General features: G+C 59.0%; 1 protein-coding gene across 2 annotated transcripts; it reads right to left on the bottom strand.

The window, feature by feature from the left end:
* Positions 1-9,856: 9,856 nt before the first annotated feature.
* Positions 9,857-53,995, bottom strand: NOTCH1 (notch receptor 1). 2 transcript variants are annotated; one of them, XM_075716041.1, is made up of 34 exons: positions 53,938-53,995; positions 51,728-51,809; positions 33,781-34,043; positions 32,157-32,495; positions 28,711-28,833; positions 28,307-28,540; positions 28,015-28,170; positions 27,743-27,928; positions 27,172-27,285; positions 26,460-26,573; positions 25,179-25,412; positions 24,743-24,853; positions 23,836-24,028; positions 23,444-23,589; positions 23,006-23,119; positions 21,886-22,005; positions 21,396-21,548; positions 20,716-20,944; positions 20,351-20,552; positions 20,051-20,204; positions 19,599-19,783; positions 19,268-19,400; positions 18,696-18,953; positions 18,472-18,584; positions 17,350-17,921; positions 16,187-16,615; positions 15,240-15,388; positions 14,408-14,624; positions 13,963-14,053; positions 13,521-13,686; positions 12,486-12,781; positions 11,992-12,139; positions 11,782-11,879; positions 9,857-11,326 (listed from the first exon to the last, which is right to left on the bottom strand). In XM_075716041.1, the coding sequence occupies exons 1-34, from the start codon at positions 53,993-53,995 to the stop codon at positions 9,857-9,859; spliced, it is 7,650 nt and encodes a 2,549-aa protein (XP_075572156.1). The 2 variants fall into 2 exon arrangements, with proteins under 2 accessions (XP_075572156.1, XP_075572157.1); XM_075716042.1 differs by having other exon boundaries at positions 18,696-18,815.
* Between the last annotated feature and the right edge of the window lie 53,411 nt (positions 53,996-107,406).

The raw sequence follows: 107,406 nt of genomic DNA, 5'->3' as shown, positions 1-107,406 counted from the left end.
GCAGCTCTTCACACACTGCTCCAGCGTGGGTCCCTTCCCTGGGGTGCAGCCCTTCAGGAGCAGCCTGCTCCAGCGTGGGTCCCCCGCAGGGTCCCCAGCCCTGCCAGCAAACCTGCTCCAGCCTGGGCTCCTCTCCCCACGGGGCCACAGCTCCTGCCAGGAGCCTGCTCCAGCGTGGGCTTCCCCCAGGGTCACAGCCTCCTCCGGGCACATCCCCCTGCTCCAGCGTGGGCTCCTCCCCGGGTGCAGGTGGATCTCTGCTCCCCGGGGGCCTCCATGGGTGCAGGGCACAGCTGCCTCCCCATGGGCTGCACCAGGGCTGCAGGGGAATCTCTGCTCCGCACTTGGAGCACCTCCTGCCCTCCTCCTGCACTGACCTTGGGGGCTGCAGAGTTGTTTCTCTCACATGTTCTCACTCCCCACTCCAGCTGCAGTTTGTGTCCCCGTTTTTTGGTTTGGTGGTTCCCCCCCCCCCCCTTCTTAAATACGTTATCCCAGAGGCGCTACCGCCATCGCTGATGGGCTCGGCCTTGGACAGCGGCGGGTCCATCTTGGAGCCGGCTGGCATTGGCTCTATCGGACATGGGCGAAGCTTCATAGAATCATAGATGCTTTGGGTGGGAAGGGGCCTTTAGAGGTCACCCAGCCCAACCCCTGCAGTGACAGGGACAGCTTTAACCAAACCAGGGTGCTCAGAGCCCCGTCCAACCTGGCCTGGGATGGTTCCAGGGATGGGGCCTCTCTGGGCAACCTGTGCCAGTGCTTCACCTCCCTCAGTGTGAAAAATTTCTGCCTTATATCCAGTCTAAATCTAGTCTCCTTTAGTTTAAATCCATTACTCCTTGTCCTGTCACAGCAGGCCTTGCTAAAAGCTTGCCCCCCCCCCCCCCCTTCCTGCAGCCCCTCTCAGCGCTGCCAGGCCGCACTCAGGCCTCCCCGCAGCCCCCTCCTCTCCAGGCTGAGCACCCCCAGCCTGGCCCCGCAGCAGAGGGGCTCCAGCCCTTCTGTGAGAAGCTTCTAGCAGCTTCTCACAGCAGCCACCCCCGCAGCCCCCCCGCTACCCAAACCCAACACCCGGGCCGCCGCCGAGCGCTCGGGTTTCCCGGGGCGGCTGCAATGGCGGCGGCGGCCGGCAGGGCGGGACAGAGCACCGCGGCCCCGGCCCGCCCCGCCCCGCCCCGGCAGGGCTGCGCCGCCGGCAGCTGCCGGAGCCCGGGCGCTCAGGGCCGCGACTGAAGGCAGAGGGGGAACGGGGGGGAGCAGGGCGCTGCAGGAGGCTGCCCCGGGTCGCTGGAGCTGAGAAGGAGAAAAACACTTCTGTTGGAGGAAGGGGCAAATGTGAGAAGCTGTTACTTGCTGCAAAGGGCCCTGTCCCGCAGGTCCCCGGGGGCTTCCTCTGCAAAGGGATGTCAGTCGTGTGAAGGGACATTAGTCGTGCAAAGGGACGTTAATTCTGTGAAGGGACGTTAGTCGTGCGAAGGGACAATAGTCCTGCAAAGGGACATTAATTCTGTGAAGGGACATCAGTCGTGCAAAGGGACGATAGTCCTGCAAAGGGACATTAATTCTGTGAAGGGACATCAGTCGTGCAAAGGGACGTTAGTCGTGCAAAGGGACGTTAATTCTGTGAAGGGACGTTAGTTGTGCAAAGGGATGTTAATTCTGTGAAGGGACGTTAGTCGTGCAAAGGGACGTTAGTCGTGCAAAGGGACATTAATTCTGTGAGGGGACGTTAGTCGTGCGAAGGGACAATAGTCCTGCAAAGGGACATTAATTCTGTGAAGGGACATCAGTCGTGCAAAGGGACGATAGTCCTGCAAAGGGACATTAATTCTGTGAAGGGACATCAGTCGTGCAAAGGGACATTAGTCGTGCAAAGGGACGTTAATTCTGTGAAGGGACGTTAGTTGTGCAAAGGGATGTTAATTCTGTGAAGGGACGTTAGTCGTGCAAAGGGACGTTAGTCGTGCAAAGGGACATTAATTCTGTGAAGGGACGTTAGTCGTGCAAAGGGACATTAGTCATGCAAAGGGACATTAATTCTGTGAAGGGACGTTAGTCGTGCAAAGGGACGTTAGTCGTGCAAAGGGACATTAATTCTGTGAAGGGACGATAGTCGTGCAAAGGGACGTTAGTCGTGCAAAGGGACATTAATTCTGTGAAGGGACGTTAGTCGTGCAAAGGGACATTAGTCATGCAAAGGGACATTAATTCTGTGAAGGGACGTTAGTCGTGCAAAGGGACGTTAGTCGTGGAAAGGGACATTAATTCTGTGAAGGGACGATAGTCGTGCAAAGGGACGTTAGTCGTGCAAAGGGACATTAATTCTGTGAAGGGACGTTAGTCGTGCAAAGGGACATTAGTCATGCAAAGGGACATTAATTCTGTGAAGGGACGTCAGTTGTGCAAAGGAACGATAGTCGTGCAAAGGGACGTTAATTCTGTGAAGGGACGTTAGTTGTGCAAAGGGATGTTAATTCTGTGAAGGGACGTTAGTCGTGCAAAGGGACGTTAGTCGTGCAAAGGGACATTAATTCTGTGAAGGGACGTTAGTCGTGCAAAGGGACATTAGTCATGCAAAGGGACATTAATTCTGTGAAGGGACGTTAGTCGTGCAAAGGGACGTTAGTCGTGCAAAGGGACATTAATTCTGTGAAGGGACGATAGTCGTGCAAAGGGACATTAGTCATGCAAAGGGACATTAATTCTGTGAAGGGACGTCAGTTGTGCAAAGGAACGATAGTCGTGCAAAGGGACATGAATTCTGTGAAGGGACGATAGTCATGCAAAGGGATGATAGCTGTGCAAAGGGACATTAATTCTGTGAAGGGCCGTTAGTCGTGCAAAGGGACGATAGTCGTGCAAAGGGACGTTAGTCATGCAAAGGGACATGAATTCTGTGAAGGGACGTTAGTTGTGCAAAGGGACGATAGTCGTGCAAAGGGACATTAATTCTGTGAAGGGGCGTTAGTCGTGCAAAGGGACATCAGTCGTGCAGACACGTGGAAGGCCGGCGTGCAAGTGTCCAAAAGCTGCAGCATAGCAGATGCCTGGGTTCAGCCCCGCTGCATGCAGCTATCCCTGGGATGCAGTAACTTAAATGCTTCTAAAAAGCACTTCTCCAGAGAAGCGTATGTTTGCGTGCGGGGGTTGTTTTTTTTTTTAAAGACAAGATCATAGAATCATAGAATCGTTTAGGTTGGAAAAGCCCTTTAAGATCATCCAGTCCAACCATTAACCTAACATTATCAAGTCCACACTAAACCAATTAAGGGGAGACTAGCATTAATTTCATCTTTCCTGGCTTGGTGGCTGGATTATTTTTTAATGAAAGTAAAAACTAGAATAGAGTCGCTAAGGTTGGAAAGGACCTCTAAGATCATCAGTCCAACCATCAATCCAACACCCCCATGCCCACTAAACCATGTCCCCAAGTGCCACCTCTGCCCATTTTTTGAATGCTTCCAGGGATGGTGACTCCCCCACCTCTCTGGGCAGCCTGTTCCAATGCTTGACCACTCTTTCTGTGAAGAAATTTTTCCTAATATCCAATCTAAACCTCCCCTGGCGCAGCTTGAGGCCATTTCCTCTCCTCCTATTGCTTGTTACTTAGGAGAAGAGCCCAACACCCACCTCACTGCCCCCTCCTTTCAGGGAGCTGCAGAGAGCGATGAGGTCTCCCCTCAGCCTCCTCTTCTCCAGGCTGAACACCCCCAGCTCCCTCAGCCGCTCCCCACCAGCCCTGTGCTCCAGACCCTTCCCCAGCTCCGTTGCCCTTCTCTGGACATGCTCCAGCACCCCAACGTCCTTCTTGTCGTGAGGGGCCCAAAACTGGACACAGGATTCCAGGTGCGGCCTCACCAGTGCCGAGTACAGGGGGACAATCGCCTCCCTGCTCCTGCTGGCCACACTATTCCTGATACAAGCCAGGATGCTGTTGGCCTTCTTGGCCACCTGGGCACACTGCTGGCTCACGTTCAGCCGGCTGTCAACCAGCACCCCCGGGTCCTTCTCTGCCACTCTAACCCCAGTCGTGTAGCCTTGCGTGGGGTTGTTGTGACCGAAGCGCAGGACCCAGCACTTGGCCTTGTTGCATCTCATACATAAGGTGGTAGCGTGGCATCAGTTATGTGGAAATCTAAAGAGTTTATTCCACTGCTGCTCTGTGTCCAAGCTCTGTGCTGAGGGTCCGTTTCATGCAAACACGAAGCTTTTAAGGGGAGAGTTCCCGTTCAAAAGTAAGACGGACGCGTCTCATTTACAGGCGGCGGCCACTGCGCTGATATTGTCACACTGCACCCAGTGATGAGGGAAAATACAAATGACCTAAACAAACATCTTAATCAAGGGTCATTATCAGCGCCAGAGCTGTTTCTGCACGCTTGATCACCAAAGCAGGGTAACGTCCTCAAAGCCCAGTCCAAGCAGGGGAAGCAGCACTTTGATGCTGGTGTGGGAACCAGAGGCAGCGCTGTGATTTTTAAAGCGCCTTTCATCTCCCTCTTTTGTAGGAACATTCTTATGAACCAGCTTGTCAAATACAATTTCCCTACACAAGCATGAATTGCAGATAAAGCCCTGGGCCTCCCTTGGTATTTCCCCCAACAGGTGTAATCTGAGGAAACATGATTTTAATTAGCCTGATTGGCTTTTTAAAAATACATATGTATTTTGTAAATACCATCAACAGCTTACACCTGTGTCTATAGTTATATATTTACATTAGATATCTAACCCTCTTCCTTATACACCTCTATGCGTACATACACAATGCAAATGCTAAGGATGGGCTCTCACCTTTGCTGTTCTCCTGATAAGTATGTGATGAAAAAGGATTGTCACATTAAGACAGTCGATCCCTTTTTACCCTGAAGCTTTCTAACTGATTTGCTGTACTCAGCAAATGCAGCCAGGTCTGGACTTGAGAGTGACCCACTACAAATAAAAAGGCTGGCTGGCAGGAAGAGGACAGCGTGCGTCCTTCTCCCCTGCTTCGTTAGCTTACTTGGGGTGCAACACAAACGATACTGACCTTTTCCCATTAAATTATGATAATTTAGTCAGCCTTCAGGTTGCAGGCAACCATAAACACAGCCCTGCCCCACGAGCTTGCTATTAAAAGGATCATTCTCTGAGTTTAGAACAGAATCATAGAATCACAGAATCGTTTAGGTTGGAAAAGACCTTTAAGATCATCCAGTCCAACCATTAACCTACACTACCAAGTCTAGTCTAAGCCAATCAAGGGTAGACTAGACTAAACCATGTCCCCAAGTGCCACATCTACCCGTTTTTTGAACACAGAAACAGGGGAAATGGCTAAAGGAGAGTTTGTCCTATGAGTATCGGTATTCTGTATCAGGTTAGCCAACTCGGACAAGCTGAGCTTTATTTATTTACTCATTTATTTGCTGTGATTATTCAAACTACTCCAGCCACATTAACCCGTGTGTAATTCGAGAGAGGCTACACCTTAGATGAATTTGGCTCCTTTTGTACATTCTTAAGGGGGTGATTTGAGCTGCAGTAACAATTCGGCAATCAGGGTTCAAGCAGCTGTTCGCAACTTTCTGAGCAAACACCAATAGCCTGGAGGTAAAAGCAATACAGAGTAGCAATTTCTAAATGTCCCATCTAATTGAGCAGGAATAATGAAAACAAAGAATTAAAAAAAAAAAACAACCCCAAGCCCTCCAGCATGTAAACAAATAGTTCAGATGCACCCATTCCTCGTAGCATCAACATACCTGCCATCAGAACAGCTCGGTGCTAATCTCATTTTACGCAAACACTTCTGAACCCTTCCCTTGGCATGGGATATAATTTTACTGCTTCTCAGCCTTTTTCACCCGGAATGCTAAAACAGCTGTGCTTGCCATGACCCGTTCATTCCTCAGCATCTTCTGTTGACATGAGACCTTGAAATTCAGCTCCCAGCATGAGCTAAAGACGAGCTCGTGGTTGGACAACGTGGGTTGGTTGGAGGGGATTGGGGAAAGGCAAATCCTTCTGGATAGAGAGTTGGTGGGAAAGCCCCGAGTGTGGAGGGAGGGTTTGAAACTGGGGCCATTTCTCTCGTTTCTCATTTAACTTTGCCTCAGCCCCAGCTGGGGAGCTGTGATCCCACGATCAGCTCATGCACCCACTCAGGAAGGCAGGAGTTTGTGGGTCACCAGATGCCTTCTTAAATGTAAGAGTCCTTGGGGGCTAAACGCTTTAAACTGCGTATCCCTAGTCCTCTACTGCTTAGAAAACCTTTTCTGACTTCTAGTTTGAATTACCTTGTGGCCAATTTATTAGTTATTTATCCATGTGCCGATGCAGACCTTTTTGTTTTGCCTCTTTCCCTGGTATTTAGCCCCCTTTTTCCTCATTCTGGCCCTCTGACCCATCCTCATGGAAAATTACGTGCTTTGCAGCCCCTCACTTCTTAAATGAGCCACATGCGTTTAGCTGCCTCTTGCAATGTCATGTTGTTTTGCACATCCTCATAACCCCTGTTTTTTAATCAATTCCAGGCCAAATTCCCGCCTTGACCATGAGTGACCGGCGTGTTGCACACTAGACCAGATAGGAGAGAGTCTTACCGATGCCTCACGTTGGCACGAGCATCTCCCGGTCTCACCGGCAGCACGGAGGCACGCCGTGCTTGCAGCCAGCCACGGGCACGAGCACTGGGACGCGTACGTGCGGGAGAAGCCTGGAAGGACGGGCTGCGTGGGAACACGGCTGGATGTTCCCAGACGTGGTTCATGGACAGCACATGTGCGAAGCACGGTGAAGGCAGACGCACTTCATCTAGCGTATCCCAGATGGGATGCAGCGAGACACAACTAGGGGGAAGAGCACGTCTCAGGAAGCCCGTCTCCAGGGCGTCCCTTGGGGTAACGAGGTCCTCGTTGGTAAACCACATTTTGCAGCGGGAAGAGGGATTTGTCCTGAGTTAAAATACCCCTTTCCATGGAGTTTGCAGGGAGCGCACGCTGGCACGTCACCTCCCTGACCTCTGAAGGGGCTGTGTTTCACTGCTGCTGGGTGGCACGTAAAATGCCACCGCTGCGGCACCGGCTTCGGACCGGTTGTGCAGCAAATGTCTGGCAGCCCCGAATCCGTCTGGGGCTGGATATCGAGGACATGTACACACATGCCCACTCCCTCCCCGGCCGCGGAGTGGAAAATACCAGCATTCCAGGAGTTACCAGGCTTATCTGATTTGGGAGGAGGTCCACGGCTCAGCTATTTATATCCAGTTATTTGGGGACTTTGCAGCTGCATTCGGACTACAGAGGCCCTGTGGGGAAGAGAAAGGATTAAATTAAATTACATTAAAAATCTCGAGTGCCGCAAGGGCAGCAAACGTTTCTGTGCGGTGCTTGTGCCCGCAGTGGCGTTGGTGAAACTTTCCCGCGGGTGCCGCTGCCGCTCGGCGGTGTCGTCGGATGGCTTCCCAGTTCCTATCTCTGCAAGCCGCCGCATCTGAGAGCCCGGCCATGTGCTCAGCGCTGTGTGTGAAGTAGGAGGCACTATACATAACTCTTCACACCACTCGTACAGGCGCTAGGTAATTAAAAGCACGTGGCCGTTTTTTTACCCTGGGCCGCCTCATCAGCCAGAAAATGCTCCTAAAAACACTGATCAGAAAGCAAAGTTTTAAAGTGCCAGAATACAGTACTTTGAACACGCGTGAGTGGTGTTCTTCAGAACAACTTTTCAATATTTCCCCTTTTAGATCCTGACCAAATGGCAGAGGCCTGAGAGGACGTCGGAGCATCCACAGCACCGGTAACGGGCTACCTGGGCAGAGCCCCTCCTGGCCGAGCCCCTCCTGCCTTGCTCAGACCAGACGTCTCAAGTCGGTGAGAGTTTTGCACGAGTTAAGGAGAAAGTTTAATTGTCCAAGGCCCTAACACAGAGAACAAGACGTTAGGAAAGTGCCGGTACTTTGTGCCAAGGGGCAGCCCTGCCGTATTGAAAGACAGCGGGTCTCAAGCCCAGATTTCAACCAACCCATAACAAAAACACTAAGTTCCAGTTTTAGTAAAATCTAGATGCCCAGAAGCATCATTTATTGCAAATCAGTTAACCAAAAAAAATACATCATTTTTGCAAACTACAACTTTGCATGTAGATAACTTTATTACAGAAGATATCTTTCCTTAAACTACACTCTAGTTTATAAAACATAGGAAGGTTCAACACCACGTGATGTTTTTATCACTCAGGCATGTCACAATAACAATGGTCTGAAATGTTAACTAAGATGAGTGCTCAGCAAGGCGCTGTGCCTTGAGAAATATCTGTTTTATTTGGTGTTCTAATAAAAAGGAACAAGGAAAAGGAACCCTTTTCTTAGGTTTTCTTGATTAACTGCTCGCTATTTGCCTGTCCCATACGCATATCTAGTCTTAGGGTGTCTGCTTGCCTTTGCACCCGAGTGAGTGATATTCCAACACCTCTATAAGGTGATGTATTTATGATATATTTAAGACTTGCTCATTTAGATTTTTGAAACAAAATCCACCTTTTCTTTAAAAAAAAAACATATTTACAAACATTAAATCTGCCACAGGCTTATACTATATTTTACATGATACACAGGAAGAGTGCACATCAATATAAAAAAAGATGCGTCACTCCAGACTAACAAGAACAAAATGTTAACATTTCACAGCACAGACTCAGCTGTGCTGTCCTTCGCCCTCCTGTTTAGCCAGTCCAGCATCCCACCAAAACCGGCAGTGCTTTCCACTGAGCACCCAGCAATCGCGCGGCCAGAGGAGCTGGATACGGGCGAGCACTCGGTGGTGGCAGTGTTATAATGCTTTGTAATCTCACTCAGGTTGTCTGCATTAATAGACACGCCTTCTTTAAAATAGGCAGGCCATCCTTAAAATAAGGATGTGGTTTACAAGTTTATATTGGCATTTATTTCTTAAACAGTTACTCAAATGCAAACACGAAAACAAAAAACAGTAAAGATATTCAAAGTAAAATTAAGTCTCCTTTGTGTATAAACTCCACAGTTATGGGTTTGGTATATACTCCAGAGTTATGGGCTTGCTCTCTTAAAAGTTTGGCAAATACACTTCTTTTTGGTGGGGGACAGTATTCATGTTTTGTAGGGGTTTTTTATGCTTAGAACCTGTTCTTACAGGTCTATAATCCTGATTTTTTTTTTAATCATAAAAATCATTTAAATATATATATTTTTATATATATAAAAACAAGAGAGAACAAAAATTTCTATTATCAAGGCAAATGTACAACTATATAATACTGAAATTTAAACAAAGATTCATGACTGGTACCATAAAATGTCCTCTCAGATATAATAGCAAAGGAAACATTTTAAAGTACATTTCAAAAATCTGCTCATACTTAATTCCCCCCCCCAAGGAGTGGTATTCTTAGTCAATTTTTCCTCCCCCTTTTCTTTCTCACCTCTCTTTCTGAGTTGAAAGAGAAAAAAATAAATTAATGGCATTTCAGAATCACAAATCGCTGCTTATAGCTTTACATAGACATTTCCTCTCAAATCAAACACAGTGAACCCCCCCAAACAAAAGAGAATGTCCTATGACAACCTAATTTTTTGATGTCTTGAAACACAACTGGTGTCCCACATTGAGTTCTTAACAATAGAACGTATAAATAAAAAGGCAGTGTTTTCATGTAAAATAAAAAGTACATAAATAAATACTAAAAAAAAAAAAGGAATTAATTTGTCTTTTTATTTTTTTAATAAAAACATATTTAAAAAGGATCCTTTAATAAAAGCATCCAATGTCCTTTTAAAAAAGATCTCCCTCGACCTTCTAACTCCCACTGAGTGCCAGCGTCTCTGAAACACCGTCTTTTACTTGAAGGCTTCGGGGATGTGTCCCATCTGTGACTGCATACTCGTGGGAGGGCTGGAAATGCCCTCGGACCAGTCGGACACGTTGGAGTGAGGAGACGAGCTGGACCACTGGTCCGGCGACTCCGGAGATGGCGTTAGGAAAGGGTGGTCGGGCACCTGGAGCTGGTGGCTGGGGGTGTTGTCCAAGGGGGAGGAATAACTGTGCTGGGAAGGTGGAGTTAGAAACTGCGTGGTGGTCATGGGCTGGGCGAGGGAGGATGGCAGAGACGTGGGCAGCATCTGGGAATCTTGAGGCAGGATCGTGTGGACTGCCATGGTACTGCTGCTCGCTGGCTGCATGTCGGGCTGGCTCAGCTCGGTACCAAGGAAATTTTGGCCGATGTGGCCGCTCGCATTGGAGCTGGGGTTGTGATGCTGCTGCGGCTGCTGCTGCTGCGGCTGCTGCTGGGGTTGCTGCGGCTGCTGCTGCGGCTGCATGTTTTGCTGCTGGAGCTGTTGCTGCTGCATCTGCTGGAGCTGCTGGCTCTGCATCAGGTGAGGCTGGGAAGCCAGCCGGGTGTTGGGCATGGCCTGGTAGCTCATCATCTGCGACAAGCTCGTGGTGGGCAAGCCATTGTGCAGGGAGGTCATCATGCCGTGCTGAAGGTTTTGCGTCTGCTGATGCGCCCCTGGTTGCATATTGCCTCTCATCGGGTTGTACTGATTCTGGACCATGCCGTTCTGCAGCCTGGTGAGCCAGTCACACTGCCCGTTCAGACCGGCCGCTCCGCCGACGGAGAAATTCATCGGGGCGTTGCTCATCACTGTGCTGGGGCTGGAGACGGGGAGGTGAGACAGACGCGGCGGCACTGAATCAAAGGCCATCCTGCTGGAGTTTCCCATGGCCATATCCTGCTTCCCCGCCATGTTGAGGTGATTGATGCTCATGTGGGCATCAGGCATGCCTGGCAGATGATTCAGAGGCATGGAAGGGGACTGCTGAAATGGAGAGGTCATCAGCGGAGGAGAGGCAACATCCGACAGGTACCCATGGGGTGACTCCAGGGAGTCCACTGGAGACAACACACTGGAGTTGTCAAGCAGACATCCTTTTCCATCTTGTGATTTTTTCCTCCGGGCTTTGAGGTCTTTGGCATCCTTGCCGTTGCAGCTCAGGCCCTTGGTACTCGGCTTCCTGGCCTTCTTGCCCTGGACGGCAGGTTTCAGGTTGCCGATGTAGCTGTTGGGAGAGCAGAGCGGTGGGGACAGCGTGGGTGCCCCCAGCGGGCCGTTGTGCAGCGGTGGGCTCCGTACCAGGTTGTACTCGTCCAGCAGCCTCACGATGTCGTGGTGCATCCGCTCCTGGGCGATGTCCCGTGGGAGCCGGTCCATGTGGTCCGTGATGTCGCGGTTGGCAAAATGGTCCAGCAGGACCTTGGCGGTTTCATAGCTCCCTTCTCTGGCTGCGAGGAAGAGTGGGGTCTCCTCCTAGAAACCCAGCAAAGACGGTTAGGTTTAAGTTAACAGATTCTCCTGGCTAACACTATCCTGAGCTCCATGCCCAACACCATGCAGCTGGGTGGCAGAGACAGTAATCATCTCTCCTCTGGTGAGGTTTTGCTGCTGCTTGTCCCTACCCTGCTGAGCCATGTCCTTACACCGGTATTAAACCAGGAACCCTACGTGTGACCCAGAATGTGTGAGGAGACGGCCCCACTAACGCTGTACCATACTGCTCACCAAGCACTGCACGGCCCCTCAACATCACCCGTAGGACCAAATCCCACAATGCTTCTTTGAGCCCAATCCAACAGCTTCATTCACAGCAGAACAATCAAATCAGTCTCAGTGCCAGACAGTGTTGTATTTTAGGCAAAAATTACCCTTTAACAGACTCCCCAAATGGTTCTTTCCTTGCCTGTGCCAGCCCAGGAGACCCCTACCTTATTGTTCTGCATATCCTTATTGGCACCATTCTTCAGGAGGACTACTGCGGCTTCAACGTTATTCACAGCAGCTGCCCAGTGCAGTGCCGACTTGCCTATGGAGGAAGACCACGACATACAACACGCATTAGCGAGCGGTAAGAGTAACAGCAAGCAGCCCTTTCCTTCCACCTCTGAGGGAGCCCGTGTTTTAGTTGCCTGCAGTACCTAGATCATCCACGGCATTGACGTCTGCGTGGCAGTTGATGAGATCGTCCAGCATGCCCTCCACAGCCAAGCGAGCGGCCAAGATCAGAGGAGTGGTCCCGTCGTGCATTCGGGCGTCAAGATCGGTTGCCCTGTTCCTAATCAGGATCTGCCGCAACAAGGGCCAAAGCGCAGGAAACACAAACGTTAGGAGGGACAGACAGCAGACACTCCAGGTACCCAGGTCTCAGGACATGCAACCGCCTTTCCGGAGGCTGGCCCTCCAGTCCCCCCTCCCAGTCTGCGGCTGCATGTCCGAGGGCAGCTATGGGGTTGCTGCTTTGCTGTGCCCTGCCCTGAGACAACAGGGGCTTCAGTTTTCCCCATTCCCACCCCGCACCTTGCCAGGACAAGCTGGTGACCCTGCGATAAGCTCAGTTGTGTCACTGACTCAACACGTAGCACCAGTACTTTCCCCGGAAAACCCCGAGACTGGTGACGAAAGGATCAATTACCTGGAAGACTCCTTGGGCATCGGCAGAGACGGCGGCGTGGAGGGGCGTCCTGCCCATGTTATCTTGGATGTTTGCATCTGCGCTAGCTTCCAGCAGGCGCTTGGCAGCGTCCGAGCGGGAGTACCTGGCAGCCAGGTGAAGAGCCGTCTCGCCGGTGCGGTCAGTCTGGTTGTGTAAGCTGGCGCCTTGGTAAATAAAATCTGAGATGACAGCAGGAGCATCGTCTTCCTCTTCGCTATTGCCGGTCTCCAGCCCTCCTCCACTGCACGAGGCGATCATGAGGGGGGTGAAGCCATCTGAAAAGCACAGGGGAACTCAGTGAAAAAAGGCTTTTTACCCTTCTGTAATGCAGGAGGCTCAGCAAGATGCTCTGTCTCTGATAGATGCTTATTCTCGTGGGTGCATCAAGACTGAGTTCCTGACTGGTTCTAAACATCAAACACGAATATCCTTCCTCTGATATAGATCTGAAATTCCTTAGTGGTGTCTCACTGCTCACTGCTTTTCCTATTTCATCTGCTAGCTTGCGCACTAACGTGTAAGGTGCAATTTATAAGAAAGGTTGCTCAAAGCCAACTTGAGTACGGTACAGTGCAGCCTTAAATATTTTTATTATTTCAGAGGAAAATTTCACAGATCTGGGGAAGACCAAATATTTGTAATAATTTAAAAGCCTATTAAGTATTAATATAGTTAAGAACCTAAAAAGAAGATTGTGAAATGTGCAGTTTGGTGAGAGGAGAGGAATCTAGGAGTGGCAGAGAGATAAACTGGATGTTTTAATAGGTACTTCTTCTGTATTCTCTAATTTCCGTCTCAGTGATTAAACAAAAGAGATCTCATGGAAAGCAAAACGTGACAAGGTCTATCCTAAATCATGCACAACAGCAACCATGCAATGCAGAACAGTTAGCAGCGATTCCGTACTAGCAATGGAGACAGGTAGGGCTGTCTGGGACCGCTCATCTGCAAGGGGTAAGGGAGGATTTTAGATTAGCTGACAAGCAGCACAGAAGTGAAAGGAGTCCACCTTACCGGGACCTCTGACGTTGACATCCATACAGTCTGCATCGATTTCCCCCTGTGGTGGAGTAGGCGCCATGGAGGATATGCGCAGGTCAGCGGCATCCAGGTGCTGCTGGGTCCACTGCCTGTGATCCGTCTGATCGTCCGTGTCAGGCAGCATCGCCTGCTCCTCCAACTGAGGAATGAGAGCGGGAAATGAGCACCGAGCAAGGCGTACAGGTCAGGCTGGGAGGAAGGGGCTGGGTTCTAGAGTGGGAAGCTCTGCAAGTCTCAAAGGTGCGTTTGTCACACGCAGGTTTGCAAAGGAGCAGGCAGCAGCGATGCGCAGAGCAGACTGGGCTCCCGAGGGTCCCTCCGCTCTGCTGCTTTCCGCAGCGCTCTGCTCCTTCCATGACAAAACCCAGCGAGCGACTACTTGCAGCACAGAAAGGGAACGTGGCAGTGACCTTACCCTGAACTTCTTGGTGTCCAAGGTCTCCTCATCACCCCACTCATTTTGGTTGTCATCCATCAGTGTGCCGTCTGAAGCATTTTTGAGGGGTCTTTAAAAACAAAATCATGCAAAAAATTAGCTCCTCTGCAGGAACTAGTCTGTGATGGACGGTGTTTATCTACATGCACGAACTAAAAGAAGAATCAAGGCAATTTCCAGGAGGTTCCCCTCAGGTTGCCTTTCATTTTTTTTACCAAGTGTAAACGGACCACAAAGCATTTAAAAACCTCCTCCAGATGGGAACACTGTTTTCCCCATGCAGAACTTTAAGAAACCTGATTTTTCTCCTCCCCGCCATGCCAATACGATGCACTAGAGAACAAAACTCCAACGGGTTCTTTCAGAAGAGCCCCGAGCAGCCCCGCTGCGCCGTCTTTAACGGGTTAGCAAGCAAATTACTCACTTCAGTCCAACAGAATCCTCCCCAAGTGGTTCTCGTCGCTTCTTCTTGCTCGACTCTGTCACTTTGAAGCCTTCTGGGAACCAAAGCTGCCCATGCTCCCTGCGCCGCTTACGAGACACCAGTACTCCCACTCCAATGAAAGCAAGCACAACCAGCGCAGCCACCACCACGTACATAGGATACAGCTGGGAGTTCTTCGTGGGCTCAGCTGTTTCACCTACAAAACAGTGGGGCACAAAGAGATGCTGAGACATTAAGCTGCATAGCAAACCAGTGACAGAGTGGAAATGAAGGAAAATTAGTTAATAGAGGTACCTAAGTCTGATCTAAATCAGCCCCCCCAAAATAAGGTCATTTTATACGCTATTAATCAGAATTGCAAACTATCGGCAAATTCTCGGCTGCACAAGCCAGCCTGCATCAGGAGACAGCTTCACTTTTTTCTCCTTTAAGGAAAAGGATTAGCAAACTTCAAATCATTGCGCTTGCATTGAGCTGTTAAGACAAAAGGATTTAGGGGGGATTTTCAAGATACAAACTTCAGCTCCTTGCATGTCACTGATTGATTGGAGCTGGTTGGGTTTTCTTTTTCTTTTCTTTTTTTTTTTTTTTTTAGTAACTTTTATAGTGATAATGATTTTGAAATAAACCTGGAATAAGCAAAAATAATAAACCGTTTTTGCAATTGTTTTAAGAACAGACTTAAAAAAGAAAACGCAAGGTTATTAAAACCAGACTGTGCTCAAATGCAGCCAGCTGACAGATAACTAAACATGCATAAGGCTGGAAAGTTTTGGCTGTCTCTCCTCCCCAGCCGACCAGCCATACTTACTTTTAACGGCTTCTATTTTGTAGGGTATGTTCAGGTTGCCAAGGGAGGCCAAGGCACCCAGGAACGCCGCCACATCGGTTGCACTCTGGAAGCACTGGGAAGACGACTGGATGCACTGGCGGTTATCAATTTCCAAGTAGACGATGGATCTGTGCGAGAGAAGAGTCAATGAGAAACACGGAGCAATGACTACACGGGGAAGACAGATGAGCCCTGTCTCCCTTCCCTCCTTAACCCCCCATCAGTGGGAATTAGAAGGTGGGAACCCATCTCCTTGCTTCCCTGTGGCCCAAGCCCTGCAGCTCACACTCATGGTCTATTGGATTTGCCTCAATGAATACTGTGAAATCTAACTCCTTATCTACAGGAATAGAAGGGATTCTCTGCTTCACAATGTTTTAAAATTACCCAGACACTACAGTATCTTAAATAATGCTGTTTGGGAGCCTTCAGATCTTTTCACATCAGATTCACTGCTCTAACTCCTTTGCTTTCGGTGGCTTTTGATTGAGCCCACAGAGAGGGAAAAGGTTAGATCTATATGTTTATACAAAAGATCTCCAAACACAGTTTGCAGTAATTGAGTTTTACAACAAAGCTCTAGAAAGCATTTCCCAGGGAGAAACTGAGGCTTAACTTAATGACTTCCTGAAGTCAGACAGTCGGTCAGGCCAACCTCTGCTTCCAGGTCCCACCCAGCCCAGCCCCAGCTCCAACAATACACAGGACTCCTTCAATCGTGAGAGTCGGCGCAGCATTGTATCAGGGATTCCTGAGCGATCACTCGCTTTTCCCACATGAGAGCAAAATCCGGTTTCTATTCACACAGAAAGCAACGTCTAAATACAATTATCTGGCCCACATCCTTCCCTTTATAGTGTGTTACTATTATCAACACAGAAAACAAATGCGGCTCAGTGAAAAAGGAACCCACTGGTCCCCCTTACCCTCTGATGTCCATCTGATCGAGCTCTCTCTTCTGCCTTCTGCCAGCCCTGGAGTAGAGGCTGCTCTTTACTTTGTTGATGACAGCACTAGACATATCTGACCAGTCCTCTGTTGACCTCTTGATGTAGTGCTTCTTCAGCTCCTCCTCATTGCCATAGTATGGAAAGATCATATACTCTCCCTTGGGGTTCTTCTTGAAGACCACGTTGGTGTGCAGCACGCGGCTCAGCTCCCGCAGGAAGTTGAAAGAGTTGTTCTTCAGGTTCTCGGGAGTGATGAGGACCACCACCACCAGCGTGCCATCTGCAAGCTTCTCCGGCATGTTGTTTGCACAGTCCAGACCATCCCATTCGCACTCAAAATTATTGCAGCCCTGGTCACAGTGACCATCTGAGAAGTGATCTTTGCAGTACTGATCGTACAGAGGGCTGGGCAGAAGAAAAAGAAAGGCAGAAGGATGAATTAGACCAAGTACTGCACATATTACCTATCGGCTGAGAAAATAAGCAGTGGTCCACAAGGACCTCTCTTTTGTATAAATATTCTTCATCCCGATAGACGCTAAGCCAGTTTACATAGAAGGCAACTGTTCCATGCAGCGCTGTGAAGCATTCACCTCTGCAAGTGAAAGATAGCAGCTGTTAACTTATAAGCTGCAATTTAGATGCCAGAAAAAGGGACAAATTACTGTGACTCGGAGAAGACATGGGGACACAGCATCGTTACTCAGACCAGAGTTTGTCCAGGAATCTGGGATTAAGTTCCTGCTGTTGCCAAAGACAGTGTTTGGTAAACGCCTGGATGTTAACATCATCGTGTTTTCTGGCTGCTCTTCCGTCTGGGGTCTCCCTACACTGAAACTCACTGCGTTACTACCGTGAGTTGGAGAATTCACTTCTATGGCGTGATACAGGCAAGGACAGGGAAGCCATCTGGAACGAGCCAAACCCAGAGAGCTTCCAAGTGTATATAAACTCAGTAAAACCACAGGGAAGTGCGGTTGCTTGAGTTGCAGCCCCATAGGCAGCAGAACAGAATGTAGAGAGCGAACAACAGGTTTGCACATAGGAGCTTTAGCGGACGCAACCAGAAAATAACCCCCAGACAATGAGCACAGAGGTCATGGCTTTAAAACAAGAGGGTCAAGGAGCAAGTCACTTACTTGCACTGCCCTTCATACTTCTGGCAGTCAAATCCATCGTACAGGCAGCCAGCGTTATTGCACTGAGAGTCGCATTTGCCGTCGTTGAAGTACTTCCAGCACTGCAGAGACTGGGAGCAGTTCTTCCAGGGGTCGTTGAAATTGAGGGAGCAGTCGCCCCCGTCCCAGCCGCAGGCATGGTTGTTGCATTTTCCATCGCAGATCTTGTTGCCAGCATACCCCGCGCAAACTGCAATCTCGCACTTCTCCTCAATTTTGGGTGGGATGATATCCTGCCCGATCCCACCTTGGAAATCAAAGTCGAGGATGTGGCAGTTGAGGCCGTTGAAGTTGGCAGGGCAGTTGCACCGGTAGTAGGGGGAGGCATCGCTGAAGAACTCGCAGGTACCCCCGTTGTAGCAGGGGTTGGATGTGCAGGGGCTGCTGGCCGGGTACTGGCACTCGGGACCCGTGAAAGCCGGCATGCACATGCACTTGGAGCTCTTGTGGATGGAGATGCAGGTGCCACCGTTCAGGCAGTGCAGGTTCCCACAGGTGCGGGAGTCGTTCTCACAGGTGGCACCCACGAATCCCTGGGGAGGTGACAGCCAAGGAGGGAGTCAGAATCGCTGACGCTGTCCTACGAGCAGCCTAACACGTGTATGTTCTGGGAAACTCGGCACAAACCCAGTGAATCAGGGCACGGCTCTGGCGTGTCCTCCGAAACTAGTGATGGGCAAGAATAGTCTAGAATGTAAACCCTGTTAGAGCATCCCCCTCAAAATGAAGGGAGCTCTTCGCCATAGCTGCCTGCTCCACCTTTACGTGGTGCAAATAATGGTCAACCAGGCAAGAGTCTGTCCTACGGAGCTGTGCGTCGTACCTGCAGGGCTACCCACCTCCTTCTCCCTGACCTTAACCCAGTCTCCTTGCAAGTGAGGGGGGTATGCACATACGGATACACCTCCCTCCAGCGAGCACCCACAGCAAAGCATCTTCCCCTCCACGCTTACCCCTGGCTATCCCAGCTGGGGAAGCCTCAGGGGCTAAACTGGCCCCTTGACTGCCTCTCTGTGCAAGGGGCTGACTTGCAGGACCCGTGCAACATCCCGTGCTCAGAGCTGGAGAGGAGCAGGTACCTACCGGGGGACATTTGCAGATGAAGCCACGGCCGGTGTTGCTGGCAACAGCGCACGTTCCACCGTTCCTGCAGGGTTTGCCTTTACAGCCATCCACCACAGTGTCACAGCGACGGCCTGCCGAGGGAGAGGAGCACGTGAGGAGCAGAGGAAGGCGTGCGAGATGCGCACGGTGCCTGGGGGCTGCAGGGCTGGGCGCTGGGAGCTGGGCGGGGACGCGGCGCTCACCTGCATAGCCAGGTCGGCACTCGCATTTGTAGTCATTGACCCGCTGCACGCAGTTCTGGGTGCCGCGGGCGTCGCAGGGGTTGGACAGGCACTCGTTGACGTCTCCCTCGCAGCGCTCCCCTACAAAGCCAGGGGGGCAGATGCAGCTGTAGCCACCTACCCGATCCGTGCACTTGCCATTGTTAAAGCACTTGGGCCCCAGGGTGACAGGATCAAAGAAAGGGCTGCAGTCATCCACATTGATCTCACAGTGCACCCCTAGAGAAATGGGGGAACAACCCACACAGCTCATCAAACAGTATCGGGGTGCCCGGTGGTCCCTTGTGTGAACCTTCCCTGCGAAGGGGCTGAGCCTGACCAACTCAATGGCAGTCTGAGCCACCGCTCTGGCAGGAGGCACGCGGCACCGCGCAGCTCACGTCCAAGGTTGCGTGGCCTTGATGGCTAAGCTCGCAAGCAAACACAAACCTCTACCGTTGCGTTTGCTTCTGCTAGCCCGAGCAGCTAATGAGCAGATACCGAGGATATCTACGCTCAGCCCACTAATGCCCCAGCCTGGGGAGTTAATTTACCTTGAGTTCCTCTGGGGCAGGAGCATTTGTAGGTATTGATGAGATCGATGCAGGTTCCTCCGTTCTGGCATGGGTGGGACAAGCACTCATTGATCTCCTCTGAGCAGTTAACTCCATGATAACCAGCCACACACTACGAGGAGGGAAGAGGGGAACTATCAGAGAGGTTCGCTCAATTCCCACGTGGCTGCAGGAGCACAGCCAGCACCCCAACCTTCAACTGGATAAAGTGGTACCGAGCCAGCCTGAAGCTGGGGCAGCTCCTTGGGCAGCAGAAAGGCAGTAACTGGTGCTTTCTCCCTGTGCATCTCTGCCCCCCCACGGCACCCACCTCACAGGAGTAGCCTCCCAGGTAGTCCGTGCAGGTGGCCCCGTTCTGGCAGGGGTTAGGGGAGCACTCATCCACCTGCTCCTCGCAGTAGCTGCCGGTATAGCCAGCCTGGCAGCGGCAGAAGTGAGTGTTGCCGGTGTCCACGCAGAGCCCCGAATTCCTGCAGAGATGTGCTACATCGATACCTGCCAGGGAGAGCAGAGTGAGACACGGGGACCTCGGCGACACCCGCACGCCACAGGGCCACGTCCTGGCCACCGCGCATCCCACCGGGACGCAGCCAGGACTGCAGCCTCGGGGGGTGCACGTTAGAGCAATCCTTGAGATCAGTCTGGTTGTGCCAAAGATCCCCACCAAGAGAACTGAGCATGTCCCCGCTCAGAGCCCAGCACGGGGGGCACCTGGGGACCCCACCCTGGCCCTGTGAGGCCGTACACATGGCAGGGACTTACCTTGCTGCTTAGCAGCCACCTCGCAGGAGACGCTGGGGACATCGCAGTAAAGCCCTGTCCATCCGCTGTTGCACTCGCAGCGGTACAGGTTGTTGGTCTGCCAGCACTTGCCTCCGTTTTTGCAGGGAGAGGAGTCGCACCAACGCACCAGGTTCTGGGGGGGAGCAGAGCAAGAGATGGGGGTCAGGACCCAGCAGGGCTTCTGCAGGAGTGGAGACTGCAGTGACCCCCCAAATCCCCGCAGCCAGCACGCATGGACGGACACTGGGGTCAGCAGTGGACAGCCCAAAGCTCCTTTACCTGGCAGTTGAGCCCGGTGTATCCCTGGGGACAAGTGCATTTGTACATCCCGTAGCTGTCCTGACACGTGCCCCCATTCAGGCATGGCTTGGAGTCGCACTCGTTAATGTCATGCTCGCAGTAGCTGCCCGTGAAGCCAGGCGGACAGACGCAGGTGAAGGTGTTGATGCCATCCACGCAGGTCCCACTGTTGAAGCAGGAGCTGGGAACACAGACATCACGTCCCAGTGAGGCACCGCTGGTCGTGCTCCACGCCAAAGCCCCCACAAACTGGCCCAGGGCTACGGGGCAGCGCAGGGACCTCAGTCCCTCGCTCCAGCCCCAACAAAGGTTGCGCCCGCGGCAGGAGCTGCGCCGGGCTGTACCTCTCTGTGCAGTCAGGCGTGTTGTTCTCGCAGTGGATGCCACTGAAGCCAGAGGGGCAAGTGCAGGTGTAGCTGTTGACGCAGTCGGTGCAGTTGGCGCCGTTCTTGCAGGGGTTGCTGGCGCACTCATTGATGTCCTCCTCACACTTAGGTCCACGGAAACCAGCCTGGCACTCGCAGAAGAAAGTGCCGACGCCATCGGAGCAGGAGCCACCATTGTGGCATGGATCTGGAGAGGAGGGATGTGCATGTGAAGATGCAACGGTCCAGCCCCGGCGCAGCAGCCCTGCCTGGGAGCTGCCCTGCAGCACTGTCCCCGCACACACCTCCTGGCCACGCGGAGGGATGGGACAGGGCCTGTGGACCAGGCAAAGGCCAGCCTGGTCCCATCGGGAGACTGGGAACAAGAAGGGCACATGGGACACGCTCGCTCACTGCCTGCACCTCACTCTCCCCCCCAGCCTCCTTCCTGCCAGCTCCGCTCTGGACTGATGCAGCTCGACTGGCATGTGCCTGAGATGCCCAAAAGCCCGAGCAGGGCTTGCAGCACGGCCCAGGCCAAAGCAGCGGAAGGGGCTCGCCTGCACACAGGGAGGACGATCCCAGCCCCAGGAGGGGCAGAAAAGCCAATGGCTCGGGATCAGGCTGAGCGCAGTCCCTGGAGCGGCCCCTGCTCTTACTGGGCTTGCAGTCGTCGATGTCAGTGTCGCAGTTGCGGCCAGTGAAGCCGGTCCTGCAGATGCAGCGGTAGCTCCCGTTGTTGTTTTGGCATGTGGCCCCGTTGCGGCAGGGGTTCTTCACGCACTCATTGATGTCGATCTCGCACGTCTGACCTGTAGGACAGAGCGGGACAGGGACCGCGTGAGCTGGAGGCCCTGGCAAAAGCCCAGGGGACAATGATGACAACTTGGGTACCACTCGCAGCAAACCACCCTCGCCAAGGGGTGCGGGCGATGGCCGCGTCTGGTCCACCCGGCTGAGCCGTGGGCACGTCAGGACCCTCCCTGAGGCTGGGCACCGTGCAGGGCTGCTCCCGTCTGGCAAGGCACGCAGGCAGCCACCTGCCCGCTGCTCCCCAGCCACGCTCCCTCCCCTCCATCTTCCACTCCCCGAGCAGCCGAGAGGGGGGCACGATGGTGTGCTGAACCCCGAGCCGTGCCGTGCCACTACCTTGCCAGCCAGAGGGGCAACTGCAGGAGAAGCTCTTGTAGTCCTCTGACTCCCGGCACTCGCCGCCGTTCTTGCAGGGGCTGCCAGCGCAGGGGGCCAGCACATCCTCGCAGGTGGCTCCTGCACAGGCAAAAGCACCCGCTGACACCCCCTCCGAAACAATGGGTGGCCCAAGTCCCCGCTACCCCCATCCCCTGCCCTGGGATGCCGCCAGCCCTGGGGCAGGCTCTGGGCTTCCCCGCTGCCCCAGGGCAGCCCAGCTGGGGCCATCTCCTCCATCCCTGGTCCCCCGTCACCCCGGGCCCCCCATGAATCCTTTACACCTTGGCAATCTGGGCTGCATTAAAGCGCTGCACACTTCGTTTGGCAGGGAAGCGCTGATCAGGGTGTCTTTCCCCCCTTGCGCTCCCCCCCATCCCTCTCAGCTGCTTTTCCTGTTTACATCCAGCCAAGGGACACGTTCCCTCCGAACCCTTATCTTCCCTGTCAGCCAGTATCTCCCGAACTGGCCTTTGCTATTTTCCAGAGCCTTCCCCTCCCCGCCTGCCCCGTGTCTGTCCCCCCAGGGGTTTCTATGGCCACTGCCGAGGGCAGGAAACAGCTCACAGCTTCCTGCAATTGTGCACCAGCTGCCGCTCTGCGCGAGCGGAAGCGGGAGGCCGGCAAACAGGAATTGGCTCAGCAGAATCCCCCGGCCCCTCAGCCTCAGCTCGCTTTTTCCAGCGTGAGCATCACGGCAGAACGGGGGCACCGGCAGCGCTGACCCCCCGGGGTGGTGGGGTACAAGTGGGGCGGCTGCCTGGTGCTGCTGCCCTGGGTGCAGGCTGCGGCCAAGCCACCGCCTCGGTGCCCTCGAGGAGGAGGACGAGGAGGAGACAGACGAGGGAGGAAGCTCTGGCTGGCTGCTTCCTAAAGCTCCTCCAAATTTCCTCCAGCTGCGCCGTGGCACAGGGAGGTGGAGCCATGGCCACGGGCAGCCCCACGGGCAGCGCGAGGGAAGCCTCCACGCTTGGTGCCGGCTTGTTGCACGTGCAGAGGGACCAATTTGCTGTCGTACCCGGAGCAGCAGCCCCGCGGAGCCCCGGCGAGGGCCTGGGGGGTGCAGGGTGTTCCCCCTCACCTGTGTAGGGCAGGAGGCAGTTGCAGGTGTAGCCGGCGACGTCGTCGATGCACGTGCCCTGGTTCAGGCAGGGGTTGGAAGCGCATTCGTTGATATTGGTCTGGCAGTTGGGTCCTGCGTTAAGAAAAAGAGATAAAAATGGCTGTGATGGAGGCATGCTGGTGGGAGGGAGCTGCGGGTACGGTGGGGATGTGGTGGCAATGGCAATGGCCCACCCATCGCCCTGGTAGAGTCTCCAGCTCTCCGCTCCAGCCACGGGTGCTCCAACTCTGCTGAGGGTCCCCAGGCTGGCCACACCACCACCTCTCCCACCCAGACCTGGGGTCTCCACAGCGAAGCCTCCAGCCTGTCCAGCGTCACGGAGACCCCCACCCAGAACTCCTACCCAGGCCCCAGCATGGGGGGGGGATGGCGCAGCCCCCCTGGCTGCACTCTTACCGCTGAAGCCCTCTCTGCAGGTACAGATGTAGCCGCTGGTCATGTCCTTGCAGGTCCCACCGTTCATGCAGGGATTGGACTCACACTCGTTATTGTTAATGTCGCAGTTTGTCCCGCTCCAGCCTGGGTCGCAGTCACACCTGTAGCTTTGGGGAAAAATTGGAGCATAAAGCACAGGATCTGGTCCGACCTAGTCCTCCCAGCTCCACCAGCCATCATTTACCCAGCCAAAGCCCAGGCTCCTAGTCGTGTCCCTGCAGGGAAACATCCCCTGGGATTAGCGCAGAGCACAGACAAGCACCGGCTCCAGGGACGGCTGCTCGCCCTGCCTCTAATCTCGGCTTTGCTGGGTGGCCCTTTGGTCCCAGCAGCCCCCGTGCCCTCCAGCCTACCCATTCAGCCCGTCGTGGCATTTCCCGTGGATGCAGGGGTTGCTGTTGCACTCATTCACTTCGGACAGGCATTTGGGGTCGTGGAAGCCCTCGGGGCAGAGGCAGGTGAAGCCGTTGATGCCGTCCTTGCACGTGCCCCCATTGTGGCAGGGGTTGCTGGAGCATTCGTCGATGTTGACGTTGCACATGCGCCCTGGGAGAGGGGAGCAGCGATGAAACGTTACCCCAAAGGATGCACGGCATGGCACGGTGGGCACGCACAGCCTCCCGGGGGGCACCCACCGGGCAGGTCCCCCTCCAGCCACCCGGGGAACGGCTGTCGGAGGCTCAAATCTCCGAGCACACGTGTGCCGGCCGCGTAGGAGCGGGCTGTCCTCCGGGTAGGGTGACTTCACACCCCTGCATCGCCTGCCTGGCTTAATTAAACACGACTGGGAGGAGGCCATGGGCTCGTTTGGTCCAGGAGGGAATAACGAAGGGAGCCGGTTTCAGCCTGTAACCCTACCTGCCGCGGCCGACAAAGCCAGGCTTTATTGCGGCTCCCGGCGGGCAGGAGGACAAGGGGCCGTGCGAGCGGGGAGAGGCGGGGGCCGCTCCCATCAAAGCCCTCCGCCATTTCCAGCAGCGATCAAACAAACCAGTCGGACAAGGCGGCAACCTGATACCCATGGGAGTGGGCGCAGCGGGAGTCGAATTCGCCGCACCAGACACCCCTTTGATTTTGGCCTGAGCCGGGGTCACCCTCCTGAACAACCAGGAGCGCTGGAGGGTGTAAAACCTCTGGCAAGCGGGATGGCAGCATCTCCCCTCCTCGCTGCAGCGGGGACATCCCAGGGCTCCCCGGCGCAAGGCTGGATCTGGACCGGGTCCCCAGGGCGCCGTGGTGGCCGCCATGCCCTGCTCTCACCTGTGTACCCCGGCTCGCAGGTGCACTCGTAGCCGTTGATCTTGTCGATGCACTTGCCGTAGTCACAGGGGTTGCTGGCGCAGTCGTCCAGATTGATCTCGCAGTTGGGCCCTGGGGAGGAGAGCGGTGCCGTTAGGGGGTCCCCGGCCCCGCTGACGAGGCAAAATGGAGCCCGCCGGCACCGACCGCCACCGCCGCCCCACAACAAAGCGCCTCCGCCACAGGCGGCTCCCGGCTGGGGTGCGGTTCCCGCGAGAGCTGGGCACCGAACCGGGAGAACTCGCCCTCACCGAGGATGCCCCAGGCCGGCCCTGGCACCAGGGCGGCTGCTGGCGGTGGCCCAGGGCCAACCTGCCCGGGGACAGGGACGGGACTGGGGTGCTGTGCGGCACGGCCAAGCCCCGTGGAGCCCTCCCGGGGGGTCCCTCCCTCTCACCCGTGGTCCCTTTGAGGCAGAGGCAGTTGTAGGCGTTGTTCCTGTCCTGGCAGATCCCTCCATTTTTGCAGGGCTGGCTCTGGCACTCATTGATGTTGATGTCGCAGCGGTGGCCCGTGTAGCCGGGCTGGCAGAGGCAGGTGAAGGCGGCGATGCTGTCCTTGCAGGTCCCGTAGTGGCACGGATCGGGGTCGCACTCATCGATGTCGATCTCGCAGTGAGCGCCCGAGAAACCTGCCAGCAGCGCGAGGGACACGGGGTCAGGATGGGGGACGTGGGGGTGAGGATGGGGGATGCGGGGGCAGGATGGGGGAACGCTGCTTCCCACACCCTGGCCAGGTGCGAGGCAGTGCACCGGGGTGGCTCGACCTGCCCACCCGCCCCGCTGCGAGCCCTGGGACCCCCAGGAGCGGGGTGCAGGCAGGGGAGCACCCCGGCGGCGTGGCTGGTCAGACCCCGGCTCGCGGGCTTTGTCCCGGGGTGCACAATGACCTGCATTAAGCCGCCTCGGCTCAGGAGCGGGGCCCCGCGCTTGCCCGCGGCTCGTCCCGGAGCGTGCGGGGGGGCCGGCCGCAGGCACCCCCGAATAATACCCCCCCCCCCCCCCCAACAGATCCTATTCTCCCGGCCGGCTCCCTCCCCGCCGGGTTTGGGGGTGGAGAGCCGAGGACAAAGTACAGCTTTGACTAGACCCCGCCAAGCCCACATAGCAGCTTTTCATCGGGGCTTGGCATTAGCAAGACACTAATTAGAGGCCATTCAGCTGGAAGATTTCTGGCGGGAGCTGCTCCACAAAAGAGCCACTGTTTGCCACCAGGGCTCAAGTCATCATTTTGTGCAACCGCTCCTTGGGTTTCGGTCGGCGAGCCCCCGCAGCCCTGCACCTTGCGTCCCCATAGAGGCAGCTTTATTCCTTCCTTCCTGCCTTCCCCCTCGCTGCCGCCCACCGCTGAGGTGGGGAGCACGGCGGGACGGCTGCTGCAGGGCCACACCTAATGAGCGCTGGGCTCGTTACGCCCGGCTCCGGGGCCGGCAGGCAGCGGGGCTCGAGTCGCTCCGCCGATGCCTGGGAAAGGGACAGTCCTGCCCCATGGGAGTCACATCAGGGACCGACCCCACTGCCGGGGGATTCAGGGACACCCCCATGGCATGTGCTTGGGGAGCTGGGCACTCAATAATTCCGTAACATGGTTTTACGGCACATCACGGGGCAGAAGGTGGCTTGTTCCTGCACGGCGGGGCGGGACCCCCAGAGCCCCCCGGGACACGGGGACCCCTCACCTTCGGTGCACTCGCAGCTGTAGGTGTTGGGGCCATCCACGCACTTGGCACCGTTCTTGCAGGGGGTGCTGGCGCACTCGTCGATGTCGAACTGGCACAGGTGCCCGTTGAAGCCTGGAACGGAGGGAGAAGTCACGTCCCGGCGCAGCGGCCGGACCCACCAGCCTCCCCCCGCCGCCGGGCAGATCCCGCCGGGTCCCCCGCATCCCGGCCGGGGCGCCGGGTTTCCATGGGGATGGCTGCTGGGGGCCCTGAATGTGGGGCTGCGACCCGCCATTGAGAGCATCTTATTTACATCTCTAGAGGAGCAAAGTCTCTGAACTTCAAAACCTCCTTTCACAGATTAACCGTCTCCCCATTCTCCGCTCCACCCCGTGACTTTGACACCGCATTCAAAGCCGCTGGTGCGGCCCCCCCGGCCCCCGGCCCTCCTTCCCAAAGAGGGGCCTTTTCAAGTGCAAAGCCGTGGGGTTTAATCCTCCTTCCTCTCTCCCATGGGCCGACCTGGAGCGGCATCGTCTGCGCGGTGCTCGGCCCCTCGTCGCAATGGGGGAACACCCCACCAAAAGCACTGAGAGGTGCTCAGCCCGCTCTCCCCGTTCTGGTGGGCTCCAGAATTTAAGGACCCCTTTTTCAGCTCCCTCCCGGCTCAAGCCGGGATGCATCCCGGCTTTGATTCCACCGCAATGGCAGTGGGATGGATGCCGCGTACCGGTGGGGCACTCGCAGTGGAACTCGTTGATCTTGTCGAGGCAGTTGCCGTTGTGCAGGCAGGGGCTGCTGGCACACTCGTCCGTGTTGATCTCGCAGTAAACCCCCTCGTAACCTGCGGAGAGAGCCGGCACACCATCAGCACCGCGGCACGGGGCCGGCACAACGCACAGGACGGGCAGGTTACAGCAGGGCACGTTTGGTCCCCCCGTCTTTACAAAGGCAGCGGAGGAGCTGTGCTACAGGCGGTGGGACCTCATGCACAAGCTGCTCCGTGGTTGTCCACCCTGGATCTTCCTGCCCTTGGCTTGATCCAAGCCAGCAAGGTTGGGAAGAGGAGGAGTCCAGAGCAGGGCTGATGGTGCCCAACTCTCACCTTCCCATCCCCGCACCGCTGCGGGAGACCACACAATCTTTACCAAGCTCTTTCTTTTCGGTGCTGTCCCCGGGCACACATGCCTCCCGTTGCTCCTCACCCAAACCAACACCGAGCTGAAGCTGAGGGGCACCCGGAGCCCTCCCGCCACCCACACCCAGCACTGGGGCAGGGTTCCGCAGGGCTGCCCACCCACCGGGCATGCAGATGCACTGGAACTCCCCGATCTGGTCCAGGCAGGTGGCATCATTCTGGCAGGGGTTGGAGAGGCACTCGTTGACGTCGATCTCACAGCGAGGGCCCGAGTAGCCCTGCAGGCACTGGCACTGGAAGGACCCCTGGGTGTTGATGCATTTCCCTGCGTGCTCACAAGGGTTGGCTCCTGCAACACACAAGCGCGGCTCAAGGACACGCTCCCGGCTGCACCGGCGCTTTCCCCAGCTGCTCCTCTGTTGCCCCGCTGCTCACCCAGCGAGCACTCGTCCACGTCCTGGTTGCAGGCCGGCCCCATGTACCCCGAAGGACACGTGCAGATGGCTTTGCCGTTGACGGGGTTGGTGTCGCAGTTGGAGCCCTCGTTGCAGGGGTTGCTGATGCAGGCGTCGTCGAGGTGGCACAGCAAACCTGGGCGGCAAAAGGCAGGCGCACGTCAAGGGTGATGGGCACACAAGTCATCACACGAGACCTCAGCTAGGAGCTAGGGGACACGGGGCTGCCACCCTGCGCTGCAAGCAGGGGGCAAGATGGGACGGGGCCTCACCTGTGCGGCCGTGGGGGCACTCGCAATAGAAGGAGGCTACCCGGTCGTGGCAGGTGGCCCCGTGGAAGCAAGCGGCCATGGCGCAGTCGTCGATGTTCTCGCTGCAGTCCTCGCCCGTCCAGCCGTTGACGCAGACGCAGTTGTAGCCGCCGTGGTTGTTGTGGCAGGTGCCCCCGTTCTGGCAGGCGTTGGGCATCAGCTGGCACTCGTCCACATCCTCGGTGCAGTACTGACCTGCCGGGGGACGGGGCACCTGCGTGAGGCTGGCGCTGCCCAGCTCCCGCAGGCTCCAGGAGCATCGCTGCAGAGCAGGACGTCTCTCCCCACACCTGGTCCCCGGCATCCCCCGGGGCAGGATCCGTCCTCCCAGCCCAGCCCCGTGCTATCCTGGCTGCCGGCGTTACCTGTCCACTCGGGTGGGCACTGGCAGTTGTAGGTGTTGACGCCATCCACGCAGGTGCCCCCGTTCTTGCAGTTGTTGCCCGGACAGTCGTTGATGTTCTCCTCACAGTTCTGGCCCGTGAACCCTGCGCAGAGGAGACGCCTGCCATGATGCCAACCGACCAACCATCCGCGCCACCGCCTCAGCCCCCCGCAACCCCTCCGCTGATGGCAGGTTGCTCATTACTGGGTGCCGAGCATGCACCAGGCGCTCCCAGCCTGGCTTTGAAGCCAGCCACCCAGTTTCATCCCCAGCCCCGTCCCGCCTGTCAGGGCTTGGTTCTGCTGCGCAGGTTTCTCTGCCAGGGCGCCATTGCCGGAGCCTGGCAAGCGGCGGCAGCTCCTCTGCGCAGGGCAGACGGGGCGTCCCCAGTGCGGGGCTCGCCTGCCAAAGCCTCTGGCTCTGGAGACACTCGCCCCGAGCAGCGGAGGATCCGGCTCCACGGCAAGCCGAGATGAACCAGGGCTGCTCCCACAAAGGCTTGCGACACCCGGTGCTGAATCACCGACTTTTAATTTCGCATGTAAAGAGCCTCATCAGCAGCGCTTCCCCCGGAGGGGGATCCAAGTCCCTGGCAGGGTGAACCACCGCCCCGTGCGGCGCTGCATTAATCCCAGCCCACCCCTCCTGCGGTGAGCCCGGCTGCTTGGGTTTATGTTATCGCCTCCGCCTGATAGCGTGGCACGCATGGAAACCGTGCCGCCCCCAGCCTCCCCCTGCGGCGTTTGCAGCAGAAATGAAATGGCCAGACCCTTCTCAGGGCACCTGCCAAGCCCCCTTGCCCCACTCCAACTACCACTTGCATTACAGAGCTGCATTTACTCTAAGACCCCCCCCAAAGCCCCCGACACAGCCGCCATCAGGCGTCAGCCTTCCCAGCCCGCCCAGGCGCTCGGGGTTGGGACGGCAACGCCAGCCCGCGGCAGCTCCCCACGGTGCCGGCGTGCACCTGCAGCTCCCCAAACTCCCCAGGGCGTTCTGCAGGTCCGGACCGGGCTGCTCCCCGGCGCAGGCAGCTTCGCTACGTCACCTCCGCCTCCACGGGGAAGGGACCGGGCGCCCAGGCTCATCCTCTGTGGGACCCCAGACCCTGGCCCAGCCGGGGTTTTGCCCCTCGCTCTCTCCGAAGGGCCACATCGGCCTCTTCCCCATAGCCTCAGCCCCATCACGCGAGGAGCAGCAACAGCTATTTACGACTGCTGGTAGGAGTCCAAAGCAGGTTAACGTTGATTTGCACCTCATTTTTAAGCAGCTGGGCTGAGACTGAACAGCAATAACTGGCAATGTCCTAGATGCCGGGATTAACTCATTTTGAACCATCCGAATGAGTAATTAGTACTGCAATTACTTTAAACTCAGGGTTACATTCTACAGCGATGGCATGATAAAACAGCCAAGATTAGTTTAACTTGAAGAAACCCGGTACGGCCAGGCCTCTCCGGGAATGAAAAGGGGACATTGTTTCAGGTCTGCTGCGCTGCATACCAGCGTATCAATCACCCTCTTATCATGAGAACCAGCCCCCCGTCCCTCCTGCCTCTGCCCGAAGCCAATGCAGCTCCTGCAGCGAGCCATGGCGGAGGTGTCGAGGGACCTCCCCCCGTCCCCCCGGAGCAGGGGCCGTGCCGTGCCACCCCGCAGGTGGCAAACCAGCTCGTGCAGCATGCAAATCTCCTGGAAGCGGCCCACAAAGCCGCAGCTGGGTGTGAAAGCGCCGGTCCCCCCCCCGCAGCAGGGATGCTTCCCCCAGGGCCATACCTCACCCCGACGTGCCCGACGCTTGGGCTGCTCCGGGGAAAGTGCCTCGTCAGCAGAATGGCAGGGCAGCAGTGCTCCTCCTGCCCCCTCCACCTGCCCATCCCTGCGGCAATGCCGCTCCGCCGGGCCAGGGCTCGGAGCTGCTCCTGCAGAGCATCGCCCCTGGGAGCTCCTGGTCGCACTGGCTCATTCTGGAAGGAAAAGCTTCCTTCCCTGGCACCGCTCGCCTGGTCAGCCCCAACATCTCACTGCCCCGAAGGACAGGAGCTTTGCTGCAGCCTGGGTGAGCAGGCACGGAGGAGAAACAAGAGATCCCGCAGGGCCCTGTGTATTTTGGATGGTTAACCAGTCTCCTGAGTTATTGCAGCCAAAAGCTTTGGGAAGGGGATTGAGCCTCTGAGGCTGTGTCAGAGATCAAGACGAGATCCTCCACGCTGCCCCGCGGGGATCGCGCATCTTCCCCCAGCACCGGGCTGGGCTGCCAGCAGGATGCGGGTACGTCTGTGCCGGCTGGGAGACCCCATCCCCACGCCGGTGCCACGACCCCAGGGCCAGTGGGGCAGGAGCTACGGCCGAGGGAGGCTGGAGCTCCCCGCGGTAACGCCAAGCGCTGCCCAGGGTGCAGAGCCTACCCCTCGTCCTGCCCCAGCCCCTGCGGGGCTATGGGCAACCAGAGGAGATCCAAGCCAACCCACGAGAGACTTCTCAGGCAGCTTAGCACTGCCCACAGCTTCCTTCCAAGGGAGACGGCGGATGCGTCCCCTCCGCGTCTGCCGCAGACGGCCAGCGCAGCTGGCTCAGCTGAGAAACGGCACTCGCCCCGCAGCAAACACAGCCCGGTCTGAGCGTGGGGCTGCAGTGGGTGGCAGCAGGGCTCCAGGCTGCGCCCGCCGCCCGCCGGCAGGAAATTCTGCTATTTCATTTCTCCAGCTGGTGCAGGGATGGGGGGAAGCGTGGGGCCGCGCTCAGCCCCTTCCGCTCCCTGCCCCGACCGCACTGCAGACCGCTGCCCGAGGGCAGAAGCGAAAGGGCTTGCTGGGGTCAGGGGGCCGTTTCACAGCCGCTTTTCTTCTCCCCAGCATGCAGGGTGCCAGCCTCCCTTGCAGGGTGCTGAGCTCCTGTACAGGGTGCTGAGCTCCTGGCACAGCCCCCGCTGGGCCCCCCCCGCAAGAGCCCTTCATTGCAGAGGCTGTAATTCGGCTGGGCTGCTCCGGCGCTTGCCGGAGGGAGCAGCAGCGAGCACGGAGAGGGTCTCCCTTCCCCAACTCCGTTCGCACTCGGAAACTTTCCAAAATAGCTATTCCGGGCTAATTATTCCATTCTGGAAGTGGATTAAGCTAAAGCGGAAAAAGGCACTCTTATTCTGGAATATGAGCATCCGCACAGGGGCCTCTGCTGAACCAGTTGTTTTGGAAGAGCTATTTTGGTGAATCACCAAGTATAAAAAGCCCCCAGATGACCTCTCCTCTACGGGCATCGCTGCCCAGCGTCTTCCCAAACGCACGTGGCACAGCGAGCCCACAGCCCCTCGTTTTTGTCCCTCCCAGAGCCATCATTTGGGGGAAGATCGGGCACTACTTGTTTAGGGGGGGCAAAGGGGCTGCGAGAGGGTCCCCCTTCCCCGTCCCCCGCGTTGGCGGCAGCCCCTACCTGGCAGGCACGTGCACTCGTAGGTGGTGTCTCCGATCTGGCGGCACGTCCCCCCGTTCTGGCAGGGCGAGGGGTTGCAGGGCACGTAGAGGTGCTCGCAGTTCTGCCCGGTGTACGTCGGCTTGCAGGAGCACTGGTAGGTGCCCACCTCGTTGGTGCAGCTCCCGCCGTTCTTGCAGATGGGCGGGGAGATGTTGCACTCGTTCACGTCCTGCTTGCAGTTGGCCCCGTGGAAGCTGGCGGTGCACCGGCAGATGTAGTGGGCTTCGAAGGGGACGCACTGGCCCCCGTTGGCGCAGGGGTTGGAGGCGCAGGGGTCGGCCTGCTGGCAGGTTTTGCCTGGGGAGGGCAGGGAGGGAGGATGAGGATGCAAACCGCAGCTCAGGCGCTCGGTGGGAGCAATCTTTGTGCCGGGGTGCAGACCCGGCTCTGACTGTGTTCACGGGGGGTGCAACTAATTGCCCCCACCTCTGCCCCTGTAAAACCCTCACCCGTGCAGGAAGCTCGCAGCTCACCCAGCCAGGGACCCTCCCAAGCCCCAGCTCGGGTTTGCAGACCATCCCCCCGCCTTCCCCCGAACACTGGAGGAAGCCAAAATCAGATGCAGCACCCTTCTCCACCCATGCGGGTTTTCCAGGAACAACCCCTGTCCCTCTCCCGCCCTGAGCCGGGTCACCGTGTCCCCACGCCGTGCATCGGCACCGGGTCACCGTGTCACCGTGTCCCCACGCCGTGCATCGGCACCGGGTCACCGTGTCCCCACTCCATGCATTGGCACCGGATCACTGTGTCCCCATGCCGTGCATCGGCACCAGGTCACCGTGTCACCGTGTCCTCATGCCGTGCATCAGCACCGTGTCACTGTGTCCCCACACCGTGCATCGGCACCGGGTCACCGTGTCCCCACGCCGTGCATCGGCACCGGGTCACCGTGTCCCCACGCCGTGCGTCGGCACCGGGTCACCGTGTCACCGTGTCCCCACACCGTGCATTGGCACCGGGTCACCGTGTCCCCATGCCATGCATCGGCACCGGGTCACCGTGTCACCGTGTCCCCACGCCGTTCATTGGCACCGTGTCACCGTGTCCCCATGCCGTGCATCGGCACCGGGTCACCCTGTCCCCACGCCGTGCATCGGCACCGGGTCACCGTGTCACCATGTCCCCACGCCGTTCATCGGCACCGTGTCACCATGTCCCCACACCGTGCATTGGCACCGGGTCACCGTGTCCCCATGCCGTGCATCGGCACCGGGTCACCGTGTCCCCACTCCATGCATTGGCACCGGATCACTGTGTCCCCATGCCGTGCATCGGCACCAGGTCACCGTGTCACCGTGTCCTCATGCCGTGCATCAGCACCGTGTCACTGTGTCCCCACACCGTGCATCGGCACCGGGTCACCGTGTCCCCACGCCGTGCATCGGCACCGGGTCACCGTGTCCCCACGCCGTGCGTCGGCACCGGGTCACCGTGTCACCGTGTCCCCACACCGTGCATTGGCACCGGGTCACCGTGTCCCCATGCCATGCATCGGCACCGGGTCACCGTGTCACCGTGTCCCCACGCCGTGCATCGGCACCGTGTCCCCGTGTCCCCATGCCGTGCATCGGCACCGCCTCACCTGACCACCCCGGCGGGCAGCGGCACTTGTACTCGCTGAGCGTCAGCAGGTCGCAGGTGCCCCCGTTGCGGCAGGGGTTGCTGAGGCAGACGTTGTCGCGGGGCGTCAGGCAGAGCTCGTCGGTGAAGCCCAGGCGGCAGGCGCAGGTGTAATCCACGGTGCTGCCGCGCACTACCGGGGTGCAGGTGCCGGCGTTTTTGCAGGGGGAGCTCAGGCAGGGGTTGGGCAGCTGGCACCGCTCGCCCACGTGGGCGCTGCTACACCTGGCAGGGGCAAGACACGGCGTCAGCGGGATCGGCCCCGAGGGCACCCGGCCACCCCAGGGACCGGCTCCGGGAGCACCTCCCCAAGCCCGACCCCGCACCGCATCCCGGCATGTCGGGTTTGGCAATTGCAAGGCTCTGCCCTGGCCACGCTGGGCTGAGAAGAGGAAGATGAAAGAGATGCCGGGAACAAAGGCGTCCCCCATCCAGGGGCCTGCACTGACTTGCAAAACCGCAGCCTCCAGCGCTGACGTCCTGGCTTCTCATCGCAACATGCTTTTCTGGGCTCCCCCCACACCCCCCCCCCCCCTTACTGAAGAGGAAACCAAGGCACAAGGGGGGATGCGACAGAGTCGGGAGGGGCACCCCATACCCGCACCCAACCCAGGGCACCTGCAGACCCCAAAGGAGAGGAAACCCCGCAGCAGCCCCCGGCGCCGAGCAGCATGGGGATAGCCCTGCGCCCCTGCCCGTCCCTGCCTGCACCGGGTCCCTGCTCCACCAGGGTGGTTTTTACCCTCCATCTATCCTAAAAAAACACTCAAAGGTGATCAAACACGGGCTCAGCGCTGGCTGCTAGCAGGTGGGACACGTTCCTGCTCCTCGCAGCCAGCTGAGATCTTCCCCGACAGCAAACCCTGCGCAAGGAGGGACGAGTGGCCCCGGCTGCCGCGTCCCTCTGCGTGGGGACCCTGAGAAAAAGCCCCCTGACGCGGCCACCGGCTCCACCATCTGTCACCGATGGCCGACGGGGCTGGAGCAACTGCAGGACCGGGGCAGGTGATGGGGACACATTGCAAGGGCAAATCCCGGGGAGGCTGGGCAGGACGGGGGGCCGGCAAAGGCCCCCGCAGAGCGGGGAGCTGCCCCCCGGGAAAGGGATGACAGAGCAAAGCTGTGCATGGAGAGACCGAGGGCATCTGATATCCAACGAAGATCCCGGGGACAAGGCCCTTCAGCACCTGCCCAGCACAAACCCTCCCGTGCAGCATCTCTTGCATCGCGTCTGCAATACGAGATGCCACGCGTTTTGTCCCCAACCAGCTCTGCTCACGTTACACCGCTTCCAAAGGGGGATTTTCTGCCCTGGCCGGGCTGCGCCGAGCAGCCGTCACGAGTAGGGCATGGGAGGAGCGAGACGACGCCCGCACGCTGCTGTCCTACGCCGCGACGGCAATGCCACCGCAGCAGAGCAGGGCACACCACGCTCAGCTCATGCTGGGCTGCCAGCTGCTATCAGAGGCCTCGAGAGCAAAAATAAATCTGGCGGCGGTCGCACGCATTGCTGCGAGCTCAGGGTAAGGCAACTGCTGCTGGAGAAGGTGGCCGGGGAAGACGACAGCACCCGGGCACGGGGGGACTGTGGTCCCCTCTGTGCTTTGGCAGCTTGGGTCTCAGCGCACCCACCATGTTCTTGCACCCGTTGCCACCCGAGCTGGTGGGACCTCGCATCCCCGAGCCTCACGTGTGGCCTCCAAGGCTCCTGCTGCAGGCAGCCCCCCTGGGGCGAGCAGGGAGGGTCCTGGGGAACGCTGCAGCCCCAAGGCTGCAGAGCAGAGCGCTCACCTGCAAACCCCACCAGCCCGCAAACCCCAAAACAAGAACGTGGGGCTCCTCCGGCGAAGCACAGCCTGCAAACGCCCACCCTCAGCCGGCCCCAACCCGGAGCTGCCGCGCTTTGCCGCGCCGTGCCAGCGGCAGGACCACGTTTCAGCCCTGCTCCCCCTCTCCTCTTCCCCTACTTTTTTTTCTTTTTTTTTAACCCAATTCTGATTTCATTGTTGGGGATTGTGTGAGAATTTGTCAGGATTCGGAGACATTTTGAGTTAATGAGACGGCATTATCCAGGCCAAATGAAAAAGAAAATGTGTATAATAATAAATCAGGGCATCTGCTCGGCACACAAAGGGCGGCGGGGAGCAGGTGTGCATCCTAATGAGGCAGAGCAGCTGCCGGCGCCTGCGGCCGATGCCCGGCTCGCCGGCGGCTCTGAGCCCGGGGCGCCGCGGCCGCGGGACGACGGCGCTTCTGGGTGGCTGTGCCGCGGCCCCGCGCGGGGGAACGCGAGGGCTGGGGCCGCGGCCGCCTGAGAGGGGCCATTGTGCGGGGCCCGGGCGGCCGGCACAGGCACGCCACCGGCAAACCGCTCAAGTGTGCAGTCATCTGTTAAAAGCACTGCTCTCCCCCGCCTCCCCGCACCACACACGCTTTTTTTCTTAAAACAATCCTCCGGGCTCTCGCGGCGGCTGGCGGACAGGGAAGCGTCATGAGATTCTCCAATGGGAGAAAAAGGCGGAAAAAAAAAAAAAAAAAAGGAAGAAGAAAAAAAAAAAAAATTCTTGATGCTGGACAAAGAGCCCCAGGGGCTGCGCGGGAACCGGCGAGCGCGCGGGAACCGCCACGGTGCAGGTTTTGGCTCGCTGCGGTGCTGCCGTGGGCAGCCGGGACCGGGAGGCGATGCTCTGCATCCCGGGCCGAGCCAGGCGGCCAGCGGGGCTACGGCTGGGATTAAGGGGGTCCTGCGCCGCGGGGCTTAAATGAGGCCGGGACGAGGGGCGCGAAGCCGAAAGCCCTCCCACCCAATTAGTTTTGGGATCGTTTCCAATTTCAGTGCAGGCAAGTGGTGGTTTGAGCTCACGGATGGGAAGCCGGAGCAGAGCCCGGCCGGAGCCTGGGCATGGTTATTAGCCAGGAGGTTAATTAGTGATCGGAGGAACTCCCCTGCGGGGCAGGGGAGCCCCTGCCTGAAGGCACAGGGGAGCTGGGGCCACTGGCAGTGCCTGGGCTGGGGGCTGCCCCGCACCCATCTGGGCTGCTCGGGTGCTTTCCAGGCATTTGCTTCAAGAAACCCCTCAAGTTTCATGCAGTTTGCATTTTTTCTTTTTTTAAATGGCTTTTCTATTTGTTTAAGAGCTGGTTTATGGATGCAATCAGCTCAAGAAGTGAGGAGGGTGCGGCAGACGCCGGGGGGCGAAGGGCTCGGCATGGGTCTGCCCTGGCCAGAAGCGGCTGAGCTGAGCGACGGGCACACGTGGGCAGCCGGGATCGGGGTATGCCCATGCATTGCACTTCTCCTCCCTGCAAGGGGGGTATTTCCAGCCACTGAGAAGTGCTGGTGAAGCAACTCTTTGGGAAAAAAGCAGTACAACACAGGCACCCTTAAAATCCAGCAGTCACTACTATAACCCACGGAGGAGTTGGCATCGCACAGAGCGGGGCTGTGCAGCACAGACCCACTGTGAATGCCTGGCAATTCCCAAATCACCACCACAACCGCGGCAGGGATGGGCACAGCCCTTGCAGACCCCTTGCACACACCGCACCAGCTCCCAGCTCGGGGAGTCCTCTCAAACTCCTTCCACAGTTTCCAAGTCATCCCAGTTTCTTCTCAAGGTTTCAGACCAAAAGGTCTCTGACGGCAGGGATATCACTATCACGACAGCGATTATTGCTGCTCAGCAAGAACAGAAACGCGGACACCGGAGGCTCCTCTGCTCGCACATGGCAGTGCCCACGACGTGCCCACGGGCAGCCTTGCACCCGGCAGCTTCAACGCCACTCCTGCATCATCTGTAGACACTTCTGCACAGAAACGATGCTATTCCTGCCCATGTTTGCCACAGCAAGTCTGAGACGGGGCAGGGAAGAGCATGGCTGCCGACCAAAGCCACGGGATGAATTTTGCTGTTTCCTCCCCACGCAGGTCCCGGAGCTCAGTCGCAGCCAGAGACTCTGGAGCTGCATTTAAAAGCCCAACGACTGCAACAGCCTTAGAGAGTCCCGGCTGCAGAGGAAAGCCTGGAGACAAGCCTTGCATGCAAAGCAAGAGATCAAAAACCAGGTGAAGAATAAGGCCAGCCCAAGACATAGTTATTTTTCAGCTCTTCCAGGTCTGGAAAGTCTGGATTCAGCAGAGCCAGGTTCAGCTCCCAGCTGCGCCGCAACCTCATCATGCGTCCATGTACTTCTCCAGGGGCTAAAAACCTCTCCTGAAGTTCAGCCCAGGGACCTAAGCTTTATTTTCTGTAAAAAAAACACCGGCGGGTGGTGGCGTCAGGGCTGCCAGGTGAGCAGACGTGGAGGATGCGACGTCCCCGCGGGCTCAGCCAGGTGAAGATCACCCTGTGGTTTTTCCTTTGGCATTTCCCAAGCGAGGGCTACCCAAACCAAACCCCAAGCAGCTTATGGAAATTAGCATAAGAGACATTAAAGCTATGCTTTAATTATAGATATATGTGTTGGCAGAGGACAGGGCGGGTGCTCCGGGATCAAAACCGCTCAGACGGGCCATTAGAAACCAGTTTCGAGGCGGTGAAAGGCGGACGAGCTCCCAGGGGTCCTGAGGAGCCTCCGTGAAATCCCCGGAGAGGCCAGCGCGGCCACGCTCCCAGCCCCGCGCTTGATGCATGCCCCATTCCCGACTTGGGCAGGAACAGCTAAAAATACCGGTGTTTCTCCCTCCCCTGAGCATGCAGCTGAGAAACGTTTCCGTTGAGTCATTAACCTGCCGAAGAGGCATCAAACGCTCCAGCCGCGACCCAACCCGCCGTTTTAGACGGTGACGGAGGGTGACGGCATCCCGACCCCGGTGATGGCCGAGCCCTGCTCCAATGCACGATGCTCCCTCTCCCAGCACCGTGCTGGCACAAGGAGCAAGTCGGGGCCAACAGTCTCACAACTCTTCGCTTCTAAGACGTTTTCTACGTGACCTAACCACAGGGCTGTCACCGAAACACCAGGCAGGGCAGGGGACAGCGATGCAGCAGCCGGTCCCCACCCCTGCGGATGGAGATGCTGCATGCGCTCCTTGCAGGTGCGAACACACTGATTTACACACCCCGAGTGTCTGGGGCTGCCATCCACCCCAATGGCTTTTTGTTTCGGGGGGTCAGGCAGAGGCTGGGGGCTGCATTCCCACGACACCGGGCTGCGACGCGTCTTCCCCCTCCACGCCGGCCCCGAGCGAGCACCCGCACCCGGAGCACAAACTGTTGCGAGGCGGGGAGGCGCAATTAATAATGCACCGCGCTCCCGACCCATAAATCTCCGGCACGATTCACGGGCGATGTGAAGGGTGATGGAGAAGGCCTTGTCCAAGGTCAGACACCGAGTCCCAGGGGACGGCCTGGGAACGGGAACAGTGGCCCCAAATTCCCACCCCGCTCCCAGCGCCGAGCCCAGGCCAAATCTGGATCTGCTCAGCGTGGGCACGTGCATTTGTTGTGTCTGCTGCACATCCTTAACGAGTTACAAACAACGGCCCAACGCTTCAGTTATTTCAGCGAGGCTCCAGAAAAGCTCGGCAGATCATATAATCAAAAGCACGAACGAGCCGCAGAAATATCAGAGAACCAACAAGCTCTGCTGCCTGCTGCCGCCCCAGCTCTGCATTACGCGCGTGCTTGCCCGGGTGCCGCCGCTTCCAGCACCCCCTCGCCCCACGAGCGGCACCGGCAGAGTTGGGGTGCCCGGCCCGGCCCCCCGCCAGCCCACGGCCCCCGCGCCGGGTGCTCCGTGCGTGCGGCTCCGTGCGCGCCGCCGGCCCTTTGTTCGCTCCTTCCCCGCTCGCAGCGCGCAAGGCTTTTCCTCCGACCCACCAGCAACAGGTTTTGTCCCTCCGCAGCAATGCGGGCACTGAAAGCATCCCGAGGCAGATGTTTCTGCGACCTCTGACCCAAGACTAATGTTTTCCCTTCTGCGCTAAGCTGCCATCTGCCACGGCCGGCACAGATGACACCCAGGCGCTCCCGCAGCCCACCCCGCCCCGGCACGGCTCCCGCATGGTGGCACGGGGGCTTTGTTCGAATTTGGGATGCGTCAGCCCTGGACAAGCGCAGCCCGAGGGGTGTTTCAGAGGTGCTGGGTGCACGGGGGATGCCCTGGATGCGGGGGGCTCAGCAGAGGCTCAGCCTGCATCGCCCCGTAGCTGAGAACCCCCACGCTCACACCACCCACTGCTCCCCTGCCTGGCCCCGGGGCGTCCTCCCAAGGGCTGAGATGGTGGCAGGGCTGGAAGTAAAACCCACCTCGGGTTTAAAACGCACAAAAGAAACCAACAAGCAAAATGCGAACCAGGTGTAAGCTGGAGCACGGCCAGCGGACACGCAGGGGCTGTCCCCCATCCCATGGCGGGGGCAGGACCAGGGGGCAGCCCCACGCTGCGGGAGGGGGCGGGGGGCTGGCGGGGAGCCCCATCCCGGCCGCTGGCCCCGCATCCAGGCTGCCTCTTATCTGCGCTGCTATCACATAACCTCTTCCTCACCCTCATCTGCTGGAAGCATAAACGGCCGCGGTTGTTTTCCCCAAGGTATGAGCACCGTGGGAAAGCCGAGGAGGGCAGGCTCGGGTCTTTACTCAAGCCCCGTTTTGGGGGTACTTGAGATTCATGGGGCCAGAAGAGTCCCCGCTGCCTCTGGGGCAACGGCGAACCCAGGCGCTGGGTGTGGGGTCCCCCCTGCCCTGGGGAGCAGCCCCCACCCCGACACCCATCCCCAGGCACAGGCTGGGCTGGGGGGGATGCTGCTCTCTGCCCCGCGGTACCCGTGGCCCGGAGCAGCCGTCCCCCAGCGTCCCTGGCAGAGCCACCCCAGCACAGAGGTGGTTCAGAAACCACGACCGTGACCTTGCATGGCGCAGAGGGTCCCCACCAAGGGACCATCGCACCCGCGGAGCCCTCTGCGCCAGCGAACGCACTGCGTGACCGAGCGGACGCCTGTGCCAGCGTGGTCCGGACCCCGCGGAGCGAAGCAAGCGGCCAAACGTGAGCCGGACGCTTGGATTTCACCTGTTTGCTGGCAACAGCTGAAGGAAGGAGAAGTATCTAGCAGGAGAGCCTCCCTTAGCTGCACACAGGACCACGGCCACTGCACGCTGCTGCCAGCCGCAGAGCGGTGACCCGACCCTACCCCATCGCCCGCGCACCCCTCGGGGTAACCGTCACCCTTACGAACGGGAACCACAACCGCCTGCTTTCGTACCTCCCCCCGCGCAACCCCAGCAGCTGCGGACCCCGGGCGTTAAGCTCGCTTTCCATCCGGCATCCACGCACAAGAGTCACTTTTCCAGTTGTGCCAGTGGCTTCCTGCCTGGCACAGTCTGGAAGCAACACCCCAGCCTTCTCCTGAAGTTACACCCTTCCCCCTAAGACACGTTTGCTCGGTGCCAGCCCGGGGGACCCTGATCTCCCCCAGCTCCAATCTGACCAGAGCAAGGGCTGGTGCTTGGGGACATGTCTCCGTGTCACTGAGAGAAGAGATCTGCTTCTTACTGCATCTTCCCATTCTGTTTTATCCCGTTCATCCTTATTCCATTGCCTCCCCACGAGCCCCTCCCATGTTCCTGCACGGAGCATCATCAGGGATCGCAGGTGAGTACGACTGTCTACGGGATGGCTTCCCACAGGCATCGGCCCGCCTTGGAAACACCCCGCTGAGCGCGGGAGCGCGTTCTGGAGCCAGGGGAAGGCAGACAGGCCTGGAAAATGGTCCCGCTGGGAAAGCTGAGCTCAACACCCTGGGTGCTGGTCCCATCTCCTGCTCAGCTCCTGCCCTGGCATCGCCGCCCTGCTCGGGGTGGCACAGCGCCCCGGGAGCCGGCAGAAGGAAGATGGGTGCAGGGAGACGGGGATCGCTTTTGGACGCTGCCCTGACCTCCCTGGGGCACGTGGGGCCGTGGATGCTCCTGCCCTGGCAGCCAGGGGCTGGCGGGGGCCGCTTGAGCCCCCTCCCAGCAGCAGGCACGGCCGGGCTCACCGCACCTCACCTGCAGCTTCGCTCTGTGGTTTCTGGCGCTCGCGTCCGTTAAGAAACCAAAGTCTTCGCCACGGCTCCCAGGAGAGCCAAGGCAGAGAAGGCAGAGCTGCCCAGCTCCCCCCCGCCCACGTAGGGCACCCCGACCGGGCGATGCACCCCAAAGCTCCCGCCGGCCCTGCCGCGCTCCCCCGGCGCCGGCGTGGCCCCACAAACACCTCCGGCAGCCGCGATGCAGCTCCCAGCACCAAAACCCAGCGCTAGCCCAAACCGGTGGTTTTTTTTATGAAGTCCCATCCAGGCCCTGCTTTATTAAACACTCTGGGACAGCAGCCTGGGAAAAAAAGAGAGTTTCACACAGGGAGGGTGGTTGGCAAAGCAGCGGGTTACTTCGAGTGACATCAGGTTAATAAAGCAAGAGCGGATCTCCAGTCTTGTTTAATTAAAAAAAGCAAACTGCAATCCGAAGTCTTTGATGTGTTTTTTTGTTCCATTTCATTTTTGACCTAGCCCAAGCCACCTAATTGAGATTTTAAGACCCAGACTTTCATCTGGAGAGAAACTAAAGAATTCCCAAAGCTGGATATACTCATGGACAGGACTGGAGAAAAACGTGCTAGAGCCCTGTTCCTCCTACCAGCGTGAAGGGGAGGGAAAAAAAAAAAAAAAAAAAAAAAAGGCTTTGTTTCTTAAGCAGACATTAGTCAGGACAGTTTGGGAATCAAAGTTCCCATTGTAATGAAAAACAATATAATCCCATTACTAAGCAAAGTGGCCATGCTATTCACCGGGTGGTAACCAGCTACCTGGGAAGGAGCTGCCTTTCAATGGAGCTTCATTCACAATAAACATGAAAGATGTCGAAGGAAGAGACCAAGACAAAACTTGCCTCATTCCCACCCACAACAATGGCTGCTATGAAATATTTTTTTCCCCCAGTCGATGTTTTTTTTTTTATATCCTCCGCCGGTGCGAGTCCGCACAGACCCATTGTTTGCGGGAGCGGGCTGCCCTGCGCTGAGCCCTGCTCTCCCCGCTCATCCCGCTCCCTGCTCCTTCTCTTGGAGGAGCCCGTTTATGGGGCGACCGCGAAGGCTGAGCTTCCAGCGGAGGATCCCCAGGGAACACAACCTGGACCGAGGCCGGGAAACGGTCCCAGCGCCCACCCGCGGGGCAGGGGCACGCGTCCTGGGGCAGGTCCCCAAGCAAGTGCCCACGCTGGTGACTGGCGTGCCCGTTGGACACCACTGAGCTGCCCGGCTCTTCTCCTCCTCCACGGTCCTTTCCAGCAGCCGTGGCATTTGAGAGCACCCGCCACAACTGCTCCCTATTTTGATTTTTCATTTGCACGCATTCACCCTTTAAAAATGTTTTATTCTTCAAGCCAGCAGAAGGAAAAGTCGGAATTTGGGGGAGATGAGGAATTTCCACCTCCCCAGGCCACCCACCAGCCCAGCGCTGCTGGTCCCTGAGGCCACCCTCCCTTCCCCATCCCTTTTGGGGTAAATGCCCATTTTCACCCGCTCTGGACACAGTGCTGCCCGCATTTGCTGCCTGTGCAGGGCGAATTCACGCTGCCTTGCTCCCAGGAGCTCTGGCACGCACGCAGTGCCGGCGTCACCATCTCACTAAGCGATGATGAACTCTCTTATTTTTTTAACTTTTCACCCTCAAACCGAGTTTTGGCTAAACACCGCACTGCCCGAGAGCCAAATATGGAAAACTCCCACCCGGGACACGCGTGACCCCACCGTCCCACTCTTCTAATCCTGAACATAAAACCTGAGATTAGGATCTGAACAGCCACCAAGAGTTTAAACAAGCTATATTTAGCTCCGATATTTATAAACAGCAGGAGATGGGGGTTTTGCAGAGCACACGGGTGCCCCTGCGGCACAAACCCTACCGAAAGCCAGAGCAATTCGTGCTGGGACTGTTTCGGTGCGACGGTGAGTGGGCGAAGACGGCAACGGCCGGACGGCAATGGATCCAGCTCCCCCCAGCCTCACAGCCATGAAGCCGCTGGTTTCTCTTTGCAAGCAAAGCAAAGCCCCCCAAAATAGTTATTAGCAACAAAAATCTCACTCCCCTGGAAACCATGGCTGGAGGGATGTAAAGCACCTCCGAGCAGATGGGTATCTGCTCCTGGGATCTGTATCCCGGGATTTCTGCTGCTGCCAAGTTTAACCAAGGAAACAGCGAGGGAGGGAGGGAAGACTCTGCCTCCGACACCTTTTGCCTGCAGAAATCCCTGTGTCAACATGACGCCCTCGCCGAGGGAGCGGGGACAATGGTGGCGGCTCTGCCCTCCGGCCGCAGCCCACATTCCTGCACCCCTCCCCTGGAAACCCCCCTTTTGTGGGGAGCAGCAGGCCCTGTGAAAGGGCCGTCTGTCGCCCTGCCTTTTGACTTGGAGGTCTGTGTCTAACATTTTAATAGGGGCTGGGGGCCGGGGAGAGGACCCCCCTTCTCGCAGGCCGCCCCCCCCCCCCCCCCCCCCCGTGGGGTCACTCTCCCAGCCCGCCCCAAAGCCAGCGCGCGGGGCTCCGGCCGCCGACGGGCAGCGGGCGCGAGGGCGGGAACCGGCGGGGCTGCACGTCCCGCTGTCGACAGCCACATTCCTCCACCTGCCCCGTGAGGAGCTATCCCTTGGGTTAACCGGCCGTGGGTGCCTTTGGAAGGGTCTTTTTTTTTTTGATCCCCCTGCGCAAGGATGCACCGGTGGGGCGGGAGCGCTGGGGCCACGCTCTCCTTCATCTGCTCATCGGCAGCAGATCACTTCCATCTTAAAATAAACCACTGCACGCTCACAAACACTCAGCCCCCTTGGGCAGCGATGCCAGTGGGGAGCACACGGTCCTTGGGGTCCCCATCGCCCCTCTGATGCCCCCTCTCTCGGCACGGGGACGTGGGACAGAGCGGCCGACAAAGCGAAGAGCCCCAGCGCCAAAGGCTCCTTTCGTTGCTCCTCTTGGGGACAGTTGTGGTGGACACAGGTAGCGTCACATCGTGCCAGGAGCCACAGAGGAGGATGAGGAGGAATCAGCAGCAGGAGGCGAGGCTCAGCCCTGCAACCTCAGCCCTTGCAACAGCCTGGGACTGATCCTGCACAGCCCCGGAGGTCCACGCAAAGCCCGGCACCGCCGCTCTCGGCTACGCTGACGTTCGATCAAGGCCAAAGCAACGGGCTGCCCAGCGCGCCGGTGCTCCTCCCGGCACCCAGCCCTCCCAGCCCACCACCACAAGGCCGCTTGCCTGCAGGGTGCCCCTTCTATTGAATAAGGGCAACGTTATAGCATCATTAAAACTTAATAAATCCATTTCCCATATAAATACCATTAAATTCAGGTTTTGGGGAAGGGAATTAGGGTGAAAACTTGTTAAAAGAAAATGACTTCTGCGCAAATAAATTTTTGCAACTTGACTGAGCGTGAAAGTTTCCCATTAAAATGCAACTCTGCTCCCTTTGCTGGAAGTGTGCAGGAGCCTAATAACCAGGGCCTAAACATTAACTGTTTAACTGACTTTTCCAATATTAACTCCAGACTGCCGTGGGGGAAGGGGAGGACGTGACGGGTGAAAGCCTGAGGTAGACATTAATTACTGCTGTGCGAGGGAAGCACACCCAGCGCGCACACCGCTCCCAGGCTCCCAACAGCCCTTTGCAGACGCAGACGTGGGACATCGCCGCCGCGAGCAGGGTGCGACCGCGTGGGGCGGTGGGCAGGATGCGGCTTCATCCTGCGGCAGGGCTCCCCACAAGAAACTGCTAGACGTCTCCCGCCTCAACCCCGCACACGGTCTTTAGTCACGGTCCTGATCCTGCATCTCACACACCGAGCACTGCATTTACCAACAGGCACCTCCATCGCCTAACCCACCTCCACGAGCCGGGATGCGTCTGGCAGGTCGCGCTGCTCCATCTCCCACCAAGACAGGTTTTGATGTTCAGATAAGCAACAGCACATGGAGGGAAACTGAGGCACCAAGCAGACCTCGCTTGACGTATGTGGAAACCCTGACACCATCCTGTACCGCAGACCTCTGCTCTCGGGGCACTCGCCAGCGCAAGGAGGTGAGATGAGGTGACCCGATCCACCAGACACGCTCTAGAGCTGTAGACGGAGGTGCTGCAACAGGTCCAGGCACTGCCGTGCACCAAGGAAGGCAGAGTCCAGACAAGGGCACACAAATCTGAACGGGTGCCATCACACCTTGGCCAGACGGCCAGCTGGAAGCAGCGCCGAGCTGCTCTACCAGCAAAGACTCAGATGTCAAAGTAAAGACTGGGGTGTCCCCAGGTAGGCATCTCTAACTGTCCTAGGGCTCTCCAAGCAGGCAGATGGGAGCTGGCATGGCCCAGCATCACTAAGACCTAGTGCTGCAAAGACTTCCCAACATCACACGTGACAGACGTGCAAAGAGAGTTGTGCTATTAAGTCCAACTGGGGTTTCCTCAGCCCTTCAGAGCCCCTGCTCTGTAACCCTGATCAGACCCTGCTGATGCCGGCTGCGCCAAACCAAGGCCCTTGACCCTCACACGTCTCTGCTCCTGCTCCTGGATGCCTCTGAGCTCAGATACCCAAGAACCAAAACTGCAATGCCCCCCTCAACGCCAGAGTAGCATTTCTCCTGCTCATTCCAGATCTTCGGCCAATGTTCGTAGCTGCAATTTTACCCCAGACCAAAGCACGAGTACGGAGCTGGTGAGCACCCAACAAAATGCCCATTGCCAGCAGTCCTCGATGATGGTAACACTGACCCGCTGCTGCCGATACCTGTCAAGACCAACCCCAAGGAGCCTGGCGCTGCAGGATGGAGCTTTTCCACGGACGGATGGACTGGGGAAGCTGGGATGCCTCTTCCACGCAGCAAATCCAGGCTCTTGAGGCCACCATGCAGCAGGGCAATGTCAGGGATCTGCAGGATTTTGGCACAGCCACCTCCAGGCGCTGGGGCTCGGCGCTGTGTGCCAAGGGCATGCAATGAGATGAAAAGACCATTTGGAAAGCATCTGGAATCACTCCAAACCTTCACCTCTCTGGCCTGATGGTCTTTCTAACCCTGGCCCCCAAAGCGAAGGGCTGCAGGAGGTCAGCCCAAGACTGGCCTGGGGAGCGGTGAGCGAGCAGCCCCAGTGCCCCGTGGTGCTGCCCCATCCCGGGTGGCAGCAGGAGCCCGGCTGGAGACAAAGCCACACACCTGCAGCGAAGCAGATGGACCCCGACCACCTTTTTGGCCCCTAGGATAGAGGCAGGACTCAACCGAGACCCCGCTGCAGGTCTGCTTTCCCAGGGGGATTTAAGTTGTATCCCAGAGGCTCTTTCACTCCACAGTCCCAATACATGGTCTAAAAACCTTCACCTGGAGTTTGGCGACATGTTAACCATGGAGAAGTCTCCATCCAGATCCAGAGCTTACCAGCTCTCGGTAACTGCACCCCGAGGCTACTCCCTCGTTAAACACGCTGATGCTCTATAAATTTCACATTCCGCTCATGTACACATGCCGTTACCCTTCGGGACACCTACCAACACGAGCAAGATGAGGGTCAGCACACCTCCGGGCCTGGAAAGAGCAGGTTAATTTCCAAACAATGTTATTTTAAAACTTGCTAACTGCCTGCTGATTATGTTATCCAAGCCCTTAATTGGTGAATAGCTTGGCCTTGCAATGACCAAGCATGTCTCCCTCAGACCAAGCATGTCTCCCTCATGCTATATACAATAAACCATAACAGCCTTGGAGGTGAGACCAGGGTATATAGCATCAGCTGGAACAAATGGATGTATCGTGGCTTCCAGCAGGTAGGAAGACAGCAAGTCAGAGATTTTGGTGGAATAAAACATACCCTGTATGATGAAGTGAGCCACCTCCAGAAGCTGTCCATGGAGCAGAGCCCCGTGCACTGCACCACACCGCGGGGCCGCACATTTAACAGCTGCAAGTACCTGGTGGGGAATAGCCCCTCTGATCTCAGGTGGCGATGGCCACTGCAAATACCTCATCCCCTCTGGATCCTGGGGAGCCCCTGAGCAGCTTCATCTCAGCAGGCATCACCCCACCTCTCCTGCTCATCTCTGTGCCACAGGTACTGCTACGGGACCTACTGAGACATCTCCTCCTGAGCATGACATGAGCTGGCCCCTGCCCAAACGCAGTACAACCCTCTGGCCATCACAAGTACCAAGCCATGAGAAAAATCAAGCAAAAAACCTCAGCCCAACCAATAACATCCCAGGGCAAGTTAGCAGAGTCAGTGGGACCACATAAGACAACTGATAACCATCAAGACGCCTTGCAGAGAGATGTAAGCAGAGATTCTTCTAGAAAAGATCTAAAAAATCCCACTGCTGTCCCAGTGGCCTCACCAGCTGGGCTTCTCAGCTAAGTTTCTTTTCCACTGGAATCTGCAACAGGTGACACTTTTGTATTTTTCATCTACCCTTTTACCCATTTCCACCTTGTTCTTTCCGAGAATGAGATCAGACTCGAAAGAGCCATCAAGAGTTCTCAACATGGCTGAATCACCGCTCGTCTACTTCTTTAAGAGCTTCCTCCGGTTGATTGTTCAACACTCCACCCTCTTCCTCTCCAGCACGGAGACTGCATTTTTTCTTTGTTATTATTTCATGGAAATAACGTTGAGTTAAAGCACATGAGAAAAACCAAACCAGAAGGAAACTTCCGCCCTTTACAATGAGATAACAATGACTGAGCAGTTGAATAACTTGAAGGGTAGAGAGCTGCAGAGCCCAGATCACTTCTCTTGTCTTCCTGGTTGTCTCCTGAAAGAGTTTTGAGCTAAAATAATCATCTCTTCCCGCTACGGTCCCCCTCCGAATGCTTCTCCCAAGCTTTCTGGCCCGTTGCCCGTGGAAGCTGGTGGTGGCAACGGGCACCGGCTCAGGAGCCATCGCCTCGGCTGAACTACAACGCCGCGCTGATTCATAAACAGAGGAAGTACTTTAGCAAACCGACTTTTCCCCCTTTTCAGCGCAAGCCTAGTGATTAATTTAACTTATTCTTTTCCTTTGCCGTCTCTTTGGCTTCTCTGGGCAAAAGTATGACAACGCAGACGCGGCTCCTCTGACTTTAATGGTTGAAAGCCTGGTGGAGCGGGGTTTGAAACTCAGCCCTCTTTCATGCCATCTGCTTTTAACTAGCGGAGCAAGGGAGGTCCTGGGAATCAACGTCACGTGGCACAGCAATCTAAAATCAGCCCCGCTCATTTGCAGGGATGCCAGTCAAAACTACGGTTATCCAACAGTCTAATTAGGAGCTATCACTAGAAGTCAAAACGACCTTTTGGAAAACCTTCTCATTTTGTCTGGGAAAATGCCTTAGTCAACGGCAAGTGCCTTTTCTGGAAAGCCGCAACTCCCCAGCGCCGTGAAACCACACTGCAACACCGCTGCAGCCACCGTCTGCAGCCCGGACCTTTTAAAGCTCCGGATCTGGCGCAAGCGCCACGCATGGGACAGAAACACCCCGCACCTTCAGCTGGGGTCCGTGCAAGATGCACAGAACTCTGCTGCTGCTGCTCTTCCAGCACTGAAAGACCCGCCTACCCCTGCCAAGAGGGAAAACAGCTCCAAAGGCGGCTTAATTAGGCTGCTTCTGTCGCGAGCCCTCCAGCCGATCAAATGCTCAGTCCTCTCCATTCAATTAAAGCTCTGCGTGCCCCGGACTGCCTGGCAAAGGGACAAGCAAGATAAGGCACCTGGAGTTTTACAAACTATCACTGTAAAGTAATAAAGGCAGAGAAACCCCCCGTCTCACACCGGCGATTCCCTTTCCGTAACAGGGCTGATAACTCGGTTTTGGTGTTATCAGGGTCGTCTTCACGTAACCCAACTAGCTCTCTCCCGCCACAAACGCCGGGACGCTTGTCCGCGGGAGTAGCGTTTCCCTCGTACGCTATTTATTTCACTCCACTTTCTAATTGGATTTGTGGGGGCAGCACAATGGGGCTTTATGGCCAAACTTTGTTAAGTGCCAGGCCGAGCGGAGATGTGGCCAGCAGCCAAAATGGTGCATTTCACGCAGGCGCCAAAGGGCAGTGCCAAGCTTTTCTGCGTCTGGTATCTGTGTTCTTGGCTCTGCTTTGTTTAAGAAGCTTGGAAGCAAAACTCCTCGTAAAGAGATATTCAAACAAGTGAAAAACCAGGATTTTGTGAGCTGCTATCAGATACCTTGGAAAGCTGCACCTCCTCCAGTCTGGCAGTACCTCTAATACCTGCTCCCATCGCCCACAGAGCGTACCCTGTGCAGGATGAGTGCTTTAACACGCTGAGAGCGCACACTTTGGTTTCCCGCAAAAATAACTCGCGCACGCTCGCAAAACCATCCCGGCGTCTGCAGCCAAGAGAGAGGCGGTTATTCACAGCTAGCAACGAAGAAGTTCTTTAAAGTTAACTTTTTCTCTTAAAAAACACCCATCCCAAGCCTACTTTGGAGGCTTCTCCGCCAAATAGAGCTCGCACACATCAGATCTAATTAGATTCCATCACCATCTGCACATGAAATGTAAATCAGGAGTTGCAGAGACTTAAGAAAAAAAGGGAAGAATGACCACAAGGAAAAGGAGGGGTGTAAGGTTGGGGAGGGGGTGGAGGGTTGGGCATTCTGGGAAGCCATACATGATTAGTCACACAGCATTAATCTGCCTCCCTTAACAATAGCTGCCGAATTTCGACCGAATCCCAGCTGTCGCTCTTTGAATGAAAGAAAACAAGATTTAGAGCGTCAAGCGTTGGTAGGGGCTTCTGTGCAAAAAAAAGTGGCGTGCATTCATTAGTGGCTCACAAAGGGACCCAGCCTTTGTCCATTAAATTGCTCATGTGCCTGATTGATTTGCTGATTTATTTGCACCAAAGGCTTGGGGGGCTCAGCTTGGAGAAGGGGGTGGGAGGTGCCCCGCTACTGGGCAGAGTAACGGCACCCAGGCAGATTTGCAAAAAGCAACACACATTGTCAAGGGAAACTGCCATTCAACAGGTTGGGATTGGAAATGCCTTCAGGTTCCTCTGCCGAGGACTTCCTATTTGGAAATTTGGGGTGGGTGGGAACGTCTCCCCGCCTGCTCTCAGCTCAGGCCACGTTCAACAGGCAGAGGGGAAATCTGGCCGGAAAACAGAGCCTTGCCCATTCACATTTCTTTTATGGAATAGTTTGAAAAAGGGAGCCGGAGTCTTATTCATTTCTCTTGGTTATTGTTCCCTGGGAGCCTGGAGTGAATCGGCCATCGCTGCGGTGGGTCGGTTGGTCCTTCAAAGAGTCCCAACGCTTTACACATCCGTTTCCCCACAATCGGCTTGGAGAAAGCTCCTGCCCGGGTGCCAGGTCCCACCAGGAATGCCGGGCTGGACACGCAGCTTGGCACCGGCGCCGGCAGGGCTGCGGGAGGAGGTGGCCCTGCTCCCCAACCAGCCCCGGGCCACGTCCCACAGACCCACGGACATCAACGAGGCAGCACCTGCAGCCAGAGCCACGCCACGAAATCACTCCTGAACGTTTATTGGAGACGTACGAGACACCGCGCCACAAACTGCCAAGGCGCAAGGGACTGAAAGGCAACGCTTCGGGGCCAGGAGGGAGTAGCTGGAAGACAGACAGACAGACAGCCTCCCTCCCCACCTGATGGTCCAACGAGTGCCGCAGGCTGGCCCTACCTCCTGCTCCATCAGCAGGGCAGTCTGCATAGGTTAACACCAGCAAAACATGGCCCTTTGCCCATGTTTTTCCACCCAGCTAGGAACAAAGCCCGATCCTGCCAAACTCGCGGCGACTCCTACACAAGCAGGTTATTCTTGCCACTCAAGGAAAGAAAACGCATCTTGCCCTATTAAATCCAGAGCCTTCAAAGCAAAGTCAACATGCATGTCAATACTTTGGTCGGGGGAGATGAAAATCCTCTGGCTCCTCCATACTTACTGGCACACCTCCGTCCCGTTGAGAAGAGTTTCACACTTGCCCCCGTTGAGGCAGGATTCGGCAAGCTGCGTGCACCGTAAACCTGCAAACAGAAGGAGAGCGTTAGCCGCAGCGCAAGGTCCCGGGGGGCAGCGGGAGGGGAGCTGCAGCCCCTGGCGTCACTCGGACCGGGGACAGGCTCGCCGAGACCCCCGGAGCACCCTGCCCCTGCGCAGCCTGGGGAGATGGGGGCTGCAGCACCCGGCGGCCCCCCCCCGCAGGGTGATGGAGCTGGGCAGGGACCGCACGGCCCCAGCGCCGAGAGGCTCGCCTAAAAATAAACTCGGGGTGGGCTGGAGGGTTGGCTCTGCCTTCTCCTCCAGCGGGAGGACTTACAGAGAGAAACCCCAGATCTGGCTCTTGAGTGACAAACGCCACTTGGGAAAAAACATCCGCCTCAGGGCCCATTAGTTATCATTAACCCAGTAACGAAATGAGTCGCCCGTCACAACTTGCTATGAGTAAAGGTTTCATTGTCTGGCCCTCAGAGCCAAATTTTGCACAGTTACCACAGCAACTCCCTGAAAAGTACCAGAATCGCTTCCGATTTCCACCCCGGCTCGGCTCTTCCCCTTCTCTGCCCCGCTAGCTCTTCACGGTACTGGGTTCTGCGACACGCGTGTGCAGCCAGAGCACTTTCACATTGAGCGACTACAGCTTCGCACCGCCGCCGCCAGAACCAAACTTCTCCTCCAGACAGCTGCCGAGCCCCACGCACCCCGGGGACACCCCGCTGCGCTCGGGGCTCCGTCCCCAGCCCCCCGTGTCCCATGGGGGATGCAGCGGGGTGCTGGGGACCGCTCCGGCCCAGCACAACTTTCTGCAAACTTTGCCTCGGAGAGGCCGGGGGCCAGGCACGGCTCTCAGCCCGGGCTGCCCCAGTGCGAAGCGGGGTGAAGGCAGCCCCGTTGTCTTCCCTCCCCAAAATCCTCCCAGAGCGCTCCTGCTCCGGAGGAGGCTGCTTGCTCGGCCCCGGGGAGTGGGGGGGGGGGGGGGGTGGCATCGCAGGGCCCCCCCGCAGCGCGCTGCTCCCCGCTCCGCCCCGCACCTCCGGCCACTTTTTGGGTTCTTTTCCCCGGCCCCGACCGGCCGCCCCCGACGGTCGCCCGGCGCTTTGCGGCGAAGCAGCCGGCCCGCCCCGGGGCCGGCGCTGGGTGGGGTGGGGGGGGGGTGTGGGGTGGGAGCCGGGGGGACCCGACTGACTTTCAAGAAACAGGAAACCGAGAAAAAATTGCAAAACGGTCAAAAGCTCTCGCGGAACAACAGGCAGGAGCGCGGCCGCCCTGCGCGCCCATCCCAGCCCGGCCCGGGCTCCGGCTCCCCCGGCTCCTCGCCGCGCCCTGCTCCGCCCGCCCGCGGTACCGAGCTCCGGCCCCCCAGCGCCCGCGGTACCGAGCTTCGGCCCCCCCCCGACCCGCAGTACCGAGCTCCGGCCCCCCCACGACCCGCAGTACCGAGCTCCGGCCCCCTCACGACCCGCAGTACCGAGCTCCGGCCCCCCCCGACCCGCGGTACCGAGCTCCGGCCCCCCCCGACCCGCGGTACCGAGCTCCGGTCCCCCCCCGACCCGCGGTACCGAGCTCCGGCCCCCCCACGACCCGCGGTACCGAGCTCCGGTCCCCCCACGACCCGCGGTACCGAGCTCCGGCCCCCCCACGACCCGCGGTACCGAGCTCCGGTCCCCCCCACGACCCGCGGTACCGAGCTCCGGCCCCCCCAGCGCCCGCGGTACCGAGCTCCGGCCCCCCCAGCGCCCGCGGTACCGAGCTCCGGCCCCTCGGACGGCAGCGAGCGCAGTTCCCCCCCCTCCCGGTACCGAGCGCCGTTCCCCCGCCACCACCTCCGGGGCACCGAGCCCCGGCTCCCCCCCCCGCCCCGCGGTGCTGAGCCCCGCTCCCCACACGGTGCCGGCGCCGGTTCCCCCGAGCTCCCCGCGGAGGAGCTGAGCCCGGTCCCCACGCATCCCCCCGCACCGAGTCCCGGTTCCCACGCGTCCCGGGACACCCCCCCCCCCCCCCCAGCACCCCCGACGGTGCCGCGCTCCGGTTGCCCGCGGTGCCCCGCAGCACCCAGCCGGGACCGGGGCACACGCCGCGCCCGGCCCCGCTCTCGGCAAACTTCCTGCCGGGCTCTGGGGCGGCCGGTGCGGGGCCCGAGGCGGCGGCCCTCACCTCGCGTCAGGGCGGGCAGCAGGAGCACCAGGAGGCCGGGCGCCAGGAGCCGCTCCATCCCGCTCTGCTCCCGCCGCTCACAGCCGCATAGATCCGCGGGGCCTCGGCCGAGCCGAGCCGCTGCCGGTTCGCCGCCGCCCCGCCGGTAAAGCCCCCCCGGACACACCGCGCCCCAGCGCCGAGCGCAGCGACTCCGAGCGCCGGCGCCTCCCGCGGCTGCTCAGCCCCGGCGGGCCGGGCCGGGCCGGGCGGGAGGGCGGGGGGGGCGGGACGGCGCGGGGCGGGCCGCCGCGGCGCGGCACGGCGCGGCACGGATGGGACGGGACGGGACGGGACGGGACGGGACGCTCCTCCCTACCCAGCCCGGGGGGCCGCCGCTGGGAGCCCCCTTCCCGCCGCGGAGGGGCCCCGCGTGGGACGGGAGTGGGGCTGCGGGGGCCGCGCAGCCCCCGTGGGCAGCCCCAATGCGCCCCCCCCCCCCCCCTCCATGCAGCCACTGGGCACCCCCGGTGCAGCCCGCCCCGGCAGCCCCCACACCCGCGGTGCAGCCCCCCATGCAGTCCCCACAACCCCGCAGTGCAGCCCCCCATCCCCAGTGCAGCTCCAGCACAGCTCTCCCACGCAGACCCCGCAGAGCCCCAGCGCAGCCCCGGAGACCTCCATGCAGCCCCCCAGCCCCCAAGCAGCCCCATGCACAGTCCCAATGCAGCCCCTGGACAGCCCCAGTGCGGCCCCAGTGCAGCCCCGGACACCTCCATGCAGCCCCCCCCGCCCGCAAGCAGCCCCATGCACAGTCCCAATGCAGCCCCTGGACAGCCCCAGTGCGGCCCCAGTGCAGCCCCGGACACCTCCATGCAGGCCCCCAGCCCCCAAGCAGCCCCATGCACAGTCCCAATGCAGCCCCTGGACAGCCCCAGTGTGGCCCCAGTGCAGCCCCGGACACCTCCATGCAGGCCCCCAGCCCCCAAGCAGCCCCACGCACAGTCCCAGTGCAGCCCCTGGACATCCCCAGTGTGGCCCCAGTGCAGCCCCGGACACCTCCATGCAGGCCCCCCCCCCCCCCCCCAACAGCCCCATGCACAGTCCCAATGCAGCCCCTGGACAGCCCCAGTGCAGTCCCAGTGCAGCCCCGGACACCTCCATGCAGCCCCCCCCCCGCAAGCAGCCCCCCACACAGTCCCAGTGCAGCCCCTGCACATCCCCAGTGTGGTCCCAGTGCAGCCCCGGACACCTCCATGCAGCCCCCCCCCCCGCAAGCAGCCCCCCACACAGTCCCAGTGCAGCCCCTGGACAGCCCCAGTGTGGCCCCCGTGCAGCCCTGGACACCTCCATGCAGCCCCCCAGCCCCCAAGCAGCCCCATGCACAGTCCCAATGCAGCCCCTGGACAGCCCCAGTGCGGCCCCAGTGCAGCCCCGGACACCTCCATGCAGCCCCCCCCCGCCCGCAAGCAGCCCCATGCACAGTCCCAATGCAGCCCCTGGACAGCCCCAGTGCGGCCCCAGTGCAGCCCCGGACACCTCCATGCAGGCCCCCAGCCCCCAAGCAGCCCCATGCACAGTCCCAATGCAGCCCCTGGACAGCCCCAGTGTGGCCCCAGTGCAGCCCCGGACACCTCCATGCAGGCCCCCAGCCCCCAAGCAGCCCCACGCACAGTCCCAGTGCAGCCCCTGGACATCCCCAGTGTGGCCCCAGTGCAGCCCCGGACACCTCCATGCAGGCCCCCCCCCCCCCCCCCCAACAGCCCCATGCACAGTCCCAATGCAGCCCCTGGACAGCCCCAGTGCAGTCCCAGTGCAGCCCCGGACACCTCCATGCAGCCCCCCCCCCCGCAAGCAGCCCCCCACACAGTCCCAGTGCAGCCCCTGCACATCCCCAGTGTGGTCCCAGTGCAGCCCCGGACACCTCCATGCAGCCCCCCCCCCCGCAAGCAGCCCCCCACACAGTCCCAGTGCAGCCCCTGGACAGCCCCAGTGTGGCCCCCGTGCAGCCCTGGACACCTCCATGCAGCCTCCCCCCGCAAGCAGCCCCCCACACAGTCCCAATGCAGCCCCTGCACATCCCCAGTGTGGTCCCAGTGCAGCCCCGGACACCTCCATGCAGCCCCCCCCCCCCGCAAGCAGCCCCCCACACAGTCCCAGTGCAGCCCCTGCGCATCCCCAGTGTGGCCCCAGTGCAGCCCCTGGACATCCCCAGTGTGGTCCCAGTGCAGCCCTGGACACCTCCATGCACACACACACACCCCTCCCCCAGCAGCCCCCCCCCCAGTCCCAATGCAGCCCCTGGACAGCCCCAGTGCGGCCCCAGTGCAGCCCCGGGCACCTCCATGCAGCCCCCCCCAGCCAAGCAGCCCCCCCCCCCCAGTCCCAATGCAGCCCCTGGACCAGCCCCAGTGCAGCCCCAGACACCTCCAGCTCAGCCCCCCACCCCAGCCTTGGGGCAGCCCCTCCATGCACACCCTGCAGAATCCCAGTGCCGTTCCCAGTGCAGCCCCCTCCCAGCCCTGGTGCAGCCCCCTTAACCAGCCTCAGTGCAGCCCCTGTGCAGCCCCCCCAGCCCCTGCGCAGCCCCAGAGACGCAGCCCTGGCACCCCGGGGACCGCAGGAGGCCCCAGGCCCCCAGCCTGACCCACAGCGTGTGCGTGCAGGGGCCCTGGGCGCATCAGCCATGGGGACACAGGGGAATGGGGCGGTTGATCGCACCGGTGGGGCCGGGGTTTGGGCTGAGCATCCCCTGGGAGTCACAGGAGAGCTGGGCACAAGGTGCGCTCGGGGGCACGGGGTGGGATTCGCCCTCTGACCTGCACCACGACGCAGGTGCACGCAGGTACGCCCAGCCATTTCCTACCCACCTTCGCCATACGCGCCGGCAGCTACCCGCGGAGCTGGGGTCGGATGTTGTTTGTTTTGTGCTATGAACTAATGAACTCGCAGGCAGAGCCCCGGCCAGCCCGATGCGCCGCATCAACAAATAAACAAATAAATTAGGAGAAGCAAGGAAGCCAAACCCAGGAGGCAGCCCGACCAGCCCCAGATGTGCGCAGGCTTCCCGGGCACGCAGTGCTGCCTGTGGGTCCCCGCACCCTCATCCCTGTGTCCCTGGAGCTCCGCTCCAGCCCGCAGCCCTCGCCGTGCCGGCATCGAGCCTGGCACACCGAGCTGCCCCGGAGCCTGTGGGATGGGAGCGTGGAGATCTCCCACCCAAAACCCAGCCAGGCCCTGGGGACAGGCTTAAGCACTTAAACTCCCGTTTGTGGGTGTCACCCGAGGGACTGTGCCTGCAGCGGGGTGCTCAGCGGCTGTACCCACAGAGCACCGCTGCCGGAAACAGCCTGTGTGAGGGTGATGCTTCCTCGTGGGGTTGCGGGGGCCAACCCTGCTGAGCGAGGCTCACCGCGACGCCAGTCCCCTGCGTCGCGCCACACCAGCCTGGTGTCTGCCACCGCAGCGCTGTGCCGTGGTGCCTGCAAATGGTGGGGGCAAAAGCTCAGAGCACAGAGAATTTGGGGTACTAACTGCCCCGGGGATGGGGACACCTAAATCCCAGCAGGCTCCTGGGTCTCCCCTCTGAGCCCATCCGAGCTGTGGTTGTTGGAGGCCATCGCATGGCTCTTTTACAGCTTTAAAATATGGGGGCGTGCGGGGCCCGTTGCCGGCCTTGGGCTGAAAGCTTGGGAAAGAGGAAAAGGAGAAAGGGTCAGCAACGGGTTAATGGGAAGGAGGTGACACTGTTGTCATCTGTGTCTCTCATCACAGGGCACCTCTCCGGCAGCCCCCGGGCTCACCCCATCCCATGCCAGGCCCAGTGTTATCCCACTGCTTCCTGTTGTAAATTATTTCCAGAGCAAGTGTGAAACAATTAAACAAACCGAAGGGCAGAGTCTGCTCGTCAGATCAAAGGAGCGAGCCCTGCAGCGGTACCTCACTCCCGCACTCTCCCCTCCTTCCCTGCTCCTCCTGCATTCATCGCTTTGGGCTCTAAACCAGTGCCCTGATCCGGGCTGGGGAGTCGGGGCTCTGAGTGGAGCACGGCGCCGCCCGGGGTTCGGGTGCCGCTGGGAGCTCGAGCCCCCTCTGAAACCTTAAAGCATCCTGGGGAGATGCCGCTCGCTGCGCTCCGTCACGGCGGAGCAGGGGCAAGGCCGGGCTGTGGGCACGTTTCAAGAGCAAATAACAGACACGAAAGCACGCGAGCGCTTTGCTGCAATGCCTCTTCACCCTCATTTTCTACCCTTGGCAGGGAAGCGGGTGCTCCCCCCGTTTTATCCTCCCTGCACGCACGAGTAGGATGGCAGCAGCTGGGCAGCGGGATGCGGCCCCTGCCACCGCCCCGGCTGAGCAACATCCCTGTGCCACCGTGACCGTGCCACCGTGACCGTGCCACCGTGACTGTGCCACCGTGACCATGCCACCGTGACCGTGCCACCATCTTCAGCCTCAGCAGGAGGCAAGGCAGCTGCCAGGGCAGCCTGAGGTTTCCACTGCTCGGGCTTCCGCGGAGATGGAGACTCCTGCTCTCTTTCTCTCCATCTTCTCCCTTTCTCCCTTCCTGCCCGAGCTCAGTGAGCAGGGAGCATCTCGGCTCTACCTGCCTGGAAATACCGGCCGTAACTTTGCCCGGGCTTGTTCTCCGCATGCAGAAAGCATCGCGCATTCAGCTTAGCTGCGCTCAGGGGCTTGCTCCCCAAAACTCGAGGGAGCTCCCCCAGCCCTGCCAGACCACTGTGGCCGTGCCTGGGTACATGGAGCCATCAGGGTCCCCAAAACTCGAGGGAGCTCCCCCAGCCCTGCCAGACCACTGTGGCCGTGCCTGGGTACATGGAGCCATCAGGGTCCCCAAAACTTGAGGGAGCTCCCCCAGCCCTGCCAGACCACTGTGGCCGTGCCTGGGTACATGGAGCCGTCGGGGTCCCCAAAACTCGAGGGAGCTCCCCCAGCCCTGCCAGACCACTGTGGCTGTGCCTGGGTACACGGGACCATCGGGGTCCCCAAAACTCGAGGGAGCTCCCCAGCCCTGCCAGACCACTGTGGCCGTGCCTGGGCATACGGGGCCGTCGGGGTCCCCAAAACTTGAGGGAGCTCCCCCAGCCCTGCCAGACCACTGTGGCCGTGCCTGGGTACATGGAGCCATCGGGGTCCATCGCGCCGTCTGGGGACGGAGGGGGGGCGATGCCGCCTGCCGCGCAGCGTGGCGGGATGCGGCGGCAGGGCCGGGTGGTGGACACCGGTTGGCACCGCTGCGGTTGGCGCCGCCGGATAACCCTGTGCCCCTAGCACCGGCTGTTCTCGGGGTGCTGGACACCCACGAGCCTGGGGCCGAAGGAGCACGTGGGAAGCCATGCGCGAGCCCTGGCCCCGGCTTTCCTCTGCGGTGGGGAGGGTCTGCCCGCGGCGGCCGGGGGCAAGGCTGCGGGTAAACGCAAACACACCCCTGCGTGCAGCCGCGCAGCCGTGCCGCCTCGTCCCCTGAACGCAAAAGGTCAAATACATCTATTTATGGCCAGCCCCCGGGGGGCTGCCGTGACCCCGCGGCGGTGGGGTGGCTCTGCGCGGGGAAGGCTTTGCCGTGGGGGAAGTAAAAAGCTCCTCTGTGGTTTCCCACGGGCGGGACGGCGGCACGAGGGTCTCGGCGCGAGGATGACTCCTCCGGCCAGGCGCTGCTGCAAGATGCCCCGCTTTAATCCGGTGCCACCCTTCCCCTGGCGCAGGGGGGATCTGGTGCAAGATCCTCGCGGGGAACCTCCTCGAGTTCCCTTCTCCCAAACGCCTCCCCCAGAGACTCCGACCAGCTAAAGTAAAAGGGGAGGAAGGGAAAAGCCAGCGTTCAGCATAAATCTTTTTGCAATAAGAGGTGAATATGACATAAATCCAAAGCAACTTTTTATTTCGAGTGGTCTTCGGGGGTTAAAAATAATGGGATTTTAGGTACTTTTAAAAATAGCGTTCATAAAAGGCTTGAATAGAAACCTTGGCAACTGTCCATGTGATTAGTGATTTAAAAACATAAAACCTCCACACATGTTTAAAAGTTTTAATAAGTTAAAATTAAATGAGTGAAACTCTGGGAATATTTTTTTGTTACTGCAAGCTAAGAAAATTATGTCCGTTAAGCAAAACTTAATACAAATATAAACAGGTAATGCACATCTGTAAATTATTTTCATGTCTCCAGGGGCTGGAAAAAAACCTAAGTGAGACCAGCATTCTTATATATATTTTGCCTTGACAGCTCAGGAAAAAATTTGCCAAAAACCAGAGTTAGAGCACTGGGCTGGCGTGGGAAAGTTGGTTTAGTGAGAAATTTGCCCTAGGCTATTTAAATAAAAACAGGCGTTTTTTTTAATGGCAAATGCCTGTTAAATACAACCAACGAGGCTTCCAATCGCCTGAGTAACTAGTGTGCCTATTCCTTCTTGACACTTTTATCTCTTTATCATCACAATCAATATCTTGCTCTTATACATTCAGCGCAATAAAAATAGGACTGATAAGGGAGACATCAAACTGGATCTCTCCTGCTTCCCCCGCCGCGCTAGGTTCGGCGTTCCTCCGCCGGCTGGTTTTTGGAGCAGCACGCAGGGTTAGCCCTCCTCGCGCTGGTACACGCACCCGCACCCTTGCTCACGCTCTCAAAAAAAGCCATTTTTAGTAATTAAACGTGAATCGAAGTGGGTAGAGCGTCCTGGAAAGCCTGAGCAGATAAAAATACTGCCGGTCATGGAGCCTGCAATGTAAAACTATCCCAGCCAAAGCTGCCCCATAATGGGATTAAGCTGCGATTCCCCGGGGCACCAGAGAAATGAGGCTGGATTTGCAAGAATGGTCTCAATCCTGATTTTTCTTTTTTTTTTCCTTAAATAGCTGAGTGGAGGATTGTGAATGGACGGCCATAGGAAAAAATCACACCTATCGCGCCATCCCTCCGGCACGGCGGTGATGGCAGCGCCTCCAGCAGCACGTGCCCGTGGAGGATGACTTTCCTCCGGGCAGCGCTGGGGGAATTGGTCCCACCAAGTTGTCCGGGGTCGGGATGGGACAGGGAACAGCCAGCCCTCACTGCCATGGGCAGAGGTTGGTGCCATGCGTGTCCCTGCCCCGGCATGGCTGCTGCGCCCGGGCTTGGCACCCGCGGGGTTTTCCTCCTCATGGGCTGCCGAAACTGGTTTTAATTGCAGGGTTGCTTCTGGCCATCATTTCTCGGCGCGTAAAGTCAGCTTAGTAACTCTCACCCATGGGATTAGCGACAGGCAGAGAGACATCCCAGAGGAGCAGATTTCCCTGCGCTGTTTGTACCTGGGTGAAAGGTGCTGCCGCGCTATTGCGCTATAAAATCTGTGTCACGTTTAAAATAAAATGCCTTTATGGGCTGCGAAGGGAGAGAGCAGGTGTTGGGCAGGCATCTCTCAGCCCGGGCCCAGCCTCGCCGTCCCCCGCGCTGCTCTTATCCACCTCCATAAAACAACCGAACATTCGCTGTTGCGTAAACAGGCCGATGGGGTTTATGGAGCTGTGGGTGACACCGTGCCCGGCCCCAAGCCCGTCCCAACCCCTGTGCTGCTCCCTTGCGGGTGCCAGGGTGTGGGTGCACCCACCTGCACGGGCTGGCTCGAGATGCAGGTCCCCCCCGCCCCTCGGCGCGTGTCCCTGTCCCCTCCATGTTCTTGTCCTCGCCCGCACCCAGGTGTTGCAGACCCTGTGTGTCCCTGTCCCCTGCCCTCCCTCGCCGGGGCGATTCCTCGGGGTGTCACAGGCACCCAGCTCGGGGCGGGGGGGTGGCTCTGCACCCACCGGCTCGTGCCCACGGCGGGGATGCAGGTGGTGACCCCGGCTCTCTCGAAACGCAGACCCCAGGCCAGCCTTGCCCCCAGCGCTGGGGCTATGCGGGCTGTGTTTGCACCTTGCATTTCACATGCATCTTCTTTCAAAACCATCCATTTCTTTGCTTTTTCTTCCGTTCCTCCTTTTCCTGCTGAGGCACACGGGACTTTTCATCGTCTCAGCAAAGAAATTGCTCACCGGAGCGTGTGGAGGGGCCAGGATCAGACCTCTTCTGATATTTATATTAAATAATTGAAAACCATCGCTCGCAGCGGTGAAAACCCCAGCGTGATTCTCTGCGCACAAGCCCGGGCATGAACCTGATACTGGATTTCTGGACCGCCGCGCAATGCCAAGCACATCTGAGTTACGCTGGCATCCCCACAGTTTCACCCGGCTCCACGCTGCTGGAATTTGCCTCTCCCAGGGCAAGCACTCATGAAAGACGTCATGCCGTGCGGACACTTGCTCCGTGCAGGTTTTCGGGCGGGTTTTTTGGGAGACATCGCTCCCGGAAACCTGGGCATGCCCCTTCTCGCTGCACGGGCCTGAGGGGGCTGGGTTGCAGGGTCCTGGGATGCCACCGACGCCGGCAGGTAGCTTCGGGGGCAGTTCAGTGCCAGCTCTGTTCTCACAGCAATGGGATTCGGGACTTGGGAGCTCCTGTGCCAGGCTGAAGCCAGCTGAAATTCTTAAGCGATTACAAAAAGAGGCTGAAAAAGCGCTTTCTTCACCCCAGCCCTTGCCCGCTCCATTCGCAGGCGCTCCCACCCACCGCCCCCTCTTTCCTTCCGCGTGGAAACAGGAAGATTTGGAGATGTTTCATTTCGCAGAGTGGCTGCAAAGCAGCTCTTTCCCCGCCCCAAAATGCACACGGAGGGGACCGCGCATCTCATGTGCCGATGCAGGGTGTTTTGGGCTATGGGCACCCAAGATGGCAGCCCCGCTGCCAGGGTGGTCTGGGGGCTCCTGCGTTCCCCCTGCCACGGCCGGGTGCATGTGCAAGGGCTGCTGTCGGGGAACACTTCCCACCCAGCTCTGACCTTGGTGCCTCCCAGCAAAAACACCTCCTGGAGAGGGGCCAAGCATAATAGCCAGTTCCTTCTACTCCCTTCCTTCCCAGGCAGCCACATTATCGCAGGGCTCGGCCGCGAATCAAAGCCAGGCACACGAAGACGGGAACCAGGAGAAATCGGCCGAAAGATGCCGTTTCTGCTCGGAGAGGAGAGGCTGCGGGGCACTGGCCGCCTCCCTGGAGCCGCCTGCTTTATCGTGGGGTGCCCCATCCCGATGGGCTCCATGCCTGGGAGGGAGGACCCCCCCGAACCATGCTGGAGTGCGCCCAGGAGCCCCAGGAAAACCCCCGCCATTCCCGGCGCATCCCTCGTGCCAGGGTACCGAGGGTCCCCCGCCCTGCGCCATGGCAGCTCCCACGGGGCTGGCTGCGCTCGGGGGCTTCCGTGGTGCCGCAACCGGTGCCAAAGGGTTTAGAGAAGCCCCAGAGCCCATTCCCCGACCTCTGCCCGCTGGCAGCTGTAGGCGCGCAATTTATTTCCTGCAAAATCATTGTGGATTTTCTTTAGAATTCGCATGCATCTTTAGATTTCTTTACATCTTCACATTTCTTTAGAATTAGGCTGAAAAATAAATTAACAAAAAAAAAAAGTGTGATGCCAGAACCCTTTGTCCCTTTGTGGGGTCCTCTCCGCAGGGCGGGATCGCTCCTGCTTGGGGAGGGCTGCTGCCCGCTGGCTCCCGCAGCGGGAAGGGGGATCTCACTCGGGCTGTGCCTCCTCGGAGTCCTGGCTGGCCCACCGGACTGCCCCCCATCTCCACATGTAGGGACAGTCCCGCTGCTCCCATGCCATGGTGCCGGCACAGGGCTGGTGGCACGGGCCGGCCCGTGTGCCGTACCACCCACCGGCAGCACCTCTCCCCGCGGCACGGGCCGGCGTGGGTGGTGGGCTGGGAACCGGCTGGCAAAGAGGTGCCGGCAAGGTGTGAGCCCTCCCCGGCCGCCCCGAGCTGCTGACTTCAAAGCCCGGTGACCTTTCAAATGCAGCGGCTCTTGCACGGGGCGGTGAGACTCACAGCCGTGAGGAAGCGGGGGGCGCGGGGGGGATCTGTGCACCCCCAGCCAGGGGTGGAGGGATGGGGCCCCCCTGCCCCGGCACGCGGGGACGGGGTGATGCTGCCCAGTGGGACCCCCATGCCACCACCAGCTCCCCGCTCCCGGCAGGACCCTGCATCCCACCGGAGCGGCGGCAGCCCCGGGCACGGCCGGGCAGGGCTCTCGCTGCTGCCTGGACTTTGGAGCGTTGGAGCCGTACGGCAGCCCAGGCGCTGCTGAGGGTAGTGGCATGCTCGCTTCCTCCCGCTCCGGCACCGTGCCAAGCTGTGCCCCTGCGGCAAGCAGGCTCTGCCGCAGCCCCGGTGCGGTTGGAGCTGCTGCATTGAGCGCCGTGGTCCCTGCTGCACCGTGCAGGGAGCTGTGGGTGCCCACGAGGTGATGCTCCCATGAACATCCAGCAGCAAAAACACATCAAAGCCCGTCCTGATGGCAGCGAGTAAACAGGAAGGGAGAGAAAGACAAACACGGCTCCTTGCAACTGTCGGGGGAGAAAAGCAATTCGCTCTCCAGGCGGGAGAGCGTTTGCTGCCCTCTCAGCAGCAACCCCACGGAGAAATGTGGCAAATGAGCCAAATGAGGCAAATGAGCCAAAAGGACTCGGGACCACCTGCCCCAAATGCTGCCGGTTGCGTGACTGCGGGGGGCTGAGCCCCGCCGGCGAGGGCTGCAGGGGTCGGGGCTGCCTGTGTGTCTGCTGCTGCCCGCACACGCTGGGGCATCGTGCCGAGAGCTCTGCAAGCACGGAGCAAAGTGGTTTCGTGAAAAGTGCTGGAAACGGGGTGAGTGAGACAGCGGCTGCGCTTGGTTTTGCAGCAAGAGCGCAGGGCATCGCAGGCTGCTTCCTCGCCCGCTGCCCTGGCGCCTTGCAGCGAGGCCGGTTCCCAGGGCTGCCCGACGGGGCTGCGCCAGGGTCCGGTAATAGGATTAGGGGCCTCCTTGCCTGGTCATCCCGTCCTAATCCTGCCAGGAGGGGAAAAGTCAGGTTGGGACAAAAGGCATTAGCCGCCCGCACCCGGTCGTGGCCCGCTGACCTCTGCGCAGGCGGTGGGGACGGGGCAGCAGCCGCAGCCCCCTCGCTGCTGCCGCGCGGGTGGTCGCAGCCGCCAGCCAGGTCCCCACACTGCGGGGGCGGCCCGCTGGGCCGGTGGCACGTGCTGCCACGGCGGGGCCCCAAGCGTGCGGGGCACTGGGCACGGGAGCGCTGTGCAGCGCTGGCACGGCTCTGCTGGGCGTCAGCGGGACGAGCTGATTCACCGCCTCGGAGCAGCTGCTGTCCAGCAAAGTTCCTGTTTTTCACTGAAATCCCCAACTCCGTGCCTGGAAAAAAACAAATGGGAGAGGAGCAGGTGCCTGGCCCTGTGCAGGGCGGCTGCGAGGGCTCAGCCCCGGCTGCCTGTTGAAAACACAAACTCCAAAGCTGGACCAGTCCACGCTCACAAACCGATGAAAGCACACTCAAAAAACTGCCTCCCCGCCCTCTCCCCAACCCCAAACTCAAGGGTTTGGGTGGGAGTCAAACCCTCCTGCTTTAGAGCACGAGCCAAACTCAAAAGGTGGGAAAACCAAAAGGAAACTTTCCCTGGAGAGGGATTAGCCCCCATGTGCCTGCTGCCCTCCAGCCGGCATCGCTGCTGCCTGCTGCGCCAGCCCATGGCGGCTCCTGTGCCCAGCCAGGGTCCCCAGGGCAGCCCAGCCGGTCTCCGTCCCTGCAGAGTCCTGGGCAGCGCGGCCAAAACCACCTCCGCACCCACGGGAGCTGACTCAATGGGTTGGACCTGGGCTGTCCCTGCCGCCGGGCTTCAAGCGTTCAGGGGTTATTAACGTGTCTCTTCGCACGGGCACGGCGGTGCGGGAGCGAAGCGCGGTGCTCGGGGAAGGGGAGCGCATCCCCACCCCGTAGCGTGCCCCGAGTCGGCCGGCAGCAGCCCTGGGGAGAGCCTGGGGTACCTCCTGCAAAGCACCTTCAGGGAACACGAAGGTGAAGGGCCCAGCCAGGCTGTTCCCGCACCCCAAACCGCTGCCGTCCTGGGGTGACACCCAGCACAGCACTGCTGGGGCATCGGGGCGGGCACGGGGGGCGGAACGGCACCCACGCGAAAGCGGGTTGGCATTAGCCTCTGCGACTTCGGTTTGCTGAGCGGGATGTTTTCAAACCTCCACTTAAGGGAGGAGGTTTGCCAACGGAAATATGTAACTGACTGTAAATAATAGCTTTTATCTGCGGCGGTACCCGTGAAATGAATAAGCTCCCCGGCAGCGGCGGGGCAGAGCCAGCAGTTTTGCACAGGTGACAGCGGAGGGTGTTGGGTTACAGGCTCCCCGTCACCCCCCGAGCCCCCCGATGACTTGTGACAGGTTCATAAGCTGAGAAATGTGATGCTTTGCAAGGTTCAGTAAATATTAGGACTACTCCTCCCTCTTTCTGGTGCAGGTTTAATTGCTAGGATAATTCATGAGAGCACAAGGAAAAAAAAAAAACCACCTGGGAAAATAGGACCTGTTAAATGGAGTCCATTAATAATGAAATAATTGTTCCTCTGCATGTGATTCAGTCAGCTGCCTAATTGTTAATTACCTTGATATAAGAATAACAGGTAATTATGAGGCTACATCATGAGGAGCTGCCTTTTTTTTTTCTTCCTGCTTCTTTTCTTTTGGTGAACGCTGGAGATGGAGCGTGCCCCGGCAGGTCATGCTGGGACTCGGAGGAGAGACGCTCCCCAGGCGGGATTCGTCCTGGGGGGTGAGGTGGGAGCTCTGGGTCGCAGCCATGTCCTGAAGCTATTGCTGCTCCGGGACATAGATCCCAGAACACACAACTGTCCTCAGCAGGGGAGCTGGGGACCAGCCACCTTCCTTGTCCGTGGGACCGTGCCCATACAGAGCCCAGACCCGGCTCTGCACTGAGCAAACAAGAAGCAAAAGTAATTAGTGACCTTGGCTGTCAAATTCCCCAAGATTGCTTTATTCAAGAGACATTCTTGAAATATTTTATTCCCATTTGCCTGTTGCAAAATGTGCTTTCTCTACAAGTGCGCGCACACACAAATGCACACACACACGCAAGCCCACAGGCACGCGTGTGCAAACACTCACCCCCCCCCCCCCCCCCGCCATGTAGACACCAAGCAAGTATCTGGCAGAGGCAGGACTCTGCCTTAGGTTTTTTTTGACCAAGAAATGTTGCTGAGTTCCATTTTCTAGAGGTGAGAGGATGCAGAGACACACAGGCACTGCTGAAGGTGGTGATAAGATCTGTGCAATTAGTGACGATGCTGCTGGGGATTTGCCATTGCTGGTTTCGTGCAATTATTGCCTTTGGCTTCTTCCAAAGAAGAGGTGCCAGCCAAGAGATAGCCAAGCAATGGGGAAATTGGGACAGATGAGTGTGGATGGCGAGAGCCGTCGGAGACCTGATCAGAGCAGGAGGCAGCCCCGAGCGTGGTCCTGTTCTCGCTCTCCCCTCTCGGGGCCAAGTGCCCTTATCCCCTCCACGCGGTTTGCATTTCGGCTCACTGGTGCACTTCATGCAACACACAGGAGTGCTGTGACCCCGCGGCAACGCAGCCCGTCTGCCTGCCGAAGAGCCGAAAGCGGGGTAAGAAAACAGATCAGGGGCTGAAGCTGCTGCTCAGGAGCTGTCTTCAGTGCAGCTCGCGAGGGAGAGGAGCGAGGAGCACGGCAGCAGCCCTTGCTGCCTCCCATGCTGGCAGCGCACGCTCCGCGGGCCTGATCCGGCACCAGTAAAGCCGATGCCGTTTCCTGCGTGCAAGGGGAGCAGGTCAGCAGCCAGCAGGGATCTCTGCGGGATGCAGAGCTGATACCAGGCCTGGAGAAGGCGATGCGTCTTTTCTTTTTTTTATGGGCTTAAGCTGCACCAGGGGAGGTTTAGGTTGGAAATTAGGAAATATTTCTTTACGGAAAGGGTGGTCAAGCATTGGAACAGGCTGCCCAGAGAGGTGGGGGAGTCCCCATCCCTGGAAGTGTTCAAAAAATGGGCAGAGGTGGCACTTGGGGACATGGTTTAGTCTGGTCTACCCTTGATTGGCTTAGAGTAGACTTGGTAGTGTGGGTTAATGGTTGGACTGGATGACCTTAAAGGTCTTTTCCAACCTGAACGATTCTATGATTCTATGATTCTATGATTCCTTTAGCTGTGCGACGAGCAGGTGCTGGGGAGCACGAGCTGCCTCGGGGTCTGGAGGCTCTGGGGTTACCTGGACGCAGGCTCCTAACCCCATTTCCATCGCCCCGAGACGAGACGCTTGCAGCAGCCTGGCATAGGGACCGTGCACCCTCTTTCAGATCCCCAGCCAAGGGACGGCAGCTCTCTGGCAGCTGCTCTTTGGCCTGCGAGGGTGCAGGCGACGGGGCAGTGCTGGCCCTGCGCCCGCTCTTGCCTTTGCTGGCGGTGGTGGCCCGCGAGCGAAGCGCTCGGAGCCGGCACGGGGCAGGACGTGCCCAGCCCCGCAGCCCTGGCCCTGGGCACGTCCCGCTGCCAGCAACGTGCTGGGGAGGGAGGGATGCTCCCCTTCTCATCCCGGCTTCCTGCAGGCAAAAATAGCTACGGGCCCCGGGTTCCTGTGTATCTCGTGTATTTATAGTGTGAACGGCTCCGTAATGCTCTGCCCTTCTGGCTCTCACCTGCGTTTCGGGGAGGAAATACCATCTCTCTCCCGTGCGTTTGTGCGCGTCTTTCACACCAGAGAGGCCTCGACGCTTCCCACAGGCACTAAATAAATGAGGTCCCGGCAGTGGGACCTACGTGACTGCATCCCTCGGCGCTGGCTGCCAGTCCCAAGGACGGGTGGGTGCAGCACTGTGGGAGGCACGGGGGGCACCCGGTGCTGCCCTCCAACACCTGCCTTTGCACAGCAAAGGGCAAAGTCTGCGGGATGGCAAGATCTTTTTAAGAAATAAAAAAAAAAGAAGCAAGTCTGCACGCCGGCTCCCGGCTCAGCGCTGCCCAAGCGAGCCGGGGACGCAGCCACCGGCATACCGCGGGCGATGCCTGCCGGCTTCGCTCGACTGCCCGGGGGCCTGGTGGCTCTGGCGAGGGCAGGGCTGGCAGAAATCACCACCCGCAGTGGTGACAGGAGTTTATTTTTCTAAGCCAATTGCCAAAGAGGCTAAATACACATTTTCCATTCAGTTCCCCAAAGCAGCGATAGACCGGAGCCTAAAAATAAATCCCTTTTGATTGTGCCTGGGCCAGAATTAGACTGCCTCCGGCCCAAGCCCTGTTCAGCTTCATCCCAGCCTGAGCCCTCCCTCTCCCTCTGAGCTCCCCGTGGGGCAGGATGGGGTGGCCCCATGTCCCCCCCACCTTCCCCGGCTCCAGCCCCGGAGGTGCCGCCACGGTGCGTGCCGAGGAGCGGTGGGGAGCAGAAGAGCGCTTGCAGCCAGCGCCTGTTGCAAAACTTATCTGCTAGAAGAGCTCGTGTTTTGCAAGGCTTTCCCCAGCCCAGGGTATGCCATGTGCTGGCCCAAAACCCAGCGTGTTCTCCCGGCGCTGCCTTCCCTGCCGCACCACGAGCCTCCAGCCCCGGCTGCTGCCTCGGCCCCGGCCGCCCAGCAGCTCGCAGCCCCGCTTTTGGCCCCCGTGGGTCCAACCCCAGGGGTTTTGCCCGTGCCCAAGCGTGCAAGCGGCGTCTGAATGTCGCTCCTCTGTCCGATGGGTGCCCATCTCAGAGGGCTTTGGGGATGTGCGGGGCCAGGCTGAACCACGGGGTACCCAGGGTGGTGAGCCCCTGGTCGCGCCAGCCAGACCCGTCTCCTCCTCCTCTGTGCTGTGTAAGTTGTAACCACTGTTACATCTCAGTGAAATAACACATTTGAAAGGAAGGGGGGGGGGGGGGAAAATACCCTAAACCCTGTAAAACTGAAATTGTAGTTCTCCCGGGATGCAGCGTCTGAAATATTCCCACAACCTTTGCATAATGCATTGCTCATGTCAGACCTCGGGAGACAGAAATTAATAGCTAACAGCAAGCAGGCATGGCACACACGTGGGCTTTCCTTCGCTCCACGCTCCCAGGGGCTCCGCGCTCTGGGGATACTTTTCCTTTACATTCAGCTCAAATAATTCACGTTTAAAGACATGAGAAGAAAAAGACCATAGAAGAGTCAAAGAGCATTTGTGCCAAACAGGAAATATTCAATAAATGTTTATCCTCTAACACAATGGTGGGGTTTCGAAAGTTTTCTATGGATGCGATTTAAGGTTGAGGAGGCGGAGGGGCTTTTCCTCCCCCTCCAGCCTCTGGATGAGCGACAGCTGAGTTTGGGCTCTGCCCATGGCACCGAACTCCCCGTCCGGGCCGCTGCTCCCCGCTGATGGAGGTGCGAGCCAGCCCGCGCCATCCCCCCGATTCCACCCACGCAGGGATGGGGCAAGAGTTAGACCCCACCGCCAGCCAGGACACTGCCCTGGGTGGGGTGCTCCGTGCCTCAGTTTCCCCCCACCGAGCCCCCCTGTTCCCGAGAGCACCCTGCAGAAACGCGGCCACGCTAACCAGCCCCCCTGCAAATCCGCTCCTTCCCTCCGCTTTCCTGGTCCCGGTGGCTTTTTCCCAAACCTTCCTCCCCTCCCCCAAAAAATGTGAAAAAATAGCTCCATCTGGATGCTGTTTCCACCCAGGCACAGGCCCCGGGGCCGGGAGCCAAGAGAGCAGCGCCTGTGAACGGCAGACGTGGGAGCCGGAGAGGATGTGACGGGGAAGCTGTGAGAAAAGCCTGAGGTCGGCAAACCTTCGGCCTCGCCGTGGGAGCCACTCTTCCTCGCAGGAGAGGGCTCGGCAGCCGGAGCCATGCGGCGATGCCGGCCCTGAGCCCGAGGGACGGTGGTGGTCCGGGCTGGGGGATGGCGGGGAGGGAGGTGCGGAGGGATGGGGAGAGGAGGGACAAAATCTGCCCGGCTGCTCTGTGCTGAGCCGGCGCTGCATCGGGGCCCTGTTTCCAGCCCATTTTGGAGTGGGGTACCCCACGGGGCCGCAGCCGTGGCTGCTTGGGGCTGTCGGTGTGGAGCAGCCCCAGGGATGCTGCACCGCTCCGCCGGCAGCAGCTCCAGCCCGAAACCCTCCAGCCACGGCTCTGAGCTCCCCAGCCTCAGCCATGGGAGGGGACGGGCCGACTTCCCGCTTCCCAGACTTCCCACGCCAGCACGTGTTATTTATGACCCCCAGGTTTTCAAATTAAACATAAATTAGCAGAGGCGGGGGGGGAAGCGGGGGTCCCGCCGCATGGAGACCACCGCACGAGGAGCGATCTCGCTGCAGGAAGGGGGACGGTCACAGCCGGCACGGGAGGAGTTAAGCTGCCCGGCGTGGGGAAGCCACCTCCATCCTCCAAAATACAATCGACCAGGAAATAAACAGGAGCTTGTGTTTGTTTCAGTTCACAAGTGAAAAATAAAAGGATTTCCTGCGGGCCAGGGCGCCCGGGGTCCCGCAGCCCGGCCACCAAGCCGCCCGCCGCCCCGCGCCCATTGTTCGCCCCAGCTCTGCCGTGGGGGACATTGTTCCCTCAAAATGTCCCATCAGATAAAGGAGCTGAAAACGGCTCCCTGGGCTGCGCAGGCGATGAGTATTGCATGGACACTAGCACTGGCGAGAGCAAGCCCCTGGGTTTTATCCAGACTTTGGGGGTCCCAGGCGCAGCCCCCAGCCCGGGTCCTGCAGGCACCCTGCGAGGGCAGGCAGCGCAGGGGTTGTATCCTGCCTTCCACCCCAGGACCGGGATTGACAGGCAGGCAGTGATGCCCCGGCATGTTTGTGGGTGACCCCCAGCACCCAGCGAGTCCCCCCACCCCAAGTGGGGCTGCAGCTCTGGGCTGGACCCAAACCTGGGGGTCTGAGCAGTCGATGGGTGCGGGGAGGTCCGGGGCAGCACTCGAGGGCTTCGGACCCACGCAAAGAAGGTTTCTGCCTTCCTCTTTTTATCAGCTGAATCTCACTGAAGCAGTAAAACCTCACATTTCCTACTGTTTAATGATATTTGCTGACTGTAGTGTCACAACAACCGTACCGGATGAGTGGAAAGAATATAAATGCTAGAAAAATAACCCTGCGTGGAGGCATGTGGGACTGCCGAGCCCTGACGGCCACGGGGCTCCCGGCCAGCAGAAACCCCTCGCTGACGCTGATGCTCCTGGAAAGCAGCAGGGAGGCAAAGAGAAAACTTTCTGCAGCCCCAGCCCTGGGCTGGGGGGGGACCCGCAGGGTTTTGCAGGGCTGCCGGCGGTGCTGGTGGTGGTGGCGGGTGGCGGTGGTGGCAGCAGCGGCTGCACACCTTGGTGTGAAGTGCTCGGCAGAGCTGCAGCACACTTTCACTGCTGAGCTGATTGATGTGCTAAAAGCATCTGAAAGCAAGGGAGATTTTGCATTTCAAGTCGTTCCCCACCTGCCAGCCCTGAAGTGGGGTGAGAGTGCTGCCAGGGACCCGCCTGGGGCTCCCGAAGAAACCCTCGTGCCTGGGTAGGAGGCATTTCAGCAGAAAAATTAAAAAATAAGAAGAAAAAGAGAAATAACGTGGGGGCAGCTGTCAGCCTTTGCTCTCATCTTGCTTTCGCGAGCAGCCTGGCCACGCTGGTTGAGCACAAGAGGTCTGGTGTGGTGGGTCTGAGCTCCTCTCTGTTTGCCTTGCAAAACTCAAGTGGGCTGGATGTGGGCTCAGCCCGCTCAGAGCTCGCTCTGGGTACAGGGTGTGATTTGGGGCTGGCAGAAAGGTTGGACCCCTGTGGAAGGGTGTCCCGGAGGTCTCCTGGTGATGTCTGTCCTTGCCATGGCTTGTGCTGGTAACCGGCATCACCTTTCCTTCCTGCTGGGAAAGTAAACCTGCTTGAAGAGCTTCCTCCACTTTTATTCCATCATTAGCTGGTGAGCTTTGACAGTCCGTGTGCTGGTGGCCTTGTGGTGTCTCCAAGATGTACATGTAGATTGGATATAAGGAAAAATTTCTTCACTGAAAGGATAGTCAAGCATTGGAACAGGCTGCCCAGAGAGGTGGGGGAGTCCCCATCCCTGGAAGCGTTCAAAAAACGGGCAGAGGTGGCACTTGGGGACATGGTTTAGTCTGGTCTACCCTTGATTGGTTTAGTGTGGACTTGGTAGTGTAGGTTAATGGTTGGACTGGATGATCTTGAAGGTCTTTTCCAACCTGAACGATTCTATGATTCTGTGACCTTTAATGCACCCATTACCCCACTGGTAAATCACAGCATGGACAAGCGACCAGCTCCTGCCTTTGGGTGACCTTGCCCCTGCAGCTCCCTCAGGGGCACCAGGCAGCTCTGCACACCGTGGGTCCTGCCCCAGTCCCCTGCCCCAGCTGCTGGGGACAACATGCCTTGCTCGGCTCCGGTGGGAGCTGAGGTGGTTTTGGGTGCCCAGCCAGCCCCTCTCCGGCTCCTCTGGTCAGGCACGTGAAATTTGGGCTCATGGTACCATGGGGAAGCTGCTCCCTCTTGACTAAAACCCAGCCTGCTCTGCAGAAACGCTGCTGGTGGCGGCAGCTCGTGATGCTCATGCTGGTTTTGTGCTGGGGGTGTCAATAAGCATCTAGAAAAGCTAGAAACCATCATCTGGAGGGAACGCAGCGGCTCACGTGGGTGGGGGAACAACCGTGGGGACCTGCTCACGTGGGGCTTGCCAGTCCGCAGCCGTCGGGGAACGTCGCGCTCTCCTGGCCACGCTGCGGGCATCAGGTCGTGCCGGGAGCAGGTCCCCCGGGCACAGCAGCATCGCCGGGGCGGGCACGGGCGGCAGGATTGCCGTGGCAGCTGCGGCGGCTCCGGTGACTTGCCGGGAGCTGCAGTTTGCAAGCGCTTCCTGCGATTTGGCCCTCGGTGAATAAATAACCGCACACAGAAGCGAAGGCAGTGAAGGATCTCGGGCAGAGTAAATATAGTTCATAACTTTTTTTTTTTTCCCCTTCAGTCCGATCCCAAGCCCTGTCAGTTTGTACTCTTGCCTTTGTTTTGGGTGGGTTTTTTTTTTTTTTTCTGCTGTGTTTTTTTAACCAGTGTTTGATGGCAACCTCCCAACGACACGTTCAGGCTGCTGAAAGCGCCTCATTTTGCTGTGGCCGGGGCAGCAGCTTTCATTGATGGTTCGAATCACTAGGCAGCCTCCGGGTTGGAAAAAGACAACAATACTACGACACTCGGAGGTTTTTCAGAGCAAAACTTGCCAAAAAGGGGATTAAAAAAAAAATGGTTTGGGGTTTTTTTTCCGCCTTTGGCAACTGTAAGCTAAAACCTCTCTGGGTCAGAATCGCCTCTCGGCTGATGGGAGCGCGGATCCGTGGCCGAGCCCGCAGCCAGCTGAGCGGGGCAGCGCCGGCAGACCTCCGCTCGGGCACCCCGCTGCCACTGGCTGCCACAGGCCCCTCTGGTTTCCAACTCGCTAAATCAAGTGCCAAACCTGGTACCCGGTTAACTATCCCTCAGCTGAGATTTCGGGAGGTTTTGCTTCGCAGATGCAGCTAATTGCAACGTTAGAGCCGATGGTGCAATCCGCGCTGTGGTCTTACCGGCGCTATAGGCGGCAAACTGCTGCGTCTGATTTGGGTTGATTCACTTTCAGGCATTTCCCTCTCCGCACAGCTCCTTTGGGGCTGTTTGTTGGTTTTCCTCATCAGCAAAGTTAAAAATGGAAAGGCAAAAATGTCTCCTAGGTGGCGGCCAGGTGATGGCACACCCCAACCCTTCCCAGTGCTCCTGCTCCGATGCCCTCCCTCCACTCGCTGCAGCTTGTCCTGCGGACACTGCAAGCTTTTGGGGGGTGACGGGGGGTGCAGCTGCGAGCACAGTCCTGCTGCAAGGCTTCGGTCTCCTCTTGCTCGTGTTCAGTAGAAACGGGGTGTCCCTGGGGCAGTGGGGCTGTTGTGCACATGGGCTGTGCCGGCACCGCCGCCTGCACCGGGGCACCGGGGGGATGGGGACGGGGGGGCCATCCCGGTTGCTCCTCGCAGGCAGGCGAGAGATTTCACATCCATCGGCAAAGCGAGTCCCCCAGGGGAGAGGAATAAAAATACCCAGAGGGGTGTTGCCTCTGGGAATGCTCATCCTGGGAGCTGGAGCAGCCCCGCTGCCCTTTTCTGCCGCCTCTTGCTCCCCTGCCTGGCCCCTGCCCCCCGCGGGACCCCAGCCCAGGAATGGGAACGTGCCGCTCCCCTGGGGCCGCCAGCACAGACAGGCGGAGAACAGCGCCGGTCTGCTCAGAGAAGACGTCCCTGGGGAGGAACTGAAACCTGCTCCGTAATGGCAGGGAAAGGCTCCCCATTGGGGTGGCAGAGCCGCCAGCCTGCCTGTCCCTCGCCCTTCCCACAGCTGGTTGGGTTCCCAGAAAACCAGCTCCCAGAAGGTCCCAGAAATTGGATTTTGCCCAGCGCAGCTTTGCAAACAAATCTGGGAATGATAATAGCAAACTGCCCAGCCCTGCTTTGGTGTCCTTTTGCTTTATTTTTTTTCTTGCACGTTGCAGTTTTCCACCGCGGCCCGGCGGTGGCTGGAGGGGCTGCATCACCCCCAGCCCCTCCGACCAGGGATGCCGCGGAGGAGCACCAGAGAGGTGCTTCAGGAGCCGGCAAGGCTGAGCTTCTGCTCCTGCCCTCCTGGAGATGCCGCCTGCTTCCCTGGCCATGTCCCGCAGGGCTGGGGCAGATCTGCTAGCCCACGTGTCCAGCAGCCCATCACCCAGGCCTTGAGCCTGCAGCTCCTCTCCTGCTAACGCCAGCCCATCACCTGGGCCTTGAGCCTGCAGATGCCATCCCATTATGTCCATGCTGCACCACCTGCCAGGCGAGGAAGTGATTAAAGAGAAGCAACATGGCAGGGAAAGGGAGAAGTGGCTCCAGCCGTACTCTAACACATCACAGAGATAAAGCCAGCAATCTCCCCGGACAAACCTGAGGGAGCGGGGGGAAAGGAAGCAAGGGGCATCCCCATGGGAAAACACATACATGTTCGGGCAGCGAGAACACAAGTGCTCATTACTCATGAAAAAAAACCCACAGAAGTTCTTTTCAGGCATTGGCTTCCAGTAACAAAGCCAGATTGATGGAAAAAAGTGCTTTTATTTTTCATTCGCCAATGGAGAAGCTAAAAAAAGGATGCAAAGAATAACTGGGGGAATGTAAAGAGTCAGCTGAGGGAGCTGGGTCCCAGGGGCGTTCAGACAATGCCTCCTGCCCCCGGGCTTTTAATTATTGTGCTCAGGAAATCAAACAAGCGTGCTATTATTTATTCGGAGGAGGCATCAGTTTCCGTGTGTTTTACAGGGGTTTGCCTGCGCAGCCCACGGGCACGGAGGGATGATTCCTGCTGAGGCTGCTTAGTGCATGAGGAGGGACCGGCCAAACTGTTCTCGGGTCGGCACCGGGCAGGGGGTGCGTGGGAGATGAGCCATGGCCCCACCGGGCTCCCCGGGCAGGCGGCACTGCCCGTTTTGGGGTGCCGAAGTGGCGAGCAGAGCCACAGTGGCTTGGTCACTGCCGGTGGTTGGCCATGGACCACCGGGTCCGAGCTGGGACCGGGAGGATGCTCCCCAGCCCACTGCCGCATCCCGGTGCCCGGCGGGTGGGCGCTGGGCATACGCTGGAGCATCCTCCCCTCGCCGTCCCCTCCTGCTCCCCATCCTCCCTTCCTCCCCGCTCCCCCTCCTCTCGCCCCGCCGAGCCCCGAAAGGAGCCCTTGGTATGTTGTGTGAGTTGCAGCTCAAGTGAGTTTTATTCAGCTCCACTAACCTTGGCAGACAGACCCCAGGGAAAGGGACAAAAGGACAATTGTTTGCAGCAATTTTGCCCTCAATTGGTTTCCCCATCAGCTTGCAGAGCCACACAGCCAGCCAGGCACTGCCTGCCTAACAGCATTAAATTCAAGTTGCGCTGCTGTGATGGGGGTGGGGGGGCGCGGAGGAAATTAAACTTTTGGGGGCCGCTCCTTTCCATGCACAAAATCCGAAATTGAGGTAAGGAAAAGGAGGCGAGTCGAGCTGTCCCCGCAGCCCTGCTCCCTGGGTGGGCTGTGGGATGGCAGCCGGGGTGCCCGCTGCACCCCCCGGCCTGAGCACGCTGCCTGCACGGCTGTGCGGTGACGGGGCGTCGAGCCGCTCACGCTCCAGCTGGAGCCGGCCCAGCGCTGGGGCAGCGAGCCGGGCGCTGCTCGTGCCGGTGCGGCCGGTGCCGGTTCTGCTACTCTCCCATCACCACATCCTTGTCCCGCGCTGGGCTGGCTGCAGCGGTGTTTCTGCGGGAACCCCAAACGGAGAGTGTCTGCGCTCCGAAGCGTCACTAACACGAGGTCAAACCTGGCAGAGACCCTTCCCGGGCTCCAGAGAGTCTTTCCAAAGTCTTGGATATGGAGAGGACGTTGGGGTAATTTAAGCCGCCTTCCCACACGCCCACGGCTCGCCGCGGGCCCCCCCCGAGCCTCCTCATGGCCAGGGAGTCGCTTGAGCAACCGGCATGTCTGTGCCAAAGATGTTCAGTTTTAGCCATGGGGATCCCAGCGGAGGGAGCGTTTGAGATGTCTTTCCCTACTGCTCATCCCCCCCAGTTCCACTCGGAACCTTTTTTGATCTCTCGCAGCTGCCACCGTGCCCGGCTGGGATTTGGCCCCTTGGGGTGCACACGGGAGCAGGAACACCCGCTGTGCCTTCAGCACGAAGCTTTCCTGGGAGCAGCCTGGCCGTTAGGAGCAGGGAATGGTCTCACATTGCTAAATCAATGCAACCCCAGCCAACCATGCAGGCGTGGCAGAGACCAGCTAAATCATTCACCACTACGTCCAAGACCGTGCCAGCAAAGTCATCCCAGGGCCAGAACCGCAGCCGCCCGGCTGCCCCACCGACATGCTCCCCTGGGGAGAGCGGGTCCCACGGGGCGAGGAGGGGGGGCTGCCTGGAAAAGAGGGGCCTCGCTAGCCCCAAAACCCCTGGTGCTGGTGCTTTGCCAAGCAGGGTCCGTCCGGCCGTGCCTGCTGGGCTCTCCCAGCAGAGTTCCGGCACCACGGCTCCGGAGTTGGCCGGCGCCGGAGGGACATGGGTGGTGGGTGGCTGGGGAGGGCAGGAGCCACGGGTCGGCCGGACTTGGGCACCCCTCTGCTCTGCCCTGGGACCGCGGTCGCTGTAAAGCCCAGTCTGAGACCCGGACTGTAACAAATGGGTTGGTTTTGGCTTGGCCCCAGCTGGAAATCTGCCCGCACCGTGAAACCAGCCTGTCTGCGGAAATGTGGTGGTCAGCCCGGCTCGGGGACCTCCGGCACCAAACCGTTCCCTGCCCATGCACCTCCGGGGGTGGCACGGGGTGGTTTTGGCAGGATGGGGAGGTCTGGCTGGGATTAGCCCGGCTGGGACCCTTCCTTTCCAACTCAAGAAGGTTTCTAGTGCTCTCGAGGGAGGTGTGAGGACCCCATGCACGAGTGACGTGTCTGCACAGGCGGCACGGTCCCCTCTCCATGCGCCCCGGGACATCTCTGCACATTTGAACTCCAGGCAAGCGAATTTTGGGTGGCTGCATTTTAGCGATGGGGAATATGCCCAGGCACATCCCCACAGTGGGAGGGTGCGGGGAAGAAGCACCGTTCCCCAGCTGCCCTTTGCCGTGCCGCATCTCGGCGGATGCAGGGGCACCTGCGGCACTGGGACGGCGTGTCCCGCATCCCGTGGCCCCGCTCTGGGGAGGTGGGTGTTTGCAAAGCTCACAGCCGCTGCTCTGCAAGGGGAACCTCACCCGCTGGCTGCAGCGGCGAGGAGCAATCATAATTAACGTGGCCCCGGAGGCCAAATTCCTTTCCTGGCTCTGGTGGGTGGGAGCTGGGTGGGAGTTGAGCTGGGGGGGCTGCCCAGCTCAGCAGCAGTGCTTGGAGCAGGAGGGAGTCCTTGCACGAGGCACCCCAAAATTGATCTGCTGTGGCATGGCTGGGCTTGGAGTCTGGAGGTATCTGACATCCAACAGACTGAAAGGGCCTGGGAGACAGGCGCTGTTGTTTATCTCCTGTGTAATTAGGTAATTAACAAAGCAAATGAATTTTGGTTTCTATCTTCAGGGTTGGATTTGGCATCGTGTTTGGCCTTGTTTCGGGGCTCTGCGAGGAGCACGGGGTGAACCAGGGTGTGCAAACGCTCCCAGCCGTCCCTGCCGTCCCTCCGACACCTCCCTGCGCCGCAGCAGGCACTGCCCGCGGCTGGACATCAGCCCCGTGTGGGCTGTGCAGGGCTGCGGGGCAGCTCAGCATCTGCTGAAAATCAGCATCTGATTTTCCATGAGGTCTTTGCCCCCAGCACGTTGGCTGCAGGAGGGACAAGTCCTTGGGACCGGGCAGTGTCTCCAGCAAAGCCACGTGCCCTGACCTGGCACGCGGGGGTTTCTCAGGTCATCAAGGCTTCCAGCACAGAGCCTTTGAACCATTTGATCCCGTGCCTTGGGAGGCAGGAGCTCCTCTGGCTCTGCCACGGCGGAGTCTGCAAAAATGCGTGCCTGAAATCTTTCACAAACTTGGCTCTGAATTCCTACAGAACAGATTTTTCGCTTCCCTGCTCAGTCCCTCTTCCCTTGGCCCGTGCGGAGGGGGAGAGGTGGGAAATGGAGCCTTGTGCCGTCAGCCCAGCAGTGATGGAGATTTTGGGGAGAGACAGGATCTTTCTTGACAAACCACTTTGCATCAACAGTCAGCCCAGACTGCTTTTGCTGCAGGGACTGGCAAAGGGAGAGGCTGCAGAACAAAGGAGGAACTTCTCCGCACATACCACACACAAATATTTGCCGTAGCAGCAGGAACAAAACAGCAAATTAGCAGCAAACGAGGTGATCCTGTGCTTGGTCCAAGTTACCCCGGGTAGGAAAGTCCCACTTTTAACGTTGCACCGGGCAGGTGAAACGCATCCTTGGAGCAGCCCCAGCCGTGCCAGCGCAGCTGACACTGGGTCAATGTATTCCTCCCTGCCGCTTCCTTCCCCAACGGCTGCTGGCCCCCCAGCTCAGGGAAAGGCAGGAGGGGAGGGCGGGCAGCCCCCGGCGCGGACCCGAGCTCGGCTGTGCCGAGCGGTGCTCGGGCGGCAGCAGGCACGGAGGGGCTGGGCAGCGGGGCAGCGGCTGGCTGGTGTTGGCAGGGAAATGCCATGGTAACCCGCCGGCGTGAAGCTGAGCACCCGCGTCCTCCCCGCGCTGGGGCTCGGGGAAGAAAAAGGGGACAATGGGGCCGGAGAGGCAGAGCGGCCTCCCCAAGCTGTCCTACTTTGCTGCTCTGCCCCATCTGCGAGCTGTCAGGCACCCGCGCAGCTTCGCCCTCCGGCTGCTTTTCCAGTGGGGCTGGAACCCCCCCGGGCAGCGTGTTTGGGGGGGGAGCTGCCCTGGGGGACCCCCACGCAGTAAAAGGCAGCCGGTCTGCGGGGATGCTCAGGGAAGGCGTCTCTGAAGCGTGGACGGCCTTTTGGCTGTCCTAAGCGTATGCAAACAGCCTGCAACGAGCCAAGGCGTCTTCCCGGGACTGATATTTCTCTTTTTTACTTTTTAAGCATTGGTACGGACATGCAGCCAAGTACAGGGCCGGCCGGGTGAATGCCAACCCAGGTGGAAAACCCCAGAAGGAAAAGGCACCTCGAACCAGCCTCCGAGTGGCCAGTCCTCAAGAGCGGAGAAGGCAAAGATTGTCCCGTCACAGGTTCCCCGCTCTGCCACGCGTGAGCAGATGCGGCGCTGCTCACAGCCGCTCCGTGCACTGTGCCGCAGCTTGCATGGGCACGGGGACCCGCCGCCTCGGTGGGGTTTCTCCCACCGCCGCCCCCCAGCTCTGTGGGTGTGGGGTGCTCCCCCGAGCAGGAGGAGGGAGCCGGGTGCTCGGGGAGGCTTGCACGCCCCGGCAGGAGCCGCGTGGGGTGCAGGAGCATGCCCAAATCAAAGGGAGAAGAATTTAATTAAGATTTCCGACAGAGCAAGATAGTGAAATGAGCAGATCTGGGCCCTCACCGACAGAGACGGACGACTCCCTCTGTCTGCATCGGCATGCCAGGGATCATTTGCATTTTTAAACGGAGCGTTTTTTAATTGATATTGTGCTTGGATAACACGAGGAAGGAAAAACCGTAGAGGCCTTTTCATGTCTGGGCCCCAGCTCTCCTGCAGAGCCCCAGGTCCCTGGGGGAGCCAGGTTCTCGGGTGCTGCCAGGGTCGGGGTGCTGGGGCGGGCAGGGCATGATCCCGCTGCCTGCAGGGACGGAGCGGGGATTTGCTGTGCTTCTCCCTCTGCATGCCCAGAGCCTGGCATCGCACAAGGGGAGGATGTGGGGAGGTTTGCACAGCGCGTTTTTGAAGTACTTCGGGGTAAACGTGAGCCTCCAGAGCAGATCCCAGCAGCAGCTCACTCCTTGCACACACACCGTGCCCACCGTCTTCCCTGGGTGCTGGCAAACCGTTTGCCCTTGCACTTGGCCTCTCCCGCAAAATGCTCAGGTGTCCCTTTCCCCAGGGACGTGCAGGGGGGATGCTGTAGATCTGGGTGCACCGTCCGCTCCGGAGGGAGCCTCACCCGCTGTTGCTCCAAAAGCACCCGGATCGTGCTGACGGCGGGAGGGGGAGGGACGGCACGGACACGCTCGCCAGGAAAGCCATTTGAGGAAACGACACCAAATAAATCAGGCGGATTCATTCAGATCTGATTCTGCCCCAGAGAAAGGGGAGCCTTTGTGGGGAGCGAGGCGGCCGAGCCAGCCGTCCACCTGCCCCGCAGCCCGCGCTGCCGGCTCCGGCGCCAGCAGCAGCAGCTGGCCCGGCCGCCCGCCCCGGCGCCTGCCGAGGGTGCCAGCTCGGCCCTAAATGCTCCCTTTGACGGCAGCCACCGAGGGCCGGGACGAGGCGCGGGGCCCAGGGCTGCCAGCCATGCAGCGCTCCCAAGCAGAGCACGGTTTGCGGGGTGCTGGTGAGGGTGCAGAGGTGTTGCACCCCAATCCGGCTCGGCTCAGCTGTCCGCCGCTGACCAACTTTGAGCCAGGCGCCGCTGATCGCGGCGCAGACGCTCCCGTCCCCTCCAGAGCTCTTTCTCCCCGTTACTATCTTTAACCATCCCGCCGAGGGCAGGGGGATGCAGCCCCCCACCATTTGCTCTGATTCTTGGGATGCTCCGCGTACCGCAGAGCCCGACCCCGGCGGGTGCTCCCCAGGGGGGCTGGGAGAGGGGCTCGCGGGCCTTTGATCCGCCCCACATCTCCCCCCAGTTGCCAGCCTGGATTACGGCCCCGGCTCGCCTGCACCCCACGCACAGCTGAGCCCGCGGGTGCCGGCACAACCCCGGCACAACTGCGGCCGCATCCTTCCCGGGCGGCAAGTGGCTGGGGTGGAGAAGAGAGGAGCCGCTGCTCCTTTTTCCTTCGTTGTCTGGCTGCTCCCAATGTTCTTCTCACAGTTTGGGGACCCGGAGAGGTTGGGGAACTGGGACGTGCCGGGGAGGGAGCCTCCCCCTCCGCCCTGCCAGCTGTGACACCCGGGAGCATGCGCCGTTTCCGGAGAGGAAAATGACATAATTCATACCCAGAATAATTCCCTCCTCAGAGCAAACCCAGCCCTATCTCCTGACTGACAGCGAGGCCCCAAACCCCCCTCTTTTTCCCTAATCTCCAGCTCAAGCCGTGAGAGACGGCGGGAAGCGGAGGAGAGGTCCGAGACGGTGGTATTTAAGACATGGATACCGCAAATCAGCGCTGGGCAGGGGGGGTAACGGCTCCAAAGATGGCAGGCTCCCTAACTGCATACGCTTAGCCAAGATTTTTGGCAATAGCATCAAAAGGAACTAAAGCTGCCTAATTCCTGTTTACCCCCAAAATAGCCCCAGACACAGCGGAGGTGGGGATGTGGCCTGGAGCTGCCCCAGGGGCGGCAGCCATGGGGGTGGCATTGCCGGGGACCCTGCGGTGGCATTGCCGGGGACCCTGCGGTGACATTGCCGGGGACCCTGCGGTGGCATTGCCGGGGACCCTGCGGTGACATTGCCGGGGACCCTGCGGTGGCATTGCCGGGGACCCTGCGGTGACATTGCTGGGGACCCTGCGGTGGCATTGCCGGGGGGTCCCTCAGCCCTCATGCACCCCTTCCCCACGTCACACCAGCTCGGAGGGTGGTGGGTTTTGGTTCCAGACCCCCCTGCCCCCCCCCGCAGCTGCCCAGCTGCAGCGGGACGTTTCCCACCGGGGCCGGGCTGGGGCTCGCTGCCGCAGAGGGGCTGCGCCTGGTTATCTCCCCAACGAGGGGCCTGGAGCCATCAAGATCTGCTCCAAACAATCGCTTCCTTTCCCAGGCACCTTCCGAAAAAAAAAAAAAAAAAAGAACAAAAAAACCCAACAATAATAAAAGAGAAAAAAAAAAAAAAAGAGCAGACTTTTCCCAGTGCTGCCGCATTTCCCTGCCTTGTGTTTTCCTGCCCCCACACATCTTCCTCGCCCAGGGATTGTCCCCAGCTGGCTTGAGCGGGCTCTGCACCACTCCAGGTTGATCCTTGGGGCTGGCAAGGATTTATCTCCTGGCACGGGAGCATCCATGCTCAGACCTGCGGGACCGGGCGAGCAAAACCCCGCTGGGCCACCCTGGCACTGTGATGGGGTGAATCCTGCACGATGGGGATGAATCCTGCGTGCAGGGATGGGGCTGTGCCTTTCCACTGTCGGTGTTTTGGGAGTCCTTGCTCAGCTCTGTTTACATCTCGCCCCGTGCCTTCCCCCCAGCTGAGCCCAGCACTCAGTTGACTGTAGTAACGACATCCCCTTCCCAGACGTTTTCCCAGTAAAAAGGGAAAGGCTGATGGATTTATGGGGCGGATTGCCCTTTCCCAGCTGCAGGACTCCTGCGGGCTCCAGTGGGAGCGTGAGCAGCTCCGGGACGTCTCTGCAGCGTGGCACGGCTGCTGCGCTTCACGGCAGCGCGTGAAAGCAGGGCTGCCAGGGCAGCGGCAGAGGATGCAGGTCCCATCCTGGGATGGCTGCGCTGCCCCCCGCGAAGTGCCGGTTCCCAGGGCTGGCCATCCCCGGGGAGCCCCGGGGAGGCAGATGCAGGGGCTGAACCCAAGCAATGCCTTCTGCCGCGGGGACCGGCCGCGTCGGCCGCGGGGAGGTGTCCATAATTCACAGCAGCCCAACCCGAGCTGCTGGCGATTGTTCCCAGGGCCGGGTTTGTCACTGGGGACGACGCCAGCATCCATCCCCTGCCCCTTCCCGGCTCCTCGACTTCACAACCTGCACAAGGCAGGGCTTGACCCGGGCGCCGACCTCCTGCTTGCTGCGAGCGGCGTCCCAAGGTGTGCGCGCACGCCTGTTCTTGCACGCACACCCGTGCCCGCACACATGCATGCTCGTGCACCCACAACGCTGCTTTTTTCCCTTGGCTTGGGCAGCAGAAGGGGGAATTCAGGCATCGCTCTGCTCCGCACTGTGAGATTTTTTGTGGCTTTGGGGCCAAACTCTGTTCCCAGCGGGACGCAAGGCACCTACACTGGGCGTTTACGGTAATCTGCCAGTGATTTGCTGGCTCCCGAATCGCTTGGCTTTGCCGTGCACATGAGAAGCGTGGTTACGGGCACTTCTAAACACAGTTTTAAGGGAAGCCCTGAGGCTGCCCTGACTCCCGGCTGTGCGGTGGCACTGGCTGATGGGCACCCTCCGTCCAGGGCTGGCCTCGAGGGGGTTGCCTGCAACCGAAATGAGACGGGGCCACCAGCGCTCCTCCTTTTTGGGGGCTAACGCCAGCCCGCGAGAAGCATCCCTTCATCTTGTCTATGCACAGACTAGGCTTTGCTCCAGCGGGTTGGGGCCCTCCTGATCTATCACTGTGCAAAGTCCTGGTGCTAATCAGGCTAATTGGTGCCAGGCGAGGAGACGAGCTGTGGGCCAGAGGGGCTGTGGGGCCGGCGAACCGCAGCTTCCCCTTGCCGGCGTGGGGCGGAGGGCTGCGTGCTGCCCGCAGGAAGCGAGGGCGATATCTCCCCTTGGCCGCTATCTTGCTCTCTCGCACTCACAGTTTCCCTTGCGCGGAGCAGCTGGCTCGGTGCGATAGGAATAGGGCAAGCCAGGGGGAAAATCCCCCATTTCCCAGCCTGGGGGCTTTGTGTGTGCGTGGAACCCTCTGCTCCCGGGTGCTGGGCTGGACCCTGCACCTCTCCCCATGCCCGGAGGCATCCGGGGGCTGCAGGGGCTCTGTGCTCCTTTTGGGGCATCCCTCTGGCTCAGGTCTGCCCCACATTTTGTCCTTGGTGCCCAGGGGTGAGCCCTTGGGCCGTAAAACCCCTTCTGCCCCACATTTTGTCCTTGGTGCCCAGGGGTGAGCCCTTGGGCTGTAAAACCCCTTCTGCCCCACATTTTGTCCTTGGTGCGCAGGGATGAGTCCTTGGGCTGTAAAACTCCTTCTGCCCCACATTTTGTCCTTGGTGCGCAGGGATGAGTCCTTGGGCCGTAAAACCCCTTCTGCCCCACATTTTGTCCTTGGTGCGCAGGGATGAGTCCTTGGGCTGTAAAACTCCTTCTGCCCCACATTTTGTCCTTGGTGCCCAGGGATGACTCCTTGGGCTGTAAAACCCCTTCTGCCCCCCGCGTTGGCTCGTGCCCCCCAATAAGCATCCTGGGGCGCAGCGATGCTTGGCGGGAGGGCTGTGCCCGGCCCCAGGGTCTCCCAGTGAAGAAGAGTCATCTCCCACTGATTCATCTTCCCTCCTGTGGGAGCTGGGACCCATTTCGGTAGCGTGTGTTCCTGTTTGGTTGTGGCTTTGGTTCACTTCGTGTGTTTTTTTTCTGCAGCAGCAGAAGCTCCCTTCCCCTCGCGGGCACTGGGAGGATGTTTATTTCGGAAGATGGGCTGGGCGAGCGGCCGAGGGACCCAGCGCTGGGGCCAAACCTCCAAATACCTTACTTTCCCCGCAGTAACAACTAGACCTCGGTGGGAACAGAAGAGCCTGAGTCCGTTTCTGGCACTCGGTCAGGGCAGCCCGGGTTGTCCCCGGCACACGGGGCAGTGACCGAGCGGGGACAGATGTGTGCTCCCGGCGTGGGCGCAGCGCAGCCCATTCCGGCTGCGCCGTGGCAGCTCTCCTGCGTGGGACGGCCACCGCTGAGCCGCGTCCACCAGGAAGCGTGGGCAAGGCTTTGCGTAGGAGCTTTTTTTTCCCCTGTCTGCTGTGCACGGGATTGCACAAACAAATGCGTTTCCCCTCTGCGTTGTTGCTGCCAGCTAATTATAAACAGGGCTCTTCTGGCTCCCCGAGGCTGCAGCACCAGCACGGGGTGGGATGGCTGCCGGCTCTCCCCAGGCTGGGCAGCCCCTCGCCTTCCCTGCTGCGGTGAGTTGAGCTCCCAGAGACCACAGCAAGGCTTTTCCTATATTTTTGGGGATCCTCAGGGAGCAGGACTGTGGCTCTGCCAGGGAGCAGGGTGTTTGTCCGCCTGCAACAGGCTGGGATGGACCCAGCGAGCTGAGCCGGGGCGATGGGCTCGCGTGCATCCCGAGGGAGCCAGGGATGCTCTCAGCTGCCCGCAGTGGCAATTGGTTCTTTCCAAGGATGCGGGGTCAGGATCGGTCTCCTCCAGCCCGCCGCCTCATTTGTCAGTAATAAAAATCATCGTTTCGAATCTACAGCATGGGGTGGGGAGGGAGGGTTTTTCCGAGCCCCTGGGCCAGGGCCGGCTGCCAGCGTGGGAGCGGGAGCACGGCCGGGAGCCTGCCGGCGGGAGCCCTGCGGCACCGGCTGCTCCCCCAGCGCCTGCCCCACTACTCGGCAGGGGAAACTGAGGCACGGGCTGCCCTTGCTGCCAGCACGGTGGTGAAATCGGAGCCAGGTGCTCACCCCCATCGCAAGCCAGATACCTTAATTGGGTTTTTTCTTTTCTTTACAACTTGCTTTTTTTCACATGTTCCAAAACCCCTGCTGTTTTGCAAGCTGAGGGTCTTTCGTAAGAGGAGGGAGGGGGAAGTTTTGCAAGCGCAGAAAACCTGCACGTGCCTTTTGAAACCAAGCCTGACCTCGGGGCCCGGTGACTGCGCCTCTCACTGCTGCCCTCCCCTTTCTGCCAGGAAAGCCGAGGCTGAAGTGTCGCTCGGGCTGGCCTGGAGGTAGGATGGGCCCCCTCTGCCATGAGTTTGCTTGGGCTCAGCTGAGCTCGGGCAGGAAGGGGAAACGCACCCAGCTGGGAGCACCATGATGGGTTGCTGGGACGTGGTGGGATGGTGAATGCAAAACTGCAGTGCTTTGTACCGTCTCCCTTTGCTCTGCGGGAATCTCTTTGTGCTCCTGGGCTGGGCAGGGAGGGTGTGATGGATGCGACGGTGTTGCTGACCCATCCAAGCCTCTCTGGCTTGCAGCCGGAGCCGGGAATCTCCCCGTCCCCTACAGCCATGGCTCTTGCAGAACCACCAACCCCCCTGGGGACATCTCAAGCTGTGTTTGGATGCGATTTGAATTTCAGAGCAGCAGGATCTGGCCATGTCCACTGACCTGCAGCGGTGGGGAGGCAGCAAACGTGCACCCTCATGGGTGCTGATGTGCACCTCGCTGGCACGAGGCTGGTTCCCGCATGGAGCTCCCCATCCCATGTCCCATCCTCCTCCTGCCGGCACGCGGCACCGGGAGCCGAGTGATCTGGAAGGGCTCAGTTACCTAATAGGAAGGGGTGGAGGTGGGTGTGGGTGTGATAAATAGGCGCAGATAATTTCACTTCAGGGTAAGTCAATAAATTACTAAAGAGCCTTTGATTATGCTCTCAGTGGTGCATGTTGATTCAAAAACCTAAGACATTTAGCCTCAATTATGTCTATTTATGTGTCTTTCCTGCCTGGCTTCTCCGCGGCGCAGGGGAAATAACCCTGCCTTGTCTGCGTTCCCACACCTCTCCCACCTCGGCCCCGCTCCAGATTTTGCTCCTGTCCTGATAACCCTTCCAGTGGCGAGTGGGAGAGGATCAGCTCTTGGCACGAATCCTCTCCAGCTTTGGCCAGCTTTCTGTGCTTGCTCTGACCAAAAGGACAAGAAGCAAATGCTCCCTGTGCACGAGGCTGGATGCAGCTGGCCTGACGGGCGGCAGCCAGAGCAATGGGATGTTTTGGGGCTGGCCACCATTGTGGTTTTTCCTGTTCCCCCTCTGGCATGGTGCTGGGATGATGGGGAGCCGGCCTTGCTCTGCAAAAACAGCTCCGCGCTGCAGGAGTGCAAACTGCATTTCCCCGTACCTGCGTGGGACAGACCCTGGCCAGGCAAAGGGCCCAAAAGCCGGTTCCCCTCTGCATCTCCAGCCCGGCACCAGCAACACTCCCGGTGGGCTCTGGCACGGCACCGCTCACCCCGTGCAGTCTTTCAGCTGCATGTGCTGGGAGCGAGCCCCCGCGGGGGCAGATCGAAGTGATGCTCAGACCACACAGGTCCCTTAAGCCGCCAAGGATTCGGCTTTAAATACAAGTTGGCACTGGCGCTGCTGCTGCGTGTGCTCGGTGGCTCGGCTGGGGACGTGTAGCCACGCGAGGGAACAGCTTGCTGCGCGGGAGGGCTGGTGTTATCAAAGGAGCGAAAGACGGCGCCGGGGATCAGCTCTGCTCTGCTCTGGGGCGATGTTCGCTGAGCTGATCCTGTTTCCAGAGTGGCCCTGGGACCACGCTCCTCCGCCTGCCCCGGGGCAGGGCTGGCAGCTGGAGGAATTGGCTTGCAGGGGCATCGCTGCTTTTCCTAACTCAGGAATGCAAAGTCAGCCTCCAGGGTGGGAGTTCACGGTCAAAGCCCCTTTTGCAATGGATGGCGTGAGCTGTCAGGGCCGTGTCACTAGAAATGAGCTCCTTCCATTGGGAAGACGCTTGCTTCTTTCTGGGAAATCTCAGCAGAGGGTCATTAATCACCAGGCAGGGCAGAGCTGTCTGCTCCGTGATGGGGCATGGGTTTAGCACACGTGCTGACGGTGGATTTGCCGTACCGCTTCCACCGAGTGCTCTGGGCCAGCTTGGGAGACCAGCTGGGTGCTGCTCCGTGGGTGCGCAAGCCAGGTATGCAATAGGGTGTGGGGATTGCTCTGGAAACCAGAGGGCATCATTTCTGTTTCTGGACTGGCTACGTACACGTTTGTGCATGCAAATTTGACAGTGGCTCTTCAAGTGCAAATCTCCTGTGAAAACAAAAAGGAGTCCCGAAACCGGAGCACATGTTGCATTGAATTAAGCTGTTCTTGCAACATTACCCAGAAGCTGTGTTGAGACCGTCCTTCCCCCATGCCCCGTGCCTGCAGAGGTGCACCCAGCATCTTGTTTCTTTGTGCTCTGCCACCTATTTTTAGCTTGCGCAGAGGAAGCACACATTACCCTGCGGTAACCACCCACCCTCAACAGACACTTCTGCTCAGCAAAATCGACACACAACTTAGTCAAGTGTGCCTGACTGCTCGGGGCTCTGCATCAATGAAGGTTGTTACCTGATGGGATTAGACAGAGAAAGGCAATGGCATGGGGACATGGCAGGGACATGCTTTGGTGCTGCGCCGGCATGAAGGGTCTGGCCCCCCTCCAGTCCCAGCCTGTGGGCAGGGAGGGACGGGGCTGCTGGGGTGCAGGCTTTTACACTGGGAGGTAAAATGTAATCCCTAAACGTTCCCAACGTCCCACCTGGCTTCTCCCGGGTGCTCGGTGCCGCGGTGTCTTCCCCCGGCAGGGTGCAAGGCTCCTTTGAAAGCAGCCCCCAATCCCACAGGTGCCCCTGGAGAGGTTCTGTCGGCTGCCGGGAGCTGTCAAAAGCCGAATGCAGCGATGTGGCTGTGCTCAGGGCTGAGCACCCGCTCCAGCTCCTGCAGGGCAAGCGGAAACCTGCAACGGGGCATCAGCTCAAGAGAGCCGGGTGGCGGCTGAAGCACCCCATCATGCAAACTGCCCCGGCTCGGCACGGCTTGACGCCTCCGGCACCGTGCTGTGTGGCTAATGGGTGGGACAGAGCGGGTTCCTGACATGTCTGCGGGACAGGACCATGCAGCGTAGGTGACATGGGGCTGTGGCAGCATCACCAGCCTGGAGTGTGTCCACAGCCTCGGGGCTTTGTACGCCACAAGCCGTTGAGTCACTATCTGGGGCTATTTTTACCCCCCTGGGGCAGGCTCGCTGGGTCATTCCCAGTTCCTAATTGCCGTGATCAGACCTTCATAAATCTCACCCGAAAGAGGAAGTCTGGGAAATAGAACTCTCCCGCTGCAAGGGAGGCGGGCGAGCTGCGGCCAGGCACCGGCGGCATTGCACACAGGGACCGCTTTTGCCCGAGGAGGGTGAGAAGGATGGAAAGCACTGAGCCCTGACTTGCTGCCGTTCAGACCTGGCATTTCAGAGCTCCCCACAGAGATGTTTTGGCTGACATTTTACTAAGGCCACTGCAGGGACAGCCTTCTTCCACCTCCTCCTCTGTTCCCAGCCTCTGCCTGCTTGTCTTAGTGCTCCCAAGCTCCCTGGCACAGCTGAGCTGAGCCAAGCCGAGCCAAGCCAGTGCAGGGGAGCAGTGCCGGATGGAAAAAGCCAACCCCTGATCTCTTGCCCAAAAGTCGCACCACACCCAAGCATCTGAAAAGGCTTCACTGAGCAGTTTGTTGGCTATTTTTGTCATTGCCTCTGCCCTTCCTGGCCAGGGCTGAGACCAGAAACAGTAATGCCTCAATGGAGAGGATGACACGGCCATGTCCTGGGCATGGATGGAGGAGAAACGCTGGGAGGTCTTGCCAGCAGGGTGCTGGAGATGTTTGGGCATATTATTATCATCAGACCTTGATGCTCTGGACTTTCTGGGTTGGGTCCTGGTTGGACCCCACAAGGGGGGTCCTGCTGATGCTGCTGGGGTTTGGTAGCGGGCTGCAGGCTGAAAAGGAGAGATCTACGGAGATATGCAGAGCACAGAAACATTGCCATCTGCTGACACGTCTGGGCACGCAGTGTTGGACCCTGCCATGCCTCCGGTCACCATTTGCAAAGAGTCCGGGCGCGGGACGCTGGCTGCCGCCCTTGCTGGGCTGACGTCTCCTCGGCCGGTGGCAGGGCAGGAGTGCAGCAGCACGGCCCTGGTGAGGCACGGCTGTGGGACGGCCAGGCAGTCAGCACCCTTGGCATCACCTTGTGGCTGCAGCGGTGGAGGCTGAGCTCCGACCATGGTGCTGCAGGTGCTCTTGCTGCTCACGAGCCATTAGACGATGGAGGTCGCCCTGCTCATCCCGAAAGAGTTAACAAACCTTTACCTGCTGCAAAGAGCGACTTCAAAGTGTTGGGGCAGCATCCAACACGGCAGCCTCATGCAGACAGAGAGGGCAAGTCTTGGTAATTACAGCTTCTGATGCAAGAGCTGCAAAGGATTTGGGAAAATGCACACTTGGCTACAAAAAAATGTTTTGATTCCCCTCATTTTTTCTCCCCCTGAGGTCCCCCCAGTGCCCTCCAGCTACAGAGCTTGGAGATGCATGTCTCGGACTGGATTCGCTTGGTTTCAAGTTCCCTGGGAATCTGGCACTGGCGTTACCCAGAGGAAGGGTGCTTCCAGCTTCCCAAACACTGGGGCTTTGCCACGGCGGGCAGAGAGCTGGGTGCTCCCCGATGCTCTGGCCTGGATCTGCTGCGCTTGCTGAGAGCAACCATCAGCCTGCAAGAGTTGAGATGCAAGCCCACGGCCTCGATGGGGGCCAGCCTGCAGCCCTGCACACCCCAGACTGCAAATTTATCCTTGCACAGGTCAGGCACCCCCACGCCCAGCACTGGCAGGAATGCAGGAGCAAACTGGGCAGCCAGTGGGCAGCGGGATGCGTGCTTCACCCATCCCCGGGGTATGCTGGCACCCAGCGCTGCCAGCAGCGGGCAGGAGACAGGGAGGTTGGTGCAGCTCCCAGTTTCTTGCAGAAGGAGGCACCGACGCAGGCAGGCATGTGGGGGCACGCCGGGCCGGCTCGTGGCCTCCCACCGGCACCTGTCTCACATCAGAATTCAGCCTCGGCACAGGGACGGTGTCAGATGGACCACAGTAGCCCGTTCTCCCCATGCTCTGGCCCAAAGACCAAGAGATGAGTTCACGTGGTCTCTTCCCCCAGCTTGTCCTTGCTCCAGCCTCCTCCCTCCCAGCCAGAGGATGCTGCTCCCCCAGCCCACCCCTGCCTTTCCCCCACGCAGTCGCTCACCTCCCCGGGGCCACGGGCAGGTGCAGGCATCTCTGCTTTCCCACCGCCCGGCACGGCCCCCCGGCTGGGCTGCTGCCAGCGAGGGACGGGCTCGTGCTCTCGGTGGGGTAGGACGGGCTGGGGACGGTGTGTCAGGGCCATGAGCAGCCCTGCAGAGACTCTGCTGCAGAGCTGGAGGGGCAAACAGAGGCTGGGGGAGAAACTGGGCTTCCCTGCCTTAAGTAGGTGCATTAAAACCCAGAGCTGAGCTTTTCACCCGTAGGTCTTGCTGAAGTTGTCTGTAGATTGGCACCCTGCTCTAGGGCAGAAATGGGTCTGGGCATGGCTCCGTGCTTGGGTTCCTCAAAGCCCAGTGGTGCTGGGCTGTGCCTTCCTCATCCCCTGTCCCACGGGAGAACCCCTTTGGCAGAGGGACCTGTGCCAGGCTGGACACTGGTCCTACCTCTGGACATGGGGACTGAGGTGGCTACAAGGGTCTCTGCAGAGCTGTGACCACCTTGGTTGTCCCCCCAAATCTGTGACCACCATGGGGATCCCTGCAAAGCCATGACCAGCCACGGCTTCCTGCTCTGGGTGCCTTGCTCAACACGGCAGCAAGGGAGGGCATGACCAGGGAGGATCCCTGGGACAATGCGGGATGTGGTGCTGGTGCAGCTCAGAGCAATCCTGGCCAGGCAGAGCATCCCGGGGGCACAGGCAAACCCGGGCATGTCCCAGCCTCTCCTCCAGCAAAGCAGCACATTCCCCTTTCTCAGCTTGGCCAGTGACCTGGCAGCAAAGGCAGTGTTCCACTCCTGTGTCAACATTTGGAAGAAAAAGGGGGAAAATAGTCATTTCTGTCAAACCCTGGGAATGTGGATGCCCCGAAAACAAACAGAAGCTCTGTTTCTTCTGTGAAAGGCCGTTGTAAATCTGGTTGGCTGCCAAAAAGTGATAAAAATGATTGCTGTTCCAGCACTAGAGAAGAGTTTTGTTGGAAATGTCACACACACCCCCCCACACCATCCCCCCAAATCTCAGTTTTATGAAAACACCATTTTTTATCAGTAGGCTGGCAGGCAGACGTTTGGCCCGGGCCCCCATCAGAGGCCAGATGCACCCAAACTGCCATTCCCAGCCCCCTTTGTGTCATCTGTTGATTGACAGCTGTCAGTCACCACTCGTAGGGGCTGAATGTGCTCTGCAGAGCAGACTTCTCCCTGCCCTGAGCTTCCAGGGTGGCTTTAGGAAGGGCATTCCCAGGGGAAGGGTCACCCCATACCAGTCCTGGGTACCACTCCCCACCTGGCAGCAATGTGCTTACTGCCCGGCACAGGGGGAAAGCGGGATGGGCAAATGGACCATGCTGGGGGGTCGGGCCACGAGTGTCGTGGCTTTGCTAGGATGAGCCGTGGCCGGTCCCTGGGAAAAAGCCGCCGTTCCTGGCCAGTGCAGCAGCTGCCGGCCAGGCACAATCCCTGGCCCTGGCGAGCGCAGGAGGGAGGATGCTCTCTGTCCGCGCTTACAGGGATTTTTAAAGGGCACGGGGAATAGAGCGCAGTTGTGTCACCGGAGCTATGAGCCGGACTTGTGAGGGCTCGTCCCTTATTTATTTACGAACAGTGTCAGGTTTCCAGTGAGTTGTTTTCCTGGTGTAATATTAAACTCCCAACCTTTTGTTCCAAGGCATCGCCCCAGCTGGAGTACATCAGCCCCGTGCTGCTCTCCATTTCAGCTGGGGTGGCATTAAGCCCTTTTCAGCGGGGCAGGGCAGGGGTAGGCGATGGCTCGGCAGGATGCGAGAGCACAAGGGCAGCTCTCAATGTGCCCTCTGCTCGTCCTGGCAGGGCTGGCTGGGGCTTTCCAGGTGAATTCATGCATCAGGTGATGCCTGATGGGTGCCCTCACCCCGGGCCAGCGCAGCCGTGGCAGGGACAGGGGGGACCTGCCAAGCCCTCCAGCTGCGGGGCTGGGCGCTGCTGGCATCGCTCACTTGCAAGGAGGACATGGACAGGCTGTTGCACTCATGTACCTGCAGATCAGTTCTCTGAAAATCGTGTGGTTTAAAGGTTGGGTATGACTATTTCCTCCACTTCAGCCCTATTGCAGGTCTTCGCAGGGTCATATCTCTTAAGGATAGCTTTTGGACCTGCCAGGAAACAGTCTGAGGGCTGGAGAGGGACCAGAGCAGGGTCGAACCATGGTAGTGCAGATGTTTAAGGGCAGTGTAAGCGACTGACCTACCCTGCCCTGTCTCTGAGCCTCACCTCTGGGCAGAACCCACCTAATTGGGCTCCCCTCCACCACCGCCATGCAGACAGCCCCCATCCCTCAAGGTCCCGGCTTGAGGAGGACAAGAGGAAAGGACTGAGTTGGGATCAGCGTCTGGGGTGAGCTCATGGCCATGGAGGTGTGCATCGCCAGTGCCTGGGGGAGCTGAGCGCTGCCTGCTGCAGGGACGTGCCTGGGCACGGCCGCTTCCCCGCGCCGCTGCTCCAGAGGATGAGAAATCCCACGGTGCGGAGCCTCCTCCTCTGCGGGGAGTGGCGGAGGGGAGCTGGCAGGTGGAGCGCCCAGGGGCACAATTCCTGATCAAAAAACCACACGTGTCCTGGCTCCGATAAGGAGGTGAGAGCAAACCTCCAGGACCTGAGCGGAAACTTTTGCTGGGAGTGCTAGAGGCAAAAAGTGCGTGCCCTGCTTCCTAGGTGCGTGGTTGTTGCTTTTCAATGCTCAGACATAAATAACGATAGGAACCATGTGCAGGTTGCCAATTAATTGATAGAGCACCCAATTACCCAGGTAGATTTACCTCCCCCTTTTCTGGAGCACCGCACGAGGTGCAGAAGGACTGTCGAAAGCGCTGCTGGGGTTGGGGCTGCCTGTCTGAAAACCCTCCTTGCCCCGAGTGGCTGCTCTGCGAGGACATTGATTTTGAAGTAGGCTGTGCCTTTTTAGTTCAATTTCTGCTGTCTGTGGCTCAGCTTCATCTTCATGTAGGAAAAACTCCCTTTTTGCAATTGCAGCCTCCCCTGGGGAAGGCACACAGGGTCCGGGAAGGAGCGGACCCCCCTCCAGTCAGCTACATATGCTCCTGACCCGTGTCCCAGTGGAAGCGCTGGCAAGATGCTCCAGGATGTCTAGGCTTTGGATCAAGCCTGCATCCTTCTGGAGCATGTGCCTTTTAACATTTCTCCCTTCCTGAATTTTGGGTGGTGATGATCAGGCAGGCTACTAACAGAGAGCAGGAAAGCGGCTGGTTTCCGAGGTCCTGGGACCCGATAAAATGTGTCATTGGGCAGCCCCTACATGCATTGCTGGAAGCATGGCCCTTCCCTGCAGGCAGGACGGGTCATTTCACACCAGCCAAGGACCTCTCACTGCAGCCCTGCCTGCCTGCAGCGTACTCCTGCACCAGGCAGAGATCCCAGCTGCAGCCCAGAGCAGGGCACAGCGGTGGGGACTGAGCCGGACCCAGTGGGGGGACACTGGGGGAAGCTGAGAGCGGGTGGGAGAGGCAGGGAGAGAGCTGGGCTCCTTTGGCCTTTATTCTAATGATAATCAGGCTGAATTCCTCTAGACTACCTCAAGGGATGCAGCACTGAATAGCAGGCAGGGAGCTTTCCCATGAGCTGAGCTTGCTTTTTGTGTTTTTCCCTCTCCCGAGGGAGCGTGGAGGGGCAGAGGGCCCTGTCAGGGATGTGTCCCGGAGCTCCTGCCCGCACCAAATCCCCTGCATGGAGGCAGCATCCCTGGAGCACGCGGTGGCTCATCGTCTGCAGCAGGGAGCTGGCTTATGCCCGGACATGTCCCACAACCTGCTAGGAGGTGAGGGCTGCACTCCCCGGTGCTGGTTTCTGTCTTCTTAGAGGTATGAAGCGAGCGCTGGGGAAAGGAGCTGAATGCCAGAGCACCTTAAGTCTGGTCCTCCCCAGTCGGCCGGGAGATACCGTCCCCCAGGATTCAATCTCTCACCCAGTGTTAGAGCTGCTGTAAATGCAGCCAGCCAAAGTGAGGCGGGGGGGAGTGGGGCCACCCTGGGACCCTCTGATCCCCGCGGCATCGTTACCCGGAGCTGAGTGGAAATGTTATTTCCCTGACTGTTTAAGAAGCAACAAGTTCCCTCTGCTGCTTCTTTAACCAGAGCCCTCTCCCATGGCCGGCTCCTGGAGCCGGCTGCACCATGGGCAGGGAGGTGGCAGCTCCCTGCTCCTTCCATGGCACCTGGCCATGGAGGTGGATAAACACCCATGGGTGACTTGGGCTTTTGGCGCTTTGCTTGATGTACTTTCAAAATCGCTCATTTTGAGGGTCCATCCTAACCAGCCTGCAGGCTTGACAAGGGAAGGGGCTGGGGCTGTCGAGCCATGCATGGAGCTGTGCACGGCCTCAGCGGACGCCTGCACCCAGCTGTGGGTGCACAGATGAGAAGCTGGGGTGCAGCCCAGCCCCTGGCATGTCACCGAGCACTCGTGGGCAGCACTGTGCCGAACACGTGCATGCAAGCCCGAGCCTAGAAACCTGCCACATGGAGGGATGGAGGAACCCAAAATCCCAACTTCACCATAAAAATATCAATCATCTCTAAACATCCGTGCGATGCTGATCCTTCCCTCTCTGCCTGGTATTTTCTCACGCTCCGAAGCTGGCAGCAGGCACTGGGAAGCAGTGTTGGAACTTGTCCTGCCGTCCCATCAAGGCCGTTTATCTCCACCATCGAGCCCTAGAGCTGGAAGAGCTGCAAGTAGGGGCAAGGCACGCTCCTGCTTGCTGCTTTCCATTGCGTCACTTCGACACGGGTTGAGCGAATGCCCAAGGGCCAGATCCCACACACACCACCTTGCCTGGTCCTGCAAAGCATAGCAGCGTCCTGGCAGCCCGGTGCTACCCCGCTGATTGACAGGACACAGGGACCCTGACGATGCCCCTGAGCATCACTGGGAACCACCCCCTTGCCCTCCCTTCCCAACAGCCTGCAAGGAACCAGTGTCTGACTGCTCTGGGCTTCTCCCAGATGTCATCATGTCCAAGGGCTGCACACTGAGGGTGACCCCAGATGTGACCCTTGCTGTCTGACGGGGACGGGAAAGCTGCTTGGGAGCCACCGTCGGAGTGGAGCATGACCCCAGGCCTGGCTGGATGCTCCTGCTGGGATGGTGGGGACAGGAGGGGACGGTGACGCTGCTGGGGCACGGCTGCCGGGGCAGAGGATGATGCGGTCCCTGCCCTCGGTGTGGATGGCACAGCCCCTAACGTGACATGCTCAGTGTGGGATCCTGCTTGGAGTGAGCCTGGTTAATTAACGCAATTAAGAAGCAGGCTGCTCCCTTGCCCCTCCCTTGCTGGCTCCTCCGTGAACCAATGGGTTTGAAAACCCGGCCAGCCTGCTCCGCACCCTCCTGCCGCCACAGCGCCGATGGCTTTGAACACAAACACTTGAGATTCCTCCTCCGAGCCCTGGCGAGCGCCGGCCTGCAGAGCTCCAGCCTTTTGCCTCCTCGGGGCTCCTCACCTGCACCAGCGCTTGGCCAGCGTGGCACGGCATGGTTTGGGCGGCTGAGTGGCACGGCATGGCATGGCACTGCTTGATGCGGCATGGCTTAGCGTGGCGTGGCATGGCGTGGCACGGCACATCGTGGGATGGCACAGTGTGGCATGGCATGGCACCACCCAGCCTCTGGTGTGGGAAGGGGCAGCCCCGGGGAGGAGGATGCCTTGGGCTCGCCTTTCCCATCACAGGCCAGGCTGAGGCATTTGGTGCCCAGGGCTTGTTCCCTGCCTGGGCCATGTTGCCACCAGAAGCTTGTGGAGATCACAGCATGATGGTCGGTGCCACCAGGACCACAAGTCCCATGAATCTGATCATTCCCACCTCTTGCTATGCCCAAGCCAAGGAGATGTCCCATCCCTCAGTTCTCAGGGAAGCTTGTGCTTCCATCCTGGGGCCTGGAGCCTGGTAGCTTTGTGGCGGGGGGACGTCTGCCAAATAGATCCCCCTTTTTCACAGAGAACCTGGCCCTGGGCACTGGCCAAGAGCATGCTCTTATCAACAGGAGAAGCAAGATTTCAGGAAAGCATTATGTGATACTGTGGCAGTTCCTGACGGAGCTGCACAGCCATGGGCACCGCGGCGGGGGCGGCTGTCGGTGCCTCCTGGCAGGATGGAGCTGCTGTGAGCCCCGTGGGATTGCCGTGCCACGCTGCATGGGAGCTCGCATGGATGGAGCTGGGGCTCAGCTGGGGCTCACGGCGCAAAGCAGCGCCGGGAGCAGCAGAGCCGAGACAGGAAACCAGCCTGGTTTCCTACGCACTTATCTCTCAGAGGGTTTCTCGTGTGTGGGTGCTCTGCTGTCTAATAAGAAGGCTGAGCTTCCCGTGCAGCCTCTTTCTCCGAGGTGACACTAGCAGCAACACCAATAGGGCCTCTCTGACCTCTCACTCTACCACCTACGTGCACGAAACTTGCTGGCGGCAAACAGCTTTGTGATTGTCACTCCCAGGTCAGAGGAGGCTGGATTTGGCCACGTGTGCTCCTGCACAGACGGAGCTGCGCTGGGCACGAGGCGGGGGCAGCTCGAGGGCTGGTGGTGTGGCCACGAGGGCCGTGCCAGCAAGCCGGGAGGGCACGAGGAAGCTTGTTTGGCTTGTGCAAAACCCACACGGCCAGAGGAAGCTTCTCTTCACAAAGCCAAACGTTAAAATGTGTTCTTTTGGGACCGATGAAACCATTTTGGCTTTGATTTCAAGTTAACTTAAAAAACTAGCAACGCCACATTTAAGGAGCGTTGCAAGGTGAGGAGCTCTTGTTAAATACAAATGCACAGATGGCTGGTGCCGAAAGCGTTAAAAGCAAACATTCAAAATATTTGTCTTTGGCCAGTCAAGTGCTTGTTTTTCTAACAGAAAAAATAGTTTTACTTCAAAATCATCAGAAACCTCTTGCTCCCCCGGGCCTGGATGTCCCAACGGGTTAGCTCCGGGGCGGGATTTCCCACCAGTGGAAACATCTGAGCCCGTTCAAAAAAAAAAAACAAACCCTAAGCAGTAAAAAAATAGGCAAAGCTGCAAAAGCTTGTTGACTACATTAATTTCCCGTTTTGGTCATTTCCCGGCTCGCCCGGGTGGGAGTCTGTGTGAGCAGCATCCCATCTGCGCAGGGCAGAGCGCAGGGCTCTGCTGCGAAGCGGCAGCCGGCAGGGCTGGCTCAGCATCCATACGCCGCGTTGGCCACCTCGCCTTGGGGCTGCTGGATACGGGGAGCTGGGATTTGATGGGCAGGAAGAAGGAAAAAAAAAAAAAAAAACCCAACCCTAAAACCATGCTGTTTTGATGGCAAGAAACCAAATGTCCCTCTGCATCCTGACCTTCATTGTGTGGGGAAGGAGGGAGCTACTGAGAAAACGTGATAAGGATTGCCAGCAGCGCCCGGGGTTGACACCGACACGGGGTTTGAGCCGCGCGTGCCAGCGCGTGCAGCGAGCTTGCCCGTGCTCAGCAGCAGGGGAGCAGCGAGTGCTGGGTGCTGCGGCAGCCGGGGACTGCAGCGCTGGAGCCAGCAGGACTGCGGCAGGAAGAGGGGCTGGAGCAGGAGGGCTCCCGCCTGGCCTGTGCCCCAGAAGCAGATGTGGTACCCAAAGAAAACAGACCTCGCTGGAGGAATCGGGACCAGAGAGCTGGGGCGGGGAAGATACTGCTCTGGGGAGCTGCTCCAGGGGAGGTCTGCAGCTGCTCTTCCCTTGTCCCCAAACTGGGGGAGCCTGGGCAGGACAGGGTGGGAAATCACCCCCCTGGGGGCTTCTCCCACATGGGACTCTGCCTCATCCCCTGCCCATGGGGTGCAGTGCCAGCTCGGGGGGGACAGACCCGCTCACAGCACCGGGGCCGGCAGGGAGCGGGGGGCCGGGAGCCCTTGCCCCCACCGAGGGCTGGGGGGGGACGGCGTGCTGTGCCGCCGCCTGCTCCAGCATGACAAACGGCGCAATTAGGGCCGAGGCTTAACTGAGTGTGCTAATTTGACATCTGGCGATTTGATCGGGCTGAAGAAACGGTTTACATTCACCTTCCAGTGTGTTTGGTTTGCGATAGGAGCAGAACAGAAGGCGATGCTGCGGGTGTCCTGTTCTCAGAGGTTTTATGGGGGTTTCCTATGAGAACAGCAGCGATAGGGCTGAGCCCTGGCAGCCGCCCATCCAGACCTTCTTTCCCTGATTTTTTTTTTTTTCCTATGTTTAGCCTTTACCTCATCTCAAATAAAAAGAGTGATTTAAAACTCTTCGCAATAAAACAATTCAAACAGAAGTCAGTCTACAGCACTGTACGATGGGGGAGAGGGCTCGTGTTATTTGCTTAATTACAGGCTTTTGTTTGTCGAGTACTTGTGGGTGAATTGTTTGCAAATAACAGGTGAGTTTATTCATGCTCAGAGCCCTGAACCCTGAGATTAGAGCTGGGCTGGGAGACAGGAGGCTGGAGGGTGCTCAGGGCTGTGGGTGACCTCTGGAAAGCCCCTGCTGCCTGTTCTGGAGGGCTGGAGGGACCTGGGTTTGGGGTGCTGGTTCCTCGGTGGAGCTGACCGCAGAGGGCTGCAGGAATGCAACGCTGTTTTGTTGGAGCTGGGTGCCTTGTACAGGACGGTCTTAATTGTGCGCAGTTTATCCTTTTATAAATTGCAGATAAGGATTAACTACTTTATGGCGTCACTGTGTAAAATGTAGTCCATTAATGGGAGTGGATGGAGGCTGCCTTGGCTTTGGGAAGCCTGGATTCAGCGTGTCAATCTGGGCCGCTCACTCCCAGGTGGTTCCTGACCTCCTGAATGTCTGCAGGAGATAACACCTCTCCTTAGGACTTCTTCCCCACTTTATGATGCAGATAAGGGCATTTTGGGGTGTCAGAAGGAGAAATGGCTGCCAGGTGCTCTGCTGATGCAATGGTGCGAGTAGGCGGATTCAAGCTTAGAGGTGTCAGATGTTCACAGAGATGGGATGGACATGGGATCTGTGTAACCACATCTATTCTCAGCCATTTTGGGGCCATCCTGCTGCTAGGGATGTCCCAGCACTGGAGCATGGGTATGTCCCCAGCGTGTCCAGACTGATGGAAACAGCAGCTGCCCTGCGTGCATGGAGCAGGGAAGTGACACCAGGCAGGGGGACGTGGCCTCAGCCAGAAAAAACAAAGTGCAGGAGGCAAACATGTCCCTGCACCCACCTGCCTCCCTCTCCAAGGGCTGCAGAGAGCAGAAGTCCAGGTGTTGAGATGGAAAAGCGTTCCCGAAGCTTTAGCGGCAAGCGAAGAAATCCCAATGTTTGCAGCCTCCACAGCAGGGAAGAGGCGCACCTAAAATTGTGACTGTGTTTCTAGGGCTGTTGTCAGGACTCTGAAATGGAGATTGAGGCCGAAGTGATGAGGAATACATGAAAGGGCAGCAGTTGCATCTCTACCTCCCGCCCTGCTCATCCGACATCTGCCCAGACCCCGCTTGGTCAAGCCCACGTGAGCCTGCCAGCGGTGTCCGATGTGGGGGCGAAGGGGCGAGAGGCAGCCGCCCGCCTGCCTTGTGCTGGGTGCAGGTGTTGAACCGGGATCAGAGGGGAGGCTGAGCTGGCGCGGCCGTGACTCAGGGCCAAGTCATGCAGCACCCACTTCACCCCGCCAGCTCTCTTCAATTGCCGCTTTGCCTAAGTCTGCGCTTGCACATTGTGCTGGGGGTGATACGCAGCCGGCACGGAGCCACGGGTGATTCCTAGCCATGATCTGGAGTGTGGGAAAAGCGCAATCGCTGCAAACAATCAGAGGCAAAGCCGGCAGCAGCACGCAGCAAGCCAGTGAGGAATTCGGAGGCACATTCCAGCGGGGATGACAGAGGAGGGGCCGGGAGCTGGGCCGGGAGTGCAAAAAAAACATGCTCCGATTTGTTTTGGTTTTTCTCCCTCTCCGCAGAGCCGTCACGCCCCGCTTGGCTTTCGAGTAAAGCTGCTGGGTGCTGCAAGCGGGTGGCACGGCAGGGAGCTGGCATGTGGCGAGCTCTGGCTGGGCACAGCACTGCCCTCCTGCCAGCCAGGATCTGCCTGCACCGGGGTCAAGAGCAGCTCTGCCTTCCCCTCCCACGCCTCAGTTGCGCTCCCCGTGACCGGGATCTGGGCCACGGGGACCCAGCTCCACTGACCACATGTGGCTGTAGTCTTCTGGCACCAACCACCGCCCAGACGGCGCTATGGGCCACGGCTGATAACCCATGGGCCAGGAGCCACCCATGTGGCTCAGCACCTATCCACCGGCAGGTACGGCAGCGCTGGCACGTTCTCCTCCTACCAAGGCTGCTGACTTTGGGCAAGCTGCTTCCCTGCTCTGTGCCTCAGTTTCTCCTTCAGTGCAATGAAAAACCACACCTCTGCACCTCAGAGACTGACAAGGCTTTGCCTTGGTAGGGGTCAGCTTTGGGCATGGAGACGTGTCCACGTGCATCCCATGTCCATGTGCATCCCATGTCCATGGCAGGCAGCGCAGGCAGGATTGCTGGTACGCAGGAGCCGTGGTGGCTGCCAGACCGGCGTCACCGCTGGCCAGGGGACCGTGTCCCCTGCACGTGCTGCCGAGGGGTGCAGCACAGCCTGCAACCCTGCAGCTCCCTCCCTCCCCTCCCAGCAGCTCCTCCCAGCTCTTCCTGACCCATTTTCTACATCACACAATTAAAGCAAAACAAAATGGAGCAGGAGGAGGGGACGCTGGCACGGCCGTCGGCGCATTGTGCGGTGACCGGCAGCAGAGCCCACCGGTGGCTGCTGCATGGCGTGGGGCAGGGAATGATCATGGGGCAGGAGAGCGGGTGGTGCTGGGTGCTGCTCAGGCTCAGAGACCCGGGGTTGTAGGGTTTGCTCTTGCCCACTGCCCTGTGTGGGACATGTTTGGGGCTGTGGCTGCCCCAGAGAGCCATGCACGCTGGTGGTCACTGACAGCCCCACTCGTGTTGCTGGTGTCCACTCACCCTCCCGGGGAGGGCACAGGTGTGGGGCAGAGCTGGAGGGCCAAAAGCAGACAGGAGTTCGGAGGGAGCTCTCAGCCCCAACTCACAAATTCACAGCCACCTTCGCATCCTTGGTGCCCGTCTTCATCCCACCCCACCAGTGTCCTCCTCCCTTGCACGGGCGCCCGGTGGGCAGAGGCTCCTTCAGAGGCACAAGCGAGGGATAATTGCTAGAGTGTGCGGGGTGCCCTGTGCCATATTTCACTCATTGCTCCAGGCAGAGCAGCCATCCGGGAGCTAAAGGCATTCAATTGTTCACTGATGCTTTTCTTTGAAGCCCTCATTCATTCTCCAAGGTCTGTATTGATTGGGGACTCCAGGAAAGCATCTGCCCTTCTCTGCCTTCATCAATGACTTTCCCACATTAATCCACCTCTTCCCTTGATAACCACACTAATTACTCTCAGCTAAGTTGACTCTGGCAGGTCACTGGAGGCTGGGAAGAGCAACCTGCTCCACGGCCTGGCTGCGCCTTAAAGCTGCAGATCTGTCCGGTAACGGGCCCCAGTGCTGGAGGGAACTGGCCATACTGGGAACATGAACACTGTGGCATGGGTCTGACTGTGGGGCAGCACAGGAGTTCGGTGGGGGCCATGCTGTGGATGCCAGCTGCTGAGACAGGTGTCTGCTTTTCATTTTTGAGGCTTGTGTACCTCCCAGGGAATCGCTGATGATTTTGCATGGATGGGGACCCCAAACCCTGCCCCGGTCAGGTGCACATCCCCACTCCCCGCCAACCTCTGCCCAGGCTTGGGGGTTCAGCGCTGTGAAGGCCTTTCCTCTGTTGTGCTGCAGGGTGTTTCAGACCACCGTGGGAGGCTCACGCCCTTCAACCTGCGGTGGTCTAGGCATGAAATGAGATCTTTTCCACTTCTCCACCTGGGTTTCCTTGGGGAGGGAATGGGAGGGATGCAGTTCTCTGACCTCCTCTCTGCTCTTGGCTGCGCTGTGGCTCAGGTGTAGCCCTGCCAGAAGGAGCTGTGCAAGGGGAAGCCCAGATGGGCTTTGAGGGCCTGATGGCCGTAGGGCACGTGCCGAATGCTGAATGGAGGGTTTCCATGCTCACGCTGCTCCCAGGAGGGTGAGACCTGTCTCACTGTTGCTGCTGCATTGCAGTAAGCAGCTCCCAAAGGCTTCCAGAAGACATGGGAGGTGCAGAGGGAAATGCATAGAAGAGATGATGCTGGTTAAGTGATATGGAGCCTGCTCTTGTCGGGAATTAATGCAGGAGGGAATGTCTCAACCCATGAAGCCAGAGCAGCAGACGTCAGAAACATGCCAAAGTGTGAAAGCCTGAGGACAGGAATTGGCTCAACAGCTGGTAAAATGGGAAGGACTGGGACAAACAAAACTTAGGCACCTCAAGGGAGAGACAGGTTTAGCCCTGACTTGTGTGGGATCAGCTTGGCAGCTGTGGGACAACCCCATACCACTCTTCAGGGTTATGTCACATATCCGCTGGCTTTCTGAGGCAGGCTGACTTCACTTTCCACAACATTTTGCTTGTTTAAAATGTAGTGAATTAAAAAATATGTCAGTCTGGCAAGGGGAGGGAGGTGTTTTAACCTGCTGTCTGCTGTCTGCTCCTGACCAAGAAGATACCAGCTTTCTGCTTTAGGGCTCCCTCAGGAGAAACCTTCTTGTATCTTCTAATTCAAAGACTGTCTTTCCATCTCTCTCCAACTGAGTGTATTTTGCTTGCAAATTTAGTGTACATCATGGGCAACTCAGCAGCTGGCAGATGAGTATGGCCTGTGCTGGTAACTGCAGTTATATGAATTCCCTGGGATTTGTCTGATGAATTTGTGCTTCTTTTTACCTGGGAGCAAAAGTAGCCCTTCTGGTTGCAAGAGACTCAGATTCGAGGGCAGAAAAGAGAGACCGAAAGTAAAGCTTACAAGAGGGAAGGTGACTGTGTGCACGTGTGAGGAGTGTGCCGGAGCCATCCTGAAGACAACACAGCTGCTGAAGTCTTGACCAGCAGGAACAGTCCCCTAAGGTGAGGCTGCAGCGAGCCGAAAAAGAAAAGCCTTCAACTTCAGTAGGTGAGGTATATCACGTCTTTATTTACTCATGGGTGATTGCAACACGGGCTCCCTTTCCCCATCCCTGCGTGCCATCTGCTGTCCTGGGCGATGGTGGCAACAGCCCATATGTGGGTAAATACCCACGGGTGGGGTCTCACGCGGGCGGATGAGCAGTGCCGGACCGCCGGGTCCCACGGCCACCCTGTTGACCTGCTTCGTCCCCCACGGGGCTGCGGGGGGCCAGGGAAGCCATGCCAGCTCGGTGTGCCTTGGCCATTCCCAGTGAGGACAATGGCAGCTGACGAGGCCCCGGCCCAGCCACAACTGCCCCCTTGTCTCCTCGGCAAGACAGTGTCGGCAAGAGCCCCTCGCTCCTGGCTCTGTTGGGGCGGCTGCAGGGCTGGGGAGCAGTGGCAGAGCCTGGGGAGGGTGCCATGCTCTCCTCCACGCCGCTGTCTGCCATGCCGCTGCCGGCCCATGCCGCTGCCGTGCCTTTGCGCAAAGCCCTCCTTCTCCAGCACCGCTTGTGCACCCACGCTGGGCTGAGAGTCAGGGGCCGGGTGGGCAGGATGGCCCCACACATCTTCCTCCTCTTCAGGGCGGCTGCGGTCTCTGCAGGACGCACGTCGAGACCTCAGCCCGGCTGCTTCACCACAGGCTCCTTCCCCCATGGCGGGAGAGCGGCCTGGCCCTGCACAGCCTCCATGGTGGCCTCCACGGCGGCCTCCACCGGCACCTGTGGGCACGGGGTGCCAGGGGGACAACGGGGGCTGCGCTAGGGACCCTCCAGCAGCCCTGTGGGGCCAGGGGTCCCCCAGGCCACCCTGTGATTTCAGGGGTCCCCTAGGCTGGGCCTTGGCGGCCATTTCTGAGCCGGCGCCGCCATCTAGTGACACGCAGCAGGTCCCCATGGCGGGGGGTGGCCCTGTCCCTGTCCCTGTCCCTGTCCCTGTCCCCGTCCCTGTCCCTGTCCCCACCAGCCCCTCAGGGGGAAAACTCAGGTGCGGACAAGCGGGAGCAGGCTCCCCTCCACGCCGAGTGCCTTTTGGGGTGAGGCAGTGCAGAAACAGCGAAGTGCAAAACAGTGTTGGTTTGTTATTTGTTTTACAAAACGCTCGATTCCTCTCAGGAGTTTTGAGGGGAACCTGCCTCAATCCGAGGGGCTGGCTGCAGAAACCAGCTGCAGGGCCATTGCTCTCCCCAGGGTAAACCAGGGCATGGAGTCATAGAATCATAGAATCATTTAGGTTGGAGACGACCTTTAAGATCATCCAGTCCAACCGTTAATAGCACTAAGTCCACCATCTCCAGACCCTGCCTGACTCCCGTTTTCTGGGAGCCCCATGCATGCAGAGCCGGCTGGGTGCCCTGTCTCCCCTCTGAATACCATCTGCAAGCACAACAGGACAAGCCCGGAGGAAGACTCCTACTGTACAGATGCCCAAAGCGAGGGACTCAGCCCCATCCCCACACCCAGTCTGCTCAGAGCCACCAGCAGTGACCACCAAACCTTCACCTGTCCCCAGCCTTGGTGGCCCAAAGCCTTCCCACCCCACACCGCTCCTTCACCGCATTCAGGGCCATCATTATATCTTTAACACCTCCGTAATGTCCTCTTTCTGCCTCCATCTCTGAAAACTGAACAAAGGCGCTGGCCATCCCGCTGGCTGCAGGAGGAGAAACGGGCTGGCCCGTCTCTTGTCCCCCCTCCATTTTCCTCCCGCTGGCTGCTGAAAAAAGGGATTCAGCCGTGCCCACCGCATGTAAAAAGCCCCCGCCTGCCTTGTGTTTCATGAAGGAAAATCTCCTTGGGAGAGCAGCCAAACGTTCCCAGCCTCCTGCTGGGTGTTTCAGACGGGCGCGCCGGAGGATGCGAGGGCATGGCGGTCCTGCGGGCGTGGGGGAGAGCGGGGGGGGGAACGGGGACGGGAGCTGCTGGGCTCTGCAAAAGCCACCGTCAGATTGCACTGGGGGACAAGACAAGGAGGTTACTGCCTTGCTCGGGTGGCCAGAGCCTGCTCCATCTCTGCTGCCTCGAGGGAGGGAGTTTCACTGTCGGGCTGGGGATGCTGAGCTCCATGTACATCCCTCGGTAAAGGATGTGGAAAGACGGGATCCAGCTGTGTCCGCTGTGACCTGGGCACTGGCTGTCCCACTGCAGGCTGGGCAGCATCCCAAGTCACAGGGCACTGTGCTGGGGGCAGCCCCAATCTGCCAGTCCCTCTCCCAACTGGATTTTCTCCTTTATTATCCCCACACCTTTCCTTTCCTTTTCCTTTCTCTTTCCTCCTGGTCTTCTCCCCACACACCCCCCCAGCACCTCTCCTGGATCACACAGCCCCATGCATTAGACACCTT

The sequence above is a fragment of the Pelecanus crispus genome, chromosome 9, assembly GCF_030463565.1.
Source record: "Pelecanus crispus isolate bPelCri1 chromosome 9, bPelCri1.pri, whole genome shotgun sequence".
Classification (NCBI taxonomy): domain Eukaryota; kingdom Metazoa; phylum Chordata; class Aves; order Pelecaniformes; family Pelecanidae; genus Pelecanus; species Pelecanus crispus.
The sequence above is the reverse complement of the archived record's forward strand: the minus strand, read 5'-3'. Positions and strand labels throughout refer to the sequence as shown.

Excerpts from the sequence above, each read along its gene's own strand:
- NOTCH1 (XM_075716041.1), bottom strand. The coding sequence starts at position 53,995 with ATGGAGCGGCTCCTGGCGCCCGGCCTCCTGGTGCTCCTGCTGCCCGCC. Across the intron at positions 23,590-23,835 it reads TGCCACGACGGGCTGAATGG|CTACAGGTGTGACTGCGACC; the intron begins GTAGGCTGGAGG and ends TTTTCCCCAAAG. Across the intron at positions 12,140-12,485 it reads ATGCCCAAGGAGTCTTCCAG|ATCCTGATTAGGAACAGGGC; the intron begins GTAATTGATCCT and ends TTGTTGCGGCAG.